The 144,179-nt window shown below is 38.6% G+C and overlaps 3 protein-coding genes across 4 annotated transcripts in view; 1 reads left to right on the forward strand and 2 right to left on the reverse strand.

The window, feature by feature from the left end:
- Positions 1 to 3,251: 3,251 nt before the first annotated feature.
- FBXL20 (F-box and leucine rich repeat protein 20) lies at positions 3,252 to 117,705 on the reverse strand. Its single transcript, XM_036836676.1, is given in 17 exon segments — positions 3,252 to 3,846; positions 5,325 to 5,537; positions 6,547 to 6,603; positions 8,367 to 8,411; positions 9,329 to 9,389; positions 11,334 to 11,464; positions 14,614 to 14,688; positions 15,976 to 16,102; positions 17,739 to 17,834; positions 32,000 to 32,068; positions 32,570 to 32,664; positions 34,443 to 34,474; positions 34,477 to 34,504; positions 34,507 to 34,518; positions 37,128 to 37,182; positions 72,597 to 72,658; positions 117,405 to 117,705. Coding segments are annotated over 17 exon segments (1,308 nt in total). The 5' UTR covers positions 117,447 to 117,705; the 3' UTR covers positions 3,252 to 3,738.
- On the forward strand, positions 82,047 to 82,646 carry LOC118886644 (40S ribosomal protein S27-like). The gene has a single exon (XM_036836677.1). The coding sequence runs from the start codon at positions 82,330 to 82,332 to the stop codon at positions 82,582 to 82,584; it is 255 nt and encodes an 84-aa protein (XP_036692572.1). The 5' UTR covers positions 82,047 to 82,329; the 3' UTR covers positions 82,585 to 82,646.
- A 4,925-nt stretch (positions 117,706 to 122,630) lies between the features above and the next one.
- The window catches only part of MED1 (mediator complex subunit 1), a 22,614-nt gene continuing 1,065 nt past the window's right edge, over positions 122,631 to 144,179 (reverse strand). For both annotated transcript variants that reach the window (XM_036836561.1, XM_036836559.1), the window contains exons 2-17: positions 142,927 to 143,033; positions 140,398 to 140,476; positions 138,502 to 138,556; positions 138,265 to 138,397; positions 137,530 to 137,558; positions 134,776 to 134,847; positions 134,143 to 134,217; positions 133,576 to 133,649; positions 132,861 to 132,950; positions 131,474 to 131,585; positions 130,825 to 130,949; positions 130,452 to 130,570; positions 129,476 to 129,677; positions 127,945 to 128,040; positions 127,715 to 127,820; positions 122,631 to 126,088 (exon numbers count right to left, since the gene is read on the reverse strand). In XM_036836561.1, coding sequence (XP_036692456.1) covers positions 122,851 to 126,088; positions 127,715 to 127,820; positions 127,945 to 128,040; positions 129,476 to 129,677; positions 130,452 to 130,570; positions 130,825 to 130,949; positions 131,474 to 131,585; positions 132,861 to 132,950; positions 133,576 to 133,649; positions 134,143 to 134,217; positions 134,776 to 134,847; positions 137,530 to 137,558; positions 138,265 to 138,397; positions 138,502 to 138,556; positions 140,398 to 140,476; positions 142,927 to 143,013 — 4,692 coding nt within the window. In that variant the 5' untranslated portion in view covers positions 143,014 to 143,033 and the 3' untranslated portion in view covers positions 122,631 to 122,850. The remainder of the gene's footprint in view (positions 126,089 to 127,714; positions 127,821 to 127,944; positions 128,041 to 129,475; positions 129,678 to 130,451; positions 130,571 to 130,824; positions 130,950 to 131,473; positions 131,586 to 132,860; positions 132,951 to 133,575; positions 133,650 to 134,142; positions 134,218 to 134,775; positions 134,848 to 137,529; positions 137,559 to 138,264; positions 138,398 to 138,501; positions 138,557 to 140,397; positions 140,477 to 142,926; positions 143,034 to 144,179) is intronic.

The raw sequence follows: 144,179 nt of genomic DNA on the forward strand, positions 1-144,179 counted from the left end.
TATGCTGCCCACAGGCAGGCAGGAAACCACCTCTTCTTTCCAGGGACACTCTCACACTTCCTAACAACTTCAAACCAAGACAGGTTCCAACTCATACTTTGTTTAGCACCCCCATGGCATTAGTGGGTTATCAGACCAGTAACAATGCATTTTACAAGGCAATTAGAAGAAATAAAAGAACTTGACTGCCATATAGCATTGTAGCTATACTGAACCATTCAAACAGTTTGGAAAGCTCAAAATAAAGCATCATAAAAATATTTACCAGGTTGCCCTCTAAAATGTGATATAAGGAATATGAAAAATTTCTGACTTATATGTCTGCTAAATCAACTTAATGGATGTGGAAATTTATAAAAACCACTTAATACTTTTACATCCACTAAAGAGCAGAACAGGAGGAGAAAACATTTTTTTACATAAAGCATGATGTGCTTTCACATTCCAGATATTGGAAAAAGGATGAAGGCAGATTCTCTTATTCCTCATATCTAACAGTTTGATTTCAAACTCAGTAAGCAAACAACAAAGATCACCCAGTGAAAAATGGCCTGAGCTACATGACAGTTACTGAATTCAAGGCTGCCCAGGATAGTTTGCCCAGATCAGGACAAGGATCCAAAGAGGAAGCTAAACTGAAGACACGAGAATAAATTAGCAGCATTGTTGGGAGTGAGATGGAAGCTTTCAAAATAGAGGGCAAGGATGGGTATAGGAAGGAAATGGGAGAAGTCAATGCAAAAAAAAAAAAAAAAAAAGCTGGAATCATCACCTTGATGGGGCCAATGAAGATGTAAAAGATACTGATGATGCTAAAAAATGTAAGGGGAAAAGGCTGCTTAGAAAAGAGATGATCCGGATGTATAGTAACTTTGAGGGCACCTTCTTACTTATCCCAAATCTCTTCTCTCCGTTCACTCTGTATTTTTTTTATTATTGAAGGCATATTGTGGAGTGGCTCTGGAGTCAGACAAATGGACCAGTAAGTTTTTCCTAAGGAAGAGTTTTTCCTACATCTGTAAAGCCTTACTGGATTTTCAACAGTGTCCCTGAAGATGAGACAGGAAATACTATGTTCAGATGGCAGGGCCCTTCCACCTGACCAAAACTTACCACGTTCTGCGTTCTCGAAGTCCTGGTACATTTCATCAGCTGACATAGGTTTTAGATTGGCATAATAAATACATGTCCTTCCAAGCTTGATGGGCCAGAAGTTTTCTTCAGAAAGGAACAAGGTTCCTGCCTGACCACATACATGCCAGTGCTGCACACTCCAGGGCCTTTATTCCCTCACTTGACTCTGTTCTTGGCCCAGACAGGCAGGGCTCGCCTCCACATGGACCTGCACATGGGTACACTCTTTGAGAACAGAAACAGCATTTCCAAGACCTTCATGTACTGGTGAATAGGGTTTTTTAAATAAAGAAGTACCTCAAGAGCTTCAACTATTGGGAAATTCGAATCCACACTCACTAATAAATCAGGGTTTTGTTCAGACACTGTTGTTTTTTTTTTTTTTTAAAAAAACTTGTACATTAGAGCAGCTGCCCCCTAAATATTCTTCTTTTTAGTTTTGTTTGAGTGAGGACCCAGGGATCTGAATATTATCAACCACATCTGGAAGTGTGTGTGCACATGTGTGTATCTGTATATGTGGGGTATAGCCAGGAGAGTGGGTCTCGCTTTAAAAAGTATATTCCTTATATGGTAATCTGGAAAGAGGATAAGGGAAGGGAAATGAAAAACACACATAATCTGAGCTTAAAAGGGCACAATAATAAAATGGGATTTAAAATAAATTAAGTGCTAAATAATGGTGGATAGTACAGATTCCTAGGACCTTTTCAACTGATTGCTTGTGGAAAAACAAATCACACTTTATTCTTACACATGCTGGTAGAACCAGCACCTACAGCATTAAAACAAGCCTGATAACAGCCTGGATCATGCAGAAGATGACCTAAGATTATAGTGGACTGCACATTAATGTCCTAAAAGACAAAAAGTCACCTTACTAAAAATCACACAAGGTCTCTAACCTTGATGTTTAGAAGTCTCCTTCTCGTACTTCAGAAACTCATTTTATTTCCCTCGTCCTCCATGATTTTTCTTTTTTCTTTTTTTTTTTGGTGGGGGGAGCTTCTTCTTTGACTCTGAGTCATGGGCACTAAATTCCCTGCCCTCAGCTCTGGTGACCAGGCTGGGAAGAGACACTGAACCCCCTACTTCCTCTCAATGTTCTCTTTCTGCTGCCCCAATGCCTTCACCTGGCTACTATAGTATTTCATTCACAGAAACTCTGGAGCACAAGAGAGATATGGCTGACAGGTTCTGGTCCTTTGAGGCTCCAACATTAGATATGATACCATCAACACTGACATACAGTTGACCAGCTGTGATAGGGTCATTCTTGAACCCCTGATAGGCTGAAATGGGGGGAAAAAAGAGAAACTACCCGGCTCAACTGCACAACTCCTCTAGCAGCATTCCTGCTAAAGCAGAACAAACCTCAGAGACACAAATCTTAGATGCCACTGATCACACCTAGATTTCGGTGAATACACAACACATCTGAGCTTGGGTGGCGGCAGCTTTCAGGTTCAGTTTTGGGATTTGCCATTCCACCCTTTCCTAATAATGCATTTCTCTCTCCTTATTAAGTTAGATGGAAGGAAAAATGTGCAGGGGGAATACTGGGCGTATCATGCATATTATCATTTATCACAAGATATAACAGAAACCAAAAGGCAAAGTTTGTTTTCATCAAAATAGTCTTAGCTCAATTTCTTCTCATAATTTTTCTTGCTTTTGTTATAGTTTCCCTTCAGACTGGCAAAGATTCAGGCAGGGTCCCCTAATGGTAAAATTTAGAATTTAAAAAATATTTATTGATAATGTCTCTTTTAAAAATGTTTGGTAACCCCAACTAATCATCCAAAATGCAAACTGTAAACATAACAACAGCAAAGGAGTAACAACTGAGTGTGAGTAAGCAGACTATGCACAGATGACAGACTGAGCAAGAGTGCAGGAGGGAGCAACAGAGAATGAAAGACAGGTACACAGTGTGCTACAGAAAGTGACAATTTGAGTGAATACGTCATCACTTTTGGACCACAGCGATTTCAATGCAACCATTTAGGAAACCTCTGGGCCAAATACTAAAACACAGGAGGAGGAATGGACAAGCCTTCTTTGTGAGCATGCTCAGCATGTTGGCATGGGAACAAGGAAGCACAGAAGCTCTGTAGTCATCTTACAATGGATGGCTACCATTTATAGGATGCAAAGAAATTTCCTCTCTGGTCCCTGGATACGACATGTATTGTTTTTCTATGCTTTCCTTGACCCTGGAGGACTGCAGCTGCTGTTCCAAAACTGCCAAAGAAACCCCTTAACAAAATAAAGAAACCACAGTAGCGGTAACACTGGGTTTGCTGGAATGCCCCCTTCCGTCTACCTTGCTTATGATTTTCTTCTGGGCACATCCAACAGGAATGGTTAAGTTTTACCAATCCACATGATAAAGCCAGCACGAACCCAATCCCCTGGTCACAGAGACAGAGTGGGTGGGGGTGAGAGTGGGTATGCGTATGTATGTGTGGCTCTGGGGATCTGGACGCTGCCCTCACTTTGTAACCTTTGCCCGGAACACTGGGGTCGCTTCCAATGGAGATCCATGGTAACTCTAGAAGTGTCATTAAATACTCAGTTCACCAAGGTTGACCACCTCCATTGTCATAGGATGATGCAGCATCTGCAGAAGCGCTGTCTGCTGCCCCCTACTGATGGGGGTGGAGTGACAGGTGCGAAGTAGGCGTGGACTTTAATATTGGGTAAATGGGTCTGAAACAAGACAGAAACATTACTAAGAGAGAGGGCTTAAACAGAAAGAGCAACGTTGCTTTTCAGAAAAACCACTGAGGGACTGAGTGTACATGAGGGCAGGGCAGAGGCTGAGCACAGAGGGGATGTTGAGAGACCTGGGTTCTACTTTGTACCATCCCACGTTATTCTAAAAGACCAAATCAGCTCACATAACTTTAGTAACTACTTCCATAATAATAAAACTGGGGGAAAAATGCATGCTCATCTCTTAACCTGTCCCAAAGGTGTTCCCAGACCTGGAAGAAATTATATATGCTTAAAAACTTAATTTTTTCCAAGCCATTATGGACAATGTTTCTTCTGATATTTAAAAAAAACCTCATTATCCTCTTTTAACAACATGCTTCTAATTTTTACAACATAGTTTCTAAATTCCTACTATGTTCAAGGCACTGTGCTAGTTATGTAAAAGGGCTGCAAAGATGGTCAAGATGGAGATCCTGCTTTTAGGGGACTTAATAGTCTAGACATGCACATAAATAGCTAAATTAGAGTGTCAAAGTGCTAAGTGACTCTTGAGGATTCAGAGGTGGAAGAGACTCCTGACAGCCAGGCAGGTCCAAAAACCCTAATGTACGTAGGCCACAGAAGATGCTCTGGTTGACCTGCGGCTCTCCGCCTCTTTTGGTGTTGAAGAGCTATGGGTACGAGGCCTCCCCATGGCAGTTATGTTCTCAGTCCTCTAGGTCTGAAGGGAGAGGTGGAACTGAGGTCAACTGGAACTCAAGATGAAGTGTGCTGCTCCTTTATGCACTCAGATGCCATAAGGCCAACATGGATAATTTTAAAGGTTGATTGTAAGGGCCAAATTAACACAGTGCCTTTCCCACAACAGGCGTCAAGCAGGTGTTCCAATAAATGTCTGTTGAGCTGAATAATCCAACATATAGATTCATCCAGTCTTTTATAAGCTCCTTGCTGGCAATCTGTCTTTTAGTCATTTGGCTATACACGGGTCTCTCTATTATGAAGGATGGGGCAAAAGGAAAAGGTAAAAAACTACGTGATCCATTTGTTGCCTTAAAAAAATATGAACCCCAGCAAAACAGTTTGATATGAAAGGAAATACAAATTAAAATTTTAAATCCCATTTAACTAAATATTTTCTTTATGTTACTCCTTTTTTTCCTTTAGAACCAAAATCTGGCATGTGCTTTTTTGACTCTGGGCATGTTACTAGAGAGACTCTGCTGGGAGGAGGTCTACTTTTCGTCCCTTCAGTGGGTATTTTCCTACTAAATATCTGGAACAACAGGTAAGAACTATCTACCCTTAGGTTTGCTCTCCATCTTTTTTTCTCTTTGCTGAATGTCCACATAAATATAAATAATCACAGGAATCTAAATCTAAAAAAAGGAAATGGAGGGAAAAAAATAAAGAGAGAAGGAAAGGGTGCTGAGAACACTAGAGCCGGAGGGTGATGCCACCATCTTTACCCTGAGTCTCTTGATTCCAGCCCGTGTGATTTGCTGGCAGTCATAGAGTTCTATCCGCTCAAGGCTGTGACAGCTCTTCAAGTGCTCCAGGGATGCATCTGTAATTAGGGGGCAGTTGTCCAGTTCAATCACCTCCAGCTGGTCATGGGCGCAGGCCCCATTCCCCAGGTGACGAATTCCATCGTCTGTGATCAGCTCACAGTGAGACAGACTCTGCAGCCAAACAGAGCAAGGAAGGACACTGAAATATTTAATGGCATTCTTCTACCCAGAGGCCTGTGTGCAACGAAAAAGGAGAATTTTCTGGTTTGAGTCTGCAGTATGTGGAGCCATCACTGGAGCCGTGTGGTGAAATAAAGAACGCATACTAGAGTTGCTGGGGTTCTGCTTTTGACAATCAATGATCAACATTTCTCTGTGTGATTCTAAATGTATTTTGTGAATTCCTATAATGACTGTGAAATAGTTGATAAACAAAATATCTCCCCCCACGCTCTCCACACACAAATTATTGATACTTTTCTTCTCTACAGGGACAAGTGGGGCTCAAGCTTTTCCTGTAAAAAATTTTCTGGAATTTGTGGACTAAATATTGAATACCTGGTGCAGGGGCATGCCCAAATAGTTAATTAACCTAAGATGACTCTTACAGCTGTAAGATGTGGTCTCACCTCTTCACTTTACGAGTTTTCCTTAAATCCCTGGTTCTTCCATGCGAAACTCAGAACCCTCGACCAAAACATAGTTTAATGTGCCACAAAACACCAAAAATAAGCCTAGGTACAGAACAGTCAACCAGAATGCTTTCCCACAGTGTTACTGGAAGCAGTAGCAGAGAACGACCCCTAGTAAAGCCTTGATTGGTTCTATTTTATAGGAACGCTTGGTCCCAATGTGAAGCAAACCGTATTTCAGGCCATCTCATCTCCTGGATCTCTGGAAATTTAAGCACTGTTCAGGCTGGAGTGTAATTCATGTGGGAGCGAGAACTCATACTCTCCATGTGAGTTTTCAGTCTCCAAGCATTGATACAGAAAATGTTTAACTTTTCCAGTTTCTATCTCAGTTTCTCCCTTCACACAGGTCCTCCCTTGGTCCTCTGTAAGTTGACAATTTGGAGAAATATGCTTTCCCCAAATGGTAGCCAGGCACCAAGATGAAAGTAAGAGCTGGGTTTTGATTAAATCCAATAGATACATAAAACTTCCACAGTCAAACTCACCAATACTTGAAGTCGAGGACAGTGTATAGAAAGTTGGATTAATGTGCTATCTGTTATCTGAAAGAAACATATAAGTTTATTTTAGGTATAATTCCAAAAAACTCATAGGTCATACCTCATTCTTGACTACACTAGTATTTTAGACTGATATCCTGATATCGATCATCAAATAACAGAATCGTAAGGTTGAAATCCCATCAGCTACCAGAACCTGTTCTTTTTTTTTTTTTTTTTAATAAATTTATTTATTTCATTTATTTTATTTTTGGCTGCGTTGGGTCTTTGTTGCTGCATGCGGGCTTTCTCTAGTTGTGGCGAACGGGGGCTACTCTTCATTGCGGTGCACGGGCTTCTCATTGCGGCGGCTTCTCTTGTTGCTGAGCACAGGCTCTAGGCGCACGGGCTTCAGTAGTTGTGGCTCGTGGGCTCCAGAGCACAGGCTCAGCAGTTGTGGCGCATGGTCTCAGCTGCTCCGCAGCACGTGGGATCTTCCAAGACCAGGGCTCGAATCCGTGTCCCCTGCACTGGCAGGCAGATTCTTAACCACTGTGCCACCAGGGAAGCCCCAGAACCTGTTCTTTGAGAATCTACCCAGGCTGGGCTTAAACTCATCTAGTCATCTTTGAACAGGTCTGTCAAAAATTGTTTGTTTTTGAAACAAATGAAAATGTGTTCCCTCATAACTTCCATCCACTGGACTTTGTTTGACCTCCTTAGAACCATCACAGAAGTGAATCAGAAGACACTGCTCCATGAAAAAAATTAATGTAGGAACATCCTCAAAGTTTTAGATATCTGGCCCATATTTTTATAAGCCATGTCATAACTCAGGATTGACAATGGCATGTCAGTTATTTTCCCTAAGGGTGGCAGAAAGAGGCTGCTGGGTTAACTATGAACATTCAGTAAGGAAGAACTCCTGAAGGAAGAACAGTCTTTTATAGTTATCTTAGGATGGAGAGTAAATCAGCATTTCTTTTCAAATTTCTCTCCAATTCTGAGATTGTTGTTATAATACACATAATTTCACAGGGGCTAAGAAATGGCAGGGGTGGGGGACTGGAGTGGGCGGGCGTGTGCACGTCACTCAGAGGACTAACACTGGAAAGGACGCACAGGACGTTTGGGCGTGTGCAAGAAACAGATGGATGTGAGTAAGTTTCACTTCAATAAGAACTAATAGGGACCAAGTAGTGTCCGGATAACAAGTAATTTAGAAAAATTGGCGTCTGTAGTTATTGAAGTATCTTCTCTTCTTTATTTTTACCATTAAAAAAATTCACTGCTCTATCTTCTTTTTAGGAGTCCCTCTTTAAAATTTCTCCCCAGCCAACTAATAAGCTGAAAGCTCTTAAAATTGGTAATAAAAAAAACTCTTGATAAGAAGCTAAGTCTGCCTGCCTGAAGGGCAGGGTTCCATACAGAGTTGGGTCTCCAGGGTTAATGATGTAAGGGGCGCAGGGTCCAGTTAAGCTAAAAAGGGGCAGTGATATCTATCAGTGTGCTGGGCCTTTAATTATTTATTAGCATCATAACCCTGTAGGTCTAAGGAAATATCTTAGTACCTTTATGGTCTAAATGCCTGAGCCTTCTTTCTCGCCAATGGCAACCTTATTGATGGCAGGTATTTTCCTAGTTTCTTAGCAAAAGTACCGTGAGCGCCTCTGCTGGTATGCCTGGAGGACACCTCAATAAATGGGAGAGTCAGCAGTGCTGCAGGCTCCCCACTATACTAGGGTAGGGAATTGAACGTTCTGATGTGCACGTACTATGTAAGTTTCTATCATACTATATTTCTGAGTAAAAATCCACAATCTTACCTGAACACACTCTTCCAGGTCCATCTTTTCAAGCTCATGGCAATTCTGTAAGACACAAACCCAAACATTACAGTACAAACGTTTAAAATTGGGAAAAAATTAAGGTCAGAAAACGAAGAAGTAATATTAGATAGACTGATGAAATCTTAAGAGCTTCAGCGTTGGTGTCATTCTTATATCACTTCCTGCCTTATTCCATTAATTACACATTTTTAAAAGGCCTTTATCACCGTGAAATTTCTCAATTATTCCACACTTAAAGTATCTAACATCTTAAAAGTCCAAGGGAATGAATTTCCTGAACATTGATACTGAACTAATACAGAGATCCTTTCAACCAAAAATAATTTAATGAAGATGATTTCTTTGTAAGCACAGAAGGGGAATTTGTATGTCCTCATCTAGTTATGCCATGGCCTGCCCACCGCCACCCCCATTAGTATTCCATTGATCTGCCTGAAAGCAAATGCCCTTCCCATGTTCCATTACACTGGTCAAAGATGGGGTAATTTTAAATACTATTATTATACAGTGATTTACAAACCACTCCATGTATTAAAATCTTGTGGAGAATACAGAAAATCTCTTAAAACCTCTCCATTTAAATCAGGCTTATATGTTTCTTTCAACATTACTCTCATCCACCAGTTGCATACCAAATAACCAAATAAGCTTCTTTCAAAAGCGCTAGGAAATTCCCACTTAGTTTAACTTATAATCTTATGAAGAGGCGGAAAATCAAGTCTCACGAAGGAATGTCATGGTCTCCAATGCACATCTGCCTTTCCAGAGCAGCTGCCTGTAGCTGCAGCCCAAGGATGCTTAGGAACACCAGCCACAGAGATCCCCCCACACCCTACACCCTCAATTCTGCTGCCACTCCACATTTCCCTCATTGCTCATTCTTCTGAAATAAAAAAAAACCCTGAACAAAACCTACAGAACCTGAAGAAAACACTTACCCTGGCCAGAGTGGTAAAGCCTACATCTGTTAGTTGAGAACACCTTGCCACTTCTAATATTCTGTTAAAAAAAACAAAGTGAAAGTCAACCCACTGGTCCCTGAAAACTGGGTTTATTAAAACGGCAAGAATTTAAGAAAACAACCTCTTATTCCCTAAGGACTATATAACACGGAGTTACATTCACAGCTAAGCAAGTCTGTATACAGATCTTGCTACTCGTTTTCATGGAGTCATCATAAAGTGGTCCTGTAAATACCACATTTTAGGATGATGCAATCAGAAGAATATAATAGAAGCTTGTAGTTAATGCCAAAATGCATGAGAAACGCATTTAAAAGCCTTCTTGATGGCATACTGCTTACCCCCAGAGGGCAGCCTGCTCCTAGAAAACAAAGGAGATGGAGATAAATACTCTGTCTCAGTTAATCTGTTGCTAAATTATTCTCTTTCCCTATTTTACATGTAGGTTCACTAAGATTTAAATAGCTTTTCAAAATACTATGAAGGGACTGGTTAATCATAGGCCTGTCCCAAATACGAAATTCCATACTTATGAAAAAATACCCTTAAGCTTCCTGCCTCCTCCCACAGGCTCCCAGGGAGGCCCAGTGGAGAGGGCAGCTGAGCTGGCAGCCACGCTCCTATTCAGGAACTGCTGAACACCACCCTAAATACCAACCACAGGGCTGGGGAATCAAAAATAGTAGCTCTTCTCTGTGAAAAGTCTGGTGGTGTCTGCACGACAGTACCAAAGAACATTGTATGTTTGCTTACAAATTACTACAGAAGTTGAAAAAAAAAAAAAAAAAGGCTAAAGTATAAGGAATCATTATCAACTGACAATCAATTAAAATACTGTATCTAATGGGAAAGTATGATCTGACTGAACCCAACTTTTAAGTGTCACATTTGAGAGCCTTTTTTTTCTAACAATAAAATAAATCATGAAGGAGAATGGAGCTGAACATCCCTCTCTTTAAAAGAGAAAAAGGTAATATGTAATAGTTTTTAGAGAGAAGACTGGCTACCTCCTCAGCTCCTGAAGAGTATTCTACTCTAGGCTTCCGAGATTACAAAGGCCCATGGCCAGGTGATTACAAAAAAGTTTTAAGAAAGTTTTTATTGGTTTACAATGATTTTTATGTGTAAGACAAGTGGTTTCATAGGTTCTGGAGCTAGACTGCCTGAGAATGAACACTTGCTCCTGCACTTACTAACTGTGAGACCTTGAACAGGTTACTCGACCTGTGCTTCGGTTTTCTCACCTATAATACAGAGATAATAACAGTGCTTACGTGGTGTTATTATGATTAAGTGAATTAATATTTGTAAATAATTTAAAACAGTGGCTAACATGTTTAATATATAGTAAGTACAATATAAGTTTTGTTTTAAAGAACAAAAAAGGTGTATGGGGATTATCCCTATTTATTACAAAATAGTGTGCTGTGTGCTCTTACAAAATCAATATGGGCTTGATACCATGTGCGTGCTAACACAGCATTCTTAGTAAATATTCAGCCAATCCTGTATTTAGGTAGAGAAGAGGAGCCACAGAGAAATAAAGCTCGCTTTAAAAGACCATCAGCACAAAGGGGGAGCTGTTTTTTCTCTTTAAATGCTCCCTGCTATGCACCTGGCAGCATTACTACAATATAAATGATCACAGGGTGGGCTTCTAAAAACTTTTTTCAGAAAGGAATTATATGAAAGCATTAATAAGAGAGAATGCTTTTATTTCTTTTCTCAAGTAATGTGATAAAATGTTGATATTTTTCTAGTATGGATAGCCAAGAAGCAGAAAATGAGGACTATTACCCCCTGGTTCAGGCCAATTACATGTAATCAAATGAGGTACAAAGCAAGTAGGTGCGCATCTGAAAGGGTAGTAGTGGCCTTGTAGTGTCTACCTTAAAAAATTCAAGGTTCCAAGGAATAAATACGAGTGAAGGAGGCCACTGCTCCTTTCCCCTGATTTTTTGAGATAAACAAGAACGTTTACCTAAGCCGTGGGCAGTTCTGACCTAAAGCGTTCAGGATGGCATCTGTGATGTTGGAGCAGCCAGAGGCACAGAGGGACTGTAGCTTATGGCACCCTCTGCATATAGTAATGAGACCTTCATCTGTGATTTGCTAAAAAAAACAAGAGGGAAAAACCCATAGTTATTAGTTACTTAGCAGAAGATAAGGATAGAAAAAAGTTACCTCTGTGAAATAAGTGCCAAAAGAAATAAAAGCAGATTTGATATTAACCATGTAGCAGGACCTAAAGAAAATGAATACACTTTGTTTCTTCCTTCCAGTCCTTTTGATTTAGCTTTCAAGAGAATCTGTGCTCATTTCTGGTGCAAAGGGAAGAAAGCTATAACAGGGTTCTTTTAACCTAATGGGACTGACAGGACTGGGAACAGATGGGGTGCATCATGGTGTAGGTCAATTAAATGATTTTAAAACCTAGAAAACAGATAAAACAGCAGTATTTTAATAGTATAAATGCATTTACAAGTTCAAAATTGATACTGATATTAAGTACTTTAAAAAAAGGAAACAACCTGTGGATCATAGCTGTAATCTCATATCAACCATAAATCCATTTATTTCTAAATTTAGTTTTATAACATAAAGACTATCCTACATGGAAACAACCTAAATGTCCATCGACAGACAAATGGATAAAGAAGATGTGGCACATATATACAATGGAATATTACTCCGCGATAAAAAGGAACAAAATTGAGTTATTTTGTAGTGAGGTGGATGGACCTAGAGTCTGTCATACAGAGTGAAGTAAGTCAGAAGAGAAAAATAAATACTGTATGCTAACGCATATATATGGAATCTAGAAAATTGGTACTGATGAGCCTAGTGGTAGGGCAGGAATAAAGATGCAGATGTTGAGAATGGACTTGAGGACACAGTGGGGGAAGGGGAGGCTGGACATAGTGAGGAGTAGCACCGACATATATACACTACCAAACGTAAAATAGATAGCTAGTGGGAAGCTGCTGCATAGCACAGGGAGATCAGCTCGGTGCTTTATTGACCACCTAGAGGGGAGGGATAGGGAGGGTGGGAGGGAGGCTCAAGAGGGAGGGGTATATGGGGATATATGTATATGTATAGCTGATTCACTTTGTTGTACAGCAGAAACTAACACAACATTGTAAAGTAATTATACTCCAATAAAGATGTATAAATAAAAAAGACTATCCTAATTTAATGGAGATAAATAGTTGTATCAACTCAAATATAATTTTGTATGTTTTAAATTATTATTTTAAAATGAAAAAAAGAACACCAAAAGATGTACATAAAAAAAAGATGTCATGTATAAACATCTTAACATGTTGGATATGATCAGCATTTTAATTTGTCCTGATAGATTTGCTAATTTTGTGTAAGCCTCAGAATAAAGCTCTCCTGTCATTTCTGTTTAATCAAACAGTATTCTTAGGTTGCAAGGACAACTGAAAAAAAAATCAAACTTTAAATATTCACTGCTTAAATCAGTATGTTCTCAGTATTATAGAACTGAAACAACATACAGATGAAAAATGGATGCTAAGGCAGATATAAGATCTGTCATGAGAATAAATTGATGAGGCATATACACATGTAGAAGTACCTTAAAAAAGTGCCACACAAATGTGACGTATAGTTATTACTAAACAAGGATAACTGAAAGAAATGTAAATAAAGAGAGAAGCAGCAATCCATAAACATGCATATTTAGCAGGCCAATGGAGTCTGTGTCACACATTATTAACAAAATACTGGGAGGGTTGTGCTGCCTTTTCTTTCTTAATGTTTTGAAGTCTATAAGGGATTACTGAGGAAGAAAGTCATATTACCAATACTTTAAATTGTTAAAAGAGCAAAATCTACTAAACTTTTATGTTTTCAGATTAGTCAAGAAAAAGAGAATGCATTAAGTGTGTACTTTGGTCACTTCAATAGTTTTGCGCAGAAACTTCAAGAAGTCTCATGAATGCTGAGAATCATTTCATCACATTGTACAGAATGACAGAAGGAACGACTCATGCCCTAAGATCTGGGTGAAGGTAAACAGTAAAATAAACATATGACAGAGCTGGTTCTTTATGCTTACCAATTGGTTTCTGTCTGCTGGAAGGGTAAAGGAAATGAAACTAAAATGGCAAACGGTAGGTATGGTATATATGTATTTATATGTATGTGTGTGTGTATGTAAGTAACATATACACACACACACATATACAGAGTGCACATGTGTATATTTATGTGTGTATATAAATAAAATCTGAAGATGTGCAAGAACAGTTTTTTTCCTATCACTGTAAGATGATGGTTTCGTGTTTACAATAGCTGTGTAAGGTCTTTCTTTCAGGCCAAATATTTGTTTCATAAATGAAAGTAGGCAAATTCTGGTAGTTAGCAACTATGGAAATCAAAATATCATTCCTTTAACTCAGTCTCTAGGAGCCTCTGAAACAGATCGCTATCAGCACCATCCCTTAAGGGCTGGAAGGGCAGGGTGCCTAAATTGCACAAAACGTGGCCCTGTATGTGTCACCTTTAAACTAAATAACCACTATGCTCTAAAGTTTCAGGTGACCAAACAAGAAGGGGAGAGTATTATACACAGAAGGCTTAGCAAAAACAAAGAAAACCCTCACCAACTTTTTTCATTGCTATGAGAGGCTCTCACTCCAAGGCAACACACATATGCAATTTTCAAGGCAAGAGGGAAAAGCTAAAGGTGTATTGTCAATGTTCTAGGATCCTGAATAGTTTCAGCAAATTCTCTGAGCAAAATTCAGGGGGTTTGGGATAGACACAAAAAAGCTGATAGTCTAAAACAAGCCAAGTGTGAACTACAAATACTACTTGAAAATAATTTAAAGGGTACATTTTGCTTGTCATCTGCTTATATCAATGATTCCCAATAGTCATTACTCACTGATAGATGTTAGTCGGTGTGACTGCAATTAATTTACCAAAAATATTTTAAATGCCGAAGTCTGTGAATAATTTACTTCTAAAAAGTAGAGTTTTCTTAAGTAGAAGAGAAAGGGGTGGAGCTACAGTTTAGCTTATTTGGAATTCTGTATAAGCTACCCTCTATCTCATCTATGTCAAAGCCCCTAGGGGCGAGTACTGTTGAGCATTTAAAAAATCATCTATGATTACTGCGTCCCCAGGGCTGAAGTAGACAAACTACTGGTCTTTATGACTGAAACTCTTACAATAATATTATTGAAATGAATTACTAATACAGAAGAGTTGTGGGAAGGACTGCTTACTAAGCAAGTCTGCAAGTTCAAAGTCACCAGTTCAGGACAGTGTGCACCTATGTACTTGAGAGCTTCATCTTCTAGCTAGAAAGATTAAAAAGAGAGAAGAAATTATTACTGACATTGTTTAAAATCTTTAAACCTTAAATCTTAAAGATTTAAGAGTGTACACACTCGTCAACCCATTCTAAATATAGCCAACCAACTTTCAAAGGAACAAATGAACCAGAAACAATGAACTATGATCATATAAACGTGTAATTCAAATGATTAGTACAGTTATCAGTATTTGTTATCAGTACCGACCATGTCAAATTCATATTATCACCAAATCAAGGAAAGATAAAATAAACATTGCCTAATGTTTATGATTTTTCTTCTGATACAATTAAAGATGCCTTGCAGCATTTTGCTGAGGGATTTTGAAACTAAAATAACTTTCACATTGCTACACTCCCTGTAAAGTTTCTTAACAACAAACTTTTGGGAACAGGAGCTGAGAAAGAAATCTGTAGTTATCTGCTGCTGGAAGATCAGTGCTATGCGTACAGTGCGGAGAACAGATGGCAAGTAATTGACTATAATCATGCATCCCAATCAATATTTTTCAGGATTCCATAAATAACCAGGAGCTCAAGTTGTTGTTTTAAGGCGGTCATACTTTCAAAGCTCTGTTTCAAACCGTGAAAATCTTCCCTTCATGGTGAAAGAATGAGGCCATTTTTTAATAGAATACAAGGCATGGTTTTAGCAACCATTAATAAAATAAGGTAATAAGAGCCTAGCCCTACTTTGTCAGTCACTTCTAAACCCACTCTTGATCATTTCCTTCCAGGTGTTGTTACCATGTCAATTCCTTTTTTTTTTTTCCACTGTAAAACACTGAGATACTAAAATTTTTAATGACAAAATATGTTGGATTTGTGATGTGACTGGCAGGAAATAAGCATCAACACTATAAAATGTAGGTTGCTGTATACCTGGCACATTTAAGAAAAGCTCTTGGTAGTTAAACAACTAGTGGAAACTGCCAAGACTGTCTTCCTGCCTATCCAGTTCAAGGTTCTCAGGCAGTGCAACATGACAAGTTGTCTTTTCAGATTAAATTACATGAAAACCTTCTTGCCTGTGGCACCTGTTCCGTATTATGATTTTGTCTCCCCATCTTGCCTCCCCTCAAACATTTATCTTTGGTCAGGCAGGTGTTAATTCTTCTATTTTTTCACTCTAGGGAAAACCCTTTAATTTTTGGTAAGCATGGGTCTTTGGTCAGTAATACACAACAACTACGTATCTCTCAAGCCAACATCTTGGGCTGCCCACCAAGTTCATGGTGCCTCTATCATTCACAAGTAAGACAGGGAGTATTACCTGTGTGCAGCCTTTTAAGAATAAGGCTTTAAGACCTCCACAGCCTCTCACTAGTGCTTGGATACCATCCTTGGTTACTTGGTCACACCAGGAAATGTTTAATTGCTCCAACAGTGGACATCCCTCACTTAGGATAAAACAAAATGAAACAAACATATGACTAAATCCAATTCCAAAGGCACCAAAGTCTCATTTTATTGGCCATCTAGTTGGGGACATATTTACTTAATGTAGATTTAGAATACAGGCAATTCTGCAACAAAAGGTGCATTTATCAACGCTTGTGGTGTTCATGTGGGACTACATCACTAGGAGGGCTAGCTCAAATCCACCTTAACTAACAAGCTCAAGCACAATGCTGTTTTTCAGATACATTAGATTTTTATGGAGGTTTACACTTTTCAAAGTATATTCTTTTTGCACTTATCACAAATTTAACGGTCTCTATATAGGAAATGGAAATTAAGCGACTTGTTCAAGTTAACAGAGTAATTAATGAAGAGTCAGATTCTAACTCAATTTCTCTATCAAATAATTCAAGTACTTATCAAAGTAATAATGAGGCCATTTAAACTTTTATTTAAAAAATTACAAAGGATCTGTAAATTTTCTCTCTTGGGAAGTATCTAGGGTACAGTTTCCACAGGCTGAATTTAGGATATATTGTATTAGATCTCTGCCTTCTATCAAACACTAGCTTCATCTTTGATCTTTGATTTCACATTTAAACTATGGAAGAATCCCAAGCTCTATGGCATTCTTTGGAAAATACTGCTTTAATTGTTTTATAAAATAAAGCCAGGGGATCTTGGTTCAAGTTCATTCTTCAACATTAATAGTGTGACTTCAGGCAAGTCACTTCGGGAAGCCTGACAGAACCTCTCTTAAACCAAGATTAGCAGTAGCCCTTCTATGTTCTCCCCAAACTAATGCACTCATTTCTACCATAGCACTTATCCTGCTGTAATACGACAACACATTTAGTTTTTTTTTTTCTTCTACGAGACTCGGAGCAACTTAAGGGCAGCAACAATATCTTATTCAGTTACCTCCCATGGTTGAATCACAGTACCTGGCATTCAAAAATGTTTTAGATTTTCTTATCTGTTAAGTGTCTGTCCTATCTACCTCACAAGATTTCAAAATAAATGAGATCATTTATGTGAATTACTTATGAACTATAAACACTGTTATACTATCTTATTTATTACCCTACACCAGCCATAGATACATGTGTTCAATGCTCATAAGGAAGGTATAGAAGGAGACACATTTTCAGATTACTTACACTCTACTTAACTAAATTTACATTTCGTCTTTTAATGGCTTAATTCTTACTCTTCATAAATGTAACTAATACATGGCACCATGATCTTTTATAAAAGGCTGACAAAAAAGTAAAAGTACAAAGACATTGGGCATTTCACCCTCCTTTTAAGATATATCTTTTTGTAATGTACTTTTAAAAATACAGTAACATTAAAACATGAAAACTTACTGAGCACTTACTATAATATACAGAATCCTGCTAAGCACTTCATTCATGTACAAACTGTACTATTCTGTTCAGAAATCCTAGTTACCTCTATCATTTCACCTGAATGTGTCCTGTAATTTGGGCAAGTAGTAAAACAAAGATCTATCTCTGAACTACAAGTACGTATCTATAAAACATAGTTTCCTTCAATTCCAACTTTATTTTAGTTAATAAAAAAATAAGTATCTGTTCTGATTATTGGACATTCTTGTTGTAAGAAATTTACCTCAGAGCTTTTAGAGACATGTTTGTTATTGATGTACAGGAAGCCAAGTCAAGGTGCCTGAGTTTGGAACAGAACTTGCTAAGGCTAGTACATGTACTGAAAAATGGAAAAAGGAGAAAATAATGAATAAACAAATAAGAACACATCCTACTAAGGATATTAGTATGATATACCAATATCATACACAATTCTCAATAAACAAATAAGAACACATCCTTGGAATATCATACATGACCTCTCACGTGTTACAGAACTGTAAAATTTCCATACCCCAAATAAAAGCAGTTATAAATCCAGGGACCTTTCACGCTGAGGAAGAGGCAAGTTCACAAAGGATAAAAAAAAGCTGTGCTGTTTATGAGAATGTGCGTGAGGGGAAGATGGTGCCTGATTCACATTTGGAAATGTTAGTAGCTACTGACAGCAAACTACATTTGTGCTGATAAGAGATCTACATGCATTTTGTAAATTCAGGAACACCAGAAAGCTAGCTAGTACCTGCCAGCAAGTGGTGAAACATGAAGCCCAAAACCTCTGTCTCTGCTCTTTCACTTAAATCTCTTTCTGCTCAGATAACCTTTTGCATGGCAGTAATGAAAAAATCGGATTTTTGCAAGGTATACAGAGGATGGACCAGTGTTGGGCTGAAACAAACTAAGTTATGTAAATTACTGCCTGCTTTCCTTTATGAATTCCTTAAAGGCTCTTTGCCCACAGTGGTCAAGTTCCTCATTTAAAATTTCTTTTAATTACGGAAAATCTCAAATATACTCAAGAATGAATAACAGAGAATGCACATGTACCATCATTAAGCTTTGACATTTATCAATATTCTACTATTGCTATTTCATCTATTTTCCTCCTTTCTTTGTTTCAGTATTTTACAGTGAATCCCAGACATATTATTTTACCTGTAAATATTTCAGGACATATTTCTAAATAAGGATTTTAATTCCTTAATGTCTGACACCCGTCTTGTTCAAGTTTCCTCAATTGCCTCATAAATGCCTTTGTCAAATTGCCTCTTGTGGTTTTATTTTGCAGTTTTGTAATGAACACTCTTTCTTGTGTTTGTTAACCATTCATCTCTTTTCTTGGTGAAATGTCTAAGTGCTCAGGTCTTTTTTTTTTTTTTTAATTAATTAATTATTTTTTTGGGCCACGCAGCGCGGCATGCAGAACCTTAATTCCCCAACCAGGGATTGAACCCGTGCTCCCTGCAGTGGAAGCACCGAGTCTTGACTACTGGAACACCAGGGAAGTCCCAGGCCTATTTTTAATTGGATTGCCTTGTTATTGATTGTAAGAATTCTCTATATATTCTTGATACACATATTCTTTAATTTCTCTCAGTAATGTTTTATGGTTTTCAGAGTAGAAATCTGGCATTTCTTTCTGATTTATGTTATCTGCCAAAAAAGACAGTTTTACTTCCTTCCTATTGGTATGCTTTTTTTTTTGGTAAACTTATTGCATTGGCTAGAATCCCCAGTAGAATGTTGAATAGAAACTCACTTTGCTCCTGACTTTCAGGTAAGGCATTCAGTCTCTCACCATTAAGTACATTGTTAGCAGTAGGTTTTTCATGGAAGCTTTTGATCAGATTAAGGAAACTCCCTTCTATTCCTAGTTTGTTGAATTTTTTTTTTGGCTGCGCCTGGAGGCTTACAGGATCTTACTTCCCCAACCAGGGACCGAACCGGGGCCCTGTCAGTGAAAGTGCTGAGTCCTAACCACTGGACCTCCAGGGAATTCCCTGTTTAAAATTTTGATCACGAATGAGTGTTGCATTTTGTCATGTGCTTTTACTGTATCTAATGATGTATTAGTTATCTACTGTTGCAGAGCAAATTACCTCGGAAATGAGCAGCTTAAAACAAGAATTATTTATCTCATGGTTTTCATGGATCAGGAACATAGGTACAGGCAGCTTAGCAGGGTGACTCTGACTCCGCGTCTCTCACAAGGCTACCATCAAGGTACTACTGGCCACAGGTGCAATCATCTCAAAGGTTAACTAGGTACAGATTCCCTTCCAAGCTCATTTAGGCAGATGTTGGCAGACCTTAGACGATCTAATTCCAAGCTTTGGTTTTTTTAATTAACTTTTAAAATTAATTTATTATTATTATTATTTATTTATTTATGGCTGTGTTGGGTTTTCGCTTCTGTGCGAGGGCTCCCTCTAGTTGTGGCAAGCGGGGGCCACTCCTCATCGCGGTGCGCGGGCCTCTCAACCATCGCGGCCTCTCCCGTTGCGGAGCACAGGCTCCAGACGCGCAGGCGCAGGCTCAGCAATCGTGGCTCACGTGGCTCACGGGCCCAGCCGCTGCGCGGCACGCGGGATCTTCCCAGACCAGGGCTCGAACCCGTGTCCCCTGCATTGGCAGGCAGATTCTCAACCACTGCGCCACCGGGGAAGCCCCTCATTTGGTTTTTGATAGAATTCAGGTTCTTGCTGGCTGCTGGCCAGAGGCCTCAATTTCTTGCCACATGGACCTCTCCACAGCGCTGCTCACAACAGGGCAGCTTGCTTCCCCAGAGCTGGAGAAGAAAGTAGAGCAAGATAGAAGTCACAGTCTTTTTGTAACCTAATCTCCAAAGAGATATCCAATCTCTTTTGCAGTATTCTATTGTTAGAAATGAGTCACTAGGTCCAGTCCACGCTCAAGGGGAAAAGATTACACAAAGGTGCAAATATGAGGAGGTAGGGATTATTTGGGGGCCATCTTAGAGGCTGCCTATCATAGTGAGATGATCACGTGGCTTCTGTCCTTTATTCCAGAGGGCAGTAAACCTCACCAGCTGCCTATTTTTATATGGCCACAAGTCTAGAATGGTTTTGGCATTTTTAAATGGTTGAAAGAAAATCAAAGGATACTATTTTGTGACATGTGAAAATTAAATGAAACTAAAATCTCAGCACCATGCAATAAAGTTTTATTGGAGCACAGCCATGCTCATTTGTTTATGTATTGTCTGTGGCCACTTTGTAAAACATTGGCAATGTTTGTAAAACACTGGCAGAGTTGAGTAGCTGTGACAGAGACCATATGGCCAACAAAGCCTAAAATATTTCCTTATCCAGCCCCATAAAGAAAAAGTTTGTTGATCTCTGCTTTATTCTACTAATTATTATGAACTATTACATTAACTGATTTTCAGATGTTAAACCACACTTGTATTTCTGGGATAAATCCCACTTGGTTAAGATCCAACCCTTTTATACGTTGCTGGATTCAGTTTGCTAAAATTTTGTTAAGTATTTCTGCATCTCTGTTCCTGAGGAATACAGTAGATTTCCTTTTATTGTGATATCTTTGTTTGGCTTTGACATCAGATATTTTTGGTATCAGAAAAATATTGGCCGGATAGAACAAGTTATGAAGTATTTCTTCTTTTACTTTATGAGTGAGTTTGAGTATTGGTGTTATTTTTTCTATAAATATTTGATGGACTCACCAGTGAAGTCATCTGGGCCTGGGCTTTTTTTGTGGGACAATTTGGAATTACTGATATAGACCTATTCAGATTGTCTATTCTTCTGTTGAGTCAAATTTGGTAATCTGTGCCTTCGCAGGAATTTGTCCATTTCACCTAGGTTGTCTGATTTGTTAGTATGAAGTTATTTATGGTATTACCTGATAAACATTTCATCTGTCTTTTGGCTAAAGTACTTAGTTCTCTCCTTCATTCCTGCTTTTGATAGATTATCAAAAAGAGTCTTCTCTCTTATTTTCTTAGTCTAGGTTTGTCAATTTAAAAAACTTTTTTCAATGAACCAGCTCTTGGTTTCATTGATTTTATTACTGTTTTTGTTTCCTATTTCTCTGATATCCAATCTAATCTTTATTTTTTCCTTCTTCTTTTTGCTTTGGGCTTTGCCCTTCTTTCTATTTTCTTAAAGTTGAAGGTTGTTACTGATTTGAGCTTTCTTTCTTTCCTCTTTTGTGATATAGGAATGCAGAGTTGTATCATTACCTTGGCTGAATCACATAAATTTTGGTAGCTTTTCTTTTCATTCAGTTCAAAATTATTTAGAAGCATGATGCTGAATTTCCAAATACTTGAGCTTTTCCCACATTTTGTTCTGTCATGAATCTCTAGTTTAATTCTCTACTTCTGGTCAGAGAACATATTTTGAATGATTTTAATCTTCTTCAATTGATTAAGACTTGTTTAGTGGCCCAATCTATGCTCTATCCTGAAGAATGTTCCAGTATGTTTGTAAAGAATGTTTATTCTGTAATCACTGGGTGGAGTGTTCTATCTGCATAGCATGCATTTTTCCATCTGTTTACTTTCAACCTATTTGCGTCTTTGAATCTAAAGCATGTCTCTTTCTTGTAGACAGCACATATTTGCGTCTTGCTTTTTTTTTTTTTTTTTTTTTTGGCTGCATTGGGTCTTTGTTGCTGTGCGCAGGCTTTCTCTAGTTGTGGTGAGCGGGATCTACTCTTCGTTGCGGTGTGCAGGCTTCTCATTGTGGTGGCTTCTCTAATTATGGGCCACCGGCTCTAGGCACACGGGCTCAGTAGTTGTGTTGTGGGCTCTAGAGCACAGGCTCAGTAGTTGTGGTGCACGGGCTTAGCTGCTCTGTGGCATGTGGGATCTTCCGAGACCAGGGCTCGAACCCACATCCCCTGCATTGGCAGGCGGATTCTTAACCACTGCGCCACCAGGCAAGCCCCGGGTGTTGCTTTTTTTTTTTTTTTTTTTTTTAAATTAATTAATTAATTAATTAATTTATGGATGTGTTGGGTCTTCGTTTCTGTGCGAGGGCTTTCTCCAGTTGTGGCAAGTGGGGGCCACTCTTCATCGCGGTGCGCGGGCCTCTCACTATTGCAGCCTCTCTTGTTGCGGAGCACAGGCTCCAGACGCGCAGGCCTCAGCAGTTGTGGCTCACGGACCCAGTTGCTCCGCGGCATGTGGGATCCTCCAGACCACGGCTCGAACCGTGTCCCGTGCATTGGCAGGCAGATTCTCAACCACTGCGCCACCAAGGGAAGCCCACGGGTGTTGCTTTTTAATCCATATTGATAATCTGTCTTTTGGGTGAAGAGTTCAGTCCTGTCTACATTAATAAAATTATTGATATGGTTGGATTTTCTCTCTCCCATTTGCAATCCTTTTCTATTGCTTCATGCTTTTTTCGAGTTTGTTTTTCTGTGTCTCTTTACTGTTTTCTTGTTTTAAGTGTACTGTTTCAATTCCTCTGTTGATTTTTACCTTTTTTTTCTAATTATTTTCTTATAGTCTGCTCATGGAATACAATATGTATCTTAATTTTACCACAATCTATTTCAAAACAATAACTTAGGGACTTCCCTGGTGGTCCAGTGGTAAAGAATCTGCCTTCTAATGCAGGGGATGCAGGTTCGATCCCTGGTCGGGGAACTAAGATCCCACATGCCACGGGGCAACTAAGCCCACGTGCCACAACTACTGAGCCCATGAGCCTCAACTAGAGAGCCCGTGTGCTGCAAACTACAGAGCCCACGTGCTCTAGAACCCACACTCCACAACTAGAGAGAGAAAAAAAACAACCCGCATGCCACAACTAGAGAGAAGGCCCGCGCACCACAACGAAAGATCCTGCACACCCTTAACAAAGATCCCGCATGCCACAACTAAGACCCGACACAGCCAAAAAAATAAAATAAATTAAAAAAAACAAACAAACCAATAACTTAATTCTCATAAAGCACAAGCATTTTGCTCCAATACATAATGGTTCCCTCCTCTCTCCTTTGTGCTATTATTTTCATATGTTCAAATATATTTCATATATTACTTCTATATATATATTATAGACCTAACAATACAATGCTATAATGATTGCTTTATACAATCTTCTATTTTCTAAAGAAGTTAAGAGAAGATATGAAAAAATTAGAGTCTTAGATTTACCCACATATTTACCGTTTCTGATGCTTTTCATTTACCAATTCCTATGGATCCGAGTTATTGTCTGGTATTTATTTCCTTTCATCCTGAAGGCCTTCCTTTACTATTTCTTGCCAGGCATATTTACTAGCGACAAATTCTCTCCCTTTTTGTTTATCTGGGAATGTCATTATTTTGCCTACATTTACAGAGGACAGTTTTGCTAGATACAGAATTCTTGTTTTTTTCCTTTCAGCACACTGAATATGTCACATGGCTCTCGTTTCCATTATTTCTGATTAGGTCACCCATTACTCAAATATTCCTTTTGTATACATGAGTTATTTTCCTTTTGCTGCTTTCAAAAATTTCTGTGTTCAGTTTTCAACAGTTTGGCCCTAACATGTCTAGGTATGGATATTTTTATCCTTCTTGCGGTTCACTGAACTTCTTAGATCTGTAGATTAACGTTTTTCATCAAATTTGGGAGGCTTTCTGCCATTAATTTCTCGCTTATTTTTTTCTTCCTGCCTCTTTCTATCTTGTCTGGGATTCATTTGCATTCTACTCTTGATGTTGTTCCACAGGTCTCTGAAGCTCTGTCCATTTTTCTTTAATCTTTCTGTTCTTCAGACTGGATGGATAATTGCTACAGATCTCTAAATTTATTTTATTTTTTTAAATTTTTATTTATTTATTTATTTATTTTGGCTGCACTGGTCTTCATTGCTGCACAAGGGCTTTTCTCTAGTTGCGGCGAGTGGGGGCTACTCTTTGTTGTGGTGCGTGGGCTTCTCATTGCGGTGGCCTTTCTTGTTGTGGAGCACAGGCTCTAGGCACATGGGCTTCAGTAGTTGTGGCACGTGGGCTCAGCAGTTGTGGCTCACGGGCTTAGCTGCTCCACGGCATGTGGGCTCTTCCTGGACGAGGGCTCAAACCCGTGTCCCCTGCATTGGCAGGCGGATTCTTAACCACTGAGCCATCAGGGAAGCCCTACAGATCTCTAAATTTATTGATTGATTACCTGTTTTTCTGGGGGTTTTTTTCCCCCTAGCTTTACTGACATGTAATTGACATATAACATTATATATTTTAAGGTATACAGTGTGATGATTTGGTACACATATAGGTTGTGGAACGTTTACCACAAGAAGGTTAGTTAACACAATGTTTACCTCACATAAATACCATTTTGTTGTTGCTACGGTGAAAACATTTAAAGTCTACTCTCAAGTATACAATACAGTACTGTTAACTATAGTCATCATGCTATATATGTTTTAGATACTGTGTTTCCAATTCCAGAATTTCCATTTGACTCATATTTTACAATTTCTTTTAATTGATATTCTCTATTTAACAAGTTATTATTATCATACTTTCCTTTTGAAAATTGGGTATATAATTAACATGTAACATTATATTAGTTTTAGGTGTACAACAAAATGATTCAATATACACATATATTGCAAAATGATTACCACAATAAGTCCATCCATTACTACCCATAGCTCCAATTTTTTTTTCTTGTGATGAAAACTTTTAAATTTCTTTCTTTCTTTCTTTATGGCTGCATTGGGTCTTCGTTGCTGCGCACGGGCTTCTCATTGCAGTGGCTTCTCTTGTTCCGGAGCACAGGCTGTAGGCACACAGGCTTCAGTAGTTGTGGCACTCAGGCTCAGTAGTTGTGGCTCTCGGGGTCTAGGGCTCAGGCTTAGTAGTTGTGGCGCACAGGCTTAGTTGCTCCGCAGCATGTGGGATCTTCCCGGCGCAGGGCTCGAACCCGTGTCCCCTGCATTGGCAGGCGGATTCTTAACCACTGCGCCACCAGGGAAGTCCATGAAAACTTTTAAGACCTACTTTCCTTTAATTTTTAGAAATCTGATTTCAGTGTACATAATGTGCACATATTTTTATTAAGTTTATCGTTAAGTATTTTGTGTTCTTGGATGTTACCACGAATGTTGCTATATTTAAAATTTCATTTTCCAATTGTTCATTGATGGTTTACGGATACAGAATTAATTTTTGCCTACTGGCCATGTTTCCTGTGAACTTGCTAGAACCCTATCATGCCATTTAAAAATTATTTTCTAATCTGTATGACCCCGCTTTTTCTTCCCTTATTGTATTAGGTGGACTTCCAGTACAATGTTGAATGGATGTAGTAGACCTAATATCCATGCTTTGACCTTAGGGGGAAGTGTTCAGTATTTTATGACTAAATACAATGTTAAAATTAGGTTTTTCATATATATAATTTATCAGGTTGAGGAAGTTACCTTCTCCTAGTTTGTTTAGAGATTTTATCATTAATGGGTGTTTAATTTTGTAAAATGCTTTTTCTGGATCTATTGAGATGATCATGTGATTTTTCTTCTTTGATCTGTTATTAAGTTGGAACTTAATAACACTGACTGATTTTGCATGTTAAAACAACCTTACATTTCCGAGATAAATCCAAATTGATTATGATTTATTACCCTTTTCATATGTTGCTGGGTTCAATTTGATAATATTTTGTTACGGATTTTTACATGTGCATGTGGGATATTGGCCAGTAGTTTCTTTTTCCTGTCATTTTTATTTTATTTTTGATATCATGGTAATGATGATCTCATACAATGAGTTAGAAAGTTTTCCCTCCTCCTCTATTTTTTTGAAAGATTATTCCTTTCTAAAATATTTGATAGAATTCAGTACTGTCCAAGCCTAGAGGTTTTTGTTTTGGTTTTTATTTTTTGGTGGTAAGGTTTTTAATCACCAATCCAGCTTATAAAGATATAAGGCTATTCAGATTTTCTATTTCTTTACAGTTTTGGTAATTTGTGTCTTTCAAGGAAATTATCTATTTCATCTAAGCTGTCAAGTTTATTGGCATAAAATTGCTCATAACATCCTCTTATTACCCTTTGAATCTGTGTAGAAACTTTAGTGATATTTCTTTTTACAGTCTTGGTACTGGTGATTTGTGTCTTTTTTTTTTTAATTAATTAATTTATTTATTTATTTTTGGCTGTGTTGGGTCTTCATTTCTGTGCGAGGGCTTTCTCTAGTTGCGGCAAGCGGGGGCCACTCTTCATCGCGGTGCGCGGGCCTCTCACTATCGCAGCCTCTCTTGTTGCGGAGCACAGGCTCCAGACGCACAGGCTCAGTAGTTGTGGCTCACGGGCCCAGTTGCTCCGCGGCATGTGGGATCTTCCCAAACCAGGGCTCGAACCCGTGTCCCCTGCATTGGCAGGTGGATTCTCAACCACTGTGCCACCAGGGAAGCCCTGCGTCTTCTTTCTTGACTAATCTCGACAGAGGTCGATCAAGCTTATTGATTTTATTTCAAAGAAACAGCTTCTGGTTTCATGGATTTTTCTCTACTCTATGGCCATTTTCTATTTCATTGATTTCCACCATTATCTTTTTTATTTCCTTCCTTTTACTTATTGTAGATTTACTTTTCTTTTTCTAGTTTTCAAAGGTGGAAGATTTGATTTTAAACCTTTCTTTTAAGATAAGCATTTATAGAACTTCCCTGGTGGTGCAGTGGTTAAGAGTCCGCCTGCCAATGCAGGGGGACATGGGTTCGAGCCCTGGTCTGGGAAGATCCCACATGACGCAGAGCAACTAAGCCCGTGTGCCACAACTACTGAGCCTGCGCTCTAGAGCCCGCGAGCCACAACTGCTGAGCCCACGTGTCACTACTACTGAAGCCTGTGCACCTAGAGCCGTGCTCCGCAACAAGAGAAGCCACCGCAATGAGAAGCCCGCACACCGCAACGAAGAGTAGTCCCCGCTCGCCGCAACTAGAGAAAGCCTGTGTGCAGCAAAGAAGACCCAACGCAGCCACAAAAAAAAGAAAAAGATAAGCATTCACAGCTATACATTTTCCTCTAAGCACTGCCTTCAATGCATTCCACAAGATTCGAATGTTGTGTTGCCACTATCACACAGCGAAACTTATTTTGTAATTTTCTTTGTAATTTATTCCTTGACTCATGGATTATACAGAAGGGTGATATTTAATTTTCAAAATTTCCGGATATGTGCTATTTGATTTCTACTTTAGTTCTGTTGAGGCCATAGAATACACTCAATATGATCTCGATCATTCTAAATTTACGGAAATTTGTTTTATGGCTGATTATTTGGTATATCTTATTGAATATCCCAGTAATGAAAAGCATGCTTTCTGGTACAGCATTCTATGTCACTTAGGACAAGTTCACTGATAGTGCTGCTCAAGTCTTCTATAGCTTTTCCATTTTCTTTTTTTTTTTTGTCTACTTGTTTTATCTTTGCTGAAGAGGAGGGTACTATTTAATATCTTCCATCTACTCTTCTTCCTGAAGTTTACATCATCTGATATTAATAACCACTCCAACTTTCCTGTGATAGTATATCTTTTTCCATCTTTCTACTCTTTTTTTTGGGGGGGTATGTCGCGAGGCATGCGGGATCTTAGTTCCCCAACCAGGGATCAAACCATCACCCCCTGCAGTGGAAGCACGGAGTCTTAACCATTGGGTCTCCAGGGAAGTCCCCCATCCTTTTACTCTTTTTTTTTTTTAAGAGAAATTTTCCTTTTTTAAATAATTAAATTTTGGCTGCACTGGGTCTTTGTTGCAGTGTGCAGGCTCTTCATTGCACATGGGCTCTAGAGCAATGGGCTCAGTGGTTGCAGCACGCAAGCTTAGTTGCCCCACGGCATGTGGGCTCTTAGTTCCCCAACCAGGGATCAAACCCAGGCCCTCTGCATTGGCAGTGTGGAGTCTTAACCACTGCACCACCAGGTAAGTCCCTCCCCATCCTTTTGCTCTTAATCTCCATATTATCTTTAAGTTTTCTTGAATTCTTGAGCATATTTGTAATTGCTATTTTTAAACGTTTTGTTGGTCAATTTTATAAACTGTCCTTTCTGGGTCTGTTTCTATTGCCTAGTTTTTCTTCTGGTTCTTCTTCTGGTATCATTTCCTGCTTCTTTGCATGTATTGTAATATTTGATGGAATGCTGGAAATTCTGTATGCTACATTGCTGAGCATCTAGATTTTGCGTCTCTCTTTAAAGAATGTTGAGTTTTGATTTAGCAGGCAGTTAAATTAGTTGTGAATCAATTTGATCCTAAGTTTTTTCCTTTTAGCCTTTATTAGGGCTGATCTAGTTTAGCTCCACTACCAAGGTGTGACCTTTCTGAAGTCTCTATTAAATGTCCCAAGGTGTTCAATGAGCTTTCTCCATTTTGGATAGTCAGAACTTCTCCCAACCTTATTTAAGCTCTGGCAATTCTTCAGTTCACAGTTTCCCAGTAATTGTTCTTTCCTTATTAGATGTTCTTTGCGCAGCTTCGTGGGGTCTCAATATGTGCATATACAGTTTACTATTCAGCCAAATTTGTGTAGATTTCTGTAGCCCTTTATTGAGTAGCTCCCCGCTCTCCAGACACATTTTTAGCCATGCTGGTCTCCCTGAACTTTGATCTCTTTCTCTTCAAATCAGCCAGAACTTTGTGCTGTGCTTGGGTTCCTTTTCCTTGTGCCATTATCTCGAAAATGCCACCAAGCAGAAAGCCAGGGCAATCATAAGGCTCACCTCATTTGTTTCTCAGTCCTGCTCTGCATGTTGTCCAACATCTAATACTGCTTGTTTTCTATGTTTTGTACGGTTTTAGAGTTGTTTACAGCAGGAGGGCAGTGACTGTAATCATCAGAAGCAGAAGTCTCCACCTTTGATTTTAAAGTTTGTATCTTTTTTCTTTTAAACTATGCTTAATATATACTAAGTCCCCTACATACGAACCTTCAAGTTGCGAACTTTCAAAGATGCGAACGTGTGTTACATCAACGTCAGGCGTGAGTGAAATTGCAGCTTGCCCTCCGTCTCCTACTGCTGACGATCCTTCAGCTCTACCATCTCCCACCTCCTCTCCCTCCTCCAGTCAGTAACTCTTCTTGCTTGTTCACTCAGTGCCAGCCTCTGTATGCCAGCTGTTGTACCGTACTACTGTACTTTTCAAGGTACTGTACTGTAAGATTAAAAATGTTTTCTTTATTTTTTGTGGTTTTTTAAATGTATTATTTGTGTGAAAAGTATTATAAATCTATACCGTACAGTACTACATAGCTGATTGTGTCAGTTGGGTACCCAGGCTAACTTTGTTGGACTTACAAACAAACTGGACTTACGAACATGCTCTTGGAACGGAACTCGTTTGTATGTAGGGGACTTACTGTATTTCTAAAGTCACTAGAACATGCAAAATTCTGGACATTAACCAGTGCTTACTTGATAATTTTAAGATATTATGGGTTTTTTTAAATAGGAGTGGTAAAGTTAATGTGCTTATGTTAAAAGCTTTGAGCTTTCAGAAATGCATATTTTAGAAATGCATATTTACAGATTAAATAATACAGTGTCTAGGACTTTTTTCAAAATAAGATAAAATGAGTAAGATAAAAGGGCAGGGGTATAGAAAAAACAAGACTAGCCATAAAGTGGTAAGTTCTCAGCTATCAATTTGAAGCTGGGTGAAAGGTTCACTATACCATTTGGTCTAGATTGGCATATATTTAAATTTTTCATAAGAAATCAAAAGTCAGTAGAAGTAATATCTGTATGGTTACACCTCCAACTTGATATGGATCGGCTCATGTGTTCTATTTTGTTTTCAATATTTAGGAACTGCTTTTTTTTTTTTTTTGACTTAATCCATGTTTCAATTATACAAAATATTTACATTTAATTTTAAAGTAAAATTACAAAACATGATACTTCAGAGGTCTCCCTTTCATTCTTGTCTCTTCATGTTTTTTCTCTCCCCATAAGTAACCATTTTATTCATTTTTGATGATTTTTCCATTGTTTCTTTTGAAAATATAAATCCTCAGACACTTTCTTGAATTAAAAGTTAACAAGTTATGGGACTTCCCTGGTGGCGTAGTGGTTAAGATTCCGCCTGCCAATGCAGGGGACACGGGTTCGAGCCCTGGTCCGGGAAGAGCCCACATGCTGCAGAACAACTAAGCCCGTGTGCCACAACTACTGAGCCTGTGCTCTAGAGCCCGTGAGCCACAACTACTGAGCCCGCGTGCCACAACTACTGAAGCCAGGGCGCCTAGAGCCCGAGCTCCGTAACAAGAGAAGCCACCGCAATGAGAAGCCGGCACACTGCAACGGAGAGTCGCCCCCACTCGCTGCAACTAGAGAAAGCCCGCGTGCGGCAACAAGACCCAACGCAGCCAAAAATAAATAAAATAATTAAAAAACAAAAAAGTTAACCAGTTGTAATCTCAAAGAAAGGAATAAAATAAACAATGTGTACCCTGTGCTTGGAGTGTCTTCTACTTTCCCTCATTCAAGCAATTCTAAAGAGCCCATCTCTTTCATGAGGCCTTTTTGAAAAACAGGAAGATCCACTGACTAATCCTGGCCACTCCCTGTTTAAACATCTTCTTCACCTTCCAATAAGCAACAATTTCCCTACATAATATATATATTTTTTTAAATGGTAGGTTTCTGCTTTTTTTTTTTTAAGATTTATTTATTTATTTTTATTGATTGATTGATTGGTTGCTATGTTGGGTCTTCATTTCTGTGCTAGGGCTTTCTCTAGTTGCGGCAAGCGGGGGCCACTCTTCATCGCGGTGCGTGGGCCTCTCACTATCGTGGCCTCTCTTGTTGCGGAGCACAGGCTCCAGACGCGCAAACTCAGTAGTTGTGGCTCACAGGCCTAGTTGCTCCGTGGCATGTGGGATCTTCCCAGACCAGGGCTCGAACCCATGTCCCCTGCATTAGCAGGCAGATTCTCAACCACTGCGCCACCAGGGAAGCCCCACCTACATAATATTTAAATGTTAACTGATACATGTTATTACCAATAGATCCTTAGGCTGAATGTTTTTTATGTCTACCTTCTATGTCTATTGGGTCTGTGACAGTATACTCTGAAGGATGGAGGATTATGCTTTCTTTCTTTTATATTGTGACTGACACAAGACACTGTACTTTTAAAGAGTCATTTAATAAACGCTGTCTATATTGATTACTCTAAGCTGTGTTTAAGATTTTACATCTTTTTATAGAATCACCTGTTTATGTGTCTTTTGAATGATAGCTACTAGTGTCTTCTTGAAATATAAGTAGTCCTATATTAGTATTCCCTACTGCACATTCACTGACTACAATTTTAAGTTTTCTTTTAAATATCACAACAGACTTTGAGCCAAATTCTAAAATAAGTATCTTATTCCATTTCTAAATTTAAACATCTTTCCTCTATAAAACCAAAATGAAATTTGCTAAATATATTTAGTAGTCTGCATTAAAAGCTAGTATAGGCAGGACACAAGAGGCTATGACTTACCCTTCTAAAACATAAAATACTTACGCATCTGTAGTCTTTGTACACCCATTGAGATTCAGTACTTCAATGTTCCTACAGTTTTGTGCAAAGGTCCTTTACAGGAAAGAAACAAAGTAAAGGGTTTGAGGTAAAACGGGCACAATTCTCGGTATTAAAAAAATTATAGAAGATACCAATAGTGGTAAATAATGGATACTACTGGTACAAAATGGTACAAAAAGTTGTTCACAATTACGAATAAATTACTTTTCAACCATAAACTTTTAAACATCAATCTTTTTGTCAACCAAAGTTAAAATTATCCTAACTTCCAGTAAACAAACTTAAAAAAAATTTACTTCAAGGCTCCAAACGAACCATTTATAATATGGGGAATCTGGCTTTTTGTGGGGAGCACTTGTTCTTGTTTTATTCTCAAAACCACACATCCCACTACTGGATATCTGTGTTATAAGCAGTGAACGTGTTTTTGGGTTCAGAATAGCTTAGGAATATGAAAACTATTCCAGCCTTTTCTGGGTGAGACAGTGCTGTGTTCGGTGTTGTTCTTCACTTCAGTCAAGAAGATTAGTTAATCGATAGCTATGTTTTTACCTTAATGCATTGTCTCCTACTCCGAGACACCCACGAAGACTTAACTTTCGTAAAAAGCCCCCACACCTTTTTGAAATATTCTCCACTACCCGGCCCTGTAAAAAAAGAAGACAGGTATAGAAAAAAAAGATAAGCCACCACATTGTTTTTGAAAAGACCACATCCTCGTTTTTAAGAGACTTCTACTCGTTTTAAAGACCTAATTAAATCAAAATGAAATTTTCAACTTACTGGGAGAAAGCTTTCCTGATTAACCCATCTACTTGAAACATACCTAAACCCTATATTGTTATTTACTTTGTTCCTCTTGTAAGATACTCTGTATTTGAGGAAATGGTGCTCTGTAGTTCTGTTATGCCACTACATCAATGTAGATTCCCCTCCTGCAGCTACAGGATATTAACTCTCTCTATTATTTCTGTGTATTTACTATAGTACTCTAAATACAGCAGAGACTCAATGAACACTTCACAAAAGCTTGCTGAATGATTTTGTAGGCCAGGCTGCTTTAAACATTTATATCCATGAAGATCAGAGAATTGTGAAAAACAGAAAAATCCAGCATGTCGGTGGGTATCATTTTAAAAGTACTTTATGGGACTTCCCTGGAGGTCCAATGGTTAAGACTTCGCTTTCCAATGCAAGGGGTGTGGGTTTTTTGTTTTTTTTTTAAATTTATTTATTTATGGCTGTGTTGGGTCTTCGTTTCTGTGCGAGGGCTTTCTCTAGTTATGGCAAGCGGGGGCCACTCTTCATCGCGGTGCACGGGCCTCTCACTATCGCGGCCTCTCTTGTTGCGGAGCACAGGCTCCAGACGCGCAAGCTCAGTAATTGTGGCTCACAGGCTTAGCTGCTCCGCGGCATGTGGGATCTTCCCAGACCAGGGCTCGAATCCGTGTCCCCTGCATTGGCAGGCAGATTCTCAACCACTGCGCCACCAGGGAAGCCCAAGGGTGTGGGTTTGATCCCTGGTTGGGGAGCTAAGATCCCACATGCCTTGTGGCCAAAAAACCAAAACATAAAACAGAAGCAATATGGTAACAAATTCAATAAAGACTTTAAAAATGGTCCACATCAAAAAAAAAACTTTAAAAAAAATATTAAAAAATAAAAGTACTTTATGAAGATAATGTAAAGTTCATGTGAGGTTTTTTTAACTTCTTACATGAATTCTCAAGACCACTACGTTCCACTAGAACTTAAAAAAAAAAAAAACCCAACAGAAAAAAAAAGCTAAATCCAAATCTTATTTAATCCTTATAACACAGTGAGGAAGCTATTATTTCCAGATGAGAAAACCAAGGACCACAGAGCTCAAATTCAGGTTAAAATAATTTAAGCTTAAGCCATTCTTCTCCATTTTAGAGAAAATAGGCAATACTAAGAGATAAAATATGGGGGAGAAGTGAGAAGGGAAAAAAATCTCTCCCCAACAAAAGTAATCCATTCATTCTCTACAAACAACTATCTATAGGCTCCCCCAGAACCCAAAATGCTCATCAAGAAGAATTTATGCAAATATCATGCCCCAATAAATTAACTCCACTTATTTTTAAATAAACAAATATGAAAGACTTCCTTAAAAAGAGCAAACAAAGGTTCCACATTTCCACCACAAAAATAAAAACAAAAATTTCTGAGTCCTATGAATACTAAATAACTTAGTATTATTTCAGTAAAATAATTCTGCTCATTCTCAAAAACTGAACCAGTTCTTGGAAAACTGCAGGCTCCATGAAGTTCAGATGCGCTGAAATGAACAGGCTCTCTCTCCAGGGAAAAAGGAGATTTACGTGGCTGGGGCTAATCTGTCCCATACGCTGCAATTACATTCTAAGGAGGGAGATGGGGCCACACCACCACACAGTCATACCTCGATATCTCTCTGGAAATCAAACAGGTCATTCTCTGCCAGTTACTGCCATCCAGAGCCAAGAAACATTCCAGGCCTATTTCGAAGAAGAGACAGAATGAACAGAAGCTGAAATGAAGGGGAAAAGCCAGCAAAATTCAAGTTCACAATCAACCTACTATGATTGAAATTGACCAAAAATTTCTTAGCACCTCCACCATTAACTCCCAAAAAGTCAGTCTTATTTCTGATTCATACTTTATTCTCCAAGTAGATTATCTCATAAATGAGTGGGTACAGAAATTAGTAGCTAAGAAGGATCTTACGCTAGCGGGCTGGGGAAAGAACAGGTTGTGATAAGTATCATAGCTGGAAACTGGTTTCTAACTGGAGTTTCCAATCTCAAATGAGATAATCCAGCTAATGAAAAGCAAGTCTGTTACTCTATCCTCAACTAGGAACGAGGTGAGTGTGAAATGAAAGAAAGAAGACGGCGCTCTGAATGTAGTGTGTTCAATACATATGCCCATGCTCAATAAAATATGCTATTCATAGCATCACTTGTTTGGACCCAAAACTGTGATATGGTGACCTGGGATTTACAAAAGACACTATCATTTCTCAGTATACATGACAGAGACTTAATGCTTTCCTCATTACCAATTTGCTCACTCAGGCATGTTTTTCAACTGGTCATCTTTCCCTTCAACTTGATTCAGTGGTAATTTTAAACACTGAAATTTAAGACTTCTCATACATTTCTTTAATTACCTAAAGGGAGGCAAGAAAGCTTCTAAGATTTTCAACCTTTCAGGATAAGGTGAAAAATGACTCCACTAAGAGTTAACCTTTCGCGGATCGTTCTGTATTTTAATCAGAAAGTCTTTAAACGTTTTCCCTACTAAATTTAAAGTGTAAACAAAAGTCTTAACACTGTTAAGTTATAAACTAAGAATATTATCTCTTACTACAACAATTCAAAACACAGATTCATACTGAAATTCTAAAACGGAAACTGAAGATACACTTATAAGCCCCAGGTAACTATCACACAATCAGTAAGAAATGTCAGGGGTATGAGGGTAAACAAAGTTATTATTATAGAAATCTTTAAGGTTTTCTCAGGATTTCAATGTTACTTTTCTTTTTGTGGCTTCATATTTTTCCAACAGTTTCTTAAGTGGCTCCATGGGAGATGAGAAAAAACTTTTAAAGATCATATGTTTACTAGATTCCTGGGCTAACTGTTATCTCTGATTTGTTTTGATACTTCTCATTTCCTTATACTACTTTCTTCAGCAAGCAGGACACATGCTAAAGTGAGACTAAAATTAGGAATGACAGGTTCCTCTCTAGAGTTTTCGTTGCTTTTTTTTTTAAAGCAAATTAACTAAATACTTCAAGTACAGAGAATAACAGGCTAACTACCAATGTTCCAATTGTACAGATTTAATGAAAACTGGCATTGTGCTTCCTTTTAAGTTAAAACACATTAAGAACGAAGAGGAACCTGAACATGAAAACAACAATTAAAACTCACTCAAATCAACATTCTTGAGATGAGACTCTGCAACCAAACAGGTTAAGACTGGTCTGGGAATTTTGTTTCTCAATGATGACCTCAGCTTCATATGGAGACAAAAAAGAAACCCCACTCATTTGTACCAGCCATGACTAGGGTAACCACTCAGGTACCAGGAACAGAACTGTCATGAATAGAAATCATCAAAATATGCCTGACTGTTTCCTAAATAGCTGAGATACAGATTTAGTATGGCTTTTAGGATGTAGAAATTACATTAAAGTTAGCAAGATGAGGTGGATTTTCTATGGCAAGTTTTGTGGGTTTTTTTTTTTTTTTTAAAGGAAATTGGTGATGGAAATTTGAAGGAAAACCTGTTCACTTACAGAGATAAACACAATACTCTGATGCTGAGTATTGTGATATAACCATATTACATACTCAGCACCTAGGGCTATACCTGGTACATAGTAAGTTCTCAATAAGTATTTGTTAAACATCAAAAAGCCATTGTCCAGTTTATAAAAAGATGATAACTTTTTACTCATTCATTTTATTAATTATTATATATCTGTATTACAAAAGAGACTATGAATGATTCATAAAGCAATTTTCCCACAACAGAGATTCTATTCTTAATATTAGTGGCAGCAGTAAGATTATGTTTCACTGTTTTGTCATAGTAATGTCAATTGACAAAAATGGATAAGTAAGAGTAATGCAGAAACTGATTTTGAGAATGGAATTTGGTTTGCTCTACAATTTCTTAAAAATTAAATTCTAGCTATAACCTTTTGAGAAAAAAAATATAGGGAGATATCAAGAGCCTTCCATGTATGTACATAAAATGAATAAGGGAAACATAATGAAACACTATATTATTACAGTTCTGAGTAAAGCCTATTCTTTTAATTTGCATGTTTAGTGCTTTTTCCTTGAAAATGTTTCTTCTGTTTGTATGATACAAATAGTCAAGAATTTCAAAAAATTAAAGTTAGAGATAGTACATATAGTAGAATTCCACTGTAGAATTAACATGGGTCTGGGTATCCCATGGGTGAAACCACAACCATGGAAACATAACATACAACTACCATCTGAAGTAAACAGTTGGCCTACTACAGAAGCTGATTATCATTAATGTCAGGAAGGGATGCTCTTGTAATCATGTCAGCCATTCTTACCCTGGAGACCTGAGCACAGCGACACAAGGTAACAACATCCAGAAAAGAAAATATCCTAAAAAGAGATGGAGGAAAACTTTATTATATGATCAATTAGTTTCTCTCGATTTTTGCTTATAAATAATTGGCGATGTTAACACATGCACAAAAAGGCAGACGTTCTTTAAACAATAACACAAAAAGCTGGGGCAATTTACAATACTGCCCATAAAAATGTAGGGGGGAAAGGTAATCTTTCACTTGATAATGTATGTGTAAGTACCATAACGAGTTCATTTATTCACATCAAGGGATGATAAAATATTTCTGATACTTTTTTAAGTAAAAGAACAATTTCCACATTCTGGTTATCAAAAGAAATAGGTTAGGGGACGGTTATCTTTATAAAGCATTTTACAGCTATGAAGGAAAAAAGATAAAATATTGGTAAAACCTAAAAACGAGCAACTATAAAATATTAAATCTCTATATATTTAATTCCAATTTGGGAAATTATAAAACTCAGTTAACACATCAATGTCAGGAAACACCACCTAAAATTCTTCTCAGTCTTAGAGAGGCTAAATATTTATTTTGTAGCATTATTATTTGAAATAATTAATTTGCCTAAAGGACGATAACTCTCTATACCATAAGCCACCTGTAAAAACAGGTCAGAGCATCCTGGGAGTAAAGTGAACGGGTCACTTGTGCTTACAGTTCTCCTTGCTCATGAACACCCTTAAGGATCATTTTGATCTGAATAACAAGTAAAGCTCTTGTGCAGGTGGCAAAAGGTACAATATAGTGTGTACTTTAAAGACGATATTCCTGGAGATAGCTGGAGTATTACAAAATGGAGGTCAGGAAGCATTAATCTGGAGACGAATGAAAGCTACATTTTCTATTCTGTTATTACTCTGAGGTTAGCTTAATAGAGCAAATTTGTTATTTAGTGATTAGAGGCTGTCAATCACATTTTAGAACTTGGAATAAACTGAGTTAATAATTACATCAGACAAGTTACATGCATTTGTAAATAAAGTTTTTTGAAACTCTTTAAAATTTGGGTAATATACATAACATAAAACTTACCATTTAACCACTTTTAAGGGTATAGTTCAGGGGCATTAAGTACATTCACACTGTTGTGCCACCACCACCACCATCCATCTCCAGAACTTTCTCATCTTCCCAAACTGAAACTCTGGACACAGTAAACAATGACTCCCCATTTCCCTCTCCCCCAGCCGCTGGCAACCACCACTCTACTTTCGTTCTTTATGAATTTGGCTACTCTAGGTACTTCATATGAGTGGAATCATGGTATTTGCCCTTTTGTGACGGTCTTATTTCATTTAGCACCAATGTCTTCAAGGTCTATCCATGTTGTAGCATGTAGTATCAGAATTTCCTTCCTTTTTAAAGCTGAATAATATTTTCTTCCTTTTTAAAGCTGTATACCACATTTTCTACATCTGTCCATAGATGGAAACGTTGAATGCCTTTCTTGTTCCCTTGAGGTGGACTTGCTACCACCCTGATGGCTCTCTTTAATAAAATAAATTTCCAATGGCGGAGGAGGAACCAAGTTGGTGGAGTAGAAGGACGTGTTCTCACTCCCTCTTGCGAGAACACCAGAATCACAACTAGCTGCTGGACAATCATCGACAGGAAGACACTGGAACTCACCAAAAAAGATACCCCACATCCAAAGACAAAGGAGAAGCCACAATGAGATGGTAGGAGGGGGCGCAATCTCAGCAAAATCAAATCCCGTAACTGCTGGGTGGGTGACTCACAGACTGGAGAACACTTATACCACAGAAGTCCACCCACTGGAGTGAAGGTTCTGAGCCCCACGTCAGGCTTCCCACAGGCAACGGGAGGAGGAACTCCTAGAGAATCAGACTTTGAAGCCTAGTGGGAATTGATTGCAGGACTTCGACAGGACTGGGGGAAACAGAGACTCCACTCTTGGAGGGCACACACAAAGTAGTGTGCGCATCAGGACACAGGGGAAGGAGCAGTGACCCCAGGGGAGACTGAACCAGACCTACCTGCTAGTGTTGGAGGGTCTCCTGCAGAGGTGGGGGGTGGCTGTGGCTCACCGTGGGGACAAGGACACTGGCAGCAGAAGTTCTGGGAAGTACTCCTTGGCGTGAGCCCTCCCAGAGTCTGCCATTAACCCCACCAAAGAGCCCAGGTAGGCTCCAGTGTTGGGTTGCCTCAGGCCAAACAACCAGCAGGGAGGGAACCCAGCCCCACCCATCAACAGTCAAGTGGATTAAAGTTTTACTGAGCTCTGCCCACCAGAGCAACAGTCAGCTCTACCCACCACCAGTCCCTCCCATCAGGAAACTTACACAAGCCTCTTAGATAGCCTCAACCACCAGAGGGCAGACAACAGAAGCAACAAGACTACAATCCTGCAGCCTGCGGAACAAAAACCACATTCACAAAAAGATAGACAAGATGAAAAGGCAGAGGGCTATGTACCAGATGAAGGAACAAGATAAAACCCCAGAAAAACAACTAAATGAAGTGGAGATAGGCAACCTTCCAGAAAAAGAATTCAGAATAATGATAGTGAAGATGATCCAGGACCTCGGAAAAAGAATGGAGGCAAAGATCGAGAAGATGCAAGAAATGTTTAACAAAGACCTAGAAGAAGTAAAGAACAAACAAACAGAGATGAACAATACAATAACTGAAATGAAAACTACACTAGAAGGAATCAATAGCAGAATAACTGAGGCAGAAGAACAGATAAGTGACCTGGAAGACAGAATGGTGGAATTCACTGCTGCGGAACAGAATAAAGAAAAAAGAATGAAAAGAAATGAAGACAGCCTAAGAGACCTCTGGGACAACATTAAACGAAACAACATTCACATTATAGGGGTCCCAGAAGGAGAAGAGAGAAAGAAAGGACCAGAGAAAATATTTGAAGAGATTATAGTCGAAAACTTCCCTAACATGGGAAAGGAAATAGCCACCCAAGTCCAGGAAGCACAGAGAGTCCCATACAGGATAAACCCAAGGAGAAACACGCCAAGACACATAGTAATCAAATTGGCAAAAATTAAAGACAAAGAAAAATTATTGAAAGCAGCAAGTGAAAAACGACAAATAACATACAAGGGAACTCCCATAAGGTTAACAGCTGATTTCTCAGCAGAAACTCTACAAGCCAGAAGGGAGTGGCATGATATACTTAAAGTGAGGAAAGGGAAGGACCTACAACCAAGATTACTCTACCCCGCAAGGATCTCATTCAGATTTGATGGAGAAATCAAAAGCTTTACAGACAAGCAAAAGCTAAGAGAATTCAGCACCACCAAACCAGCTCTACAACAAACGCTAAAGGAACTTCTCTAAGCGGGAAACACAAGAGAAGAAAAGGACCTACAAAAACAAACCCGAAACAATTAAGAAAATGGTCATAGGAACATACATATCGATAATTACCTTAAACGTGAATGGATTAAATGCTCCAAGCAAAAGACACAGGCTTGCTGAATGGATACAAAAACAAGAGCCATATATATGCTGTCTACAAGAGACTCACTTCAGACCTAGGGACACATACAGACTGAAAGTGAGGGGATGGAAAAAGATATTCCATGCAAATGGAAATCAAAAGAAAGCTGGAGTAGCTATACTCACGTCACATAAAATAGACTTTAAAATAAAAAATGTTACAAGAGACAAGGAAGGACACTACATAATGATCAAGGGATCAATCCAAGAAGATATAACAATTATAAATATATATGCACCCAACATAGGAGCACCTCAATACATAAGGCAACTGCTAACAGCTATAAAAGAGGAAATCGACAGTAACACAGTAATAGTGGGGGACTTTAACACCTCACTTACACCAATGGACAGATCATCCAAAATGAAAATAAATAAGGAAACAGAAGCTTTAAATGACACAACAGACAAGGTAGATTTAATTGATATTTATAGGACATTCCATCCAAAAACAGCAGATTACACTTTCTTCTCAAGTGCGCACGGAACATTCTCCAGGATAGATCACATCTTGGGTCACAAATCAAGCCTCAGTAAATTTAAGAAAACTGAAATCATATCAAGCACCTTTTCCGACCACAATGCTATAGATTAGAAATGAATTACAGGGAAAAAACGTAAAAAACACAAACACATGGAGGCTAAACAATACGTTACTAAATAACCAAGAGATCACTGAAGAAATCAAAACGGAAATCAAAAAATACCTAGAGACAAATGACAATGAAAACACGACGATCCAAAACCTATGGGATGCAGCAAGAGCAGTTCTAAGAGGGAAGTTTATAGCTATACAAGCCTACCTCAAGAAACAAGAAAAATCTCAAATAAACAATCTAACCTTACGCCTAAAGGAACTAGAGAAAGAAGAACAAACAAAACCCAAAGTTAGCAGAAGGAAAGAAATCATAAAGATCAGAGCAGAAATAAATGAAATACAAACAGAAAACAATAGCAAAAATCAATAAAACTAAAAGCTGGTTCTTTGAGAAGATAAACAAAATTGATAAACCATTAGCCAGACTCATCAAGAAAAAGAGGGAGAGGACTCAAATCAATAAAATTAGAAATGAAAAAGGAGAAGTTACAACAGACACCGCAGAAATACAAAGCATCCTAAGAGACTACTACAAGCAACTCTATGCCAATAAAATGGACAACCTGGAAGAAATGGACAAATTCTTAGAAAGGTATAAACTTCCAAGACTGCACCAGGAAGAAATAGAAAATATGAACAGACCAATCACAAGTAATGAAATTGAAACTGTGATTAAAAATCTTCCAACAAGCAAAAGTCCAGGACCAGATGGCTTCACAGGTGAATTCTATCAAACATTTAGAGAAGAGCTAACACCCATCCTTCTCAAACTCTTCCTAAAAATTGCAGAGGAAGGAACACTCCCAAACTCATTCTCTGAGGCCATCATCACCCTGATACCAAAACCAGACAAAGATACTACAAAAAAAGAAAATTACAGACCAATATCACTGATGAATATAGATGCAAAAATCCTCAACAAAATACTAGCAAACAGAATCCAGGAACACATTAAAAGGATCATACACCATGATCAAGTGGGATTTATCCCAGGGATGCAAGGATTCTTCAATATATGCAAATCAATCAATGTGATACACCATATTAACAAATTGAAGAATAAAAACCATATGATCATCTCAATCGATGCAGAAAAAGCTTTTGACAAAATTCAACACCCATTTATGATAAAAACTCTCCAGAAAGTGGGCATACAGGGAACCTACGTCACCATAATAAAGGCCATATACGACAAACCCACAGCAAACATCATTCTCAATGGTGAAAAACTGAAACCATTTCCTCTAAGATCAGGAACAAGACAAGGATGTCCACTCTCACCACTATTACTCAACATAGTTTTGTAAGTCCTAGCCACGGCAATCAGAGAAGAAAAAGAAATAAAAGGAATACAAATTGGAAAAGAAGAAGTAAAACTGTCACTGTTTGCAGATGACATGATACTATACATAGAGAATCCTAAAGATGCTACCAGAAAACTACTAGAGCTAATCAATGAATTTGGTAAAGTTGCAGGATACAAAATTAATGCACAGAAATCTCTTGCATTCCTATACACTAATGATGAAAAATCTGAAAGAGAAATTAAGGAAACACTCCCATTTACCATTGCAACAAAAAGAATAAAATACCTAGGAATAAACCTACCTAGGGAGACAGAAGACCTGTATGCAGAAAACTATAAGACACTGATGAAAGAAATTAAAGATGATACCAACAGCTGGAGGGATATACCATGTTCTTGGATTGGAAGAATCAATATTGTGAAAATGACTCTACTACCCAAAGCAATCTACAGATTCAATGCAATCCCTATCAAATTACCAATGGCATTTTTTACAGACTAGAACAAAAATCTTAACTTTGTATGGAGACACAAAAGACCCCGAATAGCCAAAGCAGTCTTGAGGGGAAAAAAAAACGGAGCTGGAGGAATCAGACTCCCTGACTTCAGACTATACTACAAAGCTACAGTAATCAAGACAATATGGTACTGGAACAAAAACAGAAACATAGATCAATGGAACAAGATAGAAAGCCCAAAGGTAAACCCACACACCTATGGTCAACTAATCTATGACAAAGGAGGCAAGGATATACAATGGAGAAGAGACAGTCTCTTCAATAAGTGGTGCTGGGAAACCTGGACAGCTACATGTAAAAGAATGAAATTAGAACACTCCCTAACACCATACACAAAAATAAACTCAAAATGGATTAGAACCCTACATGTAAGACCGGACACTATAAAACTCTTAGAGGAAAACATAGGAAGAACCCTCTTTGACATAAATCACAGCAAGATCTTTTTTGATCCACCTCCTAGAGTAATGGAAATAAAAACAAAAATAAACAAATGGGACCTAATGAAACTTCAAAGCTTTTGCACAGCAAAGGAAACCATAAACAAGACGAAAAGACAACCCTCGGAATGGGAGAAAATATTTGCAAACGAATCAATGGACAAAGGATTAATCTCCAAAATATATAAGCAGCTCATGCAGCTCAATATTAAAGAAACAAACAATCCAATCCAAAAATGGGCAGAAGACCTAAATAGACATTTCTCCAAAGAAGACATACAGATGGCCAAGAAGCACATGAAAAGCTGCTCAACATCGCTAATTACCAGAGAAATGCAAATCAAAACTACAATGAGGTATCACCTCACACCAGTTAGAATGGGCGTCATCAAAAAATCTAGAAACAATAAATGCTGGAGAGGGTGTGGAGGAAAGGGAACACTCTTGCACTGTTGGTGGGAATGTAAATTGATACAGCCACTATGGAGAACAGTATGGAGGTTCCTTAAAAAACTACAAATAGAACTACCATACGACCCAGCAATCCCACTACTGGGTATATACCCATGAGAAAACCATAGGTCAAAAAGTGTCATGTACCACAATGTTCATTGCAGCTCTATTTACAATAGCCAGGACCTGGAAGCAACCTAAATGTCCATCGACAGATGAATGGATAAAGAAGATGTGGCACATATATACATGGAATTTACTCAGCCATAAAAGAAATGAAATGGAGGTATTTGTAATGAGGTGGATGGAGTTAGAGTCTGTCATACAGAGTGAAGTAAGTCAGAAGAGAAAAACAAATACAGTATGCTAACACATATATACGGAATCTAAGGAAAAAAAAAAAAAAGGCCATGAAGAACCTAGTGGCAAGACGGGAATAAAGACACAGACCTACTAGCAGAATGGACTTGTGGATATGGGGAGGGGGTGGGGTGAGATGTGACAGGGTAAGAGAGTGTCATGGACATATATACACTACCAAATGTAAAATAGATAGCTAGTGGGAAGCAGCCACATAGCACAGGGAGATCAGCTCGGTGCTTTGTGACCACCTAGAGGGGTGGGATGGGGAGGGAGGGAGGGAGGGAGATGCAAGAGGGAAGAGAAATGGGAACATATTGTATATGTATAACTGATTCACTTTGTTATAAAGCAGAAGCTAACACACTAAAAAAAAAAAAAAAAAAAAAAAAAAAAAAAAAAAAAAGACACATGCACCCCAATGTTCATTGCAGCACTATTAACAATAGCCACGTCGTGGAAGCAACCTAAATGCCCATTGACAGACGAATGGATAAAGAAGATGTGGCACATATATACAATGGAATATTACTCAGCCATAAAAAGGAACGAAATTGGGTCATTTGTTGAGACGTGGATGGATCTAGAGACTGTCATACAGAGTGAAGTACGTCAGAAAGAGAAAAACAAATATCGTATATTAACGCATGTATGTGGAACCTAGAAAAATGGTACAGATGAACTGGTTTGCGGGGCAGAAGTTGAGACACAGATGTAGAGAACAAACGTATGGACACCAAGGGGGGAAAACCGCTGTGGGGTGGGGATGGTGGTGTGCTGAACTGGGCGATTGGGATTGACATGTATACACTTATGTGTATAAAATTGATGACTAATAAGAACCTGCTGTATAAAAAAATAAAGTACAATTCAAAAATTCAAAAAATAAATAAATAAATAAATAAAATATCCCATCTTTTAAAATACTGATTACAAATCATTCCCAAATAAATATATATACCCCCAGGTACCTCAATTCCTAAAACAGCAAGTTTATCTAATGCAACAAACCTTCTTACACTGCTTAAATGCTGCTGCTTTTTCCTGTCATCCACTATATAGTGCCTTTATGTGGAGCTTCATACTCTAAAGATCCTGTTTCTGCCAAATTACCACTAATCCCTGAGCATTTTGTATAAATATAATATTACACATGGCGGGGGCACAGGAGAGAAATTTTAGATAACGATCCTAGTTACACTTTAGTAAACTTTCAACAGATAGATTCTTTACAAAATAAAGATAGACATGAAACCTCAGGCTAGAGGTCAAATGCAGACCTAGGAGACTCTCTGAAGCACATGCCCCAACAATCATAATTTCATTCTTAGAATGTACTGCCTGGGGTTCTTAATGTCAAAATTCCCATGAGTTGGCTTTTCACCTGGGTTTGACGTTATGGTACATTAAAAAGAGAGAGAGAAGACAAATACAGTTGCTGTGCTCCTCTATCAAGCAATAAAAGCTTGGACTCCCCACTCCTGATTTGGCTCCCTGGTATGTGATAAGCCTCTGTGCTTAAATCCCTTCTACCACTCCACAAGCAGTCTGTCTAAATGTCTGCTATTATTTAGTAGCTTTTGACTTCTATTTATTCTATGTACTTGACAATAGAGACAATTACCTTTAGAAACCCAAATATAAGGATTGATGAGATAAGCTGCCAGAGTTTTAGTTACAGTGACTGGGGGTGGGTGGGTGGGGATGGAGGATGGAGAGGAGGAGGTTCACAGTGAACATTTATTCTTCTAAATATGGTAACATTAACTTAAATAAAAAACATCACTATAAGTATGTATTTGTAGGATAAATCAAGGGGAAATGATATTGACATTTCTATATGATAGGCCAGAACAATAAAACATTATACTTAGAACCTTCTTGCTTTTCATCATCTTCAGGCTTGGTACCTTACACTTTAACCCTTCACATAATTCCTTCTTGAGGATACCTATTATCCATAACCAGAATGGTTATGATCAAAGAGATAAGAAAACTGACGCAGAATGAAAGGTCTGTTATTGTTGAAGGAACCTGCTTGACTGCTTCAATAAAAGTCCTCCCCCTTCTCTTATCAATAGATTGTTGAAAAACTGGCCTAGCTTTGAGGAAAAGTGGGCCTCACCTTCCCCACTCACGCAAAAAGACTTTGGCCAGGTTTCTGAGACATGATGTGGAAGAAGATGGGGTCTAATTATAAATAAATCTATTGCTGTATAAAAAAAGAAAGAAAGAAAAAAAAAACCCCAAACCCTTAATACTAGATTCTTGGAGAACATGGAGCTGGCTGTTAAAGTAAATACCGAGAGTAGATTTGGGGATATGGTTACCCATGGTACGGTTCTGCAAAAGATTTACTCCCAACTTCCTTTGTCTTCACAGTCTTATGACAAAAATCCCAAACCTTCTTGAGCAATACCTCTTAATATAGTTCTGTTTACTAAATAAATTTAAAAAGCATAGCATGATCCTGGAGAAGGTATAACAAAATAAGTAATTCCATTCATATCATGGGGATATCTATGGGCACGACTCTTTTGGAGAGTAGTTCAATAGTACCCATTAAAAAAAAAAAAACACAGGGCTTCGCTGGGGGTGCAGAGGTTAAGAATCCGCCTGCCAATGCAGGGGACACGGGTTCGAGCCCTGGTTTGGGAAGATCCCACATGCCACGGAGCAACTAAGCCCGTGCACCACAACTACTGAGCCTGTGCTCTAGAGCCCGCGAGCCACAACTACTGAACCCGCATGCCACAACTACTGAAGCTTGCGTGCCTAGAGCCCGTGCTCTGCAATAGAGAAACCACCACGATAAGAAGCCCGCACACCACAACGAAGAGTAGCCCCTGCTAGCCGCAACTCGAGAAAGCCCACGCACAGCAACGAAGACCCAACGCAGCCAAAAATAAAATAAATTAAAAAAATAAACAAAATAAAATAAAATAAAAAACACAGACACTACATCCTATAGAAGCAAAAGTATGAGTAAAGATAGTTATCAGAATGTTTATGGCAGCATTACTTGAAATATCAAAAAGTTAGAAAATGACCTTAATATACCTCAATTAAAAAATGCTTAAATATATTATGGTACAAAAAAAAAATTTGCACTTTGCAGCCATTTAAAAGAACGAGACAGAGCTACATGAAAGGACCTAAAAAGATGTCAATGATTATTAAATGACAGAAACAAAAACAAGTTGTAGAACAGTTTTTATATGTTTTCATTTTTGAAAAATATAAAATAGGTACCCATGAACACATGCATGTAAGCACTGTGCATATTATATATCTAAATATAAGAGGATATATGTTAGCTTTGTGGGGAAAATAGGCTTTTTGTGGGGGGGTGTTGACAAAGCAGGAACAAGGAAGCCATTTGTTTACGATTTTTCATTTTTTTAAAAAAGTGTTGGGCTCATGAGTGATTTATATTTTATTTGTTAAAAAATTTTTTTAGGGCTTCCCTGGTGGCGCAGTGGTTGAGAATCTGCCTGCTAATGCAGGGGACACGGGTTCGAGCCCTGGTCTGGGAAGATCCCACATGCCACGGAGCAGCTGGGCCCGTGAGCCACAACTACTGAGCCTGCGCGTCTGGAGCCTGTGCCCCGCAACGGGAGGGGCCGCGATAGTGAAAGGCCCGCGCACCGCGATGAAGAGTGGCCCCCACTTGCCTCAACTAGAGAAAGCCCTCGCATGAACCGAAGACCCAACACAGCCAAAAATAAAATAAAATAAATAAATAAAGTAGCTATAAAAAAGAAAAGTGCTTTTAAAAAAAAAAAAAATTTTTTTTAAGGCACTAGATGCAGATCTTTGGCCACATGAGTGTTAAAGCCTGCTCTGAATGTAGAATTCTGATACTTGTCTACTGTCTGACAGAAACTATATTTTCAAAGTTGCAAACCTATTCCTCATGAGACCATCGGTTTGCAGGACTTGTTCATTAAAACTATATGCTAGTGTCTTTATTAGCAGACTACAGATGTAGGTTTGCTAGGCTCTTGTTTTACTGGGATGTATCGTCTTTGTTGTAGTGGCTGGACACTCAACTAAAAATGGGTGGTCTACTACTATGGGAGGGAAATGGAACATGAGTAAAGTCTCTGCCTCCAAAGAAGCAAAAATGCAGATATGCCACGTGAAAAAAAAAAAAAAAAGAATCCTGTGGAATATAATTTACATTCTAGGAAAGGGAAAATGTGTTTCTCATCATCGGCATTCTTGAAAATGCTCCTGACATATGGATGAGTGAAAAACACAGGTTGAATAAGAGCATGATGTCATTTAAGACAACTGATAAGAGGACTTCAGGTATAATTATGACATTATTGTAATTAACCATGATCTTGTGAAGAATTCTGCCAAAAGCAACGTATGCTACCTGTAGCTATAATGGACTTATTTGAGTTTGAGTCTTTAGACAAGAATGAGTTGTTATATATTAAGTTATAAAAGCTCTCTGTACTTGCTTAGTTATTAATGTGAACACAAAGATGACATCTTCCATATTAATAAGTGAATCAAAGCTGGTAGACATAATCTGCTAGATCAGATAATCTTCAACCTCCTAAGTCAGGGCTGTGCTTTGGTCCCCCATTCCTTTTAAACTTGAACATCAATGCAATATCACTCTTAAATAAACCAGATGCACAACCCGGGCCATAAAGGAGAGAAAACTAAGTCTCCTATTCATTTTTGAAATGACCTTATTTCAAATAAGAAATACGAAGAGGAGACACATCAGACAATCGGTCTTGTTATCCAGTTACTTACAGTTAACTATTATTATTTTTTTTAATTTTTATTTATTTATTTCATTTTATTTTTGGCTGTGTTGGGTCTTCATTGCTGGGAGCAGGCTCTCTCTAGTTGCGGCGAGCTGGGGCTACTCTTCGTTGTGGTGCGTGGGCTTCTCATTGTGGTGGCTTCTCTTGTTGCGGAGCACGGGCTCTAGGAGCACAGGCTTCAGTAGTTGTGACTCGTGGGCTCTAGAGAGCAGGCTCCGTAGTTGTGGCGCACAGGCTTAGTTACTCCACAGCACGTGGGATCTTCCTGGACCAGGGCTCGCACCCCTGTCCCCTGCGTTGGCAGGCGGATTCTTAACTACTGCGCCACCAGGGAAGTCCTTAACTATTATTTTAACCAAGGTTATATTCAGCAGAAATTATGCAAACCTAATCTATCCATATCTGGTAATCCCATGTACAAGATGTGACCATATGAAATCTGTGACTGATTTAGCCATGGAATTTTAACTACCAAATCTAAGTAAACTCCCATTTGAGAAATTTCTCTTAGAAACTAGTGCTAGGAAGCACTCTGTTTTTATGGACTAATATGTATATTTCTTCTTTTCTGTTAAGAATGACATTTCATTTATGCTATCAAGAAGTTTAAAGCTAAATTTGAGACCCATCTATAGCAACTATGTAGCCTCTTACAAGGGTGCATCTGTTTACTTTCTGGCTTTGGTTTTCTATTTTCTTTACATTTCTCATGATTCTGATTATTTATTTGTATTTATTATATATGCTCCTGATCTAAGCCACCCCAGATGCTCTGGAGACAAATTAAATAAAGTAAATAGGGCTTCCCTGGTGGCGCAGTGGTTGAGAGTCTGCCTGCCAGTGCAGGGCACGCGGGTTCGAGCCCTGGTCTGGGAAGATCCCACATGCTGCGGAGCGACTGGGCCCGTGAGCCACAACTGCTGAGCCTGCGCGTCTGGAGCCTGTGCTCCGCAACAAGAGAGGCCGCGATAGTGAGAGGCCCGCGCACCGCGATGAAGAGTGGCCCCCGCTCGCTGCAACTGGAGAGGGCCCTCGCGCAGAAATGAAGACCCAACACAGCCATAAATAAATTAAAAAAAAAAAAAAAGTATTTGCAAGGCAACTAAAAATAAAACACTTTAAAAAAAATAAATAAATAAAAATAAAGTAAATAAAAATCAAATAGGTTTCAGTTATAGCTGACATACTGATTTACATATATTAGATTAAGATACACATGAAATATTGCCAACTCATAAGACATCAATCACCTTAATATAAAATATTTAAGCCAAGAGAGAATATGTAAGAGTACAGTTGTCTGGACGTATGGCCAAACCTCAACATCTACCATGCACAGCTCTTTTCTAAAGAGTTCCACATCAACCACCAGGTGATGATGCCAAGCTGGTATCTGGCTGAACCTGGCTGGACACCTGACCCAAAGGCTGTCAATCTACAGGACAACCACTAGGCTATATATGAAGTTTTGGCCCCAAAGCTCTTTATTTCAGTGTCTGAGAGGCCTTGTGTTTCCTTCTGGTTTCCTTATTTCCCACGGGTACTGGTAAATCCAAAAGAGCTAAATATAATACAGTGTCTCTTTCATGGCTTTAGTTACTATATATATGTTGATGACTTCTAAATCATGCTGATAAGCTTTAGACTTGTATATACATCTGCCTTTTGACAGCTCTACTTTGATATTTTCAATTATCAAAACTGAACTCATTTTCATTGTTTTCCTCCCATTAGCCCTGTTTCTCCTCCTACTTTATCTTAGTGAGTATTCTATCTACTTAGTAGAAAGCAAAAAACTTGGGCATCATCTTTCACTCCTTTCCAATATATACCCCCACTGACAATGCATCAAATCAACCAGCAAATATGTCACCAAACGTAACTCTTAAAAATCTCGGGGCTTCCCTGGTGGCGCAGTGGTTGAGAATCTGCCTGCCAATGCAGAGGACACGGGTTCGAGCCCTGGTCTGGGAAGATCCCACATGCCACAGAGCAACTAGGCCCGTGAGCCACAATTGCTGAGCCTGTGTGTCTGGAGCCTGTGCTCCGCAACAAGAGAGGCTGCATTAGTGAGAGGCCCGCGCACCGCGATGAAGAGTGGTCCCCACTTGCCGCAACTAGAGGAAGCCCTAGCACAGAAACGAAGACCCAACACAGCCATAAATAAATAAATAAATAAATAAATAAATAAAATTTAAAAAAAAAAAAAAAAAAAAATCTCTTGATTGAGTCTATTTTCTCTCTAGCCTATTACTATCATGAGGTTCAGGCCATCACTTCCTCCCAATAAAGGGCAGAATTTTTTGTTTCAAATTTTATATAAATAAAAATTTATTATGTAATTGTATATTTTACCACCACTATATTTATTACACATTTACTATAAATTATATTACTTACTATAAATTAAAATAAGTTTATATACAAGTTATATACACATGAGGAAATTCACAAACCATAAAATTTACCATTGTAAAGCACACAATCCAGTGAGTTTTAGTATGTCCACAATGGTGTGCAATCATCACCACCATCTAATTTCAGAACATTCTCATCACCCCTAAAAGAAACCTTGTACACATTAGCAGTCGCTCCCCATTGCCCCTTTACTGCAGCCCCTGACAACCCCTATCTCCATGGATTTATCTATTCTGGACATTTCATATAAATAGACTAATACAGTATGTGGCCTTTGCGTCTGGCTTCTTTCACTTACTGTGTTTTTAATCATACATTTATGTTGTAGCACATATCTGTACTTCATTCCTTTTTATGGCTGAATAATATTCCATTATATAGATATATCATACGTTGTTTATCCATTCTTCAGTTGATGGACATTTGGATTGTTTCCACTTTTCAGTTACTATGAATAATGCTGCTATGAACTTTCACTTATAAGTTTTTGTGTGAATATATTTGAGTACAGGAGTAGAATGCTGAGTTATATGAGGAAGGACAGCATCCACAAAGAGGGTGACCTAGTGAGATATTGGACAAGCAGGGTGAAGGGGCAGCCTGGTGTGGGGTGTCACAGGTTGAGGGGGCTGAGAAGGATGTCCGTGTAGGTGATTCACATGACGAGTTGAAGCCCAAAAGAAGTGAGGGCATCCACACACTGGGGTGACCTACCATAATGTGTCAGTGCCTGGGCCATATGAAGAGGGCAACCACATGGAGCAGAAATCCACCATGGGTTTTGGAACCCAAGCAGAGTAGAAGGGTGTCCATGCAAGAGGAGGGGAGTGGTCTGGCATGAGTCGTGTGAACCCAGTGGGGTGAAGATGGAATCCTTGTGAAAGGGAGCAGCGGCAGTCGGAGATTGGTTACAATCAGGAAGTCTGAGTAAATAACAAAATACATTAAGGATAACGACAGTCAGGTTTGTCACAGAAGAGAACTCAAATCTGGAAAGGGAGGAAACTAGACTTATATGGTGTTGGATTAGAAAATACAAAATAAAATATTAAGGACCTACTCATGGGGTATCAGGTTTGCAATTTATTCTAATGGTTCAGGAAGAAAAGTTTTTTGTACCATAATGCAACTTTTCTGTAAATTTGAGATTGTCAAGGAAAATACTCTTCACCTTAATAATCCACGTCTAGGATTTTACCCTAATGAAATCATAAAGGATGGTTTCAAATACTCAAAAGAAGAAAGATCATTATAGCTGTGCTACGATAGCAGATAACTGGTGAAACACCTGGAGTCTAACAAGGAATGGATTTTGAAAACTATGGTAAGGTTAGGAACAAGACAAGAATGACTGATAGCATCACCTTCATTCAACATTTATTTTGGAGGTTGTGGCTAAAGCAATGATGAAAAAAAAATTACTATAAATAATTGGAAGAGTTTTTTTTTTTTTGGCAGGAGACACAAATATATAGAAAATCTAAGAAACAACTAAAAATTACTGGAACTAGTATTAAAAGTGTGGCTAAAAGATGAAAAATTGATAGCTTTCCCTACAACTAGCAAGAACAGAAACAGAATGAAATTTATTAAGAAACTGTATCATTAAGGACATGAATCAAGACAAAAATAATTAGTAACACACAATGTTCTTGGATAGCAAAACAAACAAAAAAAGTTAATCTTGTTAATTCACAGTCACACAAGAAAAAAGGTTAAGTCATTAAGTGTCCACAGAGTTCTTAGTTATATCCAGCACTCTATTAGGCAGAGAGGAAATTCAATAATATAAGACAACATATTTGCCCTCCAGAAGCTTATAGTCTTGTAGAAAGAAACATGCAGACACAGGGCAGCTTATGATTAACCAATATAATGTGTGACCTGAAAATATAAGTGCTGCTGAAAGTAAAAAAACAATGGGGTCAATATGGGTGGAGATAGTCAAAGAGAAAAGGGTTTTTTGTCATCACCCCTTTTTTCTCACTTTACAATCTAATTTCTATCTTTACTACCCAATTGCAGTTGTACCTTGAAGAACACTAATGGTTTTCTTGTGCTATCCAAAGGCCGTTATCAGTCTGCAATAAGCCTTATCCCTCCAAACATACTGACCATTCCCTTATTAAGAACCTCCTCTTCTGGCTTCTCAGATACCACCTTGTATCTGCCACTTACTATACTTCTGTTTTCAAATGAAGGCATTTCCCAAGGTTTAGTTCGTATTCTTTTGCTTCACTGTTTACTAAAGTGCGGTTCATGGATCACCTGCACCAATATATTGAGTGGGCCAAAAGGTCTGTTCGTTTTTTTCCATAATGTGGCTCTAGTAGCACTTAGTTGTCTTTAACTTCATTTGAAACAATTTTGTTAGACTGTATGTGATAGCTTCATATCAGTGTGCGTTTAAAAAAAGACATCAAAACTGGTGAATTTTTGTGTAGCCATTTTAATATTGAAGATGGAAGAAAAAAAAGCAACATTTTTGGCATATTATGCTTTATTATTTCAAGAAACGTAAAAACGCAACTGAAACGCAAAGAAAGATTTGTGCAGCGAATGGAAAGGTGCTGTGACTGATCGAACATGTCAAAAGTGCTTATGAAGTTTCGTGCTGGAGATTTCTCGCTGGACGGTACTCCATGGTTGGGCAGACCAGTTAAAGTTGACAGCGATCAAATCGAAACAATAACTGAGAACAATCAATGTTATACCACGCGGGAGATGGCCGACATACTCAAAATATCCAAATCAAGTGCTGAAAATCATTTGCACCAGGTTGGTTATGTGAATCGCTTTGATGTTTGGGTTCCACGTAAATTAAGCGAAAAAACCCTTCTTGACCATATTTCCACATGCGATTCTCTACTGAAACATAATGAAAACGTTCCATTTTTAAAACAAATTGTGATGGGTGATGAAAAGTGGATACTGTACAACAATGTGGAGCAGGAGAGATCATGGGGCAAGTGAAATGAACCACCACCAGCCACACCAAAGGCCGGTCTTCATCCAAAGAAGGTGATGTTGTGCATATGGTGGGATTGGAAGGGAGTCCTCTATCATGACCTCCTTCCAGAAAACCAAACGATAAATTCCAACAAGTACTGCTCCCAGTTAGACCAACTGAAAGCAGCACTCGACAAAAAGCATCCAGAATTAGTCAACAGAAAACGCATAATCTTCCATCAGGATAACGCAAGACCGCATGTTTCTTTGATGACCAGGCAAAAACTGTTACAGCTTGGCTGGGAAGTTCTGATTCATCCGGCACATTCACCAGACATTGCACCTTCGTATTTCCATTTATTTCCGTCTTTACAAAATTCTCTTAATGGAAAAAATTTCAATTCCATGGAAGACTGTAAAAGGCAACCGGAACAGTTCTTTGCTCAAAAAGATAAAAAGTTTTGGGAAGATGGAATTATGAAGTTGCCTGAAAAACGGCAGAAGGTAGTGGAACAAAAGGGTGAATACGCTGTTCAATAAAGTTCTTGGTAAAAATGAAAAATGTGTCTTTTATTTTTACTTAAAAAACCAAAGGCACTTTTTGGCCCACTCAATACCTAGAATGTTTGATAGAAATATAAATTCCTGGGTCCTAGCCCAAACCTACGGATTCAGAATTTCTGAGTGTGGAGCCCAGATATCTGCAGAATTTTTTAAAAAAACCACTCTCCAGGTGATTCTTACTAATATTATAAAGGTTACTAATTTATCACTCTCAAAAACATTTATAAAAGATGTGAATTTAGAGGTCAACAATTCAGATATTTTTAAAGCAAACTGCAGAACAAGTACACCTTCATGTTTTTAACCCCCTGATCACAGACTGAAATATACCAGGCTAGAGAGATGACAGTAGTGCATGGCAGCAAAGTTTTATCATTAATTTACAAATTCACATCTCTAGGTGAAGATCAATCTTTTAGTTAATCCATAACCACTGACAAAAAAAATGGATGTCAAAGATGGAATCTGCCTGAGTTTGAAATCTAATACTCAAGAGAAGTAAAGGTCAAGAATCATTCTTCAGGGACTTCCCTGGTGGTGTGGGTAAGACTCCACACTCCCAATGCAGGGGGCCTGGGTTTGATCCCTGGTCAGGGAACTAGATCCCACATGCATGCTACAACTGAAGAGTCTGCATGCCGCAACTAAAGATCCCACGTGCCGCAACTAAGACCCAGCGCAGCCAAAATAAAATAAATAAAAACTAAAAAAAAGAATCGTTCTTCCGTCAGAACTCTTGTTAAATGATTCAAAATGGAGGATGGGGTAGAAAGGTGGGGGTGGAGGGCCATATCTCCTGTTGTACAGATCTGACTTCTGAAACCATATCTGTTTTATATAGCCAGAAATAAACAAAATCGGTTCTATTTCTGGTCATGGCTGAGTAAATTTTCACTGTTCTAATCTTCTAGACACAACTTCAAACTCTGAACAAAATATAAAAACAACCATCTGGGGCTTCCCTGGTGGCGCAGTGGTTAAGAATCTGCCTGCCAATGCAGGAGACATGGGTTCGAGCCCTGGTCCAGGAAGATCCCACATGCCGCGGAGCAACTAAGCCTGTGCTCTAGAGCCCGCGAGCCACAGCTACTGAGCCCACATGCTACAACTACTGAAGCCCGTGAGCCTACAGCCCATGCTCCACAGCAAGAGAAGTCACCACAACGAGAAGCCCGCACACCACAACGAAGAGTAGCCCATGCTCGCCACAACTAGCCGCGCATAGCAATGAAGACAAAATGCAGCCATAAATAAATAAATAAATAGATAGATAGATAAATTAATTAATTAATTAAAAAAACAACCATCTGAAGGCAATGGAGAGTGAACAAATGCAGGTAGCTACTAAAGAGGAAAAGGGAACAACAAGCGACTTTCCAGTTGTTTTGTTTTGTTTTTTCATGGGTTTTATCCTGAGGGCAGGCTGTACTTGGGGCCCTTAGAACTTGGATAGAAATCTGTGAAGGAGAACCAGAGAACAGAGTTTGGAGCAACCACAGGCAATGGGAAGTGAGGAGAGAAGGGAGGGAGCCAGAGTGAGGTGAGGGGAGCACAAATCCTGTTCAAACCTCTGAGTGACCTCTGAATACTACGTGTGTGGGGCAGACTCCAAGCTGCTAAAGTTAGAAGAACTGAACTTACATTTCAGGGGCCAACCACCACAGGGGACACAAAGTTTGTAGGTTGGTAACTGCCAAGTTACCTATCTGCTAAAAACAAACAAATAAATCCATTGAATAAGGATGGAAAGGAAAACCCCAAACTGAATACAAACAGAGATGAATAAAATGAACTATATTTTAAATGAATAATGTAAAAAAAGAGAATGAACCAATATAACTTTTGAACTCAGTATTTTCTGTATATCACCAGGCAAAAGACCAAAACAAACAAAAGTCACACCAAAAAACTATAAATAATGAATGAACTCTAATTAGATTCTTTTCACAATGTTATGGGTTAGTTATTTCATGTGCATTCTAAGATTGAGTAAATAAGTAAACATATTGTGGATAGAGTCATATTTCTCCCTTAGAGAAGACAGTTATAAATATGGAAGGGATGAGAGCTAAAATGAGCCCTACGGTATTAGACTGGGATCGGGGGTGTTAGTATAAACTGGTTATGTAAGAGAATTGTCATTTTTAATCTATGTATCCACCTATATATAGATACAGACAGACATAAAATTGCATAAAGATATGTTTACATATCACCCACCCCCAAACACGTATTTCTTAGCTCTACCTGATGAGAAGATGTATGAGCAATGATGCTCCAGTAGCAATAAGCATAGCTAGGGTAGAGATCTTAGCTTCTAAATACCATTCTCCACTAAAAAACATCCCTGAGCTCCTTGCAAAAACGTCTGATTCCAGGACTGGGTCAGGAAAAGTACAAGAAGGTCCTAGAATATCTTGTGTCAAAAAACGAGTATATATTCAAACAACGATGGGGACATATTCCAAGAACATAGAATATAACTGTAGGGGTTCCCACTGGCTAAGTCTGAAACATTTTGAGCAGAAAACAAGGATAACCCAAATGGGATTACAACACACTGAATAAAGTAGGAATCCATGAGTCTATATTGATATTAAAAAATAAAGGGGGAAGATGGCGGAGTAGAAGGACGTGCTCTCACTCTCTCTTGCGAGAGCACCAGAATCACCACTGGCTGCTGGACAATCATTGACAGGAAGACCCTGGACTTCACCAAGGAGGATACCCCGCGTCCAAGGACAGAGGAGAAGCCACAGTGAGACGGTAGGAGGGGCGCAATCAGAGTAAAATCAAATCCCATAACTGCTGGGTGGGTGACTCACAGACTGGCGAACACTTATACCACAGAATTCCACCCACTGGAGTGAAGGTTCTGAGCCCCACGTCAGGCTTCCCAACCTGGGGGTCCGGCAACGGGAGGAGGAATTCCTAGAGAATCAGACTTTGAAGCCTAGAGGGAATTGATTGCAGGACTTTGACAGGACTGGGGGAAACAGAGACCCCACTCTTGGAGGGCACACACAAAGTAATGTGTGCATCGGGACCCAGGGGAAGGAGCAGTGACCCTGGGGTAGACTGAACCGGACCTACCTGCTGGTGTTGGGGGATCTCCTGCAGAGGCGAGTGGTGGCTCTGTTTCACCGTGGGGATAGGGACACTGGCAGCAGAGGCTCTGGGAAGTTCTCCTTGGCGTGAGCCCTCCCACAGTCTGCCATTGACCCCACCAAAGAGCACCGGTAGGCTCCAGTGTTGGGTTGCCTCAGGCAAAACAACCAACAGGGAGGGAACCCAGCCCCACCCATCAACAGTCAAGTGGATTTTAAGGTTTACTGAGCTCTGACCGCCACAGCAACAGGGAGGGAACCCAGCCCCACCCATCAACAGTCAAGTGGATTAAGGTTTTTACTGAGCTCTGACCGCCACAGCAACAGTCAGCTCTACCCACCACCAGAGCCTCCCATCAAGCCTCTTAGATAGCCTCAACCACCAGAGGGCAGACAACAGAAGCAAGAAAAACTACGATCCTGCAGCCTGTGGACCAAAAACCACAGTTACAGAAAGATAGAGAAGATGAAAAGGCAGAGGGCTATGCACCAGATGAAGGAACAAGAAAAAACCCCAGAAAAACAACTAAATGAAGTGGAGATAGGCAACCTTCCAGAAAAAGAATTCAGAATAATGATAGTGAAGATGATCCAGGACCTCGGAATAAGAATGGAGGCAAAGATTGAGAAGATGCAAGAAATGATTAACAAAGACCTAGAAGAATTAAAGAACAAACAAACAGAGATCACCAATACAATAACTGAAATGAAAACTACACTAGAAGGAATCAATAGCAGAATAACTGAGGCAGAAGAACGGATAAGTGACCTGGAAGACAGATGGTTGGAATTCACTGCTGCAGAACAGACTAAAGAAAAAAGAATGAAAAGAATGAAGACAGCCTAAGAGACCTCTGGGACAACATTAAACGCAACAACATTCGCATTATAGGGGTCCCAGAAGGAGAAGAGAGAGAGAAAGGACCAGAGAAAATATTTGAAGAGATTATAGTCGAAAACTTCCCTAAAATGGGAAAGGAAATAGCCACCCAAGTCCAGGAAGCGCAGAGAGTCCCATACAGAATAAACCCAAGGAGAAACACGCCGAGACACATAGTAATCAAAGTGGCAAAAATTAAAGACAAAGAAAAATTATTGAAAGCAGCAAGGGAAAAACGACAAATAACATACAAGGGAACTCCCATAAGGTTAACAGCTGATTTCTCAGCAGAAACTCTGCAAGCCAGAAGGGAGTGGAATGATATACTTAAAGTGATGAAATGGAAGAACCTACAACCAAGATTACTCTACCCGGCAAGGATCTCATTTAGATTTGATGGAGAAATCAAAAGCTTTGCAGACAAGCAAAAGCTAAGAGAATTCAGCACCACCAAACCAGCTCTACAACAAATGCTAAAGGAACTTCTCTAAGTGGGAAACACAAGAGAAGAAAAGGACCTACAAAGACAAACCCAAAACAATTAAGAAAATGGTCATAGGAACATACATATCGATAATTACCTTAAACGTGAATGGATTAAATGCCCCAACCAAAAGACATAGACTGGCTGAATGGATACAAAAACAAGACCCATATATATGCTGTCTACAAGAGACCCACTTTAGACCTAGGGACACATACAGACTGAAAGTGAGGGGATGGAAAAAGATATTCCATGCAAATGGAAATCAAAAGAAAGCTGGAGTAGCTATACTCAATCAGATAAAATAGACTTTAAATAAAGAATGTTACAAGAGACAAGGAAGGACACTACATAATGATCCAGGGATCAATCCAAGAAGAAGATATAACAATTATAAATATATATGCACCCAACATAGGAGCACCTCAATACATAAGGCAACTGCTAACAGCTATAAAGAGGAAATCGACAGTAACACAATAATAGTGGGGGACTTTAACACCTCACTTACACCAATGGACAGATCATCCAAAATGAAAATAAATAAGGAAACAGAAGCGTTAAATGACACAATAGACCAGATAGATTAATTGATATATATAGGACATTCCATCCAAAAACAGCAGATTACACGTTCTTCTCAAGTGCACACGGAACATTCTCCAGGATAGATCACATCTTGGGTCACAAATCAAGCCTCAGTAAATTTAAGAAAATTGAAATCATATCAAGCATCTTTTCTGACCACAACGCTATGAGATTAGAAATGAATTACAGGGAAAAAAACGTAAAAAGGACAAACACATGGAGGCTAAACAATACGTTACTAAATAACCAAGAGATCACTGAAGAAATCAAAGAGGAAATCAAAAAATACCTAGAGACAAATGACAATGAAAACACGACGACCCAAAACCTATGGGATGCAGCAAAAGCGGTTCTAAGAGGGAAGTTTATAGCTATACAAGCCTACCTAAAGAAACAAGAAAAATCTCAAGTAAACAATCTAACCTTACACCTACAGAAACTAGAGAAAGAAGAACAAACAAAACCCAAAGTTAGCAGAAGGAAAGAAATCATAAAGATCAGAGCAGAAATAAATGAAATAGAAACAAAGAAAACAATAGCAAAGATCAATAAAACTAAAAGTTGGTTCTTTGAGAAGATAAACAAAATTGATAAGCCATTAGCCAGACTCATCAAGAAAAAGAGGGAGAGGACTCAAATCAATAAAATCAGAAATGAAAAAGGAGAAGTTACAACAGACACCACAGAAATACAAAGCATCCTAAGAGACTACTACAAGCAACTTTATGCCAATAAAATGGACAACCTGGAAGAAATGGACAAATTCTTAGAAAGGTATAACCTTCCCAGACTGAATCAGGAAGAAACAGAAAATATGAACAGACCAATCACAAGTAATGAAATTGAAACTGTGATTAAAAATCTTCCAACAAACAAAAGTCCAGGACCAGATGGCTTCACAGGTGAATTCTATCAAACATTTAGAGAAGAGCTAACACCCATCCTTCTCAAACTCTTCCAAAAAATTGCAGAGGAAGGAACACTCCCAAACTCATTCTATGAGGCCACCATCACCCTGATACCAAAACCAGACAAAGACACTACAAAAAAGAAAATTACAGACCAATATCACTGATGAATATAGATGCAAAAATCCTCAACAAAATACTAGCAAACAGAATCCAGCAACACATTAAAAGGATCATACACCACGATCAAGTGGGATTTATCCCAGGGATGCAAGGATTCTTCAATATACGCAAATCAATCAATGTGATACACCATATTAACAAATTGAAGAATAAAAACCATATGATCATCTCAATAGATGCAGAAAAAGCTTTTGACAAAATTCAACACCCATTTCTGATAAAAAACTCTCCAGAAAGTGGGCATAGAGGGAACCTACCTCAACATAATAAAGGCCATATATGACAAACCCACAGCAAACATCATTCTCAATGGTGAAAAACTGAAAGCATTTCCTCTAAGATCAGGAACGAGACAAGGATGTCCACTCTCACCACTATTATTCAACATAGTTCTGGAAGTCCTAGCCACGGCAATCAGAGAAGAAAAAGAAATAAAAGGAATACAAATTGGAAAAGAAGAAGTAAAACTGTCACTGTTTGCGGATGACATGATACTATACATAGAGAATCCTAAAACTGCCACCAGAAAACTGCTAGAGCTGATTAATGAATATGGTAAAGTTGCAGGATACAAAATTAATGCACAGAAATCTCTTGCATTCCTATACACTAATGATGAAAATCTGAAAGAGAAATTATGGAAACACTCCCATTTACCATTGCAACAAAAAGAATAAAATACCTAGGAATAAACCTACCTAGGGAGACGAAAGACCTGTATGCAGAAAACTATAAGACACTGATGAAAGAAATTAAAGATGATACCAACAGATGGAGAGATATACCATGTTCTTGGATTGGAAGAATCAACATTGTGAAAATGAGTATACTACCCAAAGCAATCTACAGATTCAATGCAATCCCTATCAAATTACCAATGGCATTTTTTACGGAGCTAGAACAAATCATCTTAAAATTTGTATGGAGACACAAAAGACCCCGAATAGCCAAAGCAGTCTTGAGGGAAAAAAATGGAGCTGGAGGAATCAGACTCCCAGACTTCAGACTATACTACAAAGCTACAGTAATCAAGACAGTATGGTACTGGCACAAAAACAGAAACATAGATCAATGGAACAAGATAGAAAGCCCAGAGATTAACCCACGCACCTATGGTCAACTAATCTATGACAAAGGAGGCAAAGATATACAATGGAGAAAAGACAGTCTCTTCAATAAGTGGTGCTGGGAAAACTGGACAGCTACATGTAGAAGAATGAAATTAGAATACTCCCTAACACCATACACAAAAATAAACTCAAAATGGATTAGAGACCTAAATATAAGACTGGACACTATAAAACTCTTAGAGGAAAACATAGGAAGAACACTCTTTGACATAAATCACAGCAAGATCTTTTTTGATCCACCTCCTAGAGTAATGGAAATAAAAACAAAAATAAACAAATGGGACCTAATGAAACTTCAAAGCTTTTGCACAGCAAAGGAAACCATAAACAAGACGAAAAGACAACCCTCAGAATGGGAGAAAATATTTGCAAATGAATCAACGGACAAAGGATTAATCTCCAAAATATATAAACAGCTCATTCAGCTCAATATCAAAGAAACAAACACCCCAATCCAAAAATGGGCAGAAGACCTAAATAGGCATTTCTCCAAAGAAGACATACAGAGGGCCACGAAGCACATGAAAAGATGCTCAACATCACTAATTATTAGAGAAATGCAAATCAAAACTACAATGAGGTATCACCTCACTCCTGTTAGAATGGGCATCATCAGAAAATCTACAAACAACAAATGCTGGAGAGGGTGTGGAGAAAAGGGAACCCTCTTGCACTGTTGGTGGGAATGTAAATTGATACAGCCACTATGGAGAACAGTATGGAGGTTCCTTAAAAAACTAAAAATAGAATTACCATATGACCCAGCAATCCCACTACTGGGCATATACCCAGAGAAAACCGTAATTCAAAAAGACACATGCACCCGAATGTTCATTGCAGCACTATTTACAATAGCCAGGTCATGGAAGCAACCTAAATGCCCATCAACAGACGAATGGATAAAGAAGTTGTGGTACATATATACAATGGAATATTACTCAGCCATAAAAAGGAACGAAATTGAGTCATTTGTTGAGACATGGATGGATCTAGAGACTGTCATACAGAGTGAAGTAAGTCAGAAAGAGAAAAACAAATATCGTATATTAATGCATGTATGCGGAACCTAGAAAAATGGTACAGATGAGCCAGTTTGCAGGGCAGAAGTTGAGACACAAATGTAGAGACTGGTCATATGGACACCAAGGGGGGAAAACTGCGGTGAGGTGGGGATGGTGGTGTGCTGGATTGGGCAATTGGGATTGACATGTATACACTGATGTGTATGAAACTGATGCCTAATAAGAACCTGCAGTATAAAAAAAACAAACAAAACAACTAATACTAAACTTTCATTGGGTTATTTGTATGGAAATATGTTAATATAAATGTTTCAGACATTACATGAAATTTCTAAAAATCTTATATTTGTATTTGTATGGAAATATGTTAATATAAATGTTTCAGACATTACATGAAATTTCTAAAAAAAAAAAAAATAAAATAAAGGGGGCTTCCCTGGTGGCGCAGTGGTTGGGAGTCTGCCTGCCAATGCAGGGGACACGGGTTCGAGCCCTGGTCTGGGAGGATCCCACATGCCGTGGAGCAACTAGGCCCGTGAGCCACAACTACTGAGCCTGCACGTCTGGAGCCTGTGCTCTGCAACAAGAGAGGCCGCTACAGTGAGAGGCCCGCGCACCGCGATGAAGAGTGGCCCCCACTTGCCGCAACTAGAGAAAGCCCTCGCACAGAAACGAAGACCCAACACAGCCATAAATGAATGAATGAATGAATAAATAAATAAATAAATAAATAATTTTTAAAAATAAATAAATAAAGGAAAAAATGGGATAGAACAAATACTGAAGCCCGCGCACCTGTAGCTCGTGCTCCACAACAAAGAGAAGCCACCGTAAAGACCCAACGCAGCCAAAAAACAAAAAACAAAAAACAAAAACTAGCTTCACAATATCAAGCTGAGCCTGGTGGGAGTTCACGGTATTAGGATGTTTAATGATAGGAAGACAAAAAGGACTTGGGAAAAAAATAGTATCTTCGCATAGCCAGGTGGCTCTTAATCTCAAAACACAAACAGCTCTGTGTGTCCACATATATACACGACCTAAACAAAGGCAGTGTGCCTAATCTTATTAATAGTCCATCACTACCATGCTATCAAGGCAGCACAGGAGTTGCTACTGGCTAAGAAAATCTGGAGCCAAACAAGAGCTGAAGTCTCTCCCTGATAGACCTAAAATAAAACATCCAATTTACTCCTCAGAATATTTTGTTGTTGTTGTTGTTCCTCCAGGCAATGAAGTGTTAGGCTTGGAAATATTAAAATAGCAAATCGTGGGACTTCCCTGGCGGTCCAGTGATTAGGACTCCACGCTTCCACTGAAGGGGGGGCACAGGTTCGTTCGATCCCTGGTCGGGGAACTAAGATCCTGTATGCCGTGTGGCACAGGCAAAAAAAAAAAGCAAATGGCAATTATGAAGAAACATGCAAACCAGGGAGGAGATGAAGTTCTATAGACAGGCAGCATCCAATTTACTAATGGACTGTATGTGCAAAGTTTGTAAATTCTCCAATATAAACAGTATCACAAATGACAGTTTGCTTGCCAGGCAAACCTTAGGAGAAAAAAATCCTGAACTACAATACTGTGTATTATGCAAAAGAGATTGAGCCTCAAATCTTGTAGTATAGCTGAATCAAAGACCCTTCGCCTCTGTCCACAAAGGGGAAACAATAATCTCATATATGAAATGTTCTTCTCCCTCACTCTCCTTCTCTGTCCAGTTAATCACTACTTACCCCTTTACGACTCAACTCATGTCTCATTTCCTTGAAAGCATCTTCTGAACTCTCCAAGGTTGGTTGTAAAGTCCTACACGTGAGCTTGCTGTAATGGTCTAGGCAAACCTCCATTATAGCTCTATATTGATTATTTTCTTGTTGGTCTTTTCTACTACTCGCTGAGCTTCTTGAGGACAATGACTCCTGTTTATTTCTATATCTAACATAATGCCTGGTACACTGCATGTTTGCTCCTATAGTAAGGTTAAAAGAAATTCCAACTATGTAACATTTTGGAAAAAGCAAAACTATGGAGATCAAAAGGGAGAGAGATGAATAGGCAGAGCATGAAGGAGTTTTAGGGCAGTATAAATACTATGCATGATATTGTAATGATGGATATATTATTACACATTTGTACAAACCCATGGAATCTACAACACCAAGAGTGAACCCTAAGGTAAACTATGGACTTTAGATAATTATGACGTGTTAACGTAGGTTCATCCTTGGCAAAAAAAAAAAGTGCCATTCTGGTGGGTTATGTTGATAATGGGGGTGGGGGGTTTATGCATGTGTGAGGCTGGGGGTACGTGAGAAATCTCAGTACCTTCCTCTCATTTTATTGTAAACCTAAAACCGCTCTACAAATACTAATTCTTTAAAAGAAAGAAAGTTGAAGGAATACAAAGTACAAGAATGAGGTCTGTAGTAATTTTTAAACTGTGCCATTCTGCTAATGCAAAATTCTCTCACCAAGAAAACATATCGATTAATTGCAGTAGCAAACTCAAATGAAAATGCATCATGCATACATGGTATAGGAAAAAACCAGCCTAAATATACATTTATAGTCATATATGTAACTATTGTGTTAAAAATCAGTAAAGAACAAAATGTACTGACTTATTTTTCTTGGTATTTAATTAAATTTATCACTTGAACCGCTTCCTCCCCAAAAGGTTTAAGGGAATATAATTTATTTCGTGATATTGCATAGCTTTCATAAAGAACATCACTTGTCATCCTATACAGTGAAATCCTCATGGGTAACTAAGTGACTAAAACTTCTCAGTAAATAAGCAACCCTGTACTGTATTGGTTTTGAATGTTACTATTTATTTTTAATTGAAATAACACTGATTTATAACACTGTATAAGCTTCATGTGTACATTATATTTCTACTTCTGTATACCCTATAACAAGCTCACCACCAAAAATTTATTTTCCATCCATCCACCATACAGCTGACCCCCTTTACACCTTTTGCCCTCCCCACCACCCCTTCCCACCTGGGATCCACTGCTCTGTTCTCAATCTTACGTGTTTGTTGGTTTGTTTTTTTCTTTTTCTCTTTTCTCTTTTTTTTGTTGGCAGCACCACGGGGCACGCAGGATCTTAGATCCCCGACCAGGTGCCCCCTGCACTGGAAGCGTGGAGTCTTATTAACCACTGGACCACCAGGGAAGTCCCCTGCTTTTGTTTTTAAAATTAGTTTTTATATATTCTCCCTTACTATCAGATTGCTACTTCTTAAAACTCAGTGGACCCTCTATTAACATAACTCTTCTGATCCCATTTTTACGTACTGCTATTCATAATCAAACCTGTAATAACAGTGTCTAAAGAAAAAAAAAAAAAAGGAGTACATAGGGCCTGAGAAATGGCTGGCATGCATCCTCTGAGTAAAATGCACATTTGTTCTTACAGCTTGCTTCCTGTTTCTCTGATTTGTTCTGGACAATTGAGAAGGCTAGAAAACTAAATGCTCAGTAAGAGCAATACTGGTTTTCTGTTCTTTCATTCAGGAACATCTGCCAATGCACCTTAAAGTTGAGAGATGATCACTTTTGGTAGTCTTAGCATCTAATCACATCATGTTATGGTCTATGAGTAAAAAATAGAATCAATGGTAATATACATAACATTTTTATTGCACTTCCTATGTGCCAGGCACTCTTCTAATAAGCACTTTACATTTATCAACCCTTTTGATCCTTAGGATAACTCTAAGAGGTAGGTACTAAAATCCTCAATTTACAGCTAGCAAATGACAGAATCCAGGTGTTCAGATTCCAGAGTCCATGTTCTTCACCATTATGTGCCTTTAAAAGTAAGAAAACACACAAACCCCTATCTGCCCTGAATTCCTGGCAATTACACTGAATGAAAATCTATTAGATATCATCAATGTTGTAAGCTTCCTGGAAGAGAATATAAGATAGCATGTGTACAGAAAAGAGTTCACATAGCAGGCCTATCCTTATTAGAAAGGCCTGCTTGCAATGTTGACCCTTGGATGGCATTTGAGAATTTGGATTGGGGAGGGTTCCCACTATTCCCTGATAAGCTTCCCTGGTAGACAACATTTTACTTTTTTTATTATAACTTATTTCTGGAGGAATTAAGCACATCCTGTGTGACTCCACTGGGAAAGGACTCTTATAAGCCTACACCGGGTTTCCTCTCTATTTCACTCCATGCACCTTTTCCTTTTGCTAATTTTGCTTTGTACCTTTTCCCTGTAATAAATCATACCCATGAGTATGACTATATGCTGAGCCTTGAGTCCTCCCAGTAAATCACCAAACCTAGGAGTAGTCTTGGGGACCCCCAACACAGCATGATTATCTCTTTTAGACAAAAAATACCAGCCAATTCATTCTTTCCACCTAAGTTCAGAAAGTTCATCTACCAACTCACACGTACGTATTACATATTGCATGACAATTATGACCCAACACCCCAAGAGTTGAAAAGTTAATGAAAAAAGTTTCAGATTCTTATAAGCAATGATAATCCTCTTTCTGAAACTGCACTTTGTTTTATAGCTAAAAGGGCATGTGTGGGCTCAAGCAGTCTTACCACTCACATTATTATTACAGTTATCAATGTCATCCTCAGAAGGAATCTTTGAGAAACAAAGATTCACTCTGCATTTCACTTTAATGAATGTAATGTAATTTCACTTTACATTAGCTCTTGGAAAACACATAAGAGTCTCTGTCTCATAAACACTGACACTCATTTTTCAAGAGGTACTTCTAAATAAATGCATATGGTTCTGCTCTCAAAGGAAGTACTGTCAATCCCGCTAACTGAATTTCACATTATGCAAGCAGTGGATTCCAGCTTGCTAGAGCATTACTAATAAACTTTGTTTCAAAAAGGAAGGAGGAAAATTAGTAAGTTAAAGTAAGTTACAGTTAAGAAAAAACAAGAACACTTCCTTAATTCATTGGTAACTTGGTTGTGGCTCTGGATTTGCAAGAAAATAGTACAGCCCTAGTAACACAACTTTTCTCCTTGTAGATTGATATATGCTGGATCAAATAATGTTAACATGTAACTTAAAATCTAATCAAACCAAATATTCTATGCTACTTATTAATCTGTATTTTTAAAAATAGCTAATACAGGGACTTCCCTGGTGGTGCAGTGAATAAGACTCCACGCTCCCAATGCAGGGGGGACCAGGTTCGATCCCTGGTCAAGGAACTAGATCCTACATGCATGCCACAACTAAGGAGCCGGCAAGCCACAACTAAGGAGCTCTGGAGCCGCAACTAAGGAGCCCACCTGCCGCAACTAAGGAGCCCATGAGCCACAACTAAGACCCAGTGCAACCAAATAAATAAATAAATACATAGTTTTAAAAAGTCTTTATTGAATTTGTTACAATATTAAAAAAAATAAAATAAAATAGATAATACACAGACATGGTATGAAATTCCAAACACACACACACACACACAAATTTAGAAGACATAAAAAGGCTGAACAATAAGTCATGATAGTAACAATATAATTCATAAAATAAAACAAATATCCATGAGTTTATACTGTTATAAATAACTGAATAAATAAGTAAATGTAATTGAAGTGAAGGCTCTTCCTTACAGTAGAATTCTAATTATTATTAATTAGAATAATAGAAATAGAATTTATATGCAGGAAGAATTATAGAAATATAAAACTTTGGCAAACATAACAGTGGTAACTGTTTCAGGTAACAGCAATGGATGCTAAAATTAGTGGACAAAAATGAGTAACAACACATAGTCTTGTAACAACACATATCTCCCCACAAGATATTTATCAAGGTATTCAAAGTTCTTAAGGAAATATTACATTCAACAAATTTCAAAAAATTACAAATGCCCTGGATAGAATTTATTAATATTTATACTAATCAATTGTTATCTGTTTAGTGTAATTTCAAAGATACCACAAAAGCCTCTTTCCTATTTGGCTTAAATGGTTTAAATAAAAAGTTGACCCATTGCCTGAAAGAGAGCCTCAGCTAACCCGTAGCTTCATGTAATGGTAAGAAAAAGCCACTGAGATTTAGGAGTTGTTTGTGGTAACAAAAACTGGTTGATACAGAAATTCCTCTTTATCCAATCTTCCCCAGAATACCATCTGTTTTGGCAACTATAGACCTTACAGCTCATCAACAGGTACTAGAGTAAAGTCAAAACAGTAACTAAATCAAAACCATAATGACATATCACCTCACTCCAATCAGAATGGCAATTATCAAAGAGACAAGAAATAACAAGTGTTGGTGAGGATGTGGAGAAAAGAGAACCCTCATACACTGTTGGTGGGAATGTAAATTGGTATAGCCATTACTGAAAACAGTATGAGGTTCTTTAAAAAAGTAAAGATAGAACTACCATATAATCCAGCAATTCTACTTCTGGGTATTTATCTGAAGGAAACAAAAACCCTAACTTGAGAAGATATCTGCATCCCCCATATTCGTTGCAGCATTATTTATAATAGTCAAGACATGGAAGCAACCTAAGTGTCCACTGGTGGATGAATGGATAAAAAAAATGTGAGATATGTGTGTGTATGTATATGTGTGTATATATATGTATACATACACACAATGGAATATTATTCAGCTCTAAAAAAGAAAGAAATCTTGCCATATGCCACAACATGAATGAACCTTGAAGGCATTATGCTATATGAACTAAGTCAGAGAGAGAAAGACACATACTGTATGATCCCATTTATATGTGGGATCTAAAAAACAACAAAAAACAAAACAAAAATTGGAACTCATAAAGAGAACATATTGGTGGTTTCCAGAGGTGGGGGGGGTGGGTGAAATACGTAAAGGTGGCCAAAAGTTATACATAACTTCCAGTTATTTATAAATAAGTCCTCAGGATATACAGCTTTATAAAATATACAGCTTTGTGACTATAGTTAGTACTGTAACATATGTTTGGAAAGTTGCTAAGAGAGTAGATCTTAAAAGTTCCCATCACAAGAAAAAAAATTTTGTAACTATGTGTGGTGATAGATATTTTTCTTTCCTTTTCGTAAATTTTTATCTATTTATTTATTTTTTTGGCTGCATTGGGTCTTCATTGCTGTGCATGGGCTTTCTCTAGTTGCGGCGAGCAGGGGCTACTTTTCATCGCGGCGCACAGGCTTCTCATTGCGGTGGCTTCTCTTATTGCGGAGCACGGGCTCTAGGTGCATGGGCTTCAGTAGTTGTGGCACGCAGGCTCAGTAGCTGTGGCTCGTGGGCTCTAGAGCGCAGGCTCAGTAGTTGTGGTGCACGGGCTTAGCTACTCCACTGCGTGTGGGATCTTCCTGGACCAGGGCTTGAACCTGTGTCCCCTGCATTGGCAGGTGGATTCTTAATCACTGTGCCACCAGGGAAGTCCCTTTCTTTTTTTTTAGATTTTTTTTCTTTTTTGATGTGGACCAATTTTAAAGTCATTATTGAATTTATTACAATATTGCTTCTGTTTTATGTTTTGGTTTTTTTGGCCACGAGGCACATGGGATCTTAGCTCCCCGACCAGGGATCGAACCCACACCCCCTGCATTGGAAGGCGAAGTCTTAACCAGTGGACCGCCAGGGAAGTCCCGTGATGATGGATATTAACTAGATTTATTGTTGTGATCATTTTGCAATATATCCTTTTTTTTTTTGGCTGCGCCACGTGGCATACAGGATCTTAGTTCCCCGACCAGGGATCGAACCCGTGCCCCCTGCAGTAGAAGCATGGAGTCTTAACCACTGGACTGCCAGGGAAGCCCCCATTTTGCAATATATACAAATATTGAATCATTACGTTGTATACCTGAAACTAATAGATTATATGTCAATTTATATCTAAAAAAGGAAGGAAGGAGGGGAAGGGAGGGGAAAAGAGAAAGAAACAGTGACTAAAGCTAGAAAGGGTCGGGGCAGGCAACGCAGTGTAAATAATTACAGAAAATGTTATCTGTATTACCCTCATCTCTTGCCTGGATTTCTTTAAAAGTTTTCTTGTTGCTCTCCACTCCAATCCCCCAATCTGGTTGGAACATAGTACCCAGACTAATCCTTTAAAAATATAAACCAGATCATGTTATTCCCCTGCCGTATCATGAGAGGTCTTGTAGGCCACAGTAAGGAATTTGAGTTTCATGGCAAAACAGAAAAACTCTAATAAAATATAAAAATATAACCACAACAGGATGCAGCCAGTTAGCAAAGAGTCAAATAACTTCCATATAACTTCCTGAGTCTCCAGGTAAACTACTGTAGTACAGAATATGCTTAATATTGAAAATAAGTGTGTCTTAGTGTACTCAGTTTATGGTAACAGTGAAGAACATAACTTGTTTTAAAAATATTTTTCTTTAAGATGGCTAAAATTTCGCTGAAATTTGAGGGATACCCAAGATATTCAGGATACATTTTCCAATGGCTCTGGGTAGTCTCGGAGGTTCTTTCAACTATAGTCAACCAGCACATATGTATGTTTTGCTTTCACAGAAAACATCCATTCCAAGTTCAATTCAGTTCCTTTTTCTTAGCATCTTCAAAGTGTAAGTCCTACGTAAAGATTTATAGGATTTAGTCCCTGCTTCCATGGATCTTGCAATCTAGTGGAGGACTCAGCATGCAAATACTTAGGAATGCCAGGAATACTCTTTACCAGCACTAGGGCAGAGATTATTTTTCACCCTGAAGCAGGGACTGGGCTGGTTATGGGCTAGACTGCAGTAGCAGCTATGAGCAAGAAAAAAATGTCCGAGCACAGTAACTTGTTAACTTCTAACATTTGCAAAGAGAATGTGCCTTTCTCAGTCATGATATTCTACAAAAGTGAACAAAGAATGGTATGATTATGTGCCCAAATAATGGGCACTGAAAATAACTTCCCTGGATGCCTGTTTCTTCCCAGGTGATTCCTAAGTCAGAGGTATATAAATTGGGAGCTGTGTGTTTTATGTTACAAGTGATCCCAAATGTAGTTTCTACACATTAAAAATAAGGATGGTAAGCTCATAAGTCTAACAAAGGAAAGTGTCAAATAACTTGTCTTTTTAATTTTTAAAAGGCTATAACCCCTAGAATAAGATTGTTTAACAAAAGAATCAATAAATTTTAAAATCTACATAATCCAGACCCTATACATATATGAAAATTAGCAACAAGTCTAAAATTTTTTTAAACAGGCAAATATGATACACACACACACACAAAAACCAGCATAAAGTTAGACTTACCGTAATAGGAGTTCTTTGGGAAGTTTTTTATTAATTACAGCTTCATCGCTATTTGAGAACATCTGCAAAAACAAAATCATTGTGTCAAGTGTCACTTAACATTTTATTATGTTCAACTCAACAGTTTAGAGGTAATCCTCTTAGGAGAGAGGTGAATAAGTACAGTAGGTGTTATAAGCCAAAGTCATATTTTCAGAAACTCTTTAGGCTAAAAAATGTCTGAGACATTTAATTTGTTCCCTGTCTTTAGAAAAAAAATGAACTAATAGCAGTCAGAAGGATGACATTATGTGCCAGGTGCTATTTTAAGTGCATTTTATGTATTAGTGTACTGAATCTTCATACTACCCTTAATCTTCATTGTACATATAAGGAAACTGAGTTACGAAAGATTTATTTGCATATCAGTACAGAGTGACCATTTAAAAATGCCATTAAGGTAAGGTTATTCTCCAAATCTAACTCACATTTATTTGTTCACAGAGATGTTCAGAAACCTAGGATAGGAAATGTTCTCTTTCAAGTTTTATATATCATGCAGAAAAGTAATAATGCCTCATAACCACCACCATATGCATTCTGGATACATGCAGGATCATTTAACAAGTTAATGAAATAACTCACAATGGGTACTTTTAACAGAGCCATCACTATAAGCTTGTCTAGTAAGCTACATAAAAAAAAACCAAATACCTATATATCCAATAAAAAGCAACTAAAAACAATACACATGTCACTGAAGCTGAGAGGAATATGTTCAGTCCCTGCTATTAAGTATTACATGGATGCCTCTTGACTTCATACAATGAACATTTATTGAACACGCTGTATTAGGCACTTTTCTAGGCAATGAAATACAAAAACAGTAAGATGTTATCTCAGTACTTAAGGAGCCCCTGCTCTACAATGAAGAACACAGAAATAAGCAAATACTAATTTTGGACTGGCATCAAGGAGATAAGCTAGAAATAAATTAAAATTATAGTTCAAGTAAAAGATGATGCAGGTAAGATTACAGGGGTGGTGGAAGTGGAAAATAAAAAAACTAGACAAAAGGATTTTTAAAGAAGCTACAGGACTTGCTGATGGAAAGTTGGATCATCTACCAAGTTTCAGTGCAGCAAACACACTATGTTACAATAAAAGTAATGCTGCCTGACAATTACATGTTTTTGGAAATTGCCGGACATCAAAGAATAATCTGCTTCCCTAAATTCTCTACCCATTAATGGAAGGTATTAAGAAAAAATCATATCCCTTTTTCTATAAGGCAGACTTTCAAAATGAAGCCATCACATTTCCTCCTAAACGAGTTCTCAAATTCCACGGTTTCTAAGACTCTACACCATTAAGATCATTCTTCTCCAGGTACACTTATAGGAAAGAATGCATGAAGTAGTTATAAAGTATACCCTGAATAATCTAGGGTTGATGACATAAATAACAATGTCTTGCAAAGACAGCTAATGTATCTAAAATTGAGACCTGCCTGGGGGACTTCATAGCACACAACATATATCTTAAGCTTGAGATCTTGGGGAAAAATCAAGTTAGTAAGTATAAAACAATATCACTAAGCTAAGCACCCAATATACTAGACTATGCCCAACTCAAATCCACAAAATATAAAAGATAATCATTTTTATACTAGAAATGCTAAGCTCTTTATCTTGTATATTCAAAGCATTTAATTGAATGCTACGTATCTCACCCACCAAGGCACTTTGCTCACTTGAACATACACGGTAATTAAATTGATAAAAAATATAAACCTGCTATGCATTGTTCACATGATTTGTGCAATTCTAGATATAAAAAGGAACAAAAATCACACCCAGGGGCTTCCCTGGTGGTGCAGTGGTTAAGAATCCGCCTGCCAATGCAGGGGACACGGGTTCGATCCCTGGTCTGGGAAGATCCCACATGCTGCGGAGCAACTAAGCCCGTGCGCCACCAACTACTGAGCCCACGTGCCACAACTACTGAAGCCCGCATGCCTACAGCCCCTGTTCCGCAACAAGAGAAGCCACCGTAATGAGAAGCCCGTGCACCGCAATGAAGAGTAGCCCCCGCTCACCACAACTAGAGAAAGCCCACGCACAGCAACAAAGACCCATCTCAGCCAAAAATAAATAAATAAATAAATTTATTAAAAAAAAAAAGTCACACCCAGCAGCAATTTTTTCCCCTAAGTCAGTCTAAATAGACCAAATGTTGTTGTCTCTGTAAGAACATGAGGTATATGAAAAGGGAAAAGAAAAAAAGGAATAGACAGTGTCCTGGGAGTAACTGGGAAACATCATGTGTATAGGATATCTGTCCAGATTTATATTTCCCTCCAATTCCTTCTGCACATATGTGTCCTACTCTAAGTCTGCAAGAAAAAGATCAGTGGTTCACAAACCATGGTCACCTGACTAACAGCATCAGCATCAAACAGAACCTTGTTAGAAATGCAAATTCTTGGGCTGTACTCCAGACCTACAGCATCAGAAACAGGATGCCAGGGGTGGTGGAGGGAAAGAGGGGCAATTTGTATTTTAACAAGCCCTCCAGGTGATACTGATGCTTCCTAAAGTTTGAGAACCAATGGAACAGGTAAAATAGATTGAGAATCTCAGGACTTAAGAAATTACAGTTATAACACATAATCAGAATATTTTATTATTTGTAGTGACATAGCAATGGAGCTTAGAAAATAATCCTAGAGGTAGACACACATTAATTTTAGATGTTTTCTAGGAAACCCAAATGGTTTCTGCTCCAGTTCATGGCACTGGGTTTTTTTGTTTGTTTGTTTAATTTTTTGGCTGCATTGGGTCTTCATTGCTGCACACGGGCTTTTCTCTTGTTGTGACAAGTCGGGGCTACTCTTCATTGCGGTGCACGGCCTTCTCACTGTGGTGTCTTCTCTTGGTGCGGAGCAAGGGCTCTAGGTGTGCAGGCTTCAGTAGTTGCAGCACGTGGGCTCAGTACTTGTGGCACACAGGCTTAGCTGCTCCAGGGCATGTGGGATCTTCCTGGATCAGGGGTTGAGCCCGTGTCCCGTGCACTGGCAGGCAGATTCTTAACCACTGTGCCAGGGAAGTCCCCATGGTATTGTTTGTAAAATAAATGTTTCACAGAAGCAATAGAATACATGTTTTAGATATCTTACTGTTTCAGCTGAATCCAAACTCTAGGTTTCTCATACAAAATATAAAGGGTGTCAAATCCAACTACATCAAGGATATAATGAATTATAACAAATTTGTGAAGGTTTTAGATATAATCATTGTAGAGGAAGTCACTGTTCAAACATTTGACATTCTTAGGTTATCTGGTTTCATATTAATATGTGGATAGATTATTATATATTTTAATAATCTATCCACAAAAAATTACAAGGATATTGTGGGGGGGAACATGAGAGCAACTACATTGTTCTCTCTTGATTATTTCTTTCAAGGTAGGACATCATCCCCTAAACAAACAGAAACAGACACTGCAACAGCCCCCCTGTCATATAGGGATAGGACATTCTTAAATATTCAGGTTTTTAAAAAATTAAGTGATTTGTTTTGTCATACATTAGCATTTATTGTTGTTTTGTATAAAACTGTAATTGTTTTTCTATAAATTACCTAGCTGAGAAATGTAACTGTGAAACCACTTGTTGCAAACTGTAATTACAACATAGAGTTCCTGAAGAATAAGAAGCATTTTTTTTTGGCTATTATTTTAGCCTTTCTGATCAGTTTTTAAATCTTTGGCTCATTTTGGGAATTAGTTTACTAACACAGTAAATTTAAATGCTTAGCACACAAAAAAGACACAGGAAACCAATTCAAGAGGCTTTAAATACAGGATCTGGGTGGGAAATGCAGAGGGGTTGAACAAATGAAACAGGAAAAGAAATACTTTCTCAACAGTGACCCCTGCTGATTAAATTAAAGTATAGCTACCAACTCCAAAAACGGAAATTAAAAGGTCTGACCTATGTTATTCAAGCATTATGGAAGAAATACAAAATTTAATATGTATTTTGGCATAGAATACTAGTATCCCCTCATATCCTCTCTACTCACCTAGAGTAACAGAATTCCCAATTTTTAGCTAGCACATGGCTGTGTGGAAAGAAGACTTTACTTCTCATTACGTTCTGGCTAATGGGATGTAAGAAAAAGTGATGTGTGCGGTATCAGGAGGGTCCTTAATGAGAGAGAGTGTGCCCCTTCTTTACTCCTTCCTCAAGGATGATGTGTCCATTACATCAGACTGTAAGGTCTGAGAGGAAAGGGGCCTTGTCTGTTTAGTTCACCCCAGTATCGTCGGTAAGCAATACAATGCCTAGAAATTCCTCAACCAATGAATGTCATTTTTACTAAACAGATCAGGAAATACTTTTTGACTGTAAATTCCCAGCAGGCTTCCATGGTTTTTTCACTTTGTATCTCAGGAGGGGAGGGGAGGGAAGAGGAGGGGAGGGGAGGAAGAAAGAAATTTAATAAACTGAATGTTACTCTAAATTCAGCAAATAACATGCAAATGACATCAACACAGCAAAAGACTGAATACATTACAAAAATTACGATTAAAATACCTGAAGAAAAAAGTTGGAAGATTCAACTTATGGCCCATTTATTTCAAGGGATATGATACATTTCTTGTTTAAAAAAAAAAAGTTGTAATAATTGCTAAGTTTTCACCATCATGGGATTTCATCTGTATACAGCATTCTTAGCAGCTTTATTATGGCATAATGCAAATATCGTAAAATTCACTGGTTTTAAGTGTACACTTCAATAATTTTTAGTAAATTTATAAAGCTGTGTAACCATCACTACAATTCAGTTTTGATGAATTTCCATCATCCCAAAAATATCCTTTATGCCCATTTGCAATCAATCCCTGTGATGATCCCCAACCTCAAGAAACCACTAATCTGCTTTCTGTCTCTGTAGATTTTCCCTTCTGGGCATTTTAAAAAAATGGAATCATAAAATATGTCATCTTTTGCATCTGACTTTTTTTATTCTGCATGTTTTTTAAGTTCACCTATGTTATAGCATGTACCAGTAGTTCATTCTTTTTTATTGTTGAATAGTATTCCAGTGTATGGAATTCTATATTTTGTTTATTCATTCCTAGTGGACAGACATTTGGATTGTTACAATTTTTTTTACTATTATGAATAATGCTACTATGATCATTCTCATACAAGTCTTTGGGTTGAAATATGTTCTCATTTCTCTTGGATAAATTCTAAGGTGGAGATTTTCTGGGTTGTATCATATGGTTAAGTTTATTTAAAACTTTTAAATTGTTTTCCAGAGTAGCTGCACCATTTTACATTCCCACCAGCAATGTACGAGGTTTCCAGTCTGTCTCTATCTTACCGTTCCTTGCTGTTGTCTTTTTTATTTCAGTCAGTCTAATTGGGTGGTATCTCATTGTGGTTTCAATTTGCACTTCCCTAATTACTAATGCTGTTGAGCATCTTTTCATGTGCTTTTCAGCCATTCAAAAGACTTCTTTGGTGAAATGTATATTCAAATCATTTTCCCTTTCGAGTTGTTTATCTTCTTACTATTGAGATTTAGGGCTCTTTATATATTTTGAATACACATTCATTATCTACTCTATGACTTGCAAATATTTTCTCCCATTCTGTGTGTTGTGAGTTCTATTTCTTAATGGTGTCTTTTGAAGAATAAATATTTTTAATTTTGATATAGTCCAATTTATCCTTGTTTTTAACACATCATGCTTTTGAATATCATATATGTGAACTCTGCCTAACCAAAGGTTATACAATTGTCTTTTTTTTTTAATTTTAATTTATTTATTTTTAATTCTTATTTATTTTTTGGCTGCGTTGGGTCGTTGGGAGGGAATGATTTGCATGCGACAAGAATGCAAATCATCGGAGCCAGAGGGCAGACCGTGGTAGAACCTCATAATAAGGGCCTCCGAAGAATCTTATCTCCTTGCTACAATACCCTTTTGCAATGGGCTTTTGTTGCACCTCCCTTCAATAGGTGGAGTCTGTTTTCCCACCCTCTGCATTTGAGTTCACGTGATGACTTGATCTGACCAAAAGAATGTGGTGAAAATAACACTGCGATTTCCAAGCTAAGCCTTAACCAAAACTTTACCTTCTTGAAACACTCCTGCCACCATGTAAGAAAGCCCAGGCTAAACCTGTGAATGATGACAGACCTTGTGGAAAAAGAGTACCAGCTGACAGTGACACCAAGGTCTCAGACTGTAAATGAGGCCATCTTAGACACTCAAGCCCCAGTCAAGCCACCAAAGGACTGCAGCCTCACAGGCAACCTTTTTGGGTGACTAGAAGAAGAACTGCCAGACTGAATAATTGTTTCAAGCCACTAAGTTTTAGAGCGGTTGTTAGACAGCAAAAGCTATGAAAACACATTCTACACATTTTAAAAGTTCATGACTCGTGATCTAAATTTCATAGATATGAATAAAATCTGAGACATACTGAAGTAGCCCAACATAGGTAAAATCTTTTGGTGGGAAGAAAATTTCTGAGAGAGATTAAGAATGAACCGTCATAAAGAAATCCAGAGTTGAAGCTGCAGAGATTTTTTTAAAACGATTTTTTCCTATAAGTAGTTTTTACTGATTATGCCATTCCCTCCTCACTCAACCAACACCAGATGTTTTTCCAACTGGTTAGTGTTCTTGCCAAAATCTAAGAGGAAAAACATTTTTGTATGGCTAAATAAACGTAAAACAAAGTAAGTTTGTAATTCCTCCACCCAACATCTTGTCCCTAGTAGAAACAGAATTGCTTTTTAGAAGCAAACTGCTGTCAGTGCATTACCATCTCATGACTAAATTTATCTTAAGAAAGAAATCCCTAGATAAAAACACCAAGGAAGGGATACATTTAGAAAACAGATACATTACTTAATAGATCAAACTTTCTGCTATGGACACTTTCTAATATCTGACTCAATATTACAAGCTTTCTTTTATCCTGACTTCTGTTTCTTTAACCGAAATCAATATCCACTACCAATTCACTGCTCTCAGTCTAAAATAAGTATACACTTTTATTCTGTTTTCTGTTGAGAATTTCTTCCACTTAACCAGTTTTAACTATCCACAGCAACATTCCAGAGCACCGATGACTCCATGAACTTTGATGAACTACTGGATATGACTGGAACTCATTTTGGGTACTGCTCAATCCTGGAAATCTTCCATGCCCTACTGAAAATTTCTTTTGAAGTTATGAGGTGAAAGGAAAGAATTTTAAAGTCAAGGTGGCAATATAATTACATGTCCTCCCCTTTTCTCCTCCACTTACCCCAGCTCCACCACACTATATACACACAAAAGAACTACTAGTAGATACAACAAGGCCATGATGGGATCTGACTCAGGATTAGCAAGCATTTAACTGAATCTCATATTCCAAAATGCCAGAGGGGGTGGTAAATCAGAGGAAAGTAGGGTTTGACTTCCTCATGTACAAATTCTAGTCGATGTGCCAGACACTGAAAACTGGCAGAATCTGTGGAATTTTCCAAGACATATGTCAGATAGTAATTTTACAACTCACTCACAAACACACATTCTAAATCATCTTACTGCTATGGAAATATTTCCAAAGCAATGGTATTTTAATACAGCCATGCTACTTATTTGTAGAAAAAGCATTCCCCTGTTTTAGATAATGTAAGAAACAAAGTACACAGTACCCTAGATACCCTAACTGCATGCCAGAAATTATATTTTAGATTTAAAAGGAACCAAAAGAAACAATATGTTAAATCAGAACAAAGATTCTTTAAAAAGGAAGGGAAGAAATAACTTTGTAAGAAAGTCATTAAGGAAAAGTGATACCAAATTAATAGACAAAGGAAATCTATTAGACTTCCTAGGCCATGATATGAATAAGACAGTGGTGCCATTATGAACAAGACAGCTAAACAAAGGATGCATGATATAGCTAAATATTTGGCTGTTATTAATTGATATATATATATATCTAGAAAGAGGTCTCTATAATATACCATATAACTTAACTGAATTTTTATATAAAAAGTCAACCAAGACAAAAGGACATTGGAAAAACAGTAGGGTCCGCCCTACCCTTATACCCTACCGAATCTTCCAGGGGGTTCTTTTGATATTTACCTCTGTTTTTCTAAATACGCTTGATTTATCAAATTTAGATATTACCTATCGACATACTGCCAAGGAATGTAAGTATTTAGTTTCAACCTCTACCTCTGGCCTCCATACCCTACGTAATTTTATGACAATCTTTGTTTAAATAAAGAGTGAGTGTGAATGTAATACTGGACAGATACTACTGAGTGCTGAGCCAAGCAGAACAATAGGACCATGCACTCTTTCTCCCTACAAATTAATGACAACCTCATTTTTTCTACTTTCTATATATTTTTAACTTTTCCTCAAATGCTCCAGCATCTGTCACATGTCTATCAATACTTTCCATATGCTCAAACACATCAGATATTGTTTTTTCCCAGAGCCATACCTTCCCAGAACACTTTATTCTTTCTTCTGCTTCCCTCTGTGGTGGGACTCTCTAGACTAGGTACAGAGTTGTCACCTTGGGCTCTCCCTTGGCTCTTCTCTTTGACTGAATTCTGAGTCTTGGACCCGATTTCTTTTCCCTTCCTATTTAAGAGTACATTCACTAGTAACTTACGGGGGAAAAAAGGCTCATGAGAACTGAAATTCTGGTCACTTGCATGTCTAAAAATATCTTTATCCTAGACTCACATTTGACTGATAATATGGCTGAGAATAAAATTATAGGTTGGAAATCCTTTCCACTGAAGATATCTGAAGATACTGCTTAATGCATTTCTGTCTTCCTATGTTACTACTGTGATATGTAATGCTATTCTGATTCGTCCTTTGAATGTAACCTCTAGCTACTCTTGCTGGAAGCTTTTAGTACAGCCTCTGTATCCCCAGTTTACTGAAATTTCATAATCAGTCCTCTTGGTCTGTGTCTTTTTTATTATTCTATCATATCTTTCAACTTGCAATTCTATGATTCAGTTTGGAAAATGCTTTGGAAATCTGTTGGTATCATCTCCCACTATTTTCTCTGTCCTCTCATGCTCAAATTCCTATTAGTCAAATATTGGACCTCCTGGTCTATCTTTAATTTTTAAAATTATTTGTCTCCTATTTTCCTCATTTAATATGTTCTTTCTAATTCTTAGAAAATTGCTTCAACTTTACTTCCAATCTTTCCACTAATGTTTTTTTGGGGGGGGGGGATCATTTTTTATTTCCAAGAGTTATTTCTTATTTATTGAAAGAGTTTCAAAAGAGCATTCTGTTTTTTGAAGATGCAACATTTCATTTCTTAGAGATTAATACCTCTTCCCCTCTGCCCTACCCGCAGTTTCTTCCCCTCTGCTCTCTACCTTGTTTCTTTTATGTGTTTGTTTGGCCTCTCACTTTGGAGGCTTTCCTCAACTATCAGGTTATCCTTGGCTGTCCACTCCTTTTCATGGCATTAAGAAGCTATTGTAAGTTCACTGTTTGGCTCCATATCCCTACCCTTTTCATGCATCTGATATTCCTGGATCCAGAACCCTCAGCCTCCATTTTCTTGAAGAAAAAAATGCCCAGTTTCCTAGAGGGGGAAGTAGTAGTTTACATAGGATTCAACCACTTAATTTAAGACTTTCTTCAGCCTTTCCGATGGTGACGACCTCCCCACGAGAATATGCCTCTCTCAAAGGATCTCCTTCGTCCCTCTCCAGAAGAGGAGAAAAGGAAACACAAGAAGAAGAGCCTGGTGCAGAGCCCCAATTCCTATTTCATGGATGTGAAATGCTCAGGATGCTATAAAATCACCACTGTCTTTGGCCATGCACAAACAGTAGTTCTGTGTGTTGGCTGCTCTACTGTCCTCTGCCAGCCTACAGGAGGAAAAGCAAGGCTTACAGAAGGATGCTCCTTCAGACGGAAGCAGCACTAAAAGCCCCCAGAATCAAGATGAATGGGAAACCATCCCAATAAACACATTTTGGATTAAAAAAACTTTCTTCAACCATTACCTACTTTTAATCTCAAGCCTCATTCTTGTATTTTCACTTTTTACTACCAAATGTTGAGTCTTTTTGGAGGTTTTGTAAACTTGCTTGCTAGTCTCTGCAGACAACCCAGAGTGTACCTCCCTCTACTTGGCTAAATTATTTAACACTTTTCTACTAATTTTTTTATCTTCTAAAATTTTTTTTGTCTTTCTTGTCCCTGTGATCTTATACTCTTTTTTATTCTTTTATTATAATGTTAGTGCTATTTGAAAAGAAAGAAAATAAATGTATTAAGTCAAACTCCCATGTTTAACCAAAATACCCATGCAATAGTTTTAGATATTTTGAATAAAGTCATAAACATATTTACTAAACTTCTGTATACCATGAAACTCATTAGGATAAATAATAACCTTGGATAACAGAATCAGGGTTCAACATGATTTCAAAAGGACAGTATCAAGAGGAAACTAGGGACTTCCCTGGTGGCACAGTGGTTAAGAATCCGCCTGCCAATGCAGGGGACATGGGTTCAAGCCCTGGTCCGGGAAGATCCCACATGCCACGGAGCAACTAAGCCTGTGTGCCACAACTACTGAGTCTGCACACTAGAGCCCACAAGCAACAACTACTGAAGCCCGTGCACCTAGAGCCCGTGCTCTGCAACAAGAGAAGCCACCGCAATGAGAATCCCGCGCACCACAATGAAGAGTAGCCCTCGCTCACCGCAACTAGAGAAAGCCCGCGCACAGCAACGAAGACCCAACGCAGCCAAAAATGAATAAATAAATTAATTAATTTTTTAAAATGAGGAAACTAAACAGGGCAAATTTTTAAAAAATCTCTCACTAAAATTAAGCAATTACCAGTTATATAAATATGAAACTAGAAACCTAGTTTCACAAAAAACAGGGAGTTTTAGTTTATCATGAGTTACTTACGTGACTTCCTGTAACAAATTTTAAAAGAAAAGAAAAACTATAATCTTAGGATACATTAATGGAAAGCAGACCAGACCAAGGGACAAAACTACTGTATATTCTGAGTGGTTGTCAATAACTCTAACGTCACATTTGAGAAAGGAAATCAACTAAATATCATTTAGAAAACGGATCCCAGGATATTGAGAGCTTCTAAAGCTAAGTTTTGTGGAAAATGGTAAAGATAAGAGGAATACTCAAAATGTTCAATGGAAGAACATTATAGCTGCTATCGAATAGCTGAAGAATTGTCCTTTACAATCAAGTAGCTCTATACTGTTCAAGATAACCAACCTAGGAGAAGTGGAGACAATGTGTTTAAGACAGATTTGGCTTAAATAAATGTGTAAAGCTGTGCGCTCTCCCCATTACTGGTCAGCCAGTCTCTCCAATATCAGCGATGTCATAGAGTAGATTCTTCCATTGAGAAGGAGCTTTAACTAGATGACATTAAGTTTGGTTCCACTAAAGGAAGACAGAAATAAAGAAACCAAGAGTCAAAGAAGGTCATTATATAATGATAAAGGGGGTCGATTCATCAAGAAGATACAACAAGTGTAAATATTTATGCACCCAACACTGGAGCACCTAAATATATAAAGCAAATATAACAGAACTAAAAGGAGAAACGAACAGCAATACAATAGTAGCAGGGGATTTTAATACCTCACTCTCAATAACAGATAGATCTTCCAGAGAATTAATAAGGGAACAGAAGATTTTAACAACATCATAGACTAAATGAATCTAATAAACATACACAGAACAGTCCATCCAATGGCAGCAAAATACACATTCTTCTCAAGCATACACAGAACATTCTCCAAGACAGAACATATGTTAGGCCACAAAACAAATTTCAACAAGATCAGTAAGACAGAAACCATATCAAGTATCTTTCCTGATCACAATGGTATTCAGACGTGTGTTTTCCAACACTCAAGCAATACCCGATTTCTTAGCAGACACTGAATGGGTGTCCTACAAATTTAACTCAATTCTGACACTCTCTACCAGGAGATAGCATCAGATCTCACAGGTTAAAGGCCCAGTCCCACAAGTGTCCCCCACTTCAGACACCAATTGCAAGTCCAGGGTGTTACTTTGTGCTTCTGACCAACTGGCTATAAATTGAAGGTTCCTGCAACCCACTTCTCAGGTTCAATTACTTTGCTAGAAGTGGTGCACAGAACTCAGAGAAACATTAACTTATGCCTCTCAGCTTTTTTTTTTTAAATTTACTTAATTTACTTTTTATTTATTTTTTGCCACGTTGGGTCTTTGTTGCTGCGTGCGGGCTTTCTCTAGTTGCGGTGAGCAGGTCTACTCATCGTCCTCAGGCTACAGGCTCAGGGGTTCAGCAGTTCTGGCTCGCGGGCTGTAGAGCACAGGCTCAGTAGTTGTGGCGCACAGGCTTAGTTGCTCCGTGGCATGTGGGATCTTCCTGGACCAGGGCTCGAACCCGTGTCCCCTGCCTGCATTGGCAGGCGGATTCTTAACCACTGTGCCGCCAGGGAAGCCCTCTCAGCTTATTTAAAGGATTCAGATGAACAGCCAGATAAAGAGGTAACACAGGGTGAGGTCTGCAAGGGTCCTGAGTGCAGGAGCTTCTGTTGCCATAAGAACTGGGGTGCACCACCCCTCTGGCATGCAGATGCTACCAACATGGAAGATCTCTGAACCTCATCCTTTTGGGTGTTTTTAATGGAGGCTCCAATACACAGACATAATTGATTATACCACAGGCCATTGGTGACTGCTTTAACCTTCAGCTCCTCTCTCCTCCCCAGAGGTGGGGAAGGGGGAAATGGGGAGTGGAACTGAAAGTTCCAACCCTCTAATCATAGTTGGCTCCCCTGGCAACTGGTCTCCATCATTCAGTTACCTAGGGGCCTTCAAAAATTCACCTTATTAACAAACTCAGGTGTGGTTGAAAGGGGCTTGTTGTAAATAAAAAGACACCCATTTCACCCTTATGGCTTTGAACTGAGAACAAAAGATGTTCCCACTGCTCACTTAGGAAATTACAAGGGTTTTTGGGAGTTGTGAGTCAGGAGTCAAGAACGAAGACCAAAATACATAAGTGTTATAAATCACAATATCACAGGCATGAAACTAGAAATCAGTAACAGAAGGAAAATTGGAAAATTTACAAATATGTGGAAATCAATCAACACACTACTGAACAACCAATAGATCAAAGAAGAAATCAAAAGGGAAATCAAAACATATCTTGAGACAAACAAAAATGGAAACACAACAAACCAAAACTTATGGGATGCAGCAAAAACAGTTTTAAGAGGAATGTTTATAGCTATAAATGCCTACATTAAGAAAAAAGAAAGATCCCAAATAAACAACCAACATTTCACCTCAAGCAACTAGAAAAAGAACAAACTAAGTCCAAAGTCAGCAAAAAGCAATAATAAAGATTAGAGCAGAAATAACCGAAATGGAGAAAGGAAACCAATATAAAAGATTAACGAAACTAACACTTGGTTCTTTAAAAAGATAAACAAAATTGACAAACCTATAGCTAGACTAACCAAGGGAAAAGAGAGGACTCAAATAAAATTGTAAATGAAAAAAAAGAAAAAAATTGTAAATGAAAGAGGAGACATTACAACTGATACCACAGAAATATAAAGGATTATAAGAGACTACCATGAACAATTATACCCCAATAAAATGGACAACCTACAGGAAATGGATAAATTCCTAGAAGCATGACCACTTACTGTTAAGGTAATTAAACAAGGAGGCATAATTAGGGTTTAATTGTCTGAGGTGGCTCTAATGCCTTGGTAGCCCACGTTGCAAACCAAAACCTAAGCCAGCGTAAATGCACTGGAATCTGAGAAAATGAAACTTAAGAACAATCCCAAATAAGGCAACTGCTTAAGATACAGCCAATCAAATAACTACTTTGCTTCGGTGTCTTGTCTATAAAAACCATGCCCGTAGCTCCTGTGCATGGAGCACTTCTAAAATCGCTTCTGGACTGGTGCTATGCAATTCAAATTAATGTTTGCTCAAGTAAACTCTTCAACATTTTAATGTGCAACAGGTTTTTGTTTTTTTTTTTTAACACTTCCAAGACTGAATCATGAAGATGTAGAAAATTTGAATAGACAAATAATGAGTATGGAGACTGAATCGGTAATCAAAACCTCCCAACAAAGAAAAGCACAAGACTAGATGGTTTCACTGGAAAATTCTAGGAAGCATATAAGAAAGAACTAATGTCAATCCTGTTCAAACTCTTCTCCAAAAATTGAAGAGGAGAAATCACTCCCAAACTCATTTTATGAAGCCAGCATTACCCAAAGCCAGAGAAGGAAACTACAAGAAAACTATAGGCCAATATCCCTGATGAATTTAGATGCAAAAATTCTCAGTAAAATAAGAGCAAACCACATTCAACAGCACATTAAAAAAATCATACACCATGATCAAATGGGATTTATCCCTGTGATACAAGGACGGTTCAATGCACACAAATTAATCAATGTGATAAACCACATTAACAGAATGAAAGACCAAAATGATATGATCTGAATAGATACAGAAAAAAACACTGAACAAAATTCAACATCATTTCATGATAAAAAACCATCTACAAGCTGGATATAGAAGGAATGTACCTCAACATAATAAAGGCCATATTTGACAAGCCCACAGCTGACTTCACAATGGTGAAAGGCTGACAGCTTTTCCCCTAAGATCGGAAACAAGACAAAGGTAATCTAAACACTCCTAGTCAACACAGTACTGGAAGTCCCAACCACAGCAATTAGGTAGGAAAGACATAAAAGGCATCCAAATCAGAAGGAAGAAGTAAAAGTATCTCTGTTTGCAGATGACATGATTTTATACAGAAAAATCTTAAAGACTACACCATAAAACCATTAGAACTAATAATTCATTAAAGCTGCAGGTTACAAAATCAGCATACAAAAATCAGTTGCACTTCTATACACTAAGAACAAACTAGATGAAAATAAACAATCTCATTTAAAATAATATAAAAAAATAAAATACCTAATAACTCTCCCAGACTTCAGACAATACTATAAAGCTACAGTGATCAAAACAGTGTGGTACTGGTACAAAAACAGACATATGGATCAATGGAACAGAATAGAAAGCCCAGAAATAAATCCACACACTTATGGTCAATTAATCTTTGACAAAGGAGGCAAGAATATAAAATGGGAAAAAGACAGTCTCTTCATCCAGTGGTGCTGGGAAAGTTGGACAGCTGCATGTAAATCAATGAAGTTAGAACACACCCTCACACCATGCACAAAAATAAACTCAAAATGGCTTAAAGATAAGACATGAAACCTTAAAACTCCTAGAAGAGAGCATAGGCAAAACATTCTTCTGACAAAAATAGTACCAATGTTTTCTTAGGTCAGTCTCCCAAGGCAATAGAAATAAAAACAAAAATAAACAAACAGGACCTAAGCAAACTTACAAGCTTTTGCACAGCAAGGGAAACCATTTAAAAAAAAAAAAAAAAAAAGACAACCTATGGAATGGGAAAAAATATTTGCAAATGATGCAACCAACAAGGGCTTAATTTCTGAAATATACAAACAGTTCATACAACTCAACAACAAAAAAACAAACAATCCAATCAAAAAATGGGCAAAAGACCTTAATAGACATTTCTCCAAAGACATACAGATGGCCAGTAGGCACACTGAAAGATGCTCAACGTCACTAATTATTAGAGAAATGCAAATCAAAAATACAGTGAGGTACCACCTCACACCAGTCAGAATGGCCACCATTAAAAAGTCTACAAATAACAAATGCTGGAGAGGGTGTGGAGAAAAGGGAACCCTCCTACACTGTTGGTGGGAATATAAATTGGTGCAGCCACTACGGAAAACAGTATGGAGGTTCCTCAGGAAACTAAAAATGGAATTACCATATGATCCAGCAATCCCACTTCCTGGTCATATACCCGGACAAAACTATAACCCAAAAAGATACATGCACCCCTATGTTCATAGCAGCACTATTCACAATAGCTAAGACATGGAAACAACCTAAATGTCCATCAACAGATGAATGGATAAAGAAGGTGTAGTACATATATACAATGAAATATTACTCAGCCATAAAAAAGAATGAAATAATGGCATCTACAGCAACATGGATGCAACAAGAGATTATCATACTAAGTGAAGTAAGTCAGAAAGAGAAAGACAAATACCATATGATATCACTTGTATGTGGAATCTAAAATATGGCATAAATGAACCCATCTACAAAACAGAAACAGACTCACAGACATAGAGATCAGACCTGTGGTTGCCAAGGGGGAGGGGGGAAGGGAGAGGGATGGACTGGGAATTTGGCGTTGGTAGATGCAAACTATTACATTTAGAATGGATAAACAACAAGGTCCTACTGTATAGCACAGGGAACTATACCCAATACCCTGGGATAAGCCATAATGGAAAAGAATATTTTAAGAAGAATGTCTATACGTATAAAACTGAGTCACTTTGCCATACAGCAGATTGCCACAACACTGTAAATCAACTACACTGCAATTAAAAAAATTAAAAATGAAATAAAATACCTAGCAATAAATTTAACCAAGGAGGTGAAAGATCTGTACATAAAAACTGTAAGGCATTGATGAGAAAAATTGAAGACAGAAATAAATGGAAATATATCCATGTTTATGGACTGGAACAATTAATATTGTTAAAATGTCCGTACCACCCAAAGTGATCTACATATGCAATGCAATCTCTATCAAAATTCCAATGGCATTTTTCACAGAAATAGAAAATCAATCCTAAAATTTATATGGAACCACAAAAGATCCTGAATAGCCAAAGTCATCTTGAGAGAGAAGAACAAAGCTGGAGGCATCACACTTCCCGACCTGAAACTACATTACAAAGCTTTAGTAATCAAAACGTTATGTACTGGCATAAAAACAGACACACAGACCAATGGAACAGAATCAAGAGCCCAGACATAAACCCATGAATATACGGTCAACTAATATTTGAAAAGGGAGCCAAGAAGACTCAATGGGGAAAAGACAGTCTCTTCAATAGTAGGTACTGGGAAAACTGTATATTCACATGCAGAAGAATAAAATTAGACCTCTATATTATATCACTCACAAAAATTAACTCAAAATGGATTAAAGACTTAAATAAATGTAAGGCCTAAAACTCCTAGAAGAAAATATAGTGAAAATGCTCCTTAACATTGGTCTTGGCAATGATTTTTTTGGATATGACACCAAAAGCACAGAAGGAAAGCAAAAAACAAGTGGGACTACATCAAACTAAAAAGCTTCTGCACAGCAAAAGAAACAACCAACAAAATGAAAAGGCAACCTATAAAATGGGAGAAAACATTTGTAAACTATATATCTGATAAGGGATTATGATCCAAAATATATAAAGAACTCATACAATAATAACAAAAATAAATAAATAAGTAAATAAAAATGGGCAAAGGATCAGAACAGAAATTTTTCCAAAGTATATGAAAAGGTGTTCAACATCATCAGGGAAACACAAGTCAAAACCACAATGAGACATCACCTCACATTTGTTAGAATCACTATAATCAAAAAGACATGAGATAATAAGTACTGGTGAGGTGGAGAAAAGCGAACCCTTGAGCAGTGTTAGTGTGAATGTAAATTGGTACAGCCACTATGGAAAACAGTATGGAAGTTCCTCATAAAATTAAAGACAAAACTGCCATATAATTCAGCAATCCCACTTGAGGTATATATCCAAGGAAATGAAATTACTATTTCAAAGAGATATCTGCACCTCCATGTTCACTGCAGCATTATTTACAATAGCCAAGATATGGAAACAATCTAAGTGTCTGTCAACAGATTAATGGATAAAGAAAACATTGGTATATATATACAACGGAATATTATTCAGCCACAAAAAAGAAGGAAATCCTGCCTTTTACAACAACATGGATGAACCTAGAAGGCATGGTGCTAAGTCAAATAAATCAGAGAAAGACAAATACCGTATAATCTCAAAAGTGGTGGTTGCCAGGGTCTGAGGAGTGGGGGAAATGAGAGAAGGTGGTTAAAGGGTACAAATATCCAGTTACAAGCCGAATAAATTCTGTAAATCTAATCTACAGCATGGTGACTACAGTGAACATTACTATACTGTATACTTGAAAGTTGCTGAGAGTAGATCTTAAATGTTCTCCCACAAAACAAACATCACTGGGACTTCCCTGGCAGTCCCGTGGTTAAGACTCTGTTTCCACTGCAGGGGGCAGGGGTTTGATCCCTGGTCAGGGAACAAGGATCCCACATGCCACGCAGCACGGCCAAAATAAAATAAAATAAAAACACATTCAAAACAAACATCATTAACTATGTGAGGTGACAGATGTGTTAACTAACCTTACTGTGGTAGCCGCAAAATACACTATGTCAAATCATCATGCTGTGTACCTTAAACTCACACAATGTTATATGTCAATTATATCTCAGTAAAGCTGGATACAAAAAGAGAAAGAAACCAAAGAGGGAACCAATATAAATAAAGAAATGTAATTTACACAGGCATACAGAATATACTAAAATAGGTTTACATTTAGTTATTTTTCTTAAACATTAAAAAAGAATCAAAATTAGGACTTCCCTGGTGGTCCAGTGGTAAAGAATCTGCCTTACAATGCAGGGGACGCGGGTTCAATCCCTGGTCAGGGAACTACGATCCCACATGCTGCAGGGCAACTAACTACTGAGCTCGCGCGCCTCAACTAGAGAGCCCATGTGCCGCAAACTACAGAGCCCACGCGCTCTGGAACCAGAGCGCCACAACTACAGAGCCCATGCGCCCTGGAGCCTGTGCGCCACAACTAGAGAAGAGAAAAGTCGCACACCACAACTAGAGAGAAGCCCGCGTGCCGCAACGAGATATCCCACATGCCTCAACGAAGATCCCACCTGCCACAAGTAAGACCCGATGCAGCCAAAAATAAATAAATAAATAAATAAATAATGAATAAATCTTAAAAAAAAATCAAAATTAAAATCAATACAGACTGAGAAAAAGCAGGCCAGTGTCATTACTGGATGTACAAACAAATTAGGACTTAGCCTAGAACACAGGCTTGATAACTCTGTTCTTTGGCAGTATGCTTGACCTTATCTCCCCAAACCAGTGGTGACCCAAGACAAAACAAAAACTATTAGGACAATGATATTTTTCATAAATCTACATGCATTCCATTTTTAAATGCTGGGATTATACCCTTTAGATTTGGTTTAAATTAATCTGTATTTTGTTTTAAAATATCAATGGTATATGACACATTTAAAAAAATGTTAGCAACCTTTTATTAGTTAACCCCCTCCCTTTTTTTCTCCCCATTTTACTAATCCAAGGCTTTTGTAGATTTCCTAGAATGTATGTTTTATGGGACAGTTCTATAAAGAGTTTGGTCATGAATGACTTTACGAGGTTGTCTGCCAACAGCCATAAAAAATGAACAAAAACATGTTTACAGATTTTTTTTTAAAAAATCAACACTGATAGGCACAAGCCTGTTGATACATAAGTAGAATTTTAAATTCAGCTATCTTTTCTCTGGAGCCTTCTCTTACTAGAAGGAAGACTCTAATCTCTTACCTGCCTGATGGAATTCTGGAACTAGGTGAGGGAAGGAGACTAGCAGGTTCCACTGTTCGCTGTGGCATCTTAGCCTCATTTGCCTCTGGGCTTATTAGGGTCCTAGGTCCTGAACTTCTCATGTTCAATTCCTCCAAAGAATAATGTCCTGACTTCTGTAAGTCTGATGGCAGTCATTCAACTGATCAGGGTGCAAGGGGTGAGTATGGGGGTGGGGGTGGTGGCAGAGAGGGGTCCATCCCCCATTATAGATTTTTCAGACAATGCTCCCTGTTCTCAGCCTCCATCTGTGGTACATGGTACTTCCATGTACTGAGCTTTTCAGGGGTCTTGCAGACAAATCATGATCTGTCTCTTGCCAGTATTCTCCTCTATAGAGTTTGACCTTCCTCTCCTCTGTTAGGCCACTTACTACTTCTTTTTGCTTTCCTTCTTCTTTACAAGTAGGATTACAGATGTCTTATCCTTTCAAAATGGAGTTTATATTCCTGTCTTTAGGTGATTTTCAAAAAAGCCTGAAAATAATTTTACTTTGCTGTCTTAAAACCTGAAAGGGATGGTTTTTGTAATCTTTTAAGTCAAATAACCTTGAAATAGAGCCAACTACTGTTCAAGAGCTAAATGTTTATGTTTGATAATAACCCCCAAAGGATAACACTATTGAAACCAAGAACTCAAATGCTCGGTTAAATTAGACTACTACCTCTTTTTCAAACAAAGCCTATACTTTCTCATCCCTATGGCTTTATGTCTTCTACCTAGAAATCAATCCATTTTTTAAATGCTCTGCTCCAATTTCATATCCTCCATGAAAGCTTCGCTGATCCTCTCTCCTAGAAGGGAATGCCTTTTTCCCACTTCAGGTTTTCATGAGGAAGAACTTTCCCTAAACACACTCCTGACTTCTCTGTACTTCTTTACTTACAGAGACAGAGTGACTTATCTGACCCTATCTGACTAGTTAATCTTAGAAGAGTGAAGAGCAAACTTGGCCCATCTCTGTGCTCTACCTTTCCAAGGTGTGGAGCAAGCATTCGTCGCTTATTTAGGGCCAGACTCTCCCTTGCATAGGGAGGCTTGAGTCAATATAGCACTGCTTGGAGGCAGGTTGGTCTACCTAAAGGACTTCACTTAAAAGGCACAATTTGGCACACGTACTCAAAGTTGTATCCTCCAACCTTGTCTCTGTTAGTAATAAAAGTGGTATTTTGACCCCTACCTGCTACTCTTGTTTTCTTTCTTTGTTCAGAACTTCAGAAAGGATAAGGGATGCTTTACCTGAAACCTCTTCAGAAATCCCAATAATCTCTAGGCGGAAATGTTTTCCTACTTTCCTATAATCCAGAACTTTGCTTATAGTTCTATTATAGATCTTAAATTTTTTCTTATTGTGTTGACAATCTTCTAACCTACTAGGCTGTAAGCTTTTAGAAAGTGGATTAGGGCTTCCCTGGTGGCGCAGTGGTTGAGAATCCGCCTGCCAATGCAGGGGACACGGGTTCAAGCCCTGGTCTGGGACACCGCGATGAAGAGTGGCCCCCGCTCGCTGCAACTAGAGAAAGCCCTCGCACAGAAACGAAGACCCAACACAGCCAAAAATAAATTAATTAATTAATTTTTAAAAAAAAACAAACAAAAAAAAGAAAGTGGATTAACCACAGTGCCTTACACATGACAAACCATAATATAAATATTTGTTGCACTGACTGACTGAAGGGCTAAATGTTTCTTTAAACTAAAAGCAAAGAGAATTTTATGGTTTCTAGCTATTTCAGGTTCTACTCATTCTAAAGTCACAGCAAGTGCATATCAAAGACTGCCAGATTATAATTAATCTTATAACTAAGATGTTGTTTTCCCTTGTCAAATTTCCTCTGCAATACACTGGGTCATTATCACCAGTTCTGTTTTTTGTCTGCATCCTCTAGGATTTTTAAAAGCTAATTAGGGGCTTCCCTGGTGGCATAGTGGTTAAGAATCCGCCTGCCAATGCAGGGGACACGGGTTCAAGCCCTGGTCCGGGAAGATCCCACATGCCATGGAGCAACTAAGCCCGTGTGCCACAACTACTGAGCCCGCGCTCTAGAGCCTGCAAGCCACGACTACTGAGCCCGCGAGCCACAACTACTGAAGCCCGCATGCCTAGAGCCTGTTCTCCGCAACAAGAGAAGCCACCACAATGAGAAGCCTGCGCACCGCAACGAAGAGTAGCCCCCACTCGCCGCAACTAGAGAAAGCCCATGAGCAGCAACGAAGACCCAACGCAGCCAAAAATAACTAACTAAATAAATAAATTTATTAAAAAAATAAAAAATAAAGCTAATTATACATCCTATAAACCTAAAATTGAAAATAATTCAGTTTACACTGAGGAGATGAATTCAAATGAAATGGATAGAATCTAAGCTGATATCTCAAGATACCTTTCTATAATATAGGACAAAGACAATAACCACTCAAATTCACTGTATTAATTAATCATCATCAGTAACAGAAGTGGTTAAAAATAAGTAGTACGTAAAAATGATTAGGAGACAACATGGCCAAACTAGTGGTTGTGGTCACTCTTCTGCAGAATAAAAATTAGAAATTGAGAAAGTACATTTTTAGTATAATTGGAGTATTTCAAAATTAGGGAGCCAGAATCGGGTTTCCTCTAAAACCTCAGATCAATAGCGTACTCAGAGGTGACACCAACAAAAATGGTGGAATAAGGAATTTTGAAATCCCACCTCCCCATAAAAGTAACCAAAAAACTGACAAAATCAAATATTTTTGAACTTCAGAAACTAACCGAAGGCTTGCAACAGTCCAAGGAGTGAATATTCAAGAACAAAGGCTGAATCTCAGTAAGAACAGAGAGCTTTGTGGCATTTTAAGTTACCCCAACCCCCAGATTTGCAGTAGCACTATCTTGAAAATAACAGCCTGCACTGCTGGGAACTGAGGAACCAGAACGTATCTCATTTTCAAAGTGTTGTAATTATTTGTCTTGACCTGTCTGGCTGCTCCCTGGAAGATCAGCTCAAAAGGCTCGTCTTTATTTTGCCCGACTCAAAAGGGGCCTAGTGCTAAAGAAATTACTCCACTTTGTTCAAAACATTTATAGGCAAATGTTTTAGTCACTGCTGCCTAAGGAACAGATAACAACTGGGGCAAACGATAGACTAACCAAAGAGCTTGAGGGGAAAGGGCTAGAGAATGAGATGTCCATAAGGGTACTGAAAAGCCCCTATATCCTGGGAATCTAGAAGGTCACATGCATGCCCAGGGTTGTGCACACACTCAGGAACAACCTGAGAAGACCCTAAGCTATCACTTCTGGTTGATCTTGAGGCATTGCAGAAACAGGAAGTGAAGGCTAAGGCATAATTGTAAACTGCCTGGCTGAGTGTTGAAGGCATGCCCTAACATGTACAAGAGGCCCCTCAGCAAAGACTGAGAGAATTTCTGGTTCCAGATGTTTAAGGAAATCTCTGTACAATCATTAGCTGACTACTAAACTGATGGAACAGAGATTTCAGTGGCCACACACGACAAAGAATACAGAGTTTATAGAACTAGTTCAGAAAAAGACACTAACAAACAAACAATACTACTACAATAAGCAGCATCAACAAACCCAGGAGGGGAGAGAATGTGATTTCTAGAGTTGCCATATTTTAATACTCAGAATGTTCAGTTTTCAACAAAAAATTACAAAGCATGCAAAGAAATAATTTGCAAATTATATGATACGGGTCTAGTATTCAAAATAAAGGACTTTCACAACTGAACAATAAAAATACAAATAACCCAATTTAAAAATGTGCAAAGAATATGAATAAACACTTCTCCAAAGAAGATATACAAATGGCCAACAAGCACATGAAATGCTCAACATCATTAGTCATTAGGGAAATACAAAGCTAAACCACAATGAGATACCACCTCATACCCACTAGGATGTTATAATTTGAGAAAAAGAAAAAAAAAAGGGAAAAGAATAACTGTAAGAATATGGAGAAATCTGAACCATTGTACATTGCTGGTGGGAACGCAAAATGGGCAGTTGCTGTGGAAAATAGTTTGGCACTTCCTCAAAACGTTAAACATACGAATTACAACATGACCCAGCAATTCCACTCCTAAGTACATACCCAGAAGAACTGAAAAAACGTTTCAAACACATACTTATTCATAAGAATATTCACAGCAGCTCTATACGCAACAGCCGCAAGGTGGAAACAACCAAAATACCTGTTAATAAATGAATGGATAAACAAAATGTGGTATATCCATACAACGCATTATTCAGCCATAAAAAGGTAAACATGCTAAAACATGGATGAACCTTGAAAACATTATGCAAAGTAAAGAAGCCAGTCACAAAAAACCACATACTATATGATTCCATTCATATGAAAGTCAGAAAAGAGAAATCTACAGAGACTGAAAGCAGATGAGTGGCTGCTTAGAACAAGGGAGTGATAGTGGATAAGGAGTAATGGATAAAGGGTACAAGTTTCTTTCTGAAGTGCAGAAAATGTTCCAGAATTGATTGTGGTGATAGTCTGCACATATCTGTGCAGCCACCAGATTGTATACTATAAAAAAGAGAACTTTCTTGTAATGTGAATTATATCTCAATAAAAAATATAATTTAAAAATGTGTACTCCATAAGCTCTTTGAAGAAGAAAGATAAAAATAAATTCACAGGAAACTTCTCCTCAGTAACAACAGAACTTGGAAGATGATGGAGAAATATCTTTAGAGTGCTCAGGGAAAATAACTGCAACTGAGAACTTTGTACCCAGCCCACCCTAGATGACCCTAGCAATGAGGAGGAATAAAAGATGTTTCCACACATAAGTAATTAGGTAAGTTCACCACTTAGGTCCACGGTAAAAGAACCTTTTTAAAAGGATCTACTTTCAGAAGAAGAAAAGTGAACCAGGTACTTCTCTTGCTTTTGGGAGTAATGGACCAGATTATTTTCATGAACCTTCTAAGGACCACTAAAAACTTTGGTGAAATATTAAAAATAATGACAATAATAATAGTAGATTTTTTTAAAGCACGGAAAGAGCAAAAAATAGTATAAAGAACTACCAGTCCAAAATCTAGAATGTGAGAACCCAAAGTAAGCCCAATACTCAAAAATAAAATGACTTTACAGCAATATTATTAGATAAAATTAATTCAAGGAAAAAATCATTAAGAGTTGAAGGAGAAATAGATACAGAGAAACAACTCACCAAGAAAAGGAAATTTAACATTCTTTAAAGTTTATACGTCTAACAACAAAGCTTCAAAATATATGGAGCAAAAACTGCACTGTGAGAAGAAACAAACACATTTAGACGTGGCCGGAGAACTTTAATACTCTTCTCAAAGAAACCAAGAGACAGGGAATTCCTTGGTGGCGCAGTAGTTAAGAATCCGCCTGCCAATGCAGGGAACACGGGTTTGAGCCCTGGTCCGGGAAGATCCTACATGTCACGGAGCAACTAAGCCCATGCACCACAACTATTGAGCCTGTGCTCTACAGCCCGCGAGCCACAACTACTGAAGCCCGCGCGCCTAGAGCCTGTGCTCCACAACAAGAGGAGCCACTGCAATGAGATGCCCGCACACGGCAACGAAGAGTAGCTTCTGCTCACCGCATCTAGAGAAAGCCAGTGCGCAGCAACGGAGACCCAACGCAGCCAAAATTAATTAATTAATTAATTAATTAATTAGAGGAAAAAAGAGAGACAAAATAGACAAAATGTTAATAAAAATCTAGAGGATTTGAATACCACATATTACAAACTTGATCTAAGAGATATGTGTAATGAATTGAGTCAAATAATAACAATAAACTTACTGAATGTATATTGTATACCTTGCGGCCTTGTAAACACTTTATATATCATTTAACTCTTACAACAACCCTGGATAGAAAGATTCTATTTTGTCTCCATTTCCTAAATTAAAAAATTGAGGTGCAGAGATTAAATGTATTCCAAAGTCACACAGCTTTAAATAGCGATCTCAGCCAAAATATGAACTGATAAAAAAATTAGCTTTGCCATAATTCGACAGTACTGCATGTCAGTAATTAGGAATCGGTAAGACGCTAAGAAAATAATAAATCCTTAATGTTTTATTGGACAAACACTATGACCCCTTTCAAAAGTGTCATCAGCCCTTCTGAAGTTTTCCAAGTTTAAACTGACCTTTTAGAATGTTTTAAGTCAGAAATATGAGGTCCCCTTTGTATTTAGGGTTCATCATTAGGTTTTTCCCTCTTCTACCTAAGAGTCTTCTTTTGTTTCCTCTACTTAAGAGTTCTGAGGCTTGCCTCCTCTGTTGATCCATCACAATTTCATATTTAGATATAAACAGAAAAACCATAATTTTAAGAAATGTTAAGAAAATGGGGTATTCTGGTCTCCAGTCTCTGACTGGTAAGCACTTCTCTTCTTCCTTCCTGCAATGCACCCTTTAAAAAGGCAGTCTCATTTTAAAATTTTGTGTCTGTGATTTTTTTTTTCCCCCACATCAAACCCAAGCATTCAATAAACAAAATCTTACTTTGTTCCAACACAGAACACTTACAAAAACTCATGATGTACTTGGCCACAAAGAAACTTTCAAAAACCTGTTATCACGGGACTTCCCTGGTGGCGCAGTGGTTAAGAATCCACCTGCCTGCCTGCAGTGGTTAAGAATCCACCTGCCAACGCAGGGGACACGGGTTCGAGCCCTGGTCCGGGAAGATCCCACATGCTGCAGAGCAACTAAGCCTGTGCGCCACAACTACTGAGCCTGTGTTCTAGAGCCCGTGAGCCACAACTACTGAGCCCGCGAGCCACAACTACTGAGCCTGCGTGCCACACCTACTGAAGCCCAAGCGCCTAGAGCCCATGCACCGCAACAAAGAGTAGCCCCTGCTCGCTGCAACTAGAGAAAGCCCACGCACAGCAATGAAGACCCAACGCAGCCAGATAAATAAATAAATAAAATTACCAAAAAAAACACCTGTTATCATATAAGCCACTAATACACTTATATGTAATACAATAAAATTAGAAATGAACAACAAAATAGCCCCTTGAGATCAATATATCTGAAATTTTAAAACAGACAGGAAATAGCAGAGCTAAGATTTGAACCCAGTCAGTATGGTTCCATTGTTTTGCTCAAACCCTAAAGTCCTCCTAATTATTAGGCTCCAAGTCTGTGTTACCCAAAGTGTGGTACTCCCTTAGGCATCACCTTTATATATCTTAGAAATGCAAGTTCATGGGCCCAGGTGATTTGCCAGTTTTCCAGGTGACTGTTAAGCAAATTGAAGTTTGAAAACCACCTCTCTAAACCAAGCCTCTTAATCCTGGAAAAAGCTCTGCTTTGGACTCCTTATAATGTGAGATAAGGAACACCTTATTCTTTAAGCCACTAAAAGGGTTTTCTACTATTTGCAGCTCGGAGCATGCTAACTGGACACAAAAATGAATACACAAAAATCAATACACCAACTTTATAGCTTCCTAATGACAGTAAATCCTATCATTTCTACCTTTAAAATATATCCAGGATCCAATTACTTCTTACACCTCCATCACAATCAACTTCATACAAGATACCACTATTACTTTTCTGAATTACTCCAAGAACCTTTAACACAAGTTATATATATACTACTTCTCTACAAAGCAAGAGTGATCCTTTCAAAGCCTGAATGTTCCTCTTCTGTTCAAAAATCCCTATGGCTTCCCTTGTCAGAATAAAATCCAGAGCGCAAAATGGCCAATAAGTCCATTTATGACCTGCCCTGCTCTCCCATGCTCCCCACTCCCCACCCCACCCCGACCCCCGACTCATAACTCTCTGACCTCTTCCCTACCACACTTACCCAACCTCACCATGATCTGGCCACAGTGACTCACCTGTCCACTCTGTTTCTGGAATACATCAAGCACACTCCCACCTTCATTTTTGTATTCCTTTGCCTGTAAGGGTTTGCTCCATCATTTCTTTAAGTCTGCTCAAATGTTAACCACCAGTGAGGTCTTCCTTAACCATTCTATGTAAAATATGAACCATGCCCACCACCCTTCCTCTTTTTCCTGTCCCTCATTTCTGTCCATAGCACTTATCACCATCAGACACATTACGCATTTACTTTTTTATCTGTTTCATGTCCATTTCCCTTCACTAAATTTTAAACTCCATTTGGGCAGGATTTTGTGTTCTGTCCACTTTTATACCCTCAGCATCTATAACAATATCTGGCACATAGAAAGTGCTCAAATATTTGCTAAATGAATTAATCATTAGAAAATGTAAAAAAAAGAAAGATAAAGAAAAAATTGTAACAGGAAAAAAAAGCTCATTTGTAATAACTTCAAAAACTATAAAGTTTGCAGAAATAAAAGGAAAACTGTGTAATATCTTTTTTTTTTAATTTATTTATTTATTCATTTTTGGCTGCGTTGGGTCCTCATTGCTGTGCGTGGGCTTTCTCTAGTTGTGGCGAGTGGGGGCTACTCTTAGTTGCAGTGCTCGGGTTTCTCATTGCGGTGGCTTCTCTTGTTGTGGAGCAAAGGCTCTAGGCGCGCGGTCTTCAGTAGTTGCAGCACGCGGGCTCTAGAACGCAGGCTCAGTAGTTGTGGTGCACAGGCTTAGTTGCTCCGCGGCATGGGAGATCTTCCCGAACCAGGGCTCAAACCCGTGTCGCCTGCATTGGCAGGCGGATTCTTAACCACTGCACCACCAGGGAAACCCAAACTGTGTTAAGATCTTAAAGGAAGAACTCCTTATCATATTCTTGAACGGGAAGGAAAATATTATATAAATTCCTTCATATTAATGTATAAAACCAATTAATTAAAATTGTGGTACTGGCGATAAAAAAATAGATGTAAGAAACAGAACACAGTTCAAAACAGACCTCTGAATTCAGTTAATTGGTTTTATGACAGAAATGGCATTTCAAAACCAGTGGAGAGAAGATGAACTATCAATATGTGGGAAAATTCAGTTAAAACTCTACCTTATATAATACGCTCTAGGTAGGTTAAAAACTTAGATTTTACAAAAATTAATGTAGCAAGATATGGAAGAATATTTATGATCTTGGGATAGGAGACCCTTTTTTAAATAAACACCAAGAAACACTGAGACAAGCCCATTCAATGAAAACCTTTGCGAATACATGGGTACACAAAGGGTTACTATCCAATATATAGAATGCCTAAAGGGATTAAAAAACAAAAAACAAACAAACAAAAGGCACGACCTAATTTTTAAAACTTAACAAAGGATAAAATAAGCAAGAAAGAAAAATTTCTTTCTTATGGAAGAAATACATGAGATCAATAAAACATGAAGACTAAAGATACTCAACTTCAGTAGTAATGAGGGAAATACAAAATACAATAAAACACAATTTTCCTTCTATCACTGAAAAATTTTAAAGTTGGGAAATATCACATGTTGGTAAAGATGTGGAGAAACAAGTTCACTCACACACTATGGGCTAAAACATAAATTAGGAAGGCAATTTGACAATATCTGATAAAACCCTCTTCTTGGTATTTAACATAAAGGAACACTTGCACATATATAAGAACATTCATTGCATTTGTGTTTGGAATGCAAAGGAGAAAACCTAAAGGTTAATTAATAGCTAGCTATACAAACTAGAATATTCATATAATAGAATATTATGTAACTGTGAAAAGAAATATATCTAACAGACCTCTAAGACATATCGTAGTTAAAATTTCCGAATGCCAGATACAGTATGAGGCAACTTACATAAACACACACACAGAAAACTAAGGCTATGTAAAAGCACAGAAAAAGACTTCCAAGGACACTCATCAAATTTAAAATTGGTCCTTATCTCTCTCTCTTTTTTTTTTGGTTTCCCCCTTTTTAAATTAATTAATTAATTTTTTATTGAAGTATAGTTGATTTACAATGTTGTGTTAGTTACTGCTGTATAGCAATGTGTCTATGTTATACATATACATACATTCTTCTTTTTTTAATTCTTTTCCATTTTGGTTTATCATAGGATATTGAATATAGTTCTCTGTGCTACACAGTAGGATCTTGTTGTTTATCTGGCCCTTTATCTCTTTAGGTGAAGAGGATCAGGATTATGGGCAGTATAAAAAGGAATTATCATACTCAAAATGTTTTAATTTTTAAATAAAAATGTATCCACGTATTTCTTAGGTAAATTAAAACTTACTATAATTTTTTAAAAGAAAAAAGCGAGTTTCTAAACCGTATGTCCAGCATAATTTTGTTTGTTCATAAAATGTGAACATATCCATACATATTAAATAGATACATAATTTTAAAAAGGATACATATTAAACAATTAACAATTGTTCTTCTAGAGAATAGAGAGATGGAGAAATTGCTTTTCACTTGAAACTCACTTTAAGGTGCATAGTAAATTATAATTTAACTTCTCTTCCAAGAACAAATACTAAAGCAACAACTTAATTTAACCCACATTACCAGTCCCAAATTAAACCATAGGCCTATAACTGTCTTATTTTTGCAAAACAGAAGTGGGCAGAAGAAAGACACGTCCCTGAAACACATTAAACTGAGAGATGTGAGGCTACTTTAGGACAGCCAAAGCGGATGATGCTAAAACTGACTTTGTCTAAAATAATGGTACACTTCACGGAGATTGCATGCCATTTAATAAGCCATAGTCCAACTCAGCCGCAGTAAATAAAAGCTACAAGAAAGTTTACTGAGCTAACTCTTGGTTAAGTTTTACTTAGATTTCAATTTGATCATTTCCTTTTCAGTACCACTGGCATTAAGCAAAACAACTACTTACAAATACTATTTGGCTGGCTATGCACCTTCAACCTGAATGTGTATCCAGGCCTAATTCCACAAGAGAAAAACATTCTTTCCAATTAAGATAATGTGGAGGGCTTCCCTGGTGGCGCAGTGGTTAGGAATCCGCCTGCCAATGCAGGGGACACGGGTTCGAGCCCTGGTCTGGGAAGATCCCACATGCCGCAGAGCAACTAGGCCCGTGAGCCACAACTACTGAGCCTGCGCGTCTGGAGCCTCTGCTCCGCAATGGGAGAGGCCGCGACAGTGAAAGGCCCGCGCACCGCGATGAAGAGTGGCCCCCGCTCGCCGCAACTAGAGACAGCCCTCGCACAGAAACGAAGACCCAACACAGCCAAAAATAAATAAATAAATAAATATTTGTTTAAAATAAATAAATAAATAAATAAATTAAATAAACACAAAAAACCATGAAGTCATTCCATATATCAAAAAAAAAAAAAAAAGATAATGTGGAGTGGCATGGACATATATACACTACCAAATGTAAAATAGCTAGCTAGTGGGAAGCAACCGCACAGCACAGGGAGACCAGCTCGGTGCTTTGTGACCACCTAGAGGGGTGGGATAGGGAGGGTGGGAGGGAGATGCCAAGAGGGAGGAGATATGGGGATATATGTATATGTATAGCTGATTCACTTTGCTATAAAGCAGAAACTAACACACCACTGCAAAGCATTTATACCCCAATAAAGATGTTAAAAAAATAAAAAGGATAATGTGGAGCATATATATTCTCCCCTGGTTCCCAGCCTAATGTTGAATTGAATCCTGTAGTTTTTCATTCTGTTAATTCATCTCTGAAACAATATCATTATTGGAAATACCGACAAGACCCCAGTCACTTGACAACAGCCAGAACATGTAAAGCATAGAAAAATAAAACTGGATCCTAGGTAGGTATATAGTATAGTCAAGACTAAAACGGTAATGTAGTGAATTATCACACACTTCATATGACTATATATTTGATAGCTGTTAGAAGGGTCAGATAGATCTTGGCCATAACTCCAGAACACCTTGCATTTTATGGATGGGATCATTTTTAATGCAAATTTCAAATTATTGAAATAAATAATTTAAACACTCTAGAAGATGGTAATATTGTTTCTTGGTATTCTTTCTGATATTAAAATTTTTTTATTCTACTAAACCTACTTGATCTTTTATCTAGACATGTCTATTTACTCATAAAATACTATATCCTAAATGTTTATTATTTTTCACTCAACAGTGGTATATTGCTACCTTTCATCTTTAATAATATAGTATGATAGAGTAAAATGCTGCCCAGACTTTATACATCAAGCCTAAGAGCAAAACTTGCAAAGAGGCTGAACATGAAGCCTTATAAACTTATATTCAAGATTCTACAAATACTTATTATAAAACTTTTAGTATCTCACTCCTAGTCTTCATGAGGAAGAATTATAGTAAAGAAGGTAATCAAATCAGTTTTATTCAACATATGAATGATACACTAACAGCTTTTGCTACAAATGTAATTTATTACGTAGGTATCTGAAAGGAATTTACAACTTGGCATGATTTATCCAGAATATTTGTTCATGGTTGTTTAAGAGTTACTTAAGTTGGCTAGTAAGCCAAAGTACAGGTTCAATGCCCATGTTTTACAGTCCCCACAAAATTAACTTTGCTCAATTCGTTCACCACAAACTCAAGTGTTAATCAACCCTAACCAAACATCTTATAAATACTTGCTATGGATCAAAAGAATAACAATGGGTATATTGTTTACAACAACCCATTCTCGGGGCTTCCCTGGTGGTGCAGTGGTTAAGAATCCGCCTGCCAATGCAGGGGACATGGGTTGGAGCCCTGGCCTGGGATGATCCCACATGCCACGGAGCAACTAAGCCAATGAGCCACAACTACTGATCCTGCGCTCTAAAGCTCACGAGCCACAACTACTGAGCCCATGTGCCACAACTACTGAAGCCTGTGCGCCTAGAGCCCGTGCTCCACAACAAGAGAAGCCACTGCAATGAGAAGCCCGCACACCGCAACGAAGAGTAGCCCCCGCTCGCCGCAACCAGAGAAAGCCCGCGCACAGCAACAAAGACCCAACACAGCCAAAAATAAAAATAAAAAATAAATTAAAAATAAAAATTTTTTAATAAAATTAAAAAAAAACCATTCTCAGCTGATTCACTTCACTGTACAGCAGAAACTAACACAACATTGTAAAGCAATTATACTCCAATGAAAGAAAGAAAGAAAGAGAAAGAAAGTAAGCAAAAAAAAAAATTCTCAGTCAGCATGCCCTAGAGGCAAGTATAAGAAACTTCAAGTCAATTGGATTAAAGTTCTGGCTTTTATACTTAGCTATTTAATGTTGGTAAAATAACAGCCTTCCAGAGCATCTGCTTTCTTACCTATAAAACAGCAGAAAAATATCCCCTACCTAATATACAAGATTTTTTTTTAAGTTCAAATGAAATCATAAATGGGAACATGTTCTTTAATGTATAAAACACTATATTAAGTGGTTATTTAAGGCAGTTCAAAATATCTGTCCTACTGAAGGAAGGTTAGCAGGATGCCCTCCATACATGAGGGTCAGTATTATTCAGTCATTCATAAATTCCTTAACAAAATTTATTCTTTGCTTTAAGAACAAATGGAACAATATGTGTATAACTACCTACTATATAATTAATTCCTGGAATTACTGGTGAAAGTGTTACTTTCCTGTTACTCTTCTTCTAACCCTGTTTAATTTCTGCTTACATCTCTGAGAAATGCCCAGCTTTAGAGAAGAGCAGTTACTCTGATTAGCTCTATCATTAGTAGTCCCACTGTTTTGTTCCCCTAAAGATGTACCAGCAAAACCAAAGAAATTACTAATGAAAACATGCCTCTTTTCCCTTGGTTGTCCCTGGTACAGATAAGTATAAGTAATTCATACCTGTACTTTTTAAAATAAATTTTGGACTTCCCTGGTGGCACAGTGGTTGAGAGTCCACCTGCCAATGCAGGGGACACGGGTTCGAGCCCTGGTCTGGGAAGATCCCACATGCCGCGGAGCAACTAAGCTGGTGCGCCACAACTGCTAAGTCTGCGCTCTAGAGCCCGCAAGCCACAGCTGCTGAGCCAATGTGCCACAACTACTGACGCCCACGCACCTAAAGCCCATGCCCCGCAACCAGAGAAGCCACTGCAAGGAGAAGCCCACGCATCACAACGAAGAGTAGCCCCCACTCGCCGCAACTAGAGAAAGCCCGCGTGCAGCAACGAAGACCCAATGCAGCCAAAAATAAATAAATAAAAAATAAATTTATTAAAAAAATAAATTCTTACACCTGACAGTATAGTGCTAATATTTTTTAAAAGCAGCCTCAACGGATTTTGTTTTCTTTTAAAAGCACTAAATAAAATGTAATGCATCTCATATAAGCAGTATGAGGATCACAGAAAGTGTGAATGCTTTTCATGAAATTGGTTCTTATCATGCTCCCATATAGCTATCACGGCATTTACCAGAACCCACTAAATTATTTTTCTCATGCAGTTTTCTTCTTAACTAGACTACAAACTCCCTGAGGAAAAGACAATGCTTTGGAGCAGCTTTGTACCTCTAACACCTATCAATATCTGACACATATTGGTGCTAAATAAAATTTGAACAGAACTGAACTCCTATCAATACCATGCCCTGGTTTTCTTTTTCTTTTTAATTTATATATTTTATTTATTTATTTTTAGCTGCGTTGGGTATTCGTTGCTGCGCAGGGGCTTTCTCTAGTTGCAGCAAGCGGGGGCTACTCTTTGTTGAGGTGCGAGGGCTTCTCACTGCGGTGGCTTCTCTTGTTGCGGAGCACGGGCTCTAGGCGCGCGGGCTTCAGTAGTTGTGGCTCGCGGGCTCTAGAGCTCCGGCTCAGTAGTTGTGGCACACGGGCTTAGTGGCTCCGCGGCATGTGGGATCTTCCCGGACCAGGGCTCGAACCCGTGTCCCCTGCATTGGCAGGCGGATTCTTAACCACTGCGCCACCAGGGAAGCCCGCCCTGGTTTTCTATACTGAGATTTTCTGTGCCCCGGACAAGGTCAGATAAGCTTTGCTGAGTTCCCAGACATATTTGTTCTTGGTAGTTTGAGAGGCTGTAGTGTGGTGTGGTGGTTTCATTAGTAAAACTGAATGTATCTGATTCACATAAAATGTACAAGTTGTAAAATAACTATATTTTAGGTGTTAGACATTAGATATTGCTCTTGTTTCTAGGGCTAAAACATCTAGGATAGGACAGAAACTTACAAAGAGATATTGGTTTTATAATGGCAAATCTATGGTATGTAAATTGATTTCCCCGTGGAGTTCAGGTTGCAAATACAAGTTAACTTGTGACCCTTTATCCCAGTGTTTCAAGGGATTAGTATTGTACAAAAAACTTCACTGGTGATTCTGATTAGACATTCAGGTTGTTACTTATTTATCTCTACTATGGAATTCAGTTGCCATAAATTAAATTTAGTTTCATTTATTCCTCCTTAATAATATCCATTTAACTCAGGGAGTAGTAGAGGTTTTAGGTTTAATCTTTTTTGTTTCTATTGAGGTATAATTGGCATACAACATTATATTAGGTTTAATCTTTAACATTAATCCAGTTTGTATTAAGATAAGGAAATAGATATTGGAAATCTTATTTTAGAGCTGTAAAGACAGAGAAGTGGTTTTCCCCAGTGTTCAGTTTGAGTTCACAGTACTGCCAACATTAGGCCCCTTGAGTTCTTGATTCCTATATTTAGGCCAAACTTTTGTGTCTGGACCAGAAACTGATGCGCTCAGAAGAAATTTATGTCATTTAGGGCCTATAATCCACCTTCTGAGGCAAAAAATCTAAATACAATTATTCTTTCTTAAGGAACGTGTTGACCTCAGTAAAACTGCATTTTTTGTTGTTGTGTAGATCTAGATTTGGGAAGCTGTTTTTGTATAACTCCAGTCAGCTGTGACTAAGAACACTGAATATTAAGTCCTTTATCTTCCTGAAGTTACCATTCATGATAATGTTAGGAAAGTTACATTATTAAATAAATGCTTTAACTTATCCAAGGATACTTCAAAAATATATCATGTTTCCTTCCTACAAATGGGTTGCAGAAGTAAGTTATGATGTGATTTTTGCAACATGAGTGTCTTTACATGAAGGACATGTAAATAATTTTCCAAATAAACTGGTAAGGATGAGTGTGGGGAAAGGGTATTAGCAATGCAGTGCTCCCTTAAAAAAATAAATGCACCTCTATTTACTTGTCCATGTTCAGTCATGCCATAGCTTTATTTTCTACAAATCAGAGACGTTAGAATGACCAGTTTCTGGGGTAAAAGCTGACTGTTTTAAATGTCAACTTACAATTTAGTTCCAGATTCTCATCTTAGGAGACATATATCCACATTTGCCTAACAATGAATGCAATAATGGTTACAGTATAAACTCCAAATTGAAACACTGTTAATTACTGTTCAACTACATTGGTTAAAATTCATAGATGTTCCTGTTCAATAAACCTGATATATAAAATTGAATCAGATGAAAAGAGATCATTAGTTACATTCTTTCCTTTATAATACACTTTTTCCAAGCCAGGGTTCAAACTCAGACTTCAAAGCTAATGCTCTTAAATAGGTTCTCTATATATAAATACATAAATTCCATAAATATTAAAAATTGAATCATAACACTCCTAACACATTCCTCACTCCCTTGGCAAAGGTCATTTGGACAGATACACCATAGCTGTATATACATATACATGTACATATGGTTTACATGTACCTGTGGTATATACATATACCATACTTTTTGTCTTTTTCTTTTGCCAGTGCCCACCTCCATTTTTATCAAAATTCAGGGCAAAAACAAGCAGGAATCGAAAGCAGAATATAGGTTCAGGTCACAAAGGCTAAGTGTTTTGTGTTTACCAGCAGTTAAAAACAAAGAAATGTAAGAACACTGGCAATAAACTGAATATCTAATATCTAACTCACAGCAAGTTGGGGGATTTATTTACAGAGAATCACAGAATTTCCATGTGAGAAGGAACCTTAGAGTTCAGACAGTGGGGTCCAGAAAGGCAATTTACCCAAGGTCACATAGATACACACGTGTATGTGTATGTAAAATACATACATGTGTACTTCATAGTTCAGAAGTTATTTCCCCCTGTAAAATCCTAAAGACATCATCTTAAAGTTTTCATTTTCTTTTTTTTTAATTAATTAATTTATTTTATCTTATTTTTTGTCTGCAGTGCGTCTTTGTTGCTGCACGCGGGCTTTCCCTAGTCGCGGTGAGCAGGGCTACTCTTCATTGCGGTGCGCGGGCTACTCATTGTGGTGACTTCTCTTGTTGTGGAGCACAGACTCCAGGTGCGTGGGCTTCAGCAGTTGTGGCACGTGGGCTCAGTAGTTGTGGCTCATGGGCTCTAGAGCACAAGCTCAGTAGTTGTGGTACACGGGTTTAGTTGCTCTGCGGCATGTGGGATCTTCCCAGACCAGGGCTCGAACCCGTGTCCCCTGCATTGGCAGGAGGATTCTTAACCACTGCGCCACCAGGGAAGTCCCATCTTAATGTTTCCATCCTCTCCTTACTCAAATTAATTTCAAAATTAGAACATTAAAGTACATAGATGATCTGGTTCAAAAAATAAGATGACAAAAAATGGATAACATATTCTAACAGAGAACTCTAGAAAACCTTGCAGCTAACATTTACAGTTAACATTAAATTGTTAATTTTCTTTTTTTTTTAACATCTTTATTGGAGTATAATTGCTTTACATTGTTATGTTAGTTTCTGCTTTATAACAAAGTGAATCAGCTATACGTATACATATATCCCCATATCCCCTCCCTCTTGCGTCTCCCTCCCACCCTCCCTATCCCACCCCTCTAGGTGGTCACAAAGCACCGAGCTGGTCTCCCTGAGCTATGCAGCTGCTTCCTACTAGCTATCTATTTTACATTTGGTAGTGTATACAAGTCAATGCCATTCTCTCACTTCGTCCCAGCTTACCCTTCCCCCTCCCCGTGTCCTCAAGTCCATTCTCTATGTCTGCATCTTTATTCCTGTCCTGCCCCTAGGTTCTTCAGAAACATTTTTTTTTAACTGTTAATTTTCAAGGAACTGCAAATCCCTTCTCTTTTTTTTCCCTTCACCCCACCCACCTCAAAAAAGGAGAAAAGAAAACAAAGAACAAAACAAATCTGGCTCTTTGCTGGTAACTGCAATTCAAGATACAGGCAGTTGGCGATGACCTTTCCAGGGCCTACACTGTCAACCAAGGATGACAGAAGCATAAAAGAAGAGGTACTCTACATTTAAAAACCTGCCCTAATCTAGAAATTTTACTGCTTTCTTTTTGCCTGTCCCTCCTGCAACATAAATACCCTCATTCTGCATATATTAAAAAAAAAAGTACTCAGAATAGCTATACCTATGGCATATTCTTATTATTGCAAATTTTAAGTAACACTGAGAATGCTTTTCCATTTTTTACTTTTAAATGATCATGAAGAGTTAGTATTTGCACCCCTTGTTGTTCTAACCCATTCTGAAAGTAGAACTCTTTTCATGTCAGCAAAGATCTCCCACTTTCTCAGTCCCCGAGATATCTATTTCTTCTTGGTGGGAAAAAAAACAAAGAAACCCTTGGCTACAAATTCTAAGGTAGGGAATAAACCACAGTCTGATTCTGAATTCTTGAGTTTTTTCTGTGCATGTACCCATAATTATCCACCCTTGTTAAAATATGATTAAGTTATAACTCTTTTTAAGTCATGTAGGAAATATTACATGAAAATAAAGTAGCAGAATAAATCAAAAAATAAATAAATGATCGTGAAATTATATCTGCCTGCATCCTTCAGTTAATTAGAAAGTTACACTCACCAACAAATATCACAATAGCTTTTACATTTGATTATATAAAACTGGGCAGGCATTCGATATATTGCCAACCTTCACTTCCTTGTTATTAGATATGATTTCTGTCTTAGCACCAAAGTAATGCATAAGATCAATTTACTATTTACTTTCAGTGTTCTACTTCCCTTGTTTTACTTTTTACTAGAAATTCCTGGGATCAAGGACAAAAATGACAGAAGACATTGCCAATATATGTTTCATAACTGACTAAATCCTTGTCTACCATGTTTTAATAGGTGACTTTTACCTCAGAGCAACTTAGAAGACAGCAAAATGGATTAAATTACTTACAATTCCACCTGATTACAACTGTCAGATATGAGGCTTATTAAAGCCAACAGAATATCATAAAATCAAATTGGAGGAAATATGATTTGGGAATAAACAGGTTACTTACCGATAGCTTTAAATCACATGCCTGCTAAATCGTTACTTGATATGTGCTGAAAATAACGAGCCAGCAAAGCCATTCTTTTAACAGAAATAGTCTTCAAAAGCTAATACAAATCTGTTTTGGATTTATTACATTTGAATACATACCTTTCTTTTTAAAGTTATATAATAAAGCAACATGAATCAAGCATAAATACTACTGCATAGTTCAATACCACCACCTACTGTAGTTGCTATTAAGTTAAAATCTTTTATCAAATGGGTTCAAGTGCATTAAGACATAAAACTATAAAATCACAGGTGGATGCCTTCATTTTTCTGAGGCAATTCTTGGGTGGGGGTCTGATCTAAGAATTCACTAAGTCTGGGATATTAAATAGGAAAACAGTGTAAAGACAACTATGCACAAGCAGCTAAATTTGGTCAGTTTAAGGGCATTCTTTCTTCTTCCTCCCTCCCTTGGATTTTCCTGGTGTAACGGAATATTTTATTTTGGACATCTAAAAATACCCTTGCAAGACCACAGTATTAGTTAGATTACTGAAATTTTTAATTTAGTTTCCAATCTGTCACCAGTTGGGAAACAGTAATCTAAGGGCTAGGAATAACACAAGTACTCATTAATTTAGAAGAAAAATGAGACCAAAATTTGAAAAGAGGCAACTCTGGGGATGAAAATAGAAGGATTTTTTTTAATTAAGATTAAAAAACAACACCAATACTAACAGCTAAAACTGACAAAAGGCCTAGAACATGAAGACATGACTTTAAAAGCGTGGATACTTCTAACAGAAATACTGCTTTAATGAATGAAAATCTTAAATGTAGAAACAGATTACATCGGGGCTTCCCTGGTGGCACAGTGGTTGAGAATCCGCCTGCCAATATAGGGGACACGGGTTTGAGCCCTGGTCCGGCAAGATCCCACATGCCGCGGAGCAACTAAGCCTGTGCACCACAACTACTGAGCCTGTGCTCTAGAGCCTATGAGCCACAACTACTGAGCCCACGTGCCACAACTACTGAAGCCCGTGCGCCTAGAGCCTGTGCTCCGCAATGAGAAGCCACTGCAATGAGAAGCCCGCGCACCGCAATGAAGAGTAGCCCCCGCTCGCCGCAACTAGAGAAAGCCCGCACGCAGCAGCGAAGACCCAACACAGCCAAAAATGAATAAATAAATTTATTTTTAAAAAAAGAAAGAAATAGATTACATCTTATAACGTAGGATTAAATATCAACAATACATCTTGTGAAGTTTTTGCCAAGTTAAAAAAATTTAATGACTTAATGGAAAGCATAATTTTCAATACATAACTGTTTATCTTATGTATACTGTAGCAAGATACAAACATGTTTATTTTAAATAATGAATGACTACAATATAAGTACATGATACAGTGTACTGTGATTCAAAAGGACCCATGATTATACAATAAAGAAATATCAATAACACTATTCAAAAAAGGACAGATTGTCTGAACGGGCCTAAAAAGCCCAGACTTTTAATTTGGATTTTCTATAGTAATGTTAGATAATTGCTTTCAAACCAATCTCTAAAGCATTAAAAACAAAATTCCTTAGTTTTACTAGTAGTTAGTTTTACTTTCCCATTGCAAGGCCTTTCAAATAGAGTGACACAAATAACTCTCACCCACTGGAAAATATATATATAACATTTTCCACATGCACCAAGTTGGAAAATGTGGTTATTTACTATGCAGAATGTGCTTTAGGTTAGAAGATAAAACCTTAAGGGAGAAAAAGGGTCATTACTGCAGTCTTAACTGTACTGTGTGACTGAGCCTACAAACTTTAACAAAATACTGGAGTGGCTATTTCAGAAGAAAGGCCCAAGGTCGGCTTTTATTCAAAAATTACAGATTCATAGGATCTGGAACAAAAGGAATCTTAATAATTGATTCTAACTCCCTTTTCTTACAAAGGAGGTAAATGACCAAACCAGAGAAGTGAAAAGAGATGACCAAAGCTACAGTTAGTTGGTGACAAAAATCAAGGTTATCTAATATCCAGTTCTCTTAACTCCCAATGCAGTATTTTCTTTCTGCCACAAAACAGTTTATGATTTTTCTTATTTTGGACAAACTGAAGCAATAAAATGAAGCAGGTAAAGAAATATTACAACCTAATCATACAAACTGTAGTATTATAGATTTATCAGAGAGGCAGTGAGGTATAATGAAAAACAATAATGAACAGGGATTCAAAATACCCAAATTGGAACTCATCATTTCCTAGCTATGTGAGTCTTAACATCTCCAGGCACTGATTAAACTGTAAAATGGTATGTGAATGTCAGTGAATGTTACCACTATAACTTTTTCTTTTAAGTTATACTTTTTAATAAACCCAAATAAGAATTTTTTCCTCCAATAGTACTACATTCTTATAATGGAGCTACTAAGAGTATGACAAGTGGAGAGTCTTAACTGAAAAAAATCTAAACTTGGATTCAAGGGCTAGCTTAGATATTTACACGTGTCTGTCATTAATTTTCACTATGTTAAGATAGCACTGGCTACAGTACTTAAAATGAAGGATAGCTGTATTCTCTCGATAGCAAAAGCAAAATAAAATATACTGGATGAAGAACTTTAGGAAAGCTCTTTTCCACACATTTTATGGGCTTTTATGCTATGTTATGCTAAAAACAGAGCAGAATGATAGAGTGGAGTAAAAAAAAATGCAGACTGGAATCTTGGCTCCCAAAAGTACTAGCTGTGCTACTTGAATACTTCTCAGGCCCTAGCTTTCCTCAAAAGAGAATTGTGAGAAGTAGAAGTAACCAAGGTAAAACATCTAGCTCAGTGCACCTGGCATACAGGATATATTTAATAATCATTATTAAATGTGAAAGGAAATTATCAAAATTTGCCACAAAACAAAGTGTACTGCAAGTAATATAAAAGTATTTGAATGAATTTCAATTAAAAGACTAAAACAATTCAGTACGCATTATGTTAACTTATAAGGGTTATCATAGTACAGATTTAATGCCAAAGTGATACAGCAAAGAACAACAATAATTTTCACACCTCCATATCTTTTTTAAACTCTTTTATCCAACAGTCATCTACTTGGCTATTCTACAGGACACTACATAGCTGCCTAACAGGTACTCTTCTCCCTTGATTTTAACTTAAAAATTTTTTTTTCTACAGCTTTACCCCTGAGTGTGAGATTTAAAGTGTGTGGCCTTCACTAACAACATCCAAAAGCATAATACACAGAATATTCCCTAAAAAAGATTTTAAAGAATTAAATAAAAAATGATAAGCTTTAGTTATCTTCTGCCCAGAAAAAAAATGTGGCCAAGAAAACAATCTTTCACTTTTTGTATTAACCATAACTAATTTGAAATTAGTTGTTATATATTTGCTATAGAAATTTCCTGCACTCACAAAAATTTTCAGAGCTATCTGCTTACAATCATAAAATTATCAGTCCTTTAAAAACCTGTGATTTTTGAGAATTAAAAAAATAATTTGATGTAAATATTTTAGATATGAAAAGCCTGCTTTATCTTATCTACATCTTTTATCCATTGAAAGTAAATATTTAAAATGTTTTCAACGAATTAGCAAGGTTTATTACTTCATGAGAGACCAAATAGTTCATTGTTTTATTACCGGTAAATTAGGTCATTAAGGGGTAAATGACTTTAAGAAACATCAGACAATGAAACTCATTAACACATATCATTTCCAGTCCCTTCTCATTTGTATTTCAGCATGAACACTTCAATTCATAATAAGAGTAGCTTTTTGTTTACAAATAAACACTGTAGAAGATGGAGTTTTCCTCCCTTTTTATCTTAGACATGTTCAGAAAACTTTAGTTTCCAGTTACATACCAATCAAGGTAAACAGACATGCTTGCAGGACTTCCCAGGTAGCACAGTAGTTAAGAACCCGCCTGCCAATTCAGGGGACACGGGTTCAAGCCCTGGTCCAGGAAAATCCCACATGCTGCGGAGCAACTAAGCCCGTGTGCCAAAACTAGCCCATGTGCCGCAACTACTGAAGCCCACGCGCCTAGACCCTGTGCTCTGCAACAAGACAAGAAACCACAATGAGAAGCCTGCGCACCACAATGAAGAGTAGTCCCTGCTCGCCACAACTCGAGAAAGCCCGCGCGCAGCAACTAAGACCCAACGCAGGCAAAAATAAAAATAAATAAAAAATAAATAAATTTATTTTAAAAACCCAGACATGCTCAAGAAAGCAATACATTTTCTTATTATTTTAGTACCACCAGTACAGATAAACTACAAATTAAAATATAAGATAATTACAAAAACAGGATATAGCAATGCAATTTTAAAGCACAAACTACAAAGAACTCTTTCCAACAATTACTCACACAACCTAAAAGTGAATATCAAAATGATAAAGAGCTGACTGTAATGGCAAAAGGTCATCCTCCACTCAATTCTTCAGTATTTGGGTTTCCCTTTGAAGATTTCTGTTAACTGCTAAATATCTATTCAGTAATTTTAATGACAGTCTGGACTTTTACAGTAGTACTGAATAGGAAACCATCATAAATTAAGTTTACTGGGTCTCTCTACACTAGGGCAACATAAAGTTCTATTAAACACCAAAACATATCTACTATAATAATTTCTTCCCATGATTAAGTTAAATATGAAAACTCTAAGGAGACCAATTCCTTGATTTTTCTCCACTCCTGGCCTGCAACAGTAACACTGTAGCTCTGCAGTTAAACTCTCCCCAACACTCCCTGTCTTGATCTTTATGGGTAAATTAAAATATTTTTCCCATAAGCATAAAAAGAAATCAAGGAATAGACTAAACTGAAGACCTCAGGTAACAATTTCATCCTCTGCAACTAGCTGGCAAGCTTCCTGAAACTTCTGTCTCACCGTCTTACAATTTCATCCTTCAAATGGAAATGAAGAAAAACACCGAGTGAGATGTACACTGAGCTGTGAGTGATCCCAGGTCAGCCTGATTCTCTGCCAAAAAAGGCCAGGCAACATTTACTCTTCTTGCTGTAGTTTCTTTCTCTTTCTTATCCCCTCAAAAAACCTTCCCGTATATTACTATACTACTGTAATTCACCTGTAGCTACGATACTTCACTTCCCAAAGGAACCACTTCCTGACACTGACTACTCTCTAAAGACGCTTTCGGATGTTTTATTTCCTCACCCATTCCTTAGTTCCATTACTATAAACCTCTCTCGCCAGAGGTGGAGTTCTTAGAGACAAAGAGACTTGAATGGATTTTAAGTCTCTCAGACCTTCGTCCCAATCTCAAAGCCTGTACACGTCTAAGAGTTCCCAGAAACAATGAGCTACAAAAGTACAGACTAAACGGGAAAGAAGAGGAAGTATCAGAACAATACCCAAAGCAAACAGCACCGAAAACTCGTGGTCGTCTCTATCATCTCAGTCTACCACCCCCACTTCCCTAGTTTAACCAAGGTCTCTCAAACTCGGAGAAAAGCCGCCTGGCCCATAATTTCCCCCTCGCTTCACGAAGAAAGTGGCAGAAAGAAAAGAAGCTAGCTCCCTCCGGTCGATCGGAGCTGTGATGCTTTTTCTGCCGGGTGAAGGGAGGCAAGCCAAGGGTTGTGTAAAGAATGGAAAGCTGAGTGATACTGGGGGGAGGGGGAATTAGGGCGCCAGAGCTAATCCCCCGCCGGGGCCCCGCTGGTGGAAGAGGCAGGAGGCGACCGGTCGGGAGGAAGAGGGAAGCCGGGCTGCACTGGGCTTTCGGGTCGCGAGAAAGGGGAGAGAAGTCTGGCAGTCCTAGAGGCCGAGGGGTGACGGCGCCAGACAAGGGAGGAGGCTCGGTGCGGAGCGAATTTTTCGGGGCATGAGAGAGGGAATCGCCTTCCTCCCGCCACCCTTGCCCCCTCCAAGCGCACACCTCAAACCTGCTCTTGGTCACTCCGTTCACGTCCCTCCTCATGGGGCCGGCGGGTGCGGCCGGGGCCGGGCGCTGCGGCGTGCGGAGTGCAAAGACTGGGGGCCCCGGGCAGGCCCGGGAGTTCCGGCACCGAGAGGAGGCAGAGGAGCTGCGGGCAGGGACCGTCGGCGGGGAGGAGAGACCTCTCGACTCCGGCAGGGCCTCCTCCACCTCCCGCGGTGGTGGCGACGACTGCTCGTCGCTAGCTCTTCTCTCTCCTCAGCCTCAACTTCAACCCAAAACAAAAACACTCCCCACCTACCAGCAACGCCGCTCCTCATTGGGCAGAGCCGCCCGGGCCTCGGAACGGCGTGGGGAGGGGGAGGAGGAGGAGCGCGCGGCGGCGGCGGCGGCGGCGGCGGCGCAGGACCACCCCTCCCCCACCCCCGGGCGCAGCCGGCGACCATCAGCCCAGGAGCAGCCAGAGCGCGGCGGCGGCGGCGGCGGCGGCGGCGGCGGCGGCGGCGGCGGCGGCGGCACGAGCGCGTTCTCGCCTCCAAGGCAGGAAAGCCCACCGCGAGAAGGAGAGGCAGGGAAGTGCCTGTGTGTCTGTGTGTATTTATGTATGGGAGGGGCTGTGGGGCGGATGCGAGTGTGCGCGTGCTCGCCGACCGGTGAGAGAGAAGAAAGCAGGACAACTGCACACAGCACCCGAGCCCCCTCTCCTCTCCTCCGCGGGCAAACAGCACGCACCAACTCACCAAGCACTTGAGCTGTCTGTCTTGTCCTCCCAGCCCCCTAAGTCTTGTCGCTTCCCCGGTAGCCTGTGCTGGCACACATGTCCTTCCCAGCCACCCAACTCCCTTCCCCTATCACTCACTGTCGCCTTGAACCCAAAGTGCAGCAGGCGGTCCCTGCTCGGAGCCATTTTCCTCCTCTCTGGTTGTCTCTAGATTGGGGCAGTGCTGCTGCTGCCGCCACCGCCGCCGCCGCTGTTGCCGCCGCCTCCCCCGCCCCCGTGGATTGCATTACCGGGTGTTGCAGGGAGGCTTGGGGGGCCGCTGCAGAGCGTGGATCTTCCTGTGCATGGATCAGGAGGACAGGGGGACAACTGTGCTGCCCTCTGCTCTGGGGACGTGCGGCAAGGCCGCACCTCGTGCCTTGGGGTCAGGGGGTGCAGTGCAGGAGCTGGGCGACCATTCCTTTAGCTGGGGGAGGGGCGCGCTTTGGTGGAGGTGGGGGCGGGTGAGGCAGAAAGGCCTTGGCTTCACCCGCTCCTCCGCCGCCCGACCGCCGCTGGCACCCAATGGGCTCTAGTGCCTGCCCGCCCTCCAATCAGGGCTCTGGTTGGTGAGAACCTGATCCTGACGCCACTTTGGCGGGAGAAACAAGCGTGTCTGAAGGAGCAGGCGGGGGCGCTTGCCCAGCCGTAACATTCATTCTCTTTCTGTAGAAGCTAGATTGTGTCATATTATACTTGAGCAACCCCAGCCCTCAAGGTCTCAAAACTTGTTATCTAATTTCTATGAATTAACGAATAAGAGTTTACCCTTAGAGCGACAAACTACAGAATTATTTCCCAAAGATAAAATATTAGAAACTATCATAAATTCTAGCAGTCCTGGCTGGACCACTTGTATTACAAGTGTATTGTAATACAAAGTAGATGTATTACAAAGTAGATGAGTTTGTCTTCATACCTCTTTTCACTTGCACATTCAGTGACTGGCTTATTAGGAATGTCTGATTAAGAGATGAGCTTATTTAAGAGCAACTAGTGCTGGAGATCTTTTAAAATAGGCATATTTTAGCTGGAAGGCTTATTAACCAACTCCTCAAGAGCTTTTTAAAATTAACTTTTTTATCCTAGAAAGGGCTTCCTAAGCAAGGAAACCAGTTTCAGAAACTCATTCTCAGGCCCACAAAGCCAGGTCTAGATGTTACAGCCTCCTCCTGTGCCAGATACTTTTACTTTTATTGCTTCACTTCAGTCAAATAAGAACAGCCTTTTAGTTGCATCTCATCTAAGAGCAGTTTTCTCCCAGCAAGCACTACTGATGAATTTAGTGACGAAGGCCTGCAAAAGTTAGTAAAACTGGCTTGAGCAGATAAATCAGATGAAAACTTTCACGGGTCTGTTTCCCTAATTTCAATTATACTTTCCAGTTAATTTCAAGTAATAGGAAAGACTTTTACTTTGTTAGTTAAAATTTTTTGACTGGACTTTTAAAAAGCTGAATAAACAAAAATTATTCAAAGGTTAAAAATTTATTACACATAGGCATGTTGCTTTTTATCAAAGAAATTTATTCGCATGTAAATAAACACGTTTTTGTAATGCTTGGGGGAAAAAAATCCCACAGATTTTTGTCTACTTTCAAAAAAATGAAAAACCCCGAAGTATTTACAGAACGGCCATATGCACAGAAAATCAAATTTGAAAAGATTTTAGAAAAGACCCTCCCCATCTGCTCGTGATGTACATTTCTGAAACAAAATTTAAAGCTCAGCTTTTGCAACTGAGCATGTTTCCCAACCTAGCTTCTGATATGTTAAGTACTTCCTACCCCTCAAAAAACTAACTCAAGGGTAGAAATCCGGGGGGAGGAAGATTGGGGGGAAAAAAAAAAGGTAAAAGAAAATGAGATTGCTTAGGGATTGTGAATAATGAGTTTCCTATACTGGCATCTGCTTTAAGTGACTCATCTGGATACTATGACTCACTGGCTCCCTGGAAGGTTTCTTTTGAGAATTCATAATAGTGCTGCCCTAAATTTTCAGACCTAGGCCTTAAGGAAAATCCTTCCAAGAGCCACCAACCTCAAGCCTAGTTTTGGCAATTATATCCTGCTTCATTCCCACCGCCCCCCCCCCAAATACTTGTTTTAAAAGAAATTGATTTTTGAACCTGGAATCTTCATGTACATCAGAGCAGGTTTTGACCAAGAACCCCTAACATGAAGCCAAAAGACAGAAGAGGAATCAGGTCAAACTAAGAATACATAAAGACTCCAGCAGCAGAAGATAGGTAGAAGTTGACTTCATGTCCTTGCCGTCTTTTGAAACAGGAGAATGAGTACACCTAGACAGGAGGGAGGTGTCCCAGGCTTGGTTTATTCTGCCTCTTCTCCTCCACCCTGTGGAGAAATGCAGTGCTCCCTGGTTCTCAGGCAGGGTGAAGCAGTTTAGCCCCGGCTCCCTGTTAAGCAAGTTCAGATGCTGGGTCAGTGTGTGGGGTGTGCCCATCGACAAGTCAGGGGCTTATCCTTCATCCAGATCCTAACTCGGGATTCTTTGATCTGGGATGAAGACAGAAAGAGAGAAAAAGCTTCCCAGTTTACTCATTTTGGTATTTGTTGGCTCTGCTTGGGGGAGCTGAGCCCCTGATACTATGCAGTACATTCCCCATAAGATTTTCCCCACCCAGACAAGCTTAAAATCCTTTTTTTTTTTTTTTTTTTCCTGCAGAAACCAATGGGATAGGATTCAAAACTAGGTGAGAAATCCAACCTGGTTGTATGTCTGAGAGGCTGCTACTGTATCAGCATCACAAGATAAAGCACTCTGGTATCACCTTGCCCATGTCCTCCTTAGTGTCACCCAAGACATTTGACTCTGATACGGTAACCGATAACTTTTCTTGCTCCACTTTGCAATGTTTCGTTTCCTACTTCTTATTACCTTGGGACACAAAAGTGGCAGAGTTGTTGTGAGCTGATGACCAGAAAAGGGAGAACACTAAAGGAAATCAGAGACAGTCAGGAAAGAAAGCCAAAGCTGATTTTCCAACTCTACGCTAACTCCAACCTGCAGAAAGGGATGAATATAGAAATCTTCAATACCTGATGGAAGTCACTCCATTTATCACACACACATACATACACACACACACACACACACACACACAAATGAATCACCTGGTTTTTTTTTTTTTTTTTTTTAATCCAGAAGAGTTGTGCTGGGGATCATGCCCCGTCCTGCTGACACAGAACCTGAATGGAATCATCAGGAATGGCACAGTGCAGGTGTCAAAATCAAAGTAAGGCCGCAGAATTTTGAGAGGACCCTCCAAATACTGAGAACTTGTGTTGCACTCAAATGGTCTCCTGGATTTCTATATTTATGAGAAGGGCTTCTTATTGATGTCCCCCAGAATCCAGACTCAGACCTGTTCCTCCAAAAAGGTCCAATTGTGTTGCTACATAGTAGCAAGGGTTTATCTTCATACCCACCTAGCATTCCAGGCCCCCATTACTTCAAGTGAGCTTGAAACTGTTTTAAGTGAACTATGGCTGCAAATTTTTTACTGTTTTATCTAAGGGAGCATACAATGGAATAATTAAAGTCTGGACTCCTTATCCTTGTGATGAAGGGAAACAAGGAGCCCAGCTCTCAGGAATGGCATCAGTTCTCCTACAAACAAAATGCTGGGATGTGGACTTTTGGCACATTGTAGAAATAGGAGAACTATTAATTCTGTACTGGTTTTCATGCCACTGGATCAGGGAGGCTGTCCCACTTTTAAACCTCACTGCATCTGAAAACACGTTTACATCCCAAAAAGCCAGCCCAGCTTTCTTTAAAGGAAAAAGAAACTATAAATCAATACCTCCACAGAAAGATAACTCTTAATATTCCTATGATGTCTGAACCCTATGAAAAACCTCCTAAAACAAAAATACCATTTTGGTTTTCTACTTAACTCCAAAGGTGGACTCGGACTAATCTGCCTCAGCTTGAGACTGCAGGACCAGCACAAGCTGCAAGCTCCCTACCACCAAATAAGCCTCGTTCTTCCACCTCCCATCATTTTGAACCCTGAACCTCATAGAATTAGAAAAAAACACTGTATAAAAGCAAACAGATAAAGGATTGAAATATTACAAATAAATAGCTAAAATCATCTTCCCTCCCCAATCACTCCTAAGAAACAGACACCAAACATTACTTAAGTGTCCAAAATGACCAAAGTCCTTCATTTGCCCACGCCTCAAATGGACAACTACCCAAACAAAGGTGAACAACCTTCATGCAAATGCATCAAGGAATGTATTGCTTTTTCATTTTCTGCCCAGCCCTTCAAATACATGCACTAAAATGTGTTTAAAACATGGCCTAAAAATGGAAAAAGGGAGAAAAAATATATATGAATATTTCCCACAAAACTGTTTCCCACCCTTCCCTCTCCCTAAGCCCTTCCCACCCCCTCCCTTTCATAAGCAAGTATTTTAACTTTTTTTTTTTTTTCTGGCAAAGGAACAAGTGATTCGTGGTAACCAGAATCAAACCCTATGGTCTCTTTAGTAGGGTCTGGCTATGCCTTTCTAAATTCACCCCACTTGGTGTCAAAGCCATGCCATTTAAGATTCTTAAAACACAAAATCAGACCTGTCTCACTCCTTATGGTGATTTGCCTATACACTTAGTTTTTCTCTGGCCATGGTTTTTGCTTTAAAAAGTAAGGTTCCTAGTTGCCAATCAGGGCCACATCCATAAGATCATCATCTTCCTCCCCAATCATAAAGTCAGGGCTGAGCCTTGAGGGCCTGTCTGTAGATAAGATTGTGTTACTTGTCATAGACAAGGACTGGTCTGAAGAGATGGGTGATTTAGACCAACTCTCTGGCTTGATGCTATGAGATTTTTTCTTGTCTCGGTCTTTGTCCCGGTCCCGGTCCCTATCTTTGTCTTTTACTTTCTTCTTTTCTTTTTTGTGCTTCTTATGCTTCTCTGTGCTGTACTCTGGAAGAGGTCGGATGCCATCATCTGAGCTGGGACTGTTCTGGTAAGACTTCTCTGCTATGGAGGAGCCTGACTCACTCTCACTGTCCAGATTCTGGGGGGTATATGCTGGTGACTTACTATGACTGGGAGAGCCACGCTCATGCTTTGGAGTGGAACCACTGATGAGTGGAGAGCCATAGTTTTTGGAAGAGGCCATCTGAGGCCTCAGCCCTTCTCCACTACTTTCCCCAGGTTTCTGCAAAGTCACTTTGGCTTTAATGCTGGGGGATCCCCCATCATGCTTGCTGATGATAATTTTTGCCACACCCGTGCTCCCCACATTTTTTGACTCTGAGGTCTTCTTAGATGAATCCACCGAGCCCCCCAAGGTGGAAACCTTTGATTTGTCTTTATCACTTTTCTCACGCTTGCCCTGGAACTCTCCTCCTGACATGTTATGTTTGGAGGACACAGCATGGCTAGAATTTGTGCTCACCCCCATCTGGCCGTCCATTGGGTCTTCACCCCCAGGGCCACTGGTGACAACCCCATGCTTCAGTTTATCTATGACAGCTGTTAAGGATGGCTTCTTATTTCTGCTGGGAGATTTCCCTTTGGAACTCCCATGCTGGTTCTGAGAGGATGACATGGAAGAGCCACTTGAGGAAAAGGAAGAGGAAGATGCTGTACAAGAGTTAGATGATGGGGGAGTTTTCTGAGACAATGAGCCTGAAGATCCTAACCCTGAAGATGACTTCATGCCAGTGCTTGAACTAGTTCCAGACATGTGAGAACCACCAGAACCTGAACTGATAGGAGACTTGGCTTTAGAGGATGGGGGAGTCCCAGGAACAGGCTTCATTGGAGAGGCAAGCTTATCAGAGCCTCCAGGTGGCCTTGAATGGGAAGGGGATATGTTTGGTTTACTCAAAGAAGGATTCATAAGTGATGATGGCTTCCCTTGAGGTTTCATCTTGGTGCTGCTGGAGCCACTGCTCAGTCCATGCTTGGTGATAGGAGAGGAGCCAGGCTTCCCCCCAGACTGGGATGAATTTTTGGACTGGCTAGATCCCGAAGACCCCTGGCTAGAATATATACTGCTACTTAACTTGGAACTTGATGAACCTTCTGATTTACTGCTTTTCATCTTGCCCGAGTTGGAAGCAGAAGACGAGGAAGAATGGCTATGGTGGCTTTTACTTCCTGAGGAAGACACAGAACCACTGCTGGTATACTGACTGTGAGAGGAGGGCTTGCCCACCATCACAGTTCCCTTAGGAATCTGAATAGTGATTTTGGGAATGGGTGGTGTGGCAACACCTGGGGGAGTCTGAGATCTTCCTGAACTGCCTGGAGATTTGGATCCACCTGTACTAGTAGGTGGGGTGAAAGGTCGGTTAGAAGAACTGTGAGATGGAGACTTTCCCTCAGTGTCTGCCTTCTTCCGTTTTGGAGGCTTATCTTTGCTTTTGCCATCATTAGAAGGGGTTCGACTGCGCTTCCCTGGTTTGCTGTCTAATCCTGGCCCTGATAGACTACTGTTACTGGTGCCATTGCCTTCCTTTACTCTCTTTTGAGTCTTTTCTTTCCCTAAGTCCCCAGTGGTCAGTAAAGGACTCTGGCTACCACTGTGATGCTCCATAAGATCTGTAGGACCCAAAGCCTTACCAGCCACTGCTATTATACTGAAATCAACTGTGTCAGCTTGGCTATTGCCTTTAAACTTAGTCTCCCCATTATCACCTCCAAGCATTGGCACCCCCAAAGTATTTAGTGCCTGAGATGTAAATCCTTTGAAATCATCATTATCTCCACTTTGGCTGCTTTCATCAAAATATTCTTCTCCAAAACCACTTTGGCTCTGGCTGTTCAACAAATCAGGATTGAAATCTACTCCATCAGGAAAAAAATGATTGGTAGGAGAGTCACTACTGGGGCTTCCAGCAGCATCTGCAATAAGGTCAGCTGGATCAGTGTATGGATTTTCATTATTATTGGCTTGAAAGACATCAGGGTCAAAGAGGGCACTCTGAGAATGCCCAGAGCTTGAAGAATCTCGAACAGGGGTGCCAATGGGTGGACAATCGTCACTAGTGCTGGGAAGCTTAGAAGCTTCTTCTGCAATGTCTGAAAGGATATCAGTTACATCCGGGCCAATGCTGTCTGAACTGGATAGTCGGACCATCCTTTGAATACTGGATTGGGGATGAGGTACTGGTTGTGGGTAAGTTGTTGGGGGAGTGCTACACTGGCTTGGAGCTGGAGTGATGTGTGGCGTATCCAGCGTGTCAGCTGTCATGTTGACATCAAAGATAGGGTTCTGTGAGTCAACATCCATTGAAAATAGCTCTCTCTGAAAGTCATCTTCAGTCTGGTGCTTGGGTTTGTCAGGTGGTAATCTTGATGACTTCTTCTTCTTTGCCTTGTTGCTTCCCGAGCACATTTCCATCCGGGGTGAGCCGGAAGAGGAGTTCTGCCTTTCTAAAGGGCTGCTTCCATAAAGGGTTGAGAAATCCTGGGCAGGATTATCTTTAAGAAGGTTCATGAGCATCGGGTGGTTCTTGGTGTTGCCGGCCATCGAAGAGACAGGTGGCGGCGTGTGATGAGGAGGGGTCGGACTCGAGCCAATGGTAGACCCCCCGTTCCCTGTGATTTGCAACAAACTGGTAAGAATTGGGTTCTGAGATACCTTGCTGAAGTCCTCCCCATGGCCCACCGACTCATGCCGATCTTTGATGCTCATGCTCATATTAAACAAGGTGGTAATGGGACCCCCCGGAAAGGTGTTGGTTGGTGTAGTGGTACCACTCATTGGGTTGTTGCCTGTGGTCATGCCATACCCTGGGCTGCTAGCCGGGGGCAGGTTCTTTTTCACCATGTCTTCAACTGTCTCTGCAATGAGGGACAGTGCTGGAGTGTCGGCCTGAATGGTTTCAGCTTTCCTCCGAATAGCCCTCATCGTCACAGGGATGGACATACATCTGTAAAATAAGATGGAAAAAACAAAGTTAATACTGCACTAGCTGCTAATGAAACCAACTTTTTATTTGGGAAAACAGGCTTTAATTTTGCCTGAGACTTACATATGCCAAAAGGTTTACAATAAGCAGCTTTCAGGCAAGGCAAATAACCCGCACGGCAGGAGCAGTTCTATGAAATGCCAGAGCTTTGGGTAAACTCATTCTAAAAAGAATCTGGGGGCTTCCCTGGTGGTGCAGTGGTTAAGAATCGCCTGCCAATGCAGGGGACACGGGTTCGAGCCCTGGTCCGGGAAGATCCCACATGTCACAGAGCAACTAAGCCCGTGTGCCACAACTACCGAGCCTGTGCTCTGGAGCCCGTGTGCCACAACTACTGAAGCCCGCACACCTAGAGCCCATGCTCCGCAACAGGAGAAGCCACCGCAATGAGAAGCCCACACACCGCAACGAAGAGTGGCCCCCACTCACTGCAACTAGAGAGAGTCTGCGCGCAGCGAGGAAGACCCAACGCAGCCAAAAAAAAATTAAAAATAAAAAGAATCTGGAAGGAATTCCCTGGCGGTCCAGTGGTTAGGATTCCATGCTTCCACTGCAGGGGGCACGGATTCGATCCCTAGTTGGGGAAGTAAGATCCCGCAAGCTGCACAGCGCAGCCCAAAAAAAAAAAAAGAATCTGGACCAGAGGCAATCATCAACCTCTTTTGAAGTGCCACCAAATAAACCAACCATAAACAAGAGTCCAAATAATAAGACATCATACTGAACTAAAATAAAACTGGTAATAATGAACTCAGTAAGAAAATGCCCTCCTTTTGGGCTTTACATGTGATTAATGGTATATATAATTTATCTTAATTGATGAACCATTAGAAAAACCTCTTGACCCATCAAGTTCTAAACTTTAATGGCTTAGATCACCCCAAAGCTATGCTGTGAAAAGTGCTACCACTGGCAGGAAATCGTTTTAATTTTAAAGCAAAGCACTTTTTATGTTACAGATAAATTTATGTTTATAAACATGTTTGAAAATATTTTGCTCTAAAATATGTCAGCAACCTTTCTTAAAGGACCAGATAGTAATGTTTTAGACTTTCAAAGATCATATGGTTTCTGTCCAACTACTCTGCCATCTTAGCTCAAAAGCCACCATAAACAATATGTAAATGAACAGATGTGTTCACTTACAGCTATGTTTTATTGTGTTCCAATAAAATTTATTTACTAAACAGACCACTGCTACCTACTCCAAAAAAATCTTGAAATTATGGGAAGCTGACTGGCTTAAGGATCTTCCCACATACTGCCATTTGACGCATTATATGTGTTTAAAAAAAAAATGACACAGAGGAAAAAGTGGAAAAAGATCTACATCTTATTTCAGCTCTCTCCCTCATAAAAGAACCCTAATGTGGGGCCTGAAGTTACCTACCTTACTTCCTATTACTCTCATAATGAGATTTATAAAACCAAAAAGCTCACATTGCTTCTGATCCAAAAGCAGAGAAGGGTGAATTCAAAGCAGTGACTAAATGCTTTCCTACTAAATTTCCAATTCACTCTAATACTGAAAACAACATTCCTTATACACCTCTTAATGGGACTCTGATGGAAAAGGGCCAGTGCTACCTTTGAACAACTTTGGCAATGAAGTCATCTGTGCAGATGAGTGCATCTGACAGCCCCTTGTAGAGTTTACAGCTCACATGTGTTGAGTCCTGCACATCCATTACCACTGAAAGAAAAAATATATAGGAGGCATTTAAGATAGATTCAGCTTCAGTTTCTGACTTTTCAAAAAAAGATAAAGGGACCAAACTGCTGCCCTGAGAGAGGTGCTAGCCACCCACATAACTCACCACACACCAGGGAGTCATTCACAGGGTGCTGAAAAGATACACTGAAACGGGATTCTGAGAGGGGACACACTTCAAATTGGAGGAGCCCAGGAGAATCTAAAAGGCAAAGAAAAGGATCATAAAATAATCAACCAAATAAAAGATTTGAGACATGTAAATGGTAATTATTAACTATGAAATTTTCTCTCCCGCATTGGAAACTAAATCCCACACATTTTTTTAATACACAAAACCTACTATGTCACCCACAGGTGACTAAAGGTATCAGATTCCAAGGAATCTACCAGTATATGTTACAAATACTCCAAAACAAATAAGTAACTAAACTTCAGTTTTCTAAAATGAAGGCACTTAATCCCAATTGATAAAGTCCTTGGCAGATATAAAGACCCTGCCTTGAAAGTGAATTCTGAAAATAAATGTGGCCAAGAGGAGTTTCTCATTCTATTTGATAAGCGGACATTAGAACCACTACCATAAACCCTGCCTTCTACCAGTATACAGCTGTTAGCTATACACTCCATAGTTTGGTAAGCACAGATGTAGGGGCTACAATCTAAAATGATATATTTATGCCAAATACACTTATATATAACTATTATCATTGGTTTCTAAGCCAAACAGGCTGACAGCCCAGAGACAAGGATTATATACTTTCTTGGGATAAAGCATAAATCTCTGTAGGACTAACTTCATAACTATCTCACAAAAACTCATTTTTAAATACCGTGAAGCTATGTGGAAAATTCTCCTAGGATTGAAATATATGAAACAGAAGGGTCATAAGGACACTTGCACATGCTCTGTGTCATTACTCCAACTTTCTAAAATTTCTCATTTCTAAAGCAATTCTTATTTCCATAAAAGATATCTCCTGATTTACCTTCCATTTCTTCTTGCCTACCATTTGCGCTGATACAGCTCTATCACTGAAGTGCTTTACAACTAAAGTAAAAAATTAACTATGGTTAACTAGAGCAGCCAAAATTCATATCAAGATTTCTAATAGCAAACTGTTTGAAAAACATCAGCATTCCAGCATCCTGGGAGAAAAAAGAGAAGGGCACAGGTCTCATCCTTTTTTAAGCTATATGATTAAGTTCTCCAAAGAATGGGGAGAGGAAATATACTCAGGACTAAAACGTGGGAACCACTGTCCTAACAACCTAAAATTGAGATATCAAGAACTCCTCTCTTCCTGCAGAATCCCGAATTCTACCTTATATATCTGCTGCAAGGTTCAGGCCCTTAGGTACCCAGTTATATTGCTACATGCAGAAAAAGAGTAAGTCCATTGCAAAAAAATCCAGTGGTTTCCAAATGCCAATTTACAGACTGGTTCCATCAAAATTATTCATGGAGCTTGAACTAGATTCCCAACTTCTCCCACATTAAGTTCATTTGGGTATGAAAACCAAATATATGTAGTTTTAAAAGCTCCACAGGTGATATGATGGGCCACAAAATTAGAGAACTACTAGAGTAGTCAGTTTCCATTTACCAGTAAGTATATCAAAAGGAAAGGCAGTACCTTCTTTCAGAATAGTTCTTTTGACACAGCTTCCAATTAGGGTGTTATAGGCCACTTGGTGTCTGATCAGATTCAGGATAAGAGGAACCCGGCCAGGGTGCTGAAAGGTGATTTTGCTAACAAGGGTTCCCTGTAGACTTCTACCATCTGGAAGAGGAGCATCCTTGTTGAGGAAATAGCAGTGCTGCTGACCTGGAAGAGCCTGGGCAAAAAGAACAAAGGAAACAAATGCTATTTACTCACCCACTATTTACTCAACCACAAACTATCCTTAAAAAAAACCTACTCCTCAAAAATCAGCAATTTCTTGCTGAATATTAAAGCTCCACAGTTCTTTGGTCAGCTAATGTTAAATGCCACACACTCGCTTGGCTGAAAAGACCCCTTCTTTGTAAATGTTCTGCTAGTGGTTTCCTAATCTAGCTAACATAAAAATTACCTCAGAAATCTGTATAAAAGAGGTCCCTGGACCACAAGTGCAAAATCTATATTTTTAATAACGCCCTATATAGTTATAACAGAGCCAGAATTTGGGAACTATTACTTAATCCAGACTATTGTCAAACATTCAAATAAATTCAAGTCCAGATGTGGTTTTAAAACGCTCCTTAATTTATTCATTCCAGTACTTTCTTCTCTGTTAAATACTTTGCAGATTATAAACTCATGGCACTTGAAAGAATTAAACAGCAAGAACTCTTAATACCTACTTATATGCTTGTAAAAGTTCAGAATACCATTAAGACACTTTCACCTGAAATTTCAACAATGAAATGTACGTTGTTTCCTGACTTGGAAGCTCCTGCTCTTTCTTCAGTATGTTTCAGAGATTTCTGTAATTTCCTGCCTGACTGAGGAAATAGGACATGATCCAGCGGTCCAAAAGAACATCATCTGACCTCAGTAATCCTATAAAAGGAAGATTCTGATCTTGGGTCCAAACATAATCTACAACAATTCATAGGGCCTTACTTACAGCATAAAATCGCATGTTGTGATTCAAAGGTATAGGGTCAGGGTCCTTTGACAGCTCAAATTGAGTGATCAGTTCATAAAGGGGTACATAAGTTGGTTGGGTTTCAAACAGTGGAATTCCTAGAAAAACAAAGATCAATACAATGATCACAGTAAGATGAAAACGTCGACAGCTCAGTTTTCCCTTCATGAGTTCTACTTCATTCGCCCATTTATTCAAAAAGTACTTACTAATAAGCAAAAGCACCATGACATCTATACCCATCAGTGGTTTTTTGAGGCCAAGACTGAAAGAGGTCTAAGATAATCTGAATGTGAAGTTTGCTTTTCACTTTTATAACAATTATTAGCTCCTGATGCTTCTTAAAACTCACCTGTGCAGTTCTGAAGTTTCTGAACAAATGCTCTAGATACTGGGATTGGCTGGGGAAATTTCAAGAAGAAACAGGCAGGAAGATCAACACTGTTGGCACTGGTGATTGAGGAGAAGGAGGGAGTCCTAAAAAAAAAAAAAAAAGGTAGAGGATTGGGATTTTGAATTGATGTGAAAATGAAAAATCTAAACACTCATTCTTAGACATGTCTGTATCATATAACCACCTACTCACAAAACCTATCAAAAGTTCACTCTTTGAACTTCTTTCCCCCAATTCCAAAATATCCTGTTTGTTAACCCTAGAGTATCTTATCAAACATCTATCCTGAGGCACCTTCTCTAGTTATTACTCCAGCATAGCTCTAAATCAACATAAAGTCCCATAGGAAAATCCCATAGAGCAATCATTAAACCAGTGCAAGTAGCACAGTTCTCTTCTTTCTCTCTCAGGATAAGAATGTGTTCTATGAGCAGACTTCAAAGAGGAACATGCAAATATTGAAAAGAGAAATTAAATGGGTAAAACAAAAAGCCCATCTCTAGAAAGTCAAGTGGGGGAAGAGCCAAGTCAAAGTAATACCTGTTTCTTACTGGGCTTAAGGTTGAAATAAATGGACATTGCTATCCTAGAATTATATTTAACTTACCATTTGTTGTCAACTGGATGTGACCCCATAATTAATGGTGCAATTGGGAGTTTATACATAGCAGATGTTCCTTCGATTGTCACTGATGCATTCATGCCCAAAGATCGAGGAACTGAGAAAAGGAAAGAAAAATGGTATTCTCCAAAGTAACATGAATTATAAGGATCTTGGGTTTCCCTGGTGGCGCAGTGGTTAAGAATCCACCTGCCAATGCAGGGCACACGGGTTCGATCCCTGGCCCTGGAAGATCCCACATGCTGCGGAGCAACTAAGCCCATGCGCCCCAACTACTGAGCCTGTGCTCTAGAGCCTGTGAGCCACAACTACTGAGCTCACGTGCCACAACTACTGAAGCCCGTGTGCCTACAGCCCGTGCTCCGCAACAAGAGAAGCCATGACAATGAGAAGCCCACGCAGCACAACGAAGAGTGGCCCCAGCTCGCCGCAACTAGAGAATGCCTGCACACAGCAGTGAAGACCAAACACAGCCAAAAATAAAAGCAAATAAATAAATAAATTTATTTTTTAAAAAAAGAAATAAAAAAAAATTATAAGCATCTTAACATTAAAAAAAAAAAAGCTAACTTCTGTATAATCTGTCAGCCCTAATTTGTTTGTCAGATACTATAATACCTATATAACTTAGAAATGCTACAAGTTATCTTTCTAACCAAGCAATATTTCTGTCAGTAAATAAAACAAAATACAGGAAACAATGCAGTCCAAGGAAAAAAAAATTGTAAAGGCTCATTACCAATATTTACTTATTTTCTCCAACTTCAGAAAGCATTCAAGTAGAATTATGATTATAGGATAGTCAATGACTGAAGTTAAAAGGGGACCAAATGAGGTATTAGGCCATTTCTCATTATGTTTTAGTCTATTAACATCCAAATATAGGGAAGTCCCTGGTGGTCCAGTTGTTAGGACTTCGGGCTTTCACTGCCAAGGGCACGGGTTCAATCCCTGGTCTAAGATCCATCAAGCCGTGCTGCACGGCCAAAAAAAAAAAAAAGTAAGATCCATTATTTTAGTTCTTTAGTAAGTTGGCTGGCTAATTTCTTTACCTTTAAAGTAATGATTAACGGGGATTATTTCAAGTCAGATGGTTTACATTTTTTCATTTACTCATTTACTTATTCAAAAGGAATTATTAAGCTTTTATTATTATGTATGTATGTGTACATATAGATATGTATATCTGTAGGAGTGTATGTGAATGTATCAGATGCAAACTCTGGTAGAAATGGAAAACTTTGGTAGGGATGGCAAATTTATTTGGGAGTAGCAAACCAGAAAGTACAGGCAGGCCTGGGCATTCAAATTTTTGAAAATATTCTTTAAACACTGAGCAAAACCTTCAGTTACTTTACAGTGAAAGTCTTACCATTATTCTCATGCAAAATGATAGGGGATGTAGTCTTATCATCCAGCAGGTCAGAAGGAGAGGCATAATACTTCAAGTTCATTAAATGACCTATGCAAAATAAAACTTATCACTACTTTTTTATCAGGTAAATTACAAATAAAGAAAAACATTCCCGTTCCTATAAACCTATATACAAGAAAATAGTTTCAGATATGAGGACTAATGATCCAAAGCAGCTTATGAAATATGACAGAAGCATAAATATTGATTCTAGCAGCAACAATTTACTTCACAATTTAAAAAAAAAAAACTAGGGGAGGGCAGGTGTTGACACCTTAGAAACCATTAAAAAAATACACAAATGAGAGAGGGATAAATTAGTAGTTTGGAATTGGCATATACAAACTACTATAAATAAAATAAACAACAGGGTCCTACTGTAAAGCATAGGGAACCATACATAATATCTTGTAATAAACTTACGGAAAAGAATGTGCAAAAGAAAAAAAAAAAAATATATATATATATATATATATATATAACTGAATCACTTTGCTCTATACCAGAAACTAATACAACATTGTAAATCAACTATATTTCAATTAAAAAAAACAGAAACACAAATGACTGGTAATTTTCACCTTCTGCTTATAAACCCAAGGTGAAATTGTAAGTAATAACCCCTCAACTAAAATGAGATACTTTTCTAAACAGGCAAAATAGAATCACATACCCCCACTTCTTGGAGTGAGATAGCCAACACTTCCATGAAGAATCTTATCCAAGGGACCAGCATTGGTTGCTTTCCTGCAAGACAAATGATCTATGTTTGCTTATATTTAAGCCCTGAAGGTATTAGTGTACAATGTGATAATGAGTTCAGCTCTTAAACATCTTATAATTCTATCCCAATGACTCTATCTTGTACTTGGGCATTTAACAATTGTATTTCAACTTCAAAGTGAAGGGATTATTTCTAAGAATACATCAGTATGTAATATGGTGAACAAAAATTACAACTATACTATTATTTATCAGAAGGGAGGCCAGGTTTGACAATCTTCTGATAAAACCTAAGGAATACCAACCAACAACTTAGGGATACTGATACTCAGAAAATGGAATGCAATCACTTGGGAAGTGAAAGGATATGGACAAGATGTACAATACAGGTAAAACATAGATGAATAGTAACATACATCTATAATATATATTAAAAAAAAATAAGAGCCTAGTAACCCCATAGATGAAAAACTTTAAGAACAAGGTCAAACAGAATTGACACTTTAGCCAGTCTTACCAATACATAACTGCCATTTTAGATAGATCCTGTTCTAAGGACTGGAGAGCCAAGTACATTTTAGTCTTCAGTTTGCTAGAAAGTAAATAAAGAAAACAAGAATTAAATAGTTGACAAATATACATATATACACAAACATGAAAGCCTAGAGAGCAAGTCTACCTTAGAGGCAACTAAGATATCTATTTAAAAAACAAAATAAAACTTTAAAATGTTAAAAAAAAAAAATCAAAAAAAAAAAATCAAAAAAATCAAAAAAAAAAAAATCATTACTGATCTACCAAAGCTAATTTTTATCTCTACTTAAAAGAGCCACGCAGGTATACAGAATCCCAGGTAGGTTAAAAATAAAAGTGGCAACCCAGTTCCACAACAATTTCTTTCAGCCTAGAAATCAGTATGTTGAAGACATCTCAAGGATTATCTTCTAGCACTATAATCCATTAATGCAGATATTTGTTTATTTAAAATACCTTTAAAAGACATTAAGTTGGAAGCTGAGCTATACATTGTCAGTATGAGTAGAACTCACAAATGAGCTAGGGCAGAAGGCTTGGCAAATTTCTAAGTACAAAATGGTTTATAGATTTATACTAATTTTTCCAAAAAAAGCAAAAAAATAAAAATACTTACTTGTCCCCTGGAAGGTTATAAAGATTAACAAGACCCTTAAGGTGCTTAGAAAATTCATCAAAATTTTTTTCCCTATAAGAAGTTCAGGGGAGAGGGAAGAGAATAAAACATACAATTACTATTCAATCTTATCAGCAAAGTGCCAAAAATCATGGCTATATAAAACTAATCTTAATAATTTGCTTTACTCTTTTTCCCCAAAAGTTTTCTAGAATCAATCAAAAGTAGGAAAAGAAAATGCAATGTATTCCTTTCTCTGCCCCATTTTTCTAGAGGAGGTGCTAATAAGCAGTATAAAAGATAGTCAAAAAGACCTGATAACTCATATAGTAATTCCCTCTTAAGTAATGAGACTTGGTTTAAATAAATCACTTTTTCTCCTCTTAATTTGTAACTGAGATGATTGGATGTCATGAGGAAAAAGAACTTTTGGAGAGAAAATGGAAATAAATAAATTGGGAAGATAGAACACTTCATGTATACAGATAGAACACTTTTCATGTATACAGATAGAACACTTTTCATGTATACGGCAACATAAGAGCAAAGAAGGAAAATGAACACTAGGAGAGAGATGGGAGACCTAAGGAAAAGGAGAATGGGTACTGTGGAGGCAAACCACATATTCCAAAATGTTCCTATGACTAGCTTTACCCCAGGAAAAAGTAACTACTACCATGAACCCCTGGCTTCCTAGAAACTAATATTCAGGCATGGATTCTTAGTCAAATAAGCTTTTGTGAGCAGGAATCCAACATAACTCAACAATTCTAACTCTCTACATCTTTTTTCAAACTTAAAAACAAAAAAAATGTCTCTTGAAAGCTGTACTGCTCTGACAATGTCAGATACTTGGTCAGGCATTTATTGAACACTTACTGCCCAAAGTGCCATGAAGACATTAAAAGGAAGCAAGAGCAGCAGCAAAATATATTCCCTACCTTAAAATTACCATCTATACAAAGTGATCAAAAATACCAGGTAGGACTTCCCTGGTGGTGCAGTGGTTAAGAATCCACCTGCCAATGCAGGGGACATGGGTTTGAGCCCTGGTTCGGGAAGATCCCACATGCAGCGGAGCAACTAAGCCCTTGCACCACAACTACTGAGCCTGAACTCTAGATCCCGCGAGCCACAACTACTGAGCCCACGCGCCACAACTACTGAAGCCTGCGCGCCTAGAGCCCGTGCTCCACAACAAGAGAAGCCATCGCAACAAGAAGCCCGCACACCACACGGAAGAGTAGCCCCCGCTTGCCGCAACTAGAGAAAGCCACACGCAGCAATGAAGACCCAATGCAGCCAAAATAAATAAATTAAAAAAAAAACAAAACCAGGTAAAGACTAATATTCTTCCTAAGGTTCCCACTTTCAAACATGCCTACAAATTAACTTTAGAACACCATCAGTTCATAAATTGGTATGGTCTCTTACTCCACATTAGAGCCAGAAATATTTTTTTCCTGGACTATTCTGGTAATACACCTTTGCTAGACTTATTGAGTTAATGAAATCATAAAATGTTATTTTTTTATGTTGCACTGCAATTTTTCAAAGCTCGTTCAAATCTGGTGTATTTGGCTATAAGGACATTAAACTGATCATTGAGAAGACTGAGTGTAAAACTTATTTCCTCAATATTAACACCCTTTCTAAGACTCCTCCACGTGATATCTGATAACTTCACTATAATTTAAAACATAAAATTGACGTAATGACTTTCTCAAATTCCCAGAGAGTTAATTCTGGGTTTAAATTTAAGCATGAAAATTTCCACTCAATTCAAAGAGAAAAGATAAGCCAATGGCAAAAAACATCAATTACTAAAAGAGACTGTCTTCAAGCCTATCACTTTACTATAATGGGACCCATATACCTTAAATATAAAACAATTTTTCTCAAAGTTGAAGTGAAAAAAAGTTCTTTTCATGGTATAGACTCAATTTTCTCAAGCTTTCTCTGATTCAATAATTAGGTTCTATTTATTTTTGTTCCACACAGAATTCCTAAGGTTAGCTCAGTAGTTCTCAACCAGGAGTGATTTTGCCCTCCAGAGGACACCTGACAATATCTGGAGATATTTTTGATTATCATAATTCAGGAGATATTACTAGCAACTAGTTGGGAGAGACCAGGGATGCTGTTAAACATCCAACAATGAACTGGGCAGCCCCCTACAGCAAAGAATTTCCCAACCCAAATTTCAATACTGTCAAGGTTGAAAAACCCTGGGATAGACGGAATAGGGTAAAAAAAATAATCAAGCTAAGTCAATTCTGAAAGTGAACAAGTACAGACTATGAAAAATCTTGACCCAAGAAAATAAATTTGTTCCTTAGGAAAGTAACTTCTGACCATCCTCAAAACTTAGCTATAAAGAATAGCACTGTCGGGCTTCCCTGGTGGTGCAGTGGTTAAGAATCCGCCTGCCAATGCAGGGGACACAGGTTCGAGCCCTGGTCCAGGAAGATCCCACATGCCGCAAAGCAACTAAGCCCGTGCACCACAACTACTGAGAATGCATGCCACAACTACTGAAGCCTGCGCGCCTAGACCCCGTGCTCCACAACAAGAGAAGCCACCGCAATAGAAGCCCATGCACCGCAACAAGAGTACCCCTGCTCGCCGCAACTAGAGAAAGCCCGCACGCAGCAACAAGGACCCAACACAGCCAAAAATTTTTTTAAAAATTAAAAGAAAAAAAAGAATAGCACTGTCTGCCAATATCAGGGAATATAAATGTCATCTGCTCACCTTAGCTGCTGTACAAGCTCTGGACAGCTCTGAAATTAAAGAAATTATGTTAAAGCTTTAAACTACTTTAAGACGCTTTAAGACATCAAAAGTTTTTCTCTTTTATTAATAACACATGCTTTATAACAAAAACATTAAAACTATAGAAGGTTCTTATATTAAGATATCAAAAATATCTTCTCCTACTTGGTAAACCATGGGTTGGGTCAGGAAATTAAAGATTAAAATATATATGAAATAGCTTATAAAGGAATCAACTTTCAGCTGCTTGTTTAAAACATTAGGACCTCTCTTTAAAGCCATCCTTGGAATCCATATTCAACTGTCTGGTTATACACATTTTACATTCCTCTCTATTACAGGGTTTTTCAGAGACATTAGTTATGTACAAGATTATCTGTCCTTCTTGATTATAAGTTCTTTGAGGTAGGAACTTTAAATTATTTGTATCCCCAGAACCTATTGTTCAATTGCGGCTCATGTTTGTTGATATGAAATGGAAAGGGTTCCTCTGGTGTTTCCTTTTGTCAAAGCCTCTGGATGATGTCAGAGATGGACCCAGATTATACTAAATTCCACTCTACAGCTACTGATGTTGTAGCCCATCACATCATCTCTATAGTGGCTCATGAAAAAAACCTAAACCCAAGCTATTTCAAACCCCAACAATTCCTTTTAAAATTAATGTCCCTAAGTAAACCCCACAGATTCCAGTGAAATATCAACAACACATACCACAGGATTCTCCCCATGGTGAGCCACTTTTACATCACAAAGCTGTCCTGCAGGATCTAACTGCACTTCCACATAGAACATATCTGACGTGATGTAACATTCAGTGCCACTGGCACTGAGATGAGAGCCCAGTCTAGCAGGAACAAATCAAAACAAAAATTAATAGAAGACACATAAATAAAGCCACCCAAAGTCAACACTAAGTTAAACATTTCTGCCTACAGATACACTACTTACCCATTCTGTCTTGCTATAGACTCCAAACGGTCAGTCATTGCTGGTAAAGACGTTACTACAAAAGGGTGAAAAAAGGAAATCACAAAAGATGTTCCAAATAAATTGTACACTTCAGAGCCAGAAACATCCTGAGAGTGTATCTATCCTTCCAAAGCCAGAAACACATTCAATAGTTCAAATGCTTATAATGTGCATAAAGTTCTTTGGTAAGGCTTAGCTGTGGCCTAAGCAGTAATAAGGATCAAAAAAGATTTGAAAAAAATGATTGGACCTTTCTCCTCTCTTTTTCATTACTCATTTGGGACAAGTTATCTTTCATTTAAAGAAGACACACTTAGGGACTTCCCTGGAGGTCCAGTGGTTAAGACTACGCGCTTCCACTGAAGGGGTCGCGGGTTCAATTGCTGGTCGGGGATCTAATAAGATCCTACATGCCGCTCGGTGCGGAAAAAAAAAAAAAAAAAAAAGACACATTTATCTGCTAATGCTAGAATAAGGAAGATTAACATCAAAACCAGCATAGAAACAAATATTCTATGTTCATAGTGGCATTATTTACAATAGCCAAAAGATAGAAACAACCTGAGTGTCCATCAATGAATGAATGTATAAACAAAATGTTATTTTGTTTACATATAATGTATACATACAATAAAGTATTATTCAGCTTTCTTAAAAAGGAAGGAAATTCTGATATATGCTATAAAATGGACGAACCTTGAAGATATTATGCTAAGTGAAATAAGCCAATCACAAAAGAACAAATACTGTATGATTACACTTATATGAGGTATCTAGAGTAGTCAAATTGTTAGAGTCAGAATATAGAATGGTGGCTACCAGGAGTTGGGAAGAGGGGAAATGACAAGTTACTGTTTAATGTGTTCAGAGTTTCAGTTGGGAAGATGAAAAAGTTCTGGAGAAGGATGGTGGTGGTGGTTACGCAACAATGTGAATGCACTTAATGCCACTGAACTGTACAATTAAAAACGGTTAAAATGGGACTTCCCTGGTGGCGCAGTGATTGGGAATCCGCCTGCCAATGCAGGGGACACGGGTTCCATCCCTGGTCTCGGAGGATCCCACATGCCGCGGAGCAGCTAAGCCCGTGCGCCAGAACTACTGAGCCTGTGCTCTAGAGCCTGCAAGCCACAACTACTGAAGCCCGCGCGCCTGGAGCCTGTGCTCCGCAACAAGAGAAGCCACCGCAATGAGAAGCCTGCGCACTGCGACGAAGAGTGGCCCCCGCTCGCCGCAACTGGAGAAAGCCCACACGCAACAACGAAGAGCCAGTGCGGCCAAAAATAAGTAAATGAATAAATTTATTAAAATAAAAGAAAGGTTAAAATGGTAAATTTTGTTATATACATTTTACCACAATTAAAAAAAAAACAATATTCAGCTGAATTAGGTTCGTTTGTGATAATCAGAGTAAAATCTGTTTTTACTTTCATTTTCCTTCAAAAACAGAAGTAGTAATTATAAGCTTGAATAATCAAGCTCATGATTTGAATTTTATGTTTGCTTTCCTGAAAACATTCTTTGTAAACACTGTAAAAATCTCTTAGAGTCAAAAAGTCCATCTTCTTATTGAGTTAATTAGGAGAGAACATGTGAAGGGAAAAAAAAAACAACTTTCCCCTGCTATCTGCAATCTTATAGCTACCCTCCATCAATTATCTTTTGAGTTTCTACCTACCTCCAAAATGGGGTAAAAAATAAATGTTTCAAAAGTTCAGGTAAGAGCTCATCTCAACTCCATAATGAAAGCAAGAACAACATCTAGCATAGAATGTTGACCTATCTCAATTTATATTTCTAGTGTAAGTATAAAATAGTCTTTCCTAAACTGGGGGGTTTTTAAGAAATTAGCATATTTCAAAGATGTTTACAAACCTTTGAGAGCTTTCTGCAGCGTCTCCAAACAGCTGACCAAATGTTGGTGCCCTCCAGAACTCATCACAACCCTCTTCTCCTGTATTAAGAAGGAAAACATTTCAGGTAAAAGCTAACAAAGCCAATAGTGTTTTGGGTAACCATACACATTATCCTAGAAATAACATTTCAGGATAGTCTATATATTATGGTATAGTCTATATACTCTATATTTTCTATATATTCTAGATAATCTATAGATTTTTAACTGTTTGTCCATCCATCCAAAAAAGGAAAGGTTAATATACATGGATAAAGGCATATCCATATCCATGAAAGTAGAAAAAGGTATTTCCAGATCTAGGACTTCCCTGGCAGTCCAGTGGTTAAGACTCTGCACTTCCAACGCAGGGGACGTGGGTTCGATCCCTGGTCGGGGAACTAAGATCCCACATGCATGGCCAAAAAAAAAAAAAAGCCTATACCAAAGGTATTTCCAGATCTAAAATAAGATAACTTTCAGGGAAAAATTAGGAAGAATCAAAATGTAATAAATGAGATCAGCCTCCTGTAGAAGTGACTACATCCTAAGATTCAATAAGTTAAATGGGGTGGTTCAGATGGGACAATTCCCAAATCTAATAAGGTGATATGCATGTAATCTAAGAAATACAGCCAGACCTTAGTCAAACTAGACTGACTCTAAGAAACAGGATACATAGTCCAGAAAAAGCCAAAGAGCAAAAAATTTAGCATAGTTTTTCTAAACATATCCAGGGAAGAAGTTTCTCTTCGCACAACATTCTAGTCCCCAGAAGTATGAACAGTTTTATGACACAAGGATAGTTTTTCAGACTTTTCCACGCCCTAAATCCATCTCTCTTTGCTCTAATTCCACCCTCACAAATATCTGACTAATTAATAATCTAGCTCCCTTTGTACCTTGAATATACAAGGACCTTGTCCATTGCAAGGACAATGGATACCAGTACTTTGGTAGCTGAAAAGACAAACACTCTGCTGTAAATTAATAAACTGGCATTCTGATTTCCATGTTAATCTACTGAGATTTTGTTAGTATGTCAGCTGTTGAAAACTCTTCAAAATCTTTTACATACCAATAAAAGTAGGTTTCTGAATCTGCAAAAGTGAGAAGTAGACGATGGAAGCTATGGTGACCAAACCAAGAACTGGTAACCCAAAAGAGGGTCTTAGTAGCCACCTGGAATCCCTCTATGTCATAATGTCTCCCTAATGACAATATCACTTATAGACCATATTTCAAACTAGAATATGGCTGCCTTATAGTATAAAAATGACAACCTCTGAATTCCCAGACTGGAAAAATTGCCATTCTTTAAGACTTCTAAAAAAAAACAAAAAACCTTTTTTATGCACACAATCCTGAGCCAGAAGATATCTGTAGAACTTAGTTACGGAAATCTTTTAGCAGCGTGACACTTTGGTGTCCATTATCTCATTTGATCCCTACAGCAAAACTGTGTGAAAAAGCAAACTGGTGTTGTGTGTCTCTACTTTCCAGATGAGGAAACTGAGGGTCAGAAAGAACAAATAATTTGTCCAAGGTCGCGTAGGTAGAAGTACTGGAGTCAAGACTAAAATACAGGTTTTCTGACAGCAAATTCAGTTTTTTTCCTAGGCTATATACTGATATGATCATTTTAAGCTCTAATAAATCTACTAAACTGAACTTACTCTGGACCCGGTGTAAGGTTTGGTAGAGGGGTACTTTCACTGAAGTATAACATGTATACAGAAAAGTATATGAACCTGAAGTGAAGAGATCGTGAATTATTACAAAGTGAACACATCCATATAACCATTGCCCAGGTCAAGTCATAAAAGTAAAGTACTCCTATAACATTTTACTACCACTGGAATCATATGGATGAACTTTTAACATCCAGCCTCTACCCTCACCCCACTCCCTGTATTCCACCTAACTAAGGGCTCCCCATACTGGTGAATGACTCAGAAAGGAGAAGTAGTACTGTAGAGAAAGAGGGCCACAGAGTAAACAGGTGAAATTAATTAAAAATGAACTGCAAACTCAACTAGCAAAATAGATACAGTGACAGTATTAACACATTAGAATCAAGGAGCTTGACAGGAAGTGAAAAATAAATGTCTATATCAGTCTGTCTGTCATGTGTATCTTTTTTTTTGGGTGGCACTGTGGTGCTTGTGGAATCTCAGTTCCCCGACCAGGGATTGAACCTGGGCCACAGTAGTGAAAGCCAGGAATCCTAACCACTAGGCCACCAGGGAACTCCCTATCAGGTGTATTTCTTAGCACTTTGCCTAAAGTACCCCAGTGTATTATAACTCACGATTAACACAATTTTATAAATATACCTCCTTCTTAGGTAGACTCTTAAAAGTTGAAAGCCACCATGTGCTTACGATTTTATGAGAAATAAAACTGAAGACACACCATAATAACTAGTTAGAAAAAGTCTACACAGGGAGCTTAGCTTATTAAATAATTATCTAAGCACAACACTTTATCCACTTCACCACAATCCTCACCATGACTTGACGCACAAGCTTAATGGTTTCACTCCAAGGTCTATTTTGGTTAAATTTTGCATGGAGCCGTTCCAAGAGAGAACTCATCTTACTCAGCTTTTCCGACTCTAAGATATAAATCAGAAAACATCATTAGCAACTCTTCTTTCAAGACCTTCCACAGTTTTTCTTGCAAACAAAACTCCCATACTTCATCCTGGTAAGAACTCAGTTAAAATCTTTTCCAACATGATTTACTTCAAAACATATGAAGAATCCGTTTTTAATGACAGGAAGACACACACAATTGTGGGTCGAGTCTAACGAACACCATAGAAGGGGACTGCTTTCTATTCAAACTTAATGAGAACCAAAAAAAGAACCATCTCTAATCCTGTTTAAGGATCAAGACTACCATTTAGTGACAAAATAATTTCATGATATGCGTGAAATCCCTTATATGATATGTGCAGAGCATACATTTGAACATGGCCTAACTACGGTTAGTTCGTTTTCAAAGTGAAAATACAGACTTTCTTAATTTTTTCACATAATTTTAAGAGATCGATTTATAAGTATTATCAAGAAAACAGGCTTTATTTGCCATTAAGATTTTTCCTATTTGAACTCAAACTATATGAACATGGAAGATGTCAATGACTAAAGGATGAGTTTCCAGCAAAGTTAAGAGAAAGGCAGAAAAGAGTGGCTCCTGGATAGTGTGTAAAGGAACCTCCTACACCCTCCAACACTCCTGTAATTCTTGTAACTGCTTAGCATGAGCAAGGACCTGTGCTGGAGACCACCAGCAGTGCAAAAATACATGCCTGAGATGACACCTGTGAGGGGGTGTGGATAAGTTAATGTGAGAATAACCATCACACAAAGCAAAATGAGATTTGTTCTTAAAAACAGAGACACATTACTATTGAAATTCAAAGGAGGAAAAGTTTGTAATTAGTTGTGGGGATGTTACAGAAAAGGTGCCATTGAAAGATGAATAGAATGTCAGCAATCTGAGTTGAGATAATGACATCTAAATCAAGATTCAACTCCTCCCTCCAATGCCTTCATCTTCTGGAAAACTGTTTTTTGGTTTGTTTCAGCCAATTTTTAGTTCTGGAGAAATGTTTGACAATTCCCACTTTCAAGACTCATTCACTCAGGCACTATTTTACATGCTGGAGATACAGCAGGGAGCAAACTAGACAAAACTGCCTCATCGAGTTTCCATTTTACACTTGTCATTCCTCTGCACCAAGAAGTATACCTTT

The sequence above is a fragment of the Balaenoptera musculus genome, chromosome 20 (genome assembly GCF_009873245.2).
Source record: "Balaenoptera musculus isolate JJ_BM4_2016_0621 chromosome 20, mBalMus1.pri.v3, whole genome shotgun sequence".
NCBI lineage: Eukaryota > Metazoa > Chordata > Mammalia > Artiodactyla > Balaenopteridae > Balaenoptera > Balaenoptera musculus.

Bases quoted from the DNA above. Each gene is read 5' to 3' on its own strand.
- LOC118886644 (XM_036836677.1), top strand. From the start codon at position 82,330: ATGCCTCTCTCAAAGGATCTCCTTCGTCCCTCTCCAGAAGAGGAGAAA.